Source organism: Pteropus medius, unplaced genomic scaffold (assembly GCF_902729225.1).
Source record: "Pteropus medius unplaced genomic scaffold, Ma_sr-lr_union100, whole genome shotgun sequence".
In the NCBI taxonomy this organism is placed as follows: Eukaryota; Metazoa; Chordata; class Mammalia; order Chiroptera; family Pteropodidae; genus Pteropus; species Pteropus medius.
In genome coordinates, this window is record NW_024349803.1 from 13565066 (window position 1) to 13706303 (window position 141238).

Here is a 141238-nt window from a genome sequence, read left to right on the forward strand (position 1 = left end):
TTCAGCCCTGTATTGCTCAGATTTGGTAACTGGGATCCAAAGAGGCCAGGGTCCTACATGAGTCTGTGGCCGTTCCAGGCCTCACCCCAAGGCTGCAAGCTCCGTCTGCTCGGAGAGGCATCTCTTTCTCTGCCAGCTCTGGAATCAGACGGTCAGGATTGCAATCCTGCTTTTGCTCCCCAGGTTCTGTCACATGAGGGTAGATCGCTTCATTTCTCCATTGGCAAAGTGAGGGTGATAATACCTGCCTCACTGGGCTACTGTGGGGATTAAATGAATCAACAGGTACAAGAGCTAAGGATAGGGGCTGGCGCGTGAGGTGTGCCCAGGAGCATTCCTGCCACCATGACCTCCTCCCCTCCCCTCTCTTCCTCTCTCCCCTGTCTCCCTTCCTGCCTCCATCCCCACACACAGCCCTTTCCCCTATTTTCTTTTTCCCTTCTAAAATAAACAGATATCCACCTGGTCAGGTGTGTTTTATGAAAACATAAAAGATCAAACTCACAGCTCCCTGGGGGATTTGCCAGCTAAGAGGAGCCTCTTATACTCACACCGCTGTCCACTGAACTCTCCCTCCTTGGAGTCTGTTGTTCCCTCTCACCAGAGAGTGTGAAGGGTTGGCAGTTACCACAGCTCCATGGTACAAGGGAGGATGCCAAAGTGCCAAGAGGCGCAGTTGCTTGCCCAAGGTCACAGAGCTTGGAGCTAGGAGTGCTAGGGCTGTCCTACTCCAGAACCTGTGTTCTAGGCCCGGGGGCTGTGTTGGAGGAGGGCTAGCCCTTGGGGGTATTCTACCCAAGGAAATGTCACTTATTCATTTGTTTATTCATTCATTATCTCTGTGTTTCCTCATGGAGCTCACATTTCTTTTTCTTTTAATTAAAAAAGACTAAATTACAATTGACATTTAATATTGTATTAGTTTCAAGTATACAACATAGTGGTTAGACATTTGTATAACTTATGAAGTGATACCCCTGATATGTCTAGTACCCACCTGGAGGCATATATAGTTATTACGATATTATCGACTATATTCCTTATGCTGTATTTTAAATCTCGTGACTGTTTTATGACTACCAATTTGTAGTTCTTCATCCCTTCATCTTTTCCACCCAGCCCCCAAGCCCACTTCCATCTAGCAACCATCAGTTTGTTTTCTGTACCTAGATCTCACATTTCTTAAAGATGTAAATGGTTCTTTTGACTTCTATGTCCTCTAGTCTCTAGACACAAAGGAGGTGCTCCCAGATGGAAGTTGAAGAAATACATGCATAAAAGAATATTTGTGAACATAATATGTCTACACTCCATGCCTTCACCTGTTCATCCAGCTTATTCCTCGAGCCACTGTGTTCAGTCTTCATCCCCTGCACTCCACGGAATCCCATCTTGCCAGGGTCACTGATAGTTGATCTCCAGGGCATACATTCAGTTGTCGCTTGTCAATCTCTTTCACTGAGCTTACTTTGACTCCATTAACCTCTACTCGTTCACGATTCCCATGCTCTTCTCTCGGCTTCCAAAACACCTTCTGGTTTCTTTCAACCTCCCACCACTCCTCTTCAGGCCTTTTTATGAGCTCCTCTTCTGAGGCTCACTCCTTCAGGGTTAGAGTTCTCTCTCAACATACTCTCTCTTTCTCTCTCTCTCTCTCTCTCTCTCTCTCTCTCTCTCTCTGTGTGTGTGTGTGTGTGTGTGTGTGTGTGTGTATTCTCATGAATTCCCTGGGATCTACAACACTAGTCAAGGAGGGCTTTCATAAAGGGTGCCTAACCTTAAACAACCAACAGGAGCCCCTCTGTAACAAAGACATGGAGAAGGGAACCAATCTCAGGTGAAATGACATTAGTGCTAAAAATCACCAAATTCACAAGAGGCTCACCTTCCTTCTTTTACCTTTGATCCTTAAAAAGCATTTTGACACAGGAACAGGAGACCACCAGCATTTAGTGGGCATCCTCTCTGTGCCAGGTACTGTCTAGAGTGTAGCCTCATTTATTCCTCACCAGCCCAGGCTTGAAACTGGCACAGCGTCACTCCTACCACATTCAATAAACCCAAGAAGTCACAGGGCTAGCCCTGACTCAAGGGCAGTAGGAACGGATCCCACCTCTTAATGGGCAGAGCTATACCGTATCATGACCATTTCCTAATCTGCTGCATGGATGATCTGCATTTTACAGAGGAGGATGGTAGGCCAAAGCAGCCAGGGGGACTCTAGATCCAGGACTCCTTCCACAGACTCGGACCTGTATGCCTTTGAGCTTGGAAAGGCAGACAGAACTGGAAAGGCTGCTCCAAGGGGTCCCAGGCAGGTTGGTGACAAGCAGTGGCTTGATTCAAGAGGAGGATTAAGGACAGTGAATCTGTCCCTTGGGCTTGAAGGATGGCCAAAGCAGCAGGTCTCTGCTCCAAGTGCAGGCCTCTGAGGAGACGGGCACAGATGCCTCCCCACCCAGCTGTCTGGCTCCAGCTCTGCCAGCCTGCCCTGCTGGGACTCTGAGCACCCAGCATGTGCCAGGCCTAGAGATCTAATGGCTGGCCATAGTCCTTGCCCAGACTAGCAAGGCACACAGGTGCCATTGACACAAGCCTTCAGTAATGTTTTCCCTGTTTGTCCTTAGGGCCGAGGCCAAGAAAAATAGGCTTCTAAGCCCGCCTGGGTAGAATTCTCATTTTTCCCATTTCCTAGGTGACAGACCTTGGGCAAGTTACTGCCTTCTGAGCCTCAGTTTCCTCCTCTGTAAAACGAGATTGGAGACTGTGTCTTCCTCACAGAGAAGCAGAGGATCAGGTAAGCCAAGCACGTTAAGAACTTCCCTCTGGGTCCCATACATGCGACACTGCCTAGAAATGGCAGCCATCACTGACTACAGTGTAGGGTCCACAGTCCTCTCTCCAGACCCTTGAGTCCAAACATGATTGGGATTAGGAAAGCAACATGGTACACATACCATACATTACATATCACCCCATAGGATCTGGACAGCCCCCTACTCAATCGGACTGATATTTCTACTGTGAAGCCTACTCACAGCATATGGGCTAAATGAAGTTTCTAGATAGCTTCACAAAATCTCTAGTTTTGTCACCAAATTAGTTCTAAAGTTTCCGTTTTTCAAGAAATTGTTGGCTATGGAAATTTTGAATTATTTGGATCGTTGTAATTATTAGTCAGCCAGTCTCAACCTTGGCCACATATTATAATGAGCAGGGAAACTGATTAAGTTGCAGATTCTTGGGCCTCACACCAGACCAAAAGAATCAGAAGCTTGGGAAGTGGCCCCGGGGAATGGGCATTTTTAAAAAGCTCCCGAGATGAGTCTGATACTGAGCCAGGGGTGAACAGTATTCTAGAGATTATAAAATGGTGTGGGGGTTTCGCTGGTTTAGGAAGGTCAGGGAAGACTTTCCTGAGAGCGAGACCACAGGAGCGGAGGAGGGGCCAGGGGACGCAGGGGTGAAAGAATGTGCCCAGCAGAGGGAATAGCATACACTAACTCCCCAAGGCAGGAAGATGCTCAGCAGTGATTTAAGGAAACTGAAATGTCTCAGGGTGGCTGGTGCCTGTGAGCTGAGGGCAGCAAGTCCAAGCTGCCTCCTCCAGGTTCCTCTTTAGTGGGATTCAGTGGGGACCTTTGAGACCAGTGACCTTCCTAAGGGCAAAGCCTGTACGCATAGACACTTTCTTCCCAGAGGAAAGTGAGCAGCAGCTGGTCCTTTCTTTGAAGTGTGTTGGGCTGGGAGGAGTCACACAGATCTGCTAACCCAATGGTTTTAAAGTCTTTTTATTTTGTGAGTTATTTTGGTGTCTTTTTGTCAAACAAAATATTTTTCCACTGTCTCTGTGACGGTTGGAGCAAAGCGGTAGTGATGTTGGGGGGCCTGGAGTCCTGCCCCTTTTCCCTTCCCCCAAGTCTCCCCAGGTCCCCTTGGGACTCTGTGGAACCCAGTTTTAAAATCCCAGGGAACCAAGGCTCAGAGATGGATGATGAAACTGCCCGAGGAGCCCTGGCTGTGAAGGCAGAGTTAGGGAAAGACCTCTGCCCCTTAACTCCCTTTCCCATGCTCTTTTGGCCTGGGCAGAGTTCCCCAAATCATGGTCAGGTTTATCTGTAAAAGCTTTTTTTTTTTTTTTGGCCACAGTTCACTTGTTATGGGTTAAACTGTGTCCCTCCAAAATCCTAACTCCTGGCACCTGTGAATGTGACCTTATTTGAAAAATAGGGTGTGTACAGATGTAATCAAGCTAAGATGCGGTCACTAGGGTGGGCCTAATCCAATACGACTGGTATCCTCATAAGAAGAAGGAAATTTGCACACAGAAGAGAATGCCATGTGAAGTCAGAGACACACAGGAGAGTGCCATGTGATGACAGAAACAGAGATTGGAGTGATACTGCTGCAAATCAAGGAATGTTGAGGATGGATCGAAAACATGAGAAGCTATGAAGGGGCAAGGAAGGGTTCTCTCCAGAGCCTAAGAGGGAGTGTGGTCCTGAGACACCTTGATCTCAGACTTCTGGCTTCCAGAATTGAGAGAATACATTTCTGTTGTTTAAACACTCCCCCTCCCCCAGTGTGTGGTCCTTTGTTATAGCCGTGCTAGGAAACTCATACACTTCCTGTATCGTTACTCATTTAATTGTTTTTCCTTCAAATGGACTCATTTTAAACAACATGCACATCTTTTGTTAAAAAGTAAATCTCCCATCACTGCTATAAATGGAAGACCATGATGCTTTCCATAAATAGAAGGAGCCTTAAAAATAAAGACAGTGAAAACCAGCCAATCTAACCAGATGCAGTTGCTGGACAGCTGTGATCTGGGGTCACTTTTGTTGAAAAAGGTGATGATCAAGTGACAAAGGGTGTTGAAGACACATAAGCACCTAACTCAGACTTTTTGATTCATCAGAGGGATGAAAAAATTGAAAAGACAAAACTCCCTTATTACCTAAAAATATCCCATTCTGAGAAGTCTCCAATGGTTAGGGCTTCGGGAGTGACCATTGCCTACCTCCAACCCATTCTCCCCTTATGTATGAAGAAATTGAGGCCTAGAAAAGTTCAGTGATTTGCCCAAGGTCACAGAGCATTGGTGTCCAAGTCTGGATTTGAGCTGAACTCCTATGTGCTCTCCAGGAAATCACGCATCAGAGACCTCTTAGTCTGTCTAGCGGCCTTGGGTTGTACCCAAGTGGCCTTGGGCTAAGTACATGGACACAGAGCAGGGGCAGTAAACTCTGAAGGCCGAGCAAACAGACAGTCTGTATGTTCTAATTCCAGGGCAATTATAGCCAAGGGAAGGCCAGATAGAATTTTTACTACACTTCGAGGCAACTGGACTTGGGCAAAATTCGGCTCATATTGAGGGTTATAATTCAAGTGATGATCACAAGATTTTTTTCATCTTACTGCACTGGACCATCTGGATTGAAAAACAGAGTCCATGCAGACAGCTGTCCCACATCCTGTTACATATGGTCACATGCTAAACTACGGAGTTCGTGGGGTTCATCCAAAGCAGGCATCTCCTTCACCCCTGTTCTGACCCTCTGCTTCTCTTTCTTTTCTTCATTTCCATGGCCTGCTCTGACTCATGAGAAGGAGCAGGGTCATAGCTTAAAGTCTAATCTTCTTGGATTCAAATCTCAGTTCCACTGTGTGGCCTCGAATAGGCAGCTTATAATCTCTGAGCCTCAGTCTTTTCATCTGTGAAATGTGTCCCTTCCTCCCAGGTTATTGGAAGGGTCAATGAGGTCATGCCTGTGAGCATTTGGCTCAGTGCCCTGCTCATGGTAGGAGCTCAATAAATATCGCTTCCTCCTGTTGCATGTCTGTTTCCCCTGTTGCATGTTGGTCTTGCCACAGGGCTTCTTAACATCACCATCAATAATGTGAACTGTGCCTTTCAATATTCTGGGCCCTGTGCAAAGCTCTTTCCTGAATTAACTCTTTTAATCTTCCCATCAACTGTGTGCAGGAGATACTGCCGCTATCCTAGATGGAGAGGCCTGTGCCTTAGAGGGCCCCCTGGGACCACCTTCCCACAAAATGAGGATTTTTCAGAGCCAAAGAGAAGTGCCCACCCAGAGACAGCACACACCCCAGAACCCAGAGTGCCTGACAGTGGGCCTCTTCCCCCATCCATCCACCTGAGGGTGGAAAGGTCCACTGGTATGCACTCCAGGCCCAAGGAGAGATGAGCAGGGTTATCTGAGGAGTTGCAGAGTGTGGCAGAGCTGGAATGGGATGCCAGGTTGTCACATATGCATGTGTGCAAAGTTGCTCAAGGATGAGGGCAGAGCCAGGGGCAGCAGGAGAGGAGCGAGGGGTAGATCACCAGCCGGGGCCACAGAGGTGGGGCTGGTTCTCTCCCACCACTACTTACAATATAGGACTTCAAGGAGACAGAATTTGTCATTCAAACCTGGCCTCCAGCCCACCGTGAAAATACACCTGCTAAGGTGGAAGAACAGGCTAGGTTTTATTTAGTTGTGTAGCAGCTTGGTGTACAACTTTTCAATATTGAGACAGATGCATATGGGCCTCCATTGTTGTCTTGGGCAGGCCCCGCCAAAGCGCGGGGCCTGACCCACAGAGGACAAGGCACTCGTCAAATAAAAGAATGGGCCGGACCCAAGCCTTTGAAAACACAAACGGAGATTAGCCTTAACATCTACAAATAGCACCCAAGCACAAACGCTGATAATACCCCTGGAGACCAGCTTCCAGTCCCACGTGGCAAACCACCTCCAGCCTCGGTACCTCCGTTTCCCCATTTGTACAGCGAAGACTTTGGCTTCTCTCCTCCGCCAGTGCTGGTCTAAGATGGCCCTTGGTAACCTGGACCTGTCTGTTCTCTTTCCATCCCCTATGTGGGACCCAGATGGATAATCTCCTATATACCTCTTTCCCACCATCCTCCATGCAGTCTTCTCTCTTGCTTGTTCCATTTTTCCAAGATGACAAAAAGAATCAGAATGACAGCAATAATTATGAGTACTTACCTTGTATAGGCCCTGACCTTCACAGTAATCCTGGAAGGAGTTCTAGTGCCATCTTTATTTTATAGATAGACAAACTGAGCCTCACTTTGGGACTGGTCCCTACCCTAAGATTGCAGCTGGTAAGGGTGGAGCAGGTCTCTCCAACCCCCAGAGGCCACACATCTGCCCTATGGCTGGCCAGAAACCAGCACTGCTGTGTGTCCTAGGACAAGTCACTTGCCCTTTCGGAGCCTCCATTTCCCTAAAGAAGTGGCCTCAGAGAGTGTCTGGGATCACCTAGAGCTGAGGGATTCTGGGATTCCAGGAGTGGAGCTGGGATGGCCTGCGTGCGAGCCAGGGCCCACCCCGCCTGGCTCAGATGACCAGTCCCGAGGGCCCAATCAGGCCAGCCTTGGATCAGGCCATAAGTGGGAACAAAACAGTCAGGGAGCTTGCCTCCCCGGCTTTGTTTATTGTCTGGGAGCTGGGAATATTTTGAATTGTTGTGTTTGGGGAGGGAGGAAAAAATAACCAAATATAAGAAGGCAGCCAGTGAGAGGCCCGGGCAGGAATGCAGAGGAATTAGGCCTGCCTGGGTATGTCTGGGAGCCTGTGATGCTCCCAGAGGCCACAGCACCCTCTAAGTCAAAGATGCTCAGTTCTGATGAGACATTCAAGTTGCCTGGAGAACTTTCTTTTTAAAAAAGCCTCACGCCCAATTAAATTAGGATTTCTAAGGATGGGACCCAGACAGCAAGATTTTTAAGTTTCCCGGGTGATTGCAATGGGCAGCCTAGTTTGAGAACTAGTGCTGTCTTACAGCGGCATATCAGAAGCCCCATCAGGGGGTTTGTGAAACATGATCACTGGGCCCCAGCCAGAATTCCTGATTCAGGAGGTCTAGGAGGGACCTGGGACTGTGTATTTCTCGCAAGTTCAGATGTGTTGCTGCTGCTGGCCTGGGGACCACACTTTGAGAACCCCTCAGGGTTACAGAGCCATTAAGAATCCCTCAGGACTTGGATCCCAGTATCTCTAAGGAAAAGGGGAAGGGAGAGGGCTCCCATTGGTGGGGTTGAATGCACAGTCTACAAGACCGGCCCCTCTACCTCCAGCTACATGGACAGTTAGTTTTGCAGTGTGTGTGTGTGTGTGTGTGTGTGTTTGTGTGTGTGTGTGTGTAGGAAGGGTGCTCCCATGTGTGGGTGTGTGTGGTAACTGTAGGCAGCTACAACGCCATTCATTCGGCAGACGTTTGTTGGGCACCTACCATGGGCCTGGCACTTCTCTGGGCCCTAGGGATGTGGCGCTGGACCCAGCAGACTCAGCCCTGACCATGTGAAGTGGACACCTAGACGTGGAAACAGATACAAACAGGTCAATATGTAAGTGAACGAGGTACATTCATAAGGTGCTCCAAGTTAGGATGAAAAAAAAACAGAGCAAGCCACAGTGTTGGGGGAGGGGCAGGTGGCTATCTGAGATACAGTGGTCAGGGAAGGTCTTCGGGGAGGAGGTGTTGGCTGAGGCCCAAAGGGTGGGAAGGAGCCAGCCCTGGGGAGGGCTGAAGGTAAAACGGGAAGGGCAGAGGAAGAGCCAAAGCAAAGGTTCCACTGGCAGAAGGAGTTTGGAGTTGAGGGGAAGCCAGGAGACCAATGTGGCTGGAGGGGCTGGGGGTCGTGAGTGACAGAGATGCAGCGTGGGGTGGGGGCGGGGGCGGCGCCAGAGGCTGTGAGGAGTGAGCTTAGTTAGTGTCAGCGTGGTGGGGACTGTCCCAGAGGTTCAAGCAGGGAAGAGAACTGAGTAGGTGTGAGGATCTTTTGATTTTCGTTGAGGTCTGCGTTGCATTGAGTGACATGAACAAATCTAAAATACACAGCTCCGTGGGTGTTTACCTATGTATACACCTGTGTGGCCTTCACCTTTCCAACCCTTTGAAGGGTCTCTCAGGGTCCTATAGACCAACTCCTCGTCCTCCACCCCCAGAGGCAATCACTGCTCTGATTTCCAGGACCCTAGATTTCCTTCGCGTAATAGGAAAGTCCCTATCGATGGAACCGCACAGCCACGTGATCTATGCTGTTCTCTCACCCGCCTGGTGTTTTGGAGATCCCCCTACCCCTGCCCCCCAACCCCGCCCCGCCTCTGGGGGTTTCATGGTTCTCAGGAGCCCTTCATCTGTTTGCCTTGTTTTTCCATCCTCCTGTGGATGTACACAACCAAGGCTATTTCTGTTTTTTGGCTATTATGAATACTGCTGCCATTCACATTATTGTACAAGTCTTACACGAAAACACATGCAACTGAGTACATTCGAAGATCTAATCGGCTTTATTAAGCAATCCATGAATCAGGCACCATCCAATCTAGTAAACAGAAGGCATCCCGAGGGATAGTACAAAATGGAAGACTTTTATAGAAAAGAAGAGTGGGGCGAAGAAGCTATTAGCAAGAGAAAAGAAAGGATTATTTGAGGGCTGGCACATCTTCCTTTTGGGGGAAAAACAAGGAGGGTTTTATCATGCAGATTGCCTCTTCTTTGGGGAAATGTAGGGGGGCCCTCGGGACAGATTACCTCATTGGTATGGAGCAGAAAATTCCAGACCGGTTGATTACTTTTCTGGAGAAAGCCAAAAGTGCACTTGGGTTAGGTATTACATCTAGGTTTGATATCATGGGCTTTAAGCATGAGCTGTGCCATTTTGGGGCTGTGGCTTTTCTTTTTAACATCAGGTATAGAATTGTGGGTGAAAAAGGAGTTCTACGGAAAGTAATCTCACGGAGTGATCTGACCATAAACTCCTAACTGGGTAGTCACCCCCAGGCTTCTCACTTCTTTGGCCAAAGGCTTATCTTTGCCTTAAGCAAGCCCGTCCATTGTTTCTATTCATCTAGGTTAACACACCTTTGTTAACCTCTTTTCAGATATCTCCTTCTAAGACAAGACCACCCCCAACAGAGCAATCCCGTAATCCGATCTCCGCCTCACTTTCTCCCACTGTCAAGTAATCTTCCTTCTGTTCTCTTTAATTCCAAACGCGTAAAACAAGCTGCAGACTGTCATTTTTTGGAAGCATTTTTCTCAGTCTGTTGAGATCTTGCTTCCGGGCGTATCCTCTGTTCGGCTCGAAAAGATTATCATAAAAATTCTCTACAGGTTGGGATGTTCTTAGGTAGACAGAATTACTGACTGATAGTGGATGTTTAAACCTTATAAAAAATTGCTGAAATGTTTCCGCAGTGGCTTTGCCACCCCATGCTCCCCATCAGGAATGGAGGAGAGTCCCAGGATCCCTCTATCTACCCTTCTGACTGCTGAGTGAAGAAGGGTTGGGGACGCAGGAGAGGAAGCCAGGGAGGAGCGCCCCCCCCCACCCCGCCCCACCCTGCTCCACGCTCCCAGTCACCAGAAGGGAGACAATGGCCTGGCCAGGGGTGGCTGAGGAGCTGGAGAGCATCTGCAGCAGTGGTGAATATATTTACGTGCACGTGTGTCTTCCCTCCCCTGCTGGTCTGTCTCCTGCACTGTGTTTTCTCCCTTCCTTAGGGCAGATTTGCTGTTCCCACTAAGGGGGAGGAGGAAGTGAACCCTGCAGGCTTGCCACCCACAGACCACATCTGGCAAGGGTTTTCTGGGATCCTCTGTGCTCCAATGCTAGGCACTGTTAGGGCTCCCTGGCTTCTGGGTGCTCCTACTCTGGGGCTCCACGTTTGGCTGAGATCCAGTCTGCAGGAGGGCAATGGGCAAAGCATTTTGAGGGAAAGAACAGTATAGGGGAGGGAACAGCCTGGAAGGAGGCAGAGGAGGAAAAGTCCAGGTCACGCACGCAGGAGGGTCAGCAAGTGTCCTGCCAGGCACCAAACTCAGTGCTTTTTTTTTTTTTGTGAATCATCTCCACTTAACCCTCATGACAACCCGGGGCATAGGGGTTAGGATTAAAAAGGCTTTACAAATTAGGACACTGAAGCACAGAGAAGTCACAGGATTCATTCTACGTCACACAGTCCACGAGAGATGAAGCTGAGCTTTGCAAGCAGGCAAGAGATGGGGCGGTAGGTGAGAAGCGTATTCCCAAAGTCTCAGATGCTCTGACAAAACTTCTGTGGTACAGCCATCTGTCTGTACTACAGAGACGTGTACACATGGGGTATGCCCAGGAGAAAGTGACTAGGACGGGGACCACTGAGCAGTTCCATCACTATCTTTTTATCTCCTCAGGGAATGATGTTCTGAGAGGTATAGGAGGTTGGCCAGATGATCCTGGCTCAGCTGGGCTGGTGGGGATGGGTTTCTTTGTGCTGACCAGATGGCCCAGAATGGCGGGACCTCCAGCTAGCACTGCAACAACTCTTGTCAGTCACCTGAAAGATAAGACAAACTATTCTGTGGCAAGGGACAAAGAATTTTGTTCAAAGTTCTGGATCAATTTTATTTTATTATTGCCAGATGCTGAAAAAAGCGTCATCAAATAGCTTTTTCACAATCTCATTCACTGCCTTTAAATTCAGGGCTGCAGACTGAAGCCTGACACTTGGCCATCTCACCTCACATGCCCTCTGAGCTATTCCCAACTATTGATTTTCATTCTTGAAATGGGAAAAGATAGTCCCAATAGAATTTCAGGCGAGCATGCGGCTTCTGAAGGAAACTGCTATTTGGGTTTCCTCCTTGTCGCCAATGGTTTTGGTTCCTCGATACTCATAGTTTCTTCCTAGAGCTTCCAGATGACATCCTCTGGCAAGGGAGCAGGGACAGTGCACAGAGTACACCATGGGTTTCAAACTCAGCCCCCTGCAGGGTCGGGGTAGGTGGCATAAATGAGGAAACTAGCCAGGTGGGGCCAGTGGCACCCTAGAGAGCCCATGCCCCCTATGTGAGGGTGTGGCTAATGCCACTCAGTTCCAAATGATGGTAGACAGGTAGATAACGGGCCTGAAGTAGCTCCATCTTGTCATTTTTTTTCCCCCAGAGAATGTAGATATTCAGGTTTCTAAAATGTGAACTCTCAAGTTTTTATTCATGTTGATAATATTCATTCAATATTAACTCAAATATTTTAAAGCCCAGTGAAGGCCAAAGAAGCACATCTGGAAGCTGGATTTAGTGCAGGCAACCCCCCAAACCCCAGTTTGAGATCTCTCATCACAACGGCTCAATAAGGCAGGATTTATTGTCCCACATCATGGATGAAGAAACTGAGAGGCACAGGGAGCGGGCATGCAGGTCCGGATCACACCGCTGGGAAGCAGCAGAGAGGAGAATGGAAACTGGGGGTCTCTGGCTCCACGCTGAGCTCTCTCTACCTGACATTACTCTTCCCTCGCATCCCCCCACCACCCAAGCCTTTCTCAACCTCTTATCCGCCTTTCCTTGGGGTTGAAGTGGCAGCACAGCTTGGCTCCTCAACTCTACTCCCTCTCCCTCTCCTGCCCTCTGGGGCTAGGTTTTTGTCTGACAACCACCCAGGGCCTAGGAATCTCTTCATTTAAGACTGCGGTGCCTGGAACCAGATGGTCCGGGTTTGAATTCCAGTTCTACTGCGTGCCCACTGAACAACCTTAGGCAAGTTACTGAATTTCTCTGTGGCTCAGTTTTCCTTTCTGGAAAATGGGCAAGTTTAATTGTGTCAACCCCACAGGGTTGTTACGAGGATTCAACAAGTTAATATATTTAAATGCATTGAACTGTGCCCAGCATGTAGCTAAGTGCTATATAAGGGTTTGTTAAATAAATGCGACAAATATTTGGGCATAAAGGACAAGGTCCCAACCCTAACGAAGTTGATGGTCTAGAGGAGGAAGGCAGATTGTTGGATGAGACTTGTCCGTTTATTTGTCTTGCACTGACACTATCTGTACTACACTGCCTGCCTGGAGTTCAGATGATCCAACGGGCATTTCCAAATTGCAGCCCTGGACTTGCTGCTCCCCTCACTCCTCCCATGGCCTCGCTGCCCTCACTCACTCTCTGCCTCCCTCAGCTGGGCCACGTCGCCTTTGCTTAGGTCCACCATTACTCTTGCTAGTGGGCCTTTGCTCACTCAGTACCTTCCTCTGCCTGAAATACAGTTCTGCCTCCCTTCTTCTCAACCCAGTGGCTTAGTCAAAGCCTCCTGATGGTTCTAACCTCAACTAGAGTCACTTCCCCACACTATGACCTGCCACTTTGCACTCTGTGCAGTGACGCAAGCCCAAGGAGTCTGGGAGTTTTTGCTTGCTGTCTGCTCTCTCAACTCATGAAGTGACTTCCCTCCCATCAAGAGAAGGGGAGAGATGTGGGGATCAGTTGCTTCTCCTCTTCCTTTGGTTTCCTCACTGATAAAAGGGGTGCAGGTACCCTGAACTCAAAGGAGAGAAGTGAAGTGCCCGAAAGTGGATGCCACCTGGGGCAGCTAGGACACTGGAGCCACTGCTGGTCCCTGTGTGCTTTCCGGAGGGAGGGGCAATTGGGGCCAGTAGAGAAGGGCAGGAAAGTCACTGTAGGAAGGTAAGGAAGGGTATATGCCAAGAGTGGCCAGTGTCTGGCTTGGCTGGAGCCAGGTGGGGGTAGCCAGCGAGAAGCTCACCATAGAGACAGACAGCAGGGGGCCCCAATGAGGAAGCCAGGGAGAGGCAGTGTCATCTCCAGAATGTTGCTGTTCAGCATCCTTGGTCCATCTCCGTGGCTGCTCAGGAAGAGGGAGTTATGAAGCTAAGCTCTTCCAGGCAGTGGGTCCTGGCTGGGCCAGGTCTGACGTGTATGTGGGCTGGGAGGGGTAGGTAGCTCTATGGGGCCAGGGGCTCATTTGGTATTTCTTTATTCTCAGTCTAAAAAGTGGAAGGATCCACAAGCTGTCCTCATAGCCTCCCAGGTGCAGAGAGGGAATGAGAGAAAGTTAGAGGAGAAAACTGAGAATAGAAGAGGGGAAAGGCTTTGCTAGAAGTCACACAGCACTTCCTCCTCATGCTCAGTCAGGGGCTGGTTATGGAAGGAAAATGGTCTCTGAGGACCCGCTCATGCAAATAAGGACAAGAATAATGGCACATTCCCCATTTTCATTTAAAAATAGTCTCAGTAGCTGACACTCACTTGGCACTTCCTAAGTGCCTGGTGCTGTTCTGAGTGCTTTACACTGTTAACCTTGGATCTTCGCAGCAGCCAGAGGAGATAAGTTCTACTATTTTTATTTCCATTTTACAGATCAGGGAGCCAAGGCACAGAGAGCCTAAGTAACTCCCCCAAGGTTACCCAGCTAGGGCAAAGCTAAGAATCTGGGGAGCTCTTTACTGCTTTCACATACAATCTCGGGGCACTCTCATGCCTGGGGTGGCAGAAAGGGAGAATTGCTGTGTCCATGTCTTCAAGGTGCATATCAAGGCTTAGAGAACCTGGGTGACCAGGAGGACTCAGTGGAGTGGTTTGGACTTCGCCACTGAAGGAATCGCAAGCTTCTCCTGTGAACCAGGTGGATGGGCAAGTGGTGGGGTTTGGAGGCTGGCGTTAGGGGAGGGAGCGATTCGGGGTTAGGGGCTTTCTTGCTCTCCCGTAGGCGGGAGGGTGGCTGAGGACGGGTCGTATCACTTGGCACCAGGGGTTGGAGAGTAAGGGTCTTCCGGAAAAGTGCATTGTAGCGGAGGCAGCATTGGGCCGAGTGTTCGCCCGCGGCCTGAGGGTGTGTGCGCGCGCGCTCGGCGAGCCTGGGCTCAGCTGTGCCTGCATGCGTGTAAGAGTGCGTGTGCGTGTGTGGTGGTGTGGTGTGTGGTGCGTGCGTGTGTGTCCGCGGGTAGTGGCGGACTGGCGCTGGCCCTGCCCCCCCCTCCCTGGCCCCGCCCCCAGCCCGGCCAAGCTGGTATTTTTCCACCCAGCAGGATGGGTGATGCTGAGAGCTGCCTGCTCAGACAACAGACACGCGAGGTCAGGAAGAAGCCGCTTATAAATTACCGCTTCCTCCTCGTCGCCGCCTGCGCCGAGCTCCGGGCCCTAGTCGCAGCCCCGCTCGCTTGCCGTCGCCGAGCTCCGAGGACCGCGAGCCCGGAGACCCAGCCACGCCGAGAAAGAGCGCGGAGCGCGGAGCGCGGACCCGGCCAGCCAGAGATCCAGCGCGCGGGCAGCCTCTGGCGAGTGGAAGCGAGCGCAGCCGAGCGCAGCGCGGCGACCGCTCCAGGTACCCGAGGGAGAGGGAGCCAGTGCGCGGAGCCCCTGCCGCGTCCCTGCGCTCGCGCCAGCCCCGACCTCCTCCCCGGCCCATCGCGGCGCCCCTTTCACCACCGAGGGCGTGACGGAGGGTCGCCTGCTCAGACCTGCTGGAGGGGCCGTTATTGTTTCCCTGGCGAAAGGGTTCGGACTTCTTGTGCAGGCGGCAGGTGTGTGTGTGTGTGTGTGTGTGTGTGTATGTGTGTGTCTCAGTCTCACATCATGTCTGTATGGATCTCCGCGTCCCTGTGTGTGTGTGTTCAGGTGTGTTTGAGGGCTGGCTGTTTTCCATGTCCCCATAGCAGCAGCATGTGCCAGTGACCCCCCCCCCCATGTATGCCTGCTATTATTCTCTGTCCTGGGCTGCAGGTTCTAGTGTGTGTCTGTCCCACCTGAGTGTGGACTATGTCGCTGTGTCTGGATGTGTACATTTGTGTGTCCATGTGTGTGTGTGTGTGTGTGTGTGTGTGTAAACCTATATATATGTGTGAACCTGTCGTGTGACTCTGTCTTCAAGTACCTGGCTATGCACATGTGTGCCCCTGAATGTGGCTGTGTCTCTCGGTCCCTGGTTGCGGGCACTTGTGTGTCCTCTGCTGTTCCGGAGGGAGTGTCCCCGGTGCCTAGAGGGCCGAACGGCCCGAGCTCGTTCTTCAGAGCAGGCACTGAGTGGAGAGAGGTGATAGGGCGGCGTTGCTCCAAGGGTACCGCCCGTGTGCGGCGTCCAGGTGGTAGTGTCAACATTTAGCCGTCTTGAGGGACAGATGGGAGCCAAGTGGGCCGTGGGCAGGGACAAGACACTCCTCTTGACTTTTCCCCTTCCTTCTGGGGGTTCCTCTTTCAGACGGGCAAAAGGTTCTCCTCCCGCCCCCATCAGGGAAGCCGGAGAGAGAATCTCGGGGATCTCCTCCAGAACCCCAAAGCTTCAGCCTGGACTGGAGGGAGGACACTTGGAGGTGTGTGCTCAGCAGAGCCACCAGCCTGGCTATTTTGGTCACTGCCAGGCCTCTGCCAGATCCCGGCCTTCCCCAGGACCTGTCCCAAAGGCTTGGGAGGCAGCCCAGGCCCCTATTTCCTGCCGGGTGAAATAAATCAGCTCAGTAACCGACTAGACGCTTGAATGGAGGGTCTTCCGACTGAGGTTTTGAGGTTTAGTGGCGCGTGGCTCCATTTGGACTTTGGTAAATTGGCCCACGCTTCCGCATTGCTGACGTTCAAATAAATGTCACGGAGGATATCTTTTTAAAATTTCTTTTTAATTTTTTCTTGGCTGGAAGGGAGAGGATCTCATCCAGAGTCTCCCAGCCAGAAGGAGTTTATTTTTATGAGAGAGAGCGGGTGAGCACTTAGCAACCGCCTGCCTCCTTGTCGACCAGGGAGTCATCCAGGGAGTGTGGGGTAGGCATAATGAAGAGGTGTGGGGGTGGAGAGGGAAAGGAATTTAATCAGGATGGTGTTGAGAGGGGAGGGTTAGAGGGGACCTAAGGGCTGATGAGTACCCACCATACGGTGGGATTGGCAAAAGGGCTAGAGGTGTTAGACCTGGCTCAGCCCCCAGTTGACCTTGGGCAATCTTTATTTTTTGGCCTCAGTGTCTTCATCTGTAAAATGGGTAGAGTGGACTGGTTATGGGGTAAGCAGAATCTAAGAGGCAGGAGCTTGTCCTCAGGGAGCTGAGTTCAAGTACTGTGCCTCTTTCTTAGTCGGCAGGCGACCTTGGGTGATTCCCTGGGCCTCTGGCAGTAAGGACGCCAATGCCAGCCTCACTGTGTCCTTGAGGGGATTGAGGGAGATGAGGCTGAATAAGCCTCTGGTAAGCTGTAAAGCTGAGCTCGGCTTCGGAGCTGCCGATTAGAGGGAGTCACGAGGTCCCAGGTCACCGTGGGTATGTGGCAAGGGCTGAGACGCACCCTTGAGCTTTTGTCCTTTGGGGATACTCTTGTACTAACCTGTGGCACAACCACAGTCAACCTCCCCTGCCCTGTCCCTTTCAGCTCATCCTGCTGTGATTGGGTCACATCTGCTTTGCAGAGTCGGGAATCCCTAGTGGGTAGCGGCTATTTTACAGAAGGACAAACTGAGAGCCACCCAGAGGACAGCAGCTTGACTAGACAGTGACAGATTTAGACTTCAAAGGCCTTCCCTTGGACAGCTGTGAGTTTCGGCCCTGTGGAGTTTTAGTAACTAATGTCTTGAGGAATTGAAATCAGACCAGGACTTGGGGAAAACAAGAGACAAAGGTGCCTGAATCATTAGGGTGAGTGTGTGGACTGGTACCTTAATTCTGTCCCTAGTTATCCATCTCTCTGCTCTTTGTCTTCTTTGGGAGCCTTGCCACCCTTCCTATACAAGTGTCAGTTCTCCAGGAGGCAGTTTGGGCCCCGGGGGTGGCATTGTCTAACTCTAATTTGTCTACCTGTCAACCTGTCAAAGGACTTAAGAGCTGTACTTATCTGAAAGTTCCTGAAATGATAAGACATTGGAGTCACTGAACATATTTCTTTATTTGGGAACCATTTGAAAAGTAGATTACAAGGAGCACCTGGAACGCAGCTTGGCTGCAGCTAGATAGCATCTGGGTGAGAAATAGGGCTGGCCTTGGACCCCCAGGGTCACCCTGCAGGCGTGGGCTGATCCCCCATTTCTGCAAAAGGTCTCACATTCTTTGGGGCTGCATCTCATTCTTCCATGTTGGCCAACTTATCTACCAAAATGTTTGTGTGAATTTGTGGATTCTGGGGAGGATCTGTGGATGTGGAAATGCTCAGTGGCCTTCAAATGTGAACAAGAGCTCTTTTTTAATGTGCCTCATTGAATTGGTTAATAAACTTTGCTAAGGTCAGTTCTGGCCAGGCACTGGATTCAGGGTAGAATATTGACTTTTGAGGAGCTCATAGCCCAGAGGAGAAAGAACAGTGTGGCAGCTTCTATGACTGTGCCGGCCGTGGGGTACAGTGAAGGAAGACTCAGTGTGCATTGATAGCAGGGTCATAGGCAGGACACACTTCGGCTTCTTAAAAAAGGTGACGTTGGAATTGGCATCTGAGTGGAAGAACAGGATGAGTTGATGTTCCAGGCAGGGGGCACAGCAGGTGCAAAGGCACAATTGCCTCACAGGGGCCTAGTCGGAAAGAAGAAAGTGGAAGGCCTTGGGTGGTAGGTAAAAGGGCTTGAGCTTTATTCTGAGGGCAGCTGGCAGATGGTTTGGGGACAGCAGTGAAGAAGCCAGTTAAACCTGGGAGCCCAGGGGACCCCTGATGGTGAGTGAGGAACTAAGTTGGTGTCTAGGAGACCCAGGGTGGCCCAGTCACTGCTGGTCAGAGCACAAAGCATTTTCTGTGCCAGTGAATTTTGCTCTGAGCTCTTTTTGTAAACACAGGGTGAAGGCCTGGACATGATGTTTAACAGGTACACAGGCTATTAACTTACTGGCTTGACCTCCCCGGGAGCATGCAGCCCTGGCCTCTTTTAGGTTGAGCTATATCTGTCCTAGACAGGGCTTCGGGGTTTCCTCCTCACCTCACCTTGTCCGAGGCTTCATTTAGAAACCTGAGCTGAGGGGCAGGGGTTAGGAGTGATGGAGAGAGGGCAGAGAGAATGAAAATCGCTGTTATGTTCCAAAAGCTTTGTGGTCAACCAACTCTCTTGTAAAAACTAACATACAAATCACTCAAAACAATAAAGCCGGTGGGTGGTATGGGGGTAGGGGATGCAGCAGTAACTCTAGTCAGGCATCAGAATTACCTGAATTACTTTTTACAACTCCGTATTCCCAAGCCGGGCCTGGACACACTGGAATAGAATCCCTGGGGGTGGAGCCTGGGAATCTGTATTTAAAATTTTTTTCATGATTAAAAAACATATTTTTAAATTGAGATATAATTTACATGCAGTGAAAAGCAAAGATTCCGTTTGATGAGTTGTGATGAATTTATACAAAACTGTGTAACCATCACCAAGAGCTAGATATAGAACATGTCCAGCTCCCCCAGAAAGTTATCTGTGTCCGTCTCCTCCCAGAAGGAATGAGTTTTTGATTTCTATCACCATAGATGAGTTTGGCTAAGCTTAGAACTTCATATGAATGGCTCTGAATGACATATACTCTTTCGTGCCTGGCTTCTCTCTGCCTGATGTTTTGAGATGCATCCATGCTGTTGTATCAATAGCTCATTCCTTTTGTTGCTGAGTAGTATTCCATTGTATGGATGCACCAGTTTGTTTATTCATTTTCCTGCTGGTGGACATTTGGGTTGTTTCCAGTTTGGGGTGATTATGAGTAAAGCTTTTATGAGCATTTGTGCACAAGTCTTTTTGTGGGCTTAGATTTTCATTTTTCTAGGAGTGGAACTGCTAGGTCATAGGGTAGAGATATGTTAATTTTATGGGAAACTGTCCAAGGATTCTCTTTTAATTACAAAAAATAATATATCTCAAGCAATACAAAATTATGAAAGTGATCCTTAAAGATCATTTTTAAAATGTTCAGTCTAATCTTTAGTCTATCTTTGTGGAGAGGACTTTAAGATTATGCATTTTCCTCTGCCTACAACTTTAACCGTATAACTCAGATGTCTAGTTGGATATATATTCCTTTTTATTACTTTCTAGATCAATTTTCATTTCGGTTTTGATTTTCCTTTCCAGCTAGGGGTTATTTAGGATCTGTGCTAGCTGTGGTCTTATTTTGTTAAGGAAAATGGCATCACACTGTTCTTGGTTCTGCCACTCACTCTATTCAAACAACAGACCATTGTAGAACTGACTCTTTTCAGAACATACAGATCTGCCAGGCCATTTTGAACAGCTAGTGTGAATTTGGGAATCACTGACCTAGGTTGGCCTGTCTTAATCATCCGGAGAGCCACCAGCTCAGTGAATGAAACACTCTCACAATGACTTTGAACTTTCCCTGATGATAGGCAGCGAAGCAACCCAAGGCCATTCAGCATTCTGTGACAGGAAGGAACTGAGCACCTACTCTGCTTTATCACCCTTCTTGTATTTTAAGCCCTGAGTCTGACTTAGGGTTCTTACCTGCATCTTCCAGACAAGTTCATCTGGTCTCAAAAAAGTGACTTGCCCCAGCTAAGCAGGGGAAATGGGGAGGAGCTTTGGAACCTGAGCCCATCTTATTCTAACGTTTATTGAGCACTTGCTGGGTGCCAGGCATAGTGCCATATCCAGGGGGCAGGGTTAAAATAAATCAAGACAGTCCCTGTGCTCAAGCAGCTCACAGCCTCAAGGGAGGGGAGATCTATATCAGGAAGAGGTTAATGAACAACCCCAGGCAGTTTATGTCAAGGAACACCTGGGAACATCTGAGAACATCTGAAGGAGAGTGGGCCATTGGCTGGTGAGTGTGGAGACTTTGGGATCATTGAGTTAACCCTCCCTGCCCACCCACTTTATGGACGAGGAGACTGAGGTCTGAGTTAGGCACAAATCAACATGGAAAGATAGGCCATCAAAAGGGCCATTGTTCACAGACTTGTGGTTCTTTCCCAGCTCCACCTGCCTTTCAGTGATTATGTAAAACAGATGAATTTAAGAACAGAGTGTTTACCTCTGTCTCAAACTTTCAATAGCCTGTGGTCAGGACTCTCAAATCCTGATTTTATCACTGTGAGTGGAAGAGGGGCTGAGAGGGCAGAGCCGTACTGATCCGAAAGATTCCCAGGGCTTGGCCGCTCAGGAGACACCTGCAGAATCTGGAATGGGGGTTCCTGGACAGCAGGACCACTTCCGCTGGAAGGAGCATGTGGCCTGACTCCTGGTGGGCAGCTCTGATCACTGTGTGGAGTAGAATTGAGGTAGCTGCAAGAGGGCTGGTGGGTGTCCGAGCAGGCCTGGGCCAAAGGCCAGGAGATCTGAGTTCTGGTTCTCTCACCTCGGGTCCTCACTGGCTACTCTGAGTTCAGCCTCCCCATTAAATGGAGGCCTGGACCACATCTCTGCAGGTTCCCTCCAATGAAGTTCTGAGAGTCCTGACCATCCCATAGCTCTTCTTTGCACAAAAGTGCTAAGTAACTCACTGCCATATTCCACTATCTCCTTCCAGTAGAAAGTCCTTAACCTGGGGGCCAGGTTGCCTGTTGACTGGTGGGGGGTGGAGGGGTGAAGTTGGCCTGTAGATTTCAGCAGAGTCATGCTTAGTGGGTGAAGGGCACCGGAAGGAGGCGGTCCTGAAGGCTCTGCCCTCTTGCTGCATAGCTAGTCAGCACCTGGAGATAATGGCTGCTCAGCCTTCATGGAAGACTCAGACCATGATTTCAAGGACATTCATTCTATTACCAGATGACACTAGGTATCTCCTCTCTGGGTAGTAGATGTCATCACAGCTCAAGACAATAGCCTCCTCACCTGCCTCCATGCCTCCTGGGCATCTCTCTTTACTACACCTCTCAGCATGTCACTCTCCCGCTCAGAAGCCTTCAATGGCTCCAGTGCTTTATCAAATCAAATCAAACACCTGATCCTGGAATTCGAGGCCCTTCATGATCTGTCTCCTGGTCCATGTTTACCCTCATCTGCCACCAGTTCTCTTCTGTCCTTGTGATCCGGCTGGTTTCTGCTCCTAAACCAAGCCGTGGGCTCTCTTGGCCCTGCCCAGGACTCAGCCTGCAGGCCCTTTCTCTCTTCCCTCCTTATTCTCACTCTTCAAGGGCCAGCTTAAAACTGCCTTCTTCATGAACTTTCTTTGAGCCCCTTAACCATGCCTGGCACATAGTAAGTACTCAGAAAAGATTAAGTGAGTCAAAGAGCCCCTGTAGAGTGAAGCTCAGGCCTCCGTGGTCTTGTCTTTAGTCCGCCCACCTGACTGTGGGCACATGGGGGAGGGGGATGCTCCAGAATAGGGCCTGGTGCACAGTAGGTGCTCAGCACACACACAAAAAAAAGCCCTCTGATTTTCTCTACTCCGAAATGAGAGCCTATAGTTTGAACATCTGAATCAATCCAGGCTTGGAAGTTAAATTCACCCATCGCCATCCAGCCATCCAACCAATATTTATTTGTTCTAGGCCTTTGGAGATGTGGCAAGTGACCAAGACAGACAAAATCATGTCCTGATGAAGCTGAGCACAAAATAATTTAATAAACTATCACAGGGGCACCTGGACAGCAGGGTTTGGGTGCCCTGGGCTGCTGGCTTTGCTGTGTGATCTAGACGAGTCCTACCTATCTTTTCTCTGGCCTTCGGTCCTAACCTGTAAGGAAACATAGTATTTGGGAAAAAGACCCTTCCTTTTCTCTGTTGAGAAGTGCATATCATCACTGAGTAGGGTGCTGTTCCAGTGGGCCCCCTTTAAGGATACAATTGTTGTACTGCTGGTTTTTAAGATCTTAGCCCTTCTCTGAAAGAAGCCTCCTGATTTGGGGCCTGTAGTTCCGAGATGCTCTGAGCGGAGCTGTGGCCATGGGCTTTTAGTATAAAGCATCGTTCCAAAGTGGATTTTTCCCTGTCATCTGTAGAATACATATTAAAACAAACCTTAAAAAAAAAAAAAAAAGAGGGAGGAAGGGAAGGAGAGAGAGAAAGAGAAAGAGAAAGAAATGTCCCCAGACCTGGCAGCCTCTCTCCACTGCTACTGAGCAGAATCCTTTTCTGTCTTCCACTTCTCACCAGTGGAAGGTGTAGGTTGTTCTAAAGGATCATGCCCCAGACATGAAAAAAACGGTACCAGTCCCCACAAAATGGTCTTCCAGGGGCTGTTTTGGACCACAGGTGTGTTTTGTGTTGTCCATACAGTTTTATAAATTCGAGCTAACATTTTTCAGCATGGGATCTTTTTGCATTTGCATCCGGTCATCTAGTTTCTCTGACCTTAGCGCTGTCCCACCTAGCAGCCCCTCCCCTCCAGTGTGCCCCACACCATTCCCCACTCTCCCGCCCCGTATGGCAGGAAGAACCTGGACAGTGGAAGCTTCTTGCTCTGTTCATTCAATAGGGCTGACAATGGGCAAAGGGGAGGTGATTCAGGAGCTTCAGTTCAGTAGCCTTTCTAGTCAGTCTTTGAGTGGGGACCCTTTGCACTTTCACGGGGTCATTGCTGGCTGGAGCTGGGGAAATCTAGGCGGTCTCCACACCGCTCCATGTGGGCTTGCAGGGCTCCCCGACACTAGTCTGGGGCACGAATCTTCCAAGGCAGCCTCTCTGCCAACCTCTGCTGTGAGTTCCGGGTGGTGAGCTCCACGCTCCACAAAGAGGGTAATTTAATTTTCCTCCTGGAACGCAAAAGGTTCAGCCTCCTGTGGAGAGGAACATAGGCAGTCAGACTCTGCCAAAACCCCAAATCTGAGGCCTGGAATGTTTTCAGTAGATTTTGTTACCTTGCCTGAGTCCTGTGATCAGTACCTATTCACTAAGTCTATTGTAGGACACACCTGGCCTGTGTCCCTTCCCCTCTCCTGAGCCAAGGGGCTCAGGAGAGGCTGAAAGACACCAGAGAGTTTTTCTTCTCTCTCAACATTTCATTACCACTGACCTCTGCCTGCTGTCCCCCAGGTCTGAGGGTTGGGGGTACATCTTGGCTTGGTCTTGGGGTGCTATAACCACAATAATAATAACACATACCATGGCCCTTCAGACTTGGAAGCTGTAGACCACACCTGGGATCTTGTTAAAATGCCCCTTTCTGTGCAGGAGGTCTAAGGTGGGGCCTGAGATTCTGCATTTCTGTCTGGCTGCCAGGTTATGCAGTGCTAGTGCTGCTGGTCTGGGGACCACTCTGAGTAAAGGAGATAAGTCACAGCTTCGGGCCTCTGCTGAACTTTGTGGGCCAAGCCCAGGGCCTAGTGAGCATAATCTCTCTTATCATCACAAAAGACACCATTATTTCTAGTTTGCACAGGAAAAGCTGAAGTCTCAGGTAATTTGCCCCAGGTCACACAGCTGAGAGGCTATTGAGCCAGGCCAGACCCTCTGGGCCAGTGCCGCCTTGGAAAGGATAGTGGTGGGGAAGCCCTTTTCTACTGAGCAGTGTCCCCGTTCCAAAAGCCACAGGAGGCTTTTTAAGGCAGCCAAGTCAGATGTAAATCAGGGAGAGCCCAGGGCCCGCCAGGCGGTGCTGACAGCAAGGCCAAGGCAGTGTGTCAGGCCTAGGCCCGCAGTGGGATTTGGTGCTGGCATGTTGCCTGGTGCAGAGAGCCATTGGGGGATGTTCACAGCTCCTGGAAGAGACCAGCGTGGGCCTGCTGGGGCCCCAGGAGGCTCTGTCATTCTGATAGCCTCCTCAATATTTAGATAAATCCCAGGGTGGAGGCTGGCTAGAAGGGTGGGCAATGGGATGGGTGTAAGCTGGGACCTGGTGCTTTAGTTGTTTAAAGGTTGGCTCATCCTTGAATCACTCAGGCACTTTCCTTAATTGGGGGTCTGCATTAAGGACCAAGTGGCCATGGTCTCCTGCCTGGCTAGAGCTTTATTTTGCATCGGGTACCTGCCTCAAGCAACTGGGAAGAGTAGAACAGATTTAGAGTCTGGGTCCTGGATGTGCAGTCTGGCATCATTTGGGAGCTTGTTAGATTGCTGACTCAGACCCTGGGGTGGGCCCAGCTCTGTGTGTTTTAATAAGTCTTCCAGGCTTAACTTTGAGAAGGGCTGATTTCTCTGTCTTGGCGAGGGTGCATCAGTCCTAACCTTTGCAATACGCTCCTGGTAGAGTACCAGGGCTGCAGGAGGACCTCAGATGTCATTTTATGTGCACCCCACTTTTCTGATGGCCTCAGTGCCAGAGTAGGAGGCATGCATAAAATTACACAGCATTTTTGAAGTAGCGCATAGGTTTGGATTTTGGAGGTTGCAAGCAGCAGAAATCAGTTCAAACTAACTTAAAAAAAAATAAAAAAGAATATTTACTGACTTTGACCAAAAAGCCCCAGGGTCATACTTCAGGCATAGCTGGATCCAGGTGCTGAGGGCTGTCATTGGGACGTTTTTTCTCTCCATTTCTGGGTGCCATGTCTCTCCTCTGTTGGCTCCATTTTCCTTGGCGTACCCCCAGCTGCACAAGGTATACACACCCTCTTAGAATAGCCATCTCAGCATAGAAAGCTTTTCCCCCAATACTTTTAGCATAACTCCTGTCATCATTCACACTGTCCAGGCTTGGTCATGTGCCTGTCTTTGAGCCAATTGTGACAGCCCCTCTGACTGACTAGGCCTGGCTCACGTGCCCACCCCTGGAAGTAGGAGATGGGGTCAGCCCACCCAGAACCCCATAGACAGAGAGAATATGTGTGGGTCTCCTGATGGAATAGATGCAGGCTGTCCCCAGAAGGGGCCTGGGTGCCAGCTCGCTAGACCCTCAGGGGCTTAGTGCCATTCTTATCCTCTTCCTTGAACTGGGCTGGCTAGCCTCATGCAAGGTCTCGCCCCAGATAGAATTATATTCTCCTTTCTCTGGTTCCCGTAACATTGTGCTTGTTATTGTGCATTGAACATGCTACCATCATCTTTCCCTTTGTCTGTCTTCCCTTGGTATGGTTTTAGATAGCAGGGTACACGTTACCACTTCCATTGCTCACCTCTGTCACAGACATTGCTAATCTACTCTAGCGTTTACAGAGCCATGTGTCCACCCAGAAAATAAAGGCTCCATGGCATCTGTCACATGTTGGTCTTTACCGTGGGGTTCCAGGCTCCGGGAGAGCAGGGACCTCTCAGCTGTCTTCACTGCTGCGTTCTCAGTGCCTAGGACAGTGCCTAGCACATAGTAGGTGCTCAATAAATTATTGACCGAATAATTGTTCCTATGCCATAATGCCTCAGCTATGGTGGGCAGCAAGCAATGTGAACCTGTTGAGTGTGGAAGCCTTAACATAACAATGAGGTTGTCTAATTTGAGGACAGGGAGCTCGCTAGACTGCTGGGGCATTTCTGAGTCTGAGGAGGAGGCCACAAAGGCAGGGCTGCAGACACTATGAGGAATGAGAAGCACCCAGCCTAGCTCCTTTCTCTGCCCTTCCACTTCTTTGCTAATCCATATAACTTATCAAAATGTAAGATCTTAGTTGTTAAGGAACCATTTCCTGATTTTCTGCATTTTTATATTCCAGGAAACCAGGAGAGCCTTCCAGCACAGCTCTGCTGGTGAAATGAGAGGCAGAAGTGGTCTGCTTCCACTTGCATTATTTCCCAAACTGAGTTCCAAAGAACAGAAGGTGTTCTATTAAAAAAGGCTTCTGGGGTCAATCACATTTTGGGACTGCTCAGCTTGGCAAAGTTTAACAGATTTCCTTGGCACACAATTCTCAGAGCCTCTAAACAGTTGATGAGTATTCTCAAAAAATCTGCGGTACCCAGGGGCTCCCACAGCCCATGTATCTAGCCTGGTGTGCCCCCTTGCTTGTAGGGAACAGTCAGTTACAGACCTAGGCTCATGACTGGTCTGGTGGAGAGCTCACAGGAGTGTGGACTTTTGGGGGGCAGCTTACCCATTCTTAGCCAGCAAGAAGAGCCTTCCCCATCCCGACCATGGGCTGGGCCACCAGTGCAGGCTTCCTGAGGACAATTTTAGGGACACTGCATCCAGGAGAGGGATGTGTGAGCCAGGGCATGAGTGTCTGTGTGTGCATGCATGTGTGTCTTTGTGTGAGTATGTGAGTGTGTGCATGAGTGTCTGAGCACCCAGTTTTCCTTTCTCCACTGGGTATTGATGGGGCCCCTCCCTACGTGTATGAGTTGGGTAGTCATACCTGGAAGAAGACTCCACGTCCTTTGTACAGTCAACCTGATCAGATCTTTCTTTCTTTGTTTCCTCTCGTTGTAATAGGTCCAGAACAACAGCCCTTTCTGAGGAGCCTCCAAACGTAAGTGGCATTGACCTCTCCATGGCCTTGGGTCTCAGTGATGCGGTAGTGACCTGATGGGGCATTCAGGAGCTTGGTGTCTCCTCCAGGCTCTAAGAGGAGGAGACAGAACTCAAGCCCCAGGACCTTTTCCACACGTCATCTCTGGGTGACGGGTACATGGCCCGGGTTTGCCACCTGTACCTGCCTATGCCAGGAAAGCAGTCCTGCAAATGGGCAAAGTACTAATTTTGAAGTCTTGGCCTGGCCCCCATTCTGGCTTTGCCACCAAGCAGTGATGGGGGCCTCGCTGAGTGGATTTTGAGGATTGGGGTCGGATTCAGCTGGGAGCTCCTTGGCTCCCAGCACAGACAGGAATGCTCCAGAAGCCAGGGCTTCTATTTCAATTGTTTCTTTATTAAACTTTTTATTTTTAAAAAATTGAAAACCTTCAGAAAAGTTGCAAGAATATTACAGTGAACTCCCGTATACCCTCCACTTAGATTTTTCCCATTGTTAAACATGTGCTATATTTACTTCATCTCTTTCTCTCTATGCTATAAAAATAGTCATATTACTATTCTCCTTTTTTTGCTGAATCATTGGGGATTTTGCAGGCCTGTTGCTCCTTTACCCCTAACCCTTCAGCATGTATTTCGTAAGAGTGAGGCCATTCTATTCCTTTATGTAAGCACACGCAATTATCAACCCCAGGACATGTAACATTGACATAATTCTGTTATCTAATTTACAGACCTTAATGACATTTTGCTTTTGCTGATTTTCTCCCGATATTTACAGAAGCTTTTCTTCCTCCCAGTTGAGGATCATGACAGCATTTTTAAAAGGGGTTTAATGGGGTAGGAACCTGATGCAGATGAGATGTCTTCTTCACCTTGATTTAAAACATCCTTCCTGGAGGGGCTTTCAAAATCTCTTAGCTCTGACAGTAAGAAATACATTGTATGACAGGATACTGCCTGTGCTCACATACATACACATGCATGAAATTAAAATCAGAATTTCAAAAATAATAGCTCATGTCCTCACTATCTGCCAGGCTCTGTTCTCTTCTGGTCTCTCTTGTATAAAAATGATAGCCCTGACCTTCTAAGTTGATTTCATGACCCATCAGTACATTCTGCTCTGGAATTGGAAAACCCTGGCTTCCTGGGCAGTAATTTCTCTCTGGGAGGTTAATAGTTCCCCTGACCAAAATTCCACTGGTCTAGGGTTGGAGTTTGGTTGATTTGGGGTCACCTAGGAAGCCAGGATTAGGAGAAAAGGCCCAAAGACTCTAGGGCTGCTGCTGTCAGGGATGGACCCGATTCTATCTTTGACATCAAGACCCGCCCTGGGTGCTCTATGACAGTCCATTGACCCCGTGGAGACTTGTTCTTCATGCTGTGACATCAAATGTGGAAAATCAGGCAGGCATATCCCTGGTGGCTCAGGATACCCCCCTGAGCAGCCGTCAAGTGGACATAGAGATGCTCCACTCCATGTCACCTCAGGAGTCGTCACCATAAATGTTATAAATGTCAGTAAGAATACTTGCTAACATTGAACTCTTCAACGACATGCTCAATATGGCACCAAGTGGTTTAACATATACTAGCACATTTTGTCTTACAATACTCTTATGACTTAGATGACAGATATATTTATCGAGTGCTTACTCTGAATATGGCACTGCTGGGCACTCTCATGAGGCACAGACTCATGCAGTCAGTCCTCAAAGTAGCTCTGTGAGTTGGGCACAGATATTATCTCCCTTATACAGATGGGGAAGTCCAGGCTCAGAGAGATTAACTGACTCCCCGCAAGGTCACACAGCTAAGAAGGATTTGAACCCTGATTGATCTGACACTGGTGCCCACATCATCCAGCACTGCCTGCCCTCTCCTCTTCTTCCCCCAGGCTGGGAGCAGACTCCAGGGCCCAGCCCCTTCTCAAGGCCCAGTCCTGGTTAATGAGTAGCCTAGGGCAGCTGGAAGCCAGGTGCCTACTGCTGAGAAGCTGGAATGTGAGTTCTGCTTCCAGATAAAGAGAATATTGTGTGAGGGCCCACCTGGGCCAGTGACTTTATAGAGAATAAACAGAAGCCAGCCACTGTACCTGTCTTACAAGGCTTGCTGATCTGTCCACACTGGGTGGGAGCCCATTTTGTAGGAGAGGCAGTCGATGCCGAGAGGCAGGTTTGCTCTCAGGCCTGTCTGACGCCTCCTCCAAGCAGCCCTCCTGGTTTTCTCTTTCTGATAGGTCTCCCTGGCCCCTTGACATGGCAGGTGATGGGAACTGGAGGGAGGTGTCTTTAGGGAACATAAGCGTCATCCCTGAAGTTTGAGCCCTACTAGGTTGCAGCTCTCCTTGTTGAGACTCCAGGTTCCCACCTGAGAGAGGGGATGATCATCACTCATGAGCCCCTCACAGGGTTGTGTGCAGCTGGGAGATGACTGACGTGTGGGTGTTTGTCAGTTGTTTTGACAGACTGAGTTATTGATAAACCAGCCAGAATAATTATTCCTGATGGGACAACCCAGGTAGTAGAAAGTTCATGGAGCTGGAGAGTCAGACACTTCTGGGTTCAAATCACCTTATGCCGGCTGTGGATCCTTGGGAGGAGAGTCACTGACCCGCTGAGCCTCAGTTTCCCCAGCTGTAACATGGAACAATAACAGCACCCACGAGGATTAGAAAGACAGCGAGCATAGGTTGAGTGGTAACGGTCACTTTGCCCTCACAGTGGAGTTTTGGAGCACTTGACAGACCTAACTAACAAGATCAGTTCCAAGTACCCCAAGACAGTTTCTATTTCCATCTCCCTGGCAGGATCCCCTAGAGCAACCCCCATCCCCTCACCCTAGCTGAAAATCAGATCCACCCTCCTTAGTATTCAGGGTAATTTTAGCAAGAGAGGAACTTTTCTGGACTTGTCATGAGAATTCCCATGGGGCCTGCCCCCTACCTCCCCACTGCGCCTCCCCTCCATGTTGTAGACTGGCAGGGGAGAGGTGTCAATACCACAGATCTGTGACCTGTTAGGAGCCTGAGAGTCAACATAAGCTCCCTCTAAGGGCCAAGACAGTGAGAATGGTAATTATCGTTCGTTTACCTTGATGAAAAATCGACATAACATTTGACACAGAACATTTTGTAAGTTTAAGGTATAATATTGATTTGATACATTTGATTGCCGTTGTAGAATTGGCTAAAACTTTCGTCTTATGACATAATTATCATTGTTTTCTAGTGTTGGGAAGTTATATTTATTTAATACAGAAAATTTAGAGAGCATAGAAAAGTCAAAAGAAGAAAGTAAAATTCATCCCAATTTTCACCATCCAGAGATAAGCATCGAATAGTGCATTTATAAACATGCGGGTAAACATACGTTATTTTAAATTTTCCTTTCAAAATTTAACTGTCAGCGTGGCTGTGTTTGGGAGCCATCTTCTCCTCCTCCTTGATACCTCTCACGTATTTCTCTGAGTATTTTTCTGGATCTTGGGTCTTAAAGGGTTGGATAGTGTGTATTTTGGGCTCATGGACCACGTGGTCTCTCTCCTCTGCTAATGTAACTAGAATGCAATGACAGTATGCAAATGATAGGTGTAGCTGTGTGTGGGTAAAACTTTATTTACAAAAACAAAAGTGCTAAATCAGGCCAAACTGTCATTTATTTAATTAATCCCCCAGTGATGACAGATTGGCCTTTTGCAGTTTCTTTCTTGTAAACCACTCTGCTATGAACATCTTTTTCCCTTTCTATTTTTAATTGTGGTAAAATACACATAACATAAAATTGGCCATTCTAGCCATTTTTAAGTCTGCAGTTTAGCAGCATTAAGTATATTCAGTGTTGTGCAACTAATCTCCGGAACTTTTTCATCTTGCAAAATCAAATTTAGTGAACATCTTACACATGGGTCTGGTTGACAAATTGGAATTGCCAGCCTAAAGGAGTTGTGCACTTTTAATATGCTGGACACAATGCTGCCAAATTTTTGACTCTCCAGAAATTGCCCCATTTGATAGCTCTCAGTCATCAAGAGTGCATGGTGGCACCTCCCTAGAGAGTCCCTGCCTTTAGGACTTTAGAGAGCAAAGAATTTAAAATAACCGTCCTAGAGAAGCAGCTCCCAGTCTGCCAGCCTTCCTCATTGGGAGAAGAAAATAAAAACTCGGTAAACAAGAAATGCTATGAATAGTGGGCCAGACTCAGAGGTTGATGAATATACACTTTATTTATTTAGGTGAGGCAACCCTTGGTTGACCTCACAGATTGAAAGGACCTTGTCAGCTTACGATCCCTTATTTTTTACGCCAACAGCACCTGGTCTTCCTAGGTGGTCTCCCATCCAAGTACTAATCAGGCCCGAACCTTCTTAGCTTCCGAGATCAGACGGGATCCGGCTTGTTCAGGGTGGCATGGCCATAGACAATGAACATACACTTCAGAGAGAGGAGAGGTGTGGTTAAGATCTCAGATCAGGTGTCCAATGAGTCTGGGTGTAAATATGGTTTGGCCTCTGCCTTACTGTGTGACCCTGGGCATGTCACTTAACCTCTCTGGGCCCCAGGGTCCTCTATCAAAGTAGACATGATATAGAATAATGTAGAATCTACTTTCTCTGATTGTTGTGGGGATTAGGGAAGAAAAACTGGAAGTTCTCAGTACAGTGACTGGCACTAGCAATTAATAAATGATAGTTAATACAATTGCTATTCGTATTGCTACCATTATTGTTATTTTTGACATCTGATCTCTGGGTAGTCTGAATATGTAGTTCTCAAACAGGTTTTCCATCTTTAATACTTATATTATCTCGTAATGTAGTTATTACTATCTCCATGTAACAGGTGAGGAATTTGAGGCCCAAGAGGGCAGTGGCCAATTCGATGTTGGCCACATGTCAGGCTAGGGAGCCTGGTTTTTGGTCCACATTTTTGGTGTGTAGTCTTTCACACAGCAGATGCTGGGAGATGGGACCTCCAGACAACCCGGGCAAGCTGGAGCCTCCCTTTTGGGGCTTACCTGTGGAGGGAGAGCTTGGCTCAGGCGGAGAGAAGATTCCTTGAGTGTATCTTCCTGTCTTGGCTCTTATCAAGGGGTCATTGATTTCTTCAATGAGAGGGGTTATAATTCTAATGTGTGGGAGTTTCCCCCACACCATGAAGCAATTCTACAGCATCAGCTGTGTGTCCCACCATTCAACTCAACTCTGATGCCATTTACTTGGCCATAGTGTCAGATTCCACCGATTAAGGGCTCAGTTCCATAAGACTGCCCCCACTTCAGACGCACATTGCAAATCCAGGTTGTCACCTGTGCTTCTGACCAACTGGCTATATAGTGGAGGATCCCACGACCTCCTCCTTGGGTTTGATAATTTGTTAGAGCGGCTCACAGAACTCAGAGAGAGAAACATTGTGCTCACCAGATCACTAGTTTATTATAAAAGGCTATAACCTAGGAATGGCCAAATGTAAGAAATGCACAGGGAAAGTATGGGGAAGGAGCACAGAGATTCTATGCTCTTCAAGTGCACCACTCTCCCCCCAGATCACCAACCCAGAAGCCATTTTGGGTTCCTATGGAGGCTTCATTGCATTGGCATGCCCGATTAAATCATCGGCCATTGGCAATTGATTAAGCCTCCAGCTCCTCTCTCTTTGCTGGAGGTCCATGAGTGGGATTGAAAGTTCCAACCCTCTAATCACATAGTTGGTTCTCCTGGCAACCAGCCCCCCTCTTAGGTCGTGCTGTAAAAGTCACCTCATTACCATAACAAAATAGGCCTTCTTTGAGTTCATCACAGGAAATTCCAAGGGTTTTAGGAGCTCTGTGCCAGAAATAGGGATGAAGACCAAATATATCTTTCTTACTGTAAATCACAGTATCACAGGGTTTTTTTTTTTTCAGAAACTGACAGGGCCTTTCAGAGACCAGAGCTGCTCACCGTGGCGAAAACTGAGAGAAGTTTCTGGAAGGTATTCCATCTGTTAGTCTCTTTTCAGCCAGCAGATAATAAGTCCAGATACCCAGACTCACAAAAGCAGGAGCCTCCTGAATCACAGGGGATGCACACAGCCTCTGGGCCTGCGGGGGAGGGGCTGGCTCCCTGGGATGCCCCTGATGGAGGGTGCCTTTGGTCATGTCTATGTAAGACTGTCCAAACCTGTAAAGAATTCTTATAAGATTTTATTTGAGCCAAACTGATGTCAGTGCCAGGAAGCAAATCTCAAATGCTCCCGAGAATGGCAGTTTTGCAGTTCCTTTTATATATTTGGATTAATAGGGAACATAGGGAAGATTGCACGAAGGTGGGAGAAAGCAAGATATAGGATAGTTAACAAGATCGTGCGCTCCCTTGAGGGTGGTTATACCTTGGAGGAGTCTGAAAAAGAAAATTCTGGCATTTCAAAGGTGTATTAACCTAGATGCACAAGAACAATGGACAGGGATGGCTTAAAACCTTGTACTAAAGAAGTTATAGGCCTGGGGCATAAATTTATGATTTATCACCCTATGAGGTTACCTCTGTAGAACCCCCTTTTCCTCTAGTCAGTGTTCTGACCCAGCCAGGGAAGGGCCCCCAGGGCCTCCCACAGCACCTGCTTTATCTACCCACTTCTCTCCAGCTCACTGGAGGACTTTGGACAAGTCCGAGGTAGCTGCTAGGGCGGCAGTGCCGAGCTTTAGATGTCAATCTCAGCTTTGCCACTTGTGAGTTGGGTGCCCTGGTGTGAGCGGTCTCCCTCTCAGTAAAACGGACAACAGTCCCTGGGGTCTGTCTGTGCTTAGGAAAAGGGCCGGCTCCCACCCAGCCTGGCAGCTCAGTGGTGGCGTGCCCTCCGCGGGGCTATGTACATGGATGCCTCAACTCCCACCATCACTTCTCACCCTCCTGCCTTTGTCCTTAGGAGTAGCTGTGAGTAGTTCTGGATTGTCTGCTCCTTTGCCCCTCATTCCTAATTCTGACTTGGCTCCTGCCTCACCTTACACATTTAGGTGTGCTCTTGCCCCTAGATTCCCCCATCCTCTCCTCTCTTCATCCCTGAGCTCTTGCTCTGTGAGATCCCACCAGGGCTGTCATGTTGCTGCGGTGATATGATTCATATTCATGTTTTCAGGGTCGAGTGGTGCTGTTAACTTCTGCTTGTCTCATTGTCCCTCTAGTCTTTTCTAGATGTCCTATTTGCCCCTGACCTTCTCCTTCACATGAGAGCTTTCTCTTATTCCTTAAGTTACTAGAGCCCAGAGAAAGAGACTAGGCTCTGATGAGGAATTTATGGCTAGGTCCTGATCAGTGGGAAGGGTGCCAGTATCCATTAGCAATGCCTGTCAAGGGAGCAGGATAGGAGAAGGTGGCATGAGGTTGTCTACATGACGTGACGTCCTTGGTAGTGGACACCTGCTTCGGAAAACTATATGGAAATGGAGGGGCCAAGAAGATGGTGAAAGTTCTGTGCAGCTGGCAGGCGACGCTTCCTCTGGGTGGGAAGAAAGGAGCATGCCTGCGGGAGAGTGCGTGACCCTTAAATCCCAACTTATTTAATTTGTACTCAGGTGGAGGTTTTCAGGCCAGGCAGCCAGAGTATTTGATTCCTCTTATTTCCTGGGTCTCATATTCTGCGCCGGCTATCAAGACATTCTGGATAAGGTTGCCAGATAAAATGCAGGGCACCCAGTTAAATTCAAATTTCAGATAAACAATGAGTCATGTTTTTAGTCTAAGTATGTCCTGTGCAGTATTTGCTAAATCTGACAAGCTTACCTCTGCAGCCTCATTTATCCAACAGCCAGGGAGGTCACTCCCACGGAAACTATGAAGAACTGCTTCTTGAGGTTTCAGATTGTTCCCATGATTCTATTCGCAGTGGCTGTCGCCCCAGCTGTCGCCCCGGCCCTGTTTCTCCTTGCTGTGAGACTCTTAGATGCTGCTGCCTTGGGCCTCTGTCTCCTCATCCAGGAGCCAGAGGGGTCAACTTCGTTGATTTATGAGGTCCGGTTCTGACTTACGAGATGCTTACTGAGCCTCTCCCATGTCCCAGAACTTTACTCATTGAGCTGAGACAGTCCCGTGAGAAAGTTATGATGCTTTCTGCTTTGTGGGTGAAGCAGCCAGGCTCAGAGAGGTGCCCTGTGATGTCACTCCAGCCGCACAGAGTAGGTGACAGGAGTGGTGGGCTTTCAGGCTCTCCACTCACCCTCTCCTTCCCCGGGGTGCTGCCCAGGAGACCTCTGCTGCTCTTCCTGTTTTATTCCCTTCAGACCTTCTCCTGTCCCATGATGATCTCACACCTGAATGAACTGAGCCATTTATTCAGCATTATTTATTCATTCACTCACTGAGTATTTATTGAACTCCAACTGTATACCAGGCACAGTGCTGGGTGGTAGGGATAGAATGGGGAACAAGGCAAGAAGGGAGAGACATAAATGATTACACAGACCATTATTTGGTTGCAGAGTGGGACAGGGGCAGCTGAAACTGTCAGTGTATATAACCTGGAGGCTGGGCCTTGACTCAGGGTAGAGGATGGAAGTGGTCGGGGAACGGGAGCCAGCCCTCCTTCTCATGACCCTGTCTGCCTCCACCTTCCCATCCATCCTTCCCTTCCTTATAACGAGGCTCAGAGAGGTACAGTGACCTGCCCAAGGTCACACAGCACTTTGAGATATCAGACTTCTGCTACTCTCAGAACCACCTCTCCTATCCTTGTGCTGTCTAGAGAAGAGTCCCTGCTTTGCTGCTTTCTGGCTGTGTGACTGTGACTTTCCTTAAGTCTCATCTCCTGCTGGGCCTCAGTTGCCCCATCTGTAAAATGAGGACCGTGATGCTCACTGAGTTAACTGGCACATGTAGGAGAAAGCGGTTTCGTATATTGGAGTTTGATGCAAATATTTTTTATTAATCTGTCTTATTTATAATGGCCATGATAAAGTGCTTTCAAGGATGAATTACACCTTAAACAGTCCAGACTTTCAGTGAAGTCTCTTACCCTAAAAGATAAAAACTAGAAAAGCTGCAGTTTTGGAAGGTCCCTGGGGGCTGGGAGGGTGGGGGAGTGGGCTGCTTCTAGGCACGATTTCTACACATCTGTGACCTTGTCTGGGCCAGCTGATCCCTGTGTGGCCAGGCCTGAAAGTGTCATGGCTGAGGACTGGGCCTGCCTGCCGGGTATTCTGAGGTAAAGGGTTATTCCCAACTTTTTTTTTATTTTTAATCAATTTTATTTCATAGTCATAAACATGTTGAGTGCTGGTGATAAAAATAAGACAGTGTCAGTTTTTTAGAATCTTACAATCTAATGGGTGAGACTAATATATAAACATATAAATTACATTAAAATTTGGTGTGAGTTTTTTCCCATTTTATTGAGAAATAATTGATATACATCACTGTAAGTTTAAGGGTATAGCATGATGGTTTGATTTATATATATTGTGAAGTGATTACTACATAGTTTTAGTTAACACCCATGATCTCGTATAACTACAGTGGCCCCCCGCTTTTTAAGGTCATGGGTTGTAGACATTTGTTTTCTGTTTGGCCTTTCCAGTCCATTTGAGAAATTCACGTTTCAAACTCCTTTCCAGCCCTACTTGGTCGGGGAAAGGCCCAGGTGAGAATTATTTGATGTCAGGGGAAGTTTGGGGAAAACCTCTAAGCATCTAAAAAGTGAGAATTGAAAGTGTTCATTCTGTCATCAGAGAATTGCAGACTTTTCCTATGGCTCAGGCCCTGGCAGGCTCCGGGGGCCTAGAAATGATGCTTGCTCTATCCAGCCTGGGAACTCCTAGGCCAGCAGGGAGACAAATCGGGCATGCATAGGGGTCTCTTAAAGACGTTCTAGGCACACAAAGTCCAAAAACCTTTCCCAGAGGCTTTGAAAAGGTGTATGCCAGGTGGGCACAAGACCAGAAGATTATTACTGGTAGAGGCAACTGCTCATGAGCAGGTAGGGCAGAGTGAAAGTGTGGAGTGGGTGCTCCCTGGGCCATAAGGGGTGTGGCCCGGCTGGGTGTTCTGGGGAATAAAGAAGAGATGGATGGGTGATCTAGCCTAATGACCCCAAAATCCCTGCTGAGTGGTGGGTCTTGATTCATTTTGGGGAACCAGCCTGGAACGAGAAGTCTTTTTAATACTTCCAGGTGCCCCTTAAATGAAGTTACTGTTTAGTTGTTTTGACAACTGGCTTCTTAGGAAGAAAAGCAGACAAGCCCAGCCCTCACCCAAACACACTCGTAGGAGAATCGCAGGCATCGCAAGAGGTCCCATGAGGAAACCCACTTTAATGAGATGTCTAACCTAGTTTTGTTGACTCACTTGGTTTTGGGAGCGTATGAAGGGGGGTGGCAGTGCCAGTGAACTGGCTACTTACTTGTTTGACACAAAACACCTGGTGCAGAAGCTGTTTATTTGGTGTTTTCCCTGCAGGACAGATCATCCCCGGGTGTAGTAAGTGTCTATTAACTGTATGAAATGAAAGATGGCTGATCTTTCGGGGTCATACTGTTTCTCCTGAGAGCAAATTCAGCTGAGTATTGAGGCACTTCCTCGTACTTTCCCTTGTGTAATGTGAGATGCCCCATTTTACAGATGATGCAACTGAGGCCCCAAGGGGAAGTGACATTCCTGAGGTCACTACTTCCTACAGCTGGCAAATGGTAGAGTTAGGTTCCAGTAAAAATCTTTTTTGGTGACAGCTTCGGCAAAAGTGGAACTAGGTCAAGCAATTTTGGGGAAATAGTCTCAGGGGGTTGGGGGCTGCCTGTTGGGGAATTCAGTGAACAAAGCTTGAGAGGCCAGTAGGGTCCCTCCTCTCCAATGACAGTATTGGGCAAGAATTATGTAGAACTCGGCCATCTAGGGGTCAGCAGGAACTGACTGACCAAATAAATAGATGAGTCAATTAAAAAGGACGGATTTCTCAACTATTTATAGTTGCGGCCTAAATCTCCTGCATCCTTGCCCTCAAAGAGTAAAAGGAGACTTTTTCAAGACCGCCCAGGTTATCTACAGGATGCGTAAGCTGATTAAGCCCCAGGCTGCAGTGCATGGGACACTTTGCAGGAGGGTCAGGGTGAAAGAAAGCTCAGAGGAGGTCGCTGTGTTGGTGGCAGAAGGGGGCAGTTACAGTTCCCAAAATGACATGGGCTTGAAGACTGAACTTCTGGATTCCACCCCTTCCCTTCATCGATTCATTGAGATTAGCCACACTCCTGGACCTGAGCTACTTAATTGCTCTGGGCAGGCTGAATTTCAATGTTCAAAGCTCTTCCTGGCCTGAGGGGCCAGTGTTTAGTCATCCCTGCAGGTATACATAATTAAATGGGAGATCTTTGTGAAGTACTTAGCAGAAATCCTCAGCTAGTTGAATGTTTTGGTAGTTGCAGTTCTGTGGCTGAGGCTGGCTGTGGCCTAGTCCAAGAAGATACCCATGATCTGGGCCCATCCAAGAGACCTAGATTCTAATCTAGCTGGTTATTTGCAAAACGACACCCCTACCTCTTTCCAGCTTCAGTTTCCTTCTGTGTCAGGTGAAGAGGGGGACTTTTTGGTGTCCAAGTTTACAACCAGGAGATGCCTCAGAGCCCGGTGGCTGAGGATACAAGACTCTGAGCCCTGCCTCTTCCGGCTGTGCAACCTTGGTCAAGTCGCTCAATATCTCTGAATCTCATACGGGGTAAGATCCCTCATCTCGTAGGGTGGTTGGTAAGGACTGGGTGAACCATGACACTCAAGTGCCAGATGCTGAGCTTGGCACACGTGCACTTAGCCCAGGGAGCTGGCATTCCTCCCTGGAGCTGGCCGTGCAGTTGGAGGATTTTCCATACATTTAAAGCATTTCGAGTGTGCTTTTTGTCCTTTCAGACTCAGAAAATGCTATGAAGTCTCTTTACCTTTGGGCTAATTATAGGAGAAAAGTGTGTGGCCATAATCAATAATTTACAGAAATAGGAAAACATATTTAGCAGAATTTAAAAAGTTACCATTAGCTAGAATTACATACCAAGTGCACAGCACAGTGCCAGGCACATAATGTTAGCTGCAGTTATTTCTAGGATATAAGAACTGTTGGAATTAGAACAAAGGGTTGCTATGACAATGGTAGACCAGGGTCCTCCTCATTGGCTGCCTCCTGGGTGGAAGCCCGCCCCCTGCCCTAGAGCGCCGTGTGATTGATCTGTGACCACAGAGAAAGATTTGAGGATTGTAGCCGAGGAATGAGCAACTCATTCAGGCAGGGGAATTGTCAGAGAGGGCTTCCTGAAGGAGGTGGCATTTGAAGGTGGAGAAGAGCAGGGATGTGCATTTCAGGGCCTGGAGCAGCCTGTAAAAATGCCCCAAGATGCAAAAGCCCAGGGCCTCCCAGGCAATGGTGTATAGAGATGATGAGTTCTATGGTAAGGAACCCTCTCTGGCTCTAGTTCTGCTAAGGGACATTTCTAATCAGCAGCATTTTCTGGAGAATGCAGTCTCAGGGCACCTGGGCCATGTTGGAAGGGCATACATAGTCTGAGGTCCAGAGCCAAGGTGCTGGGTGGTTATCTTCTGTACCTTTGCAGACTTCTGATGTGCCCCATTTACCAGTGCCCTGGGTAAGTCACGTTTGCTCGTTCACCTGTGTCTGGCTCCTCATGGAGCCTCTGTCCCCTTAGAGAACCATACTAGGCTACCTTCTATGATTCAAGTTTTTGAGGTCGCCAACTGCAATTACCTAGGAAAGTGTTCAGGGAGTCTGTCTGGGTGGGAGAGGAGCAGCGGACAAATGTGGGAGCCTTTAGGTGCTTCTGAATTCTGACCTCAGTGGTCCTGCTGGGTGCCTTTGGGAGAGGAAGGTGGTACTGCTGGTGCCCCCCAGGATGGGAACAGGTCTTCAGAAGCATCCAGCTTGGAGTAGTCCATGGCTACCCCCACGCTGGGAACTGCTCACCCAGGTTACCCACCCCAGACCACCAGTGGGACTCTCTGTCTTCCCAAATCCTTGCTTGATGGAGCCTCTCAGCCCCTGAGCTGACCGAAGGTAGTAGGACGCCAGGTAAACAGGCAAGGTGTTCCCTTGGGGTCAAGGACCTCTGTGGGATCTGGGGCTCCGGATTCCCTGGGCTTGGGTAAGAGCTCCCAAAATGAGTTGAGCTGGTCCTAAGCATCCAAACAGTAGGAGTGGGTGGAAAATGAAACCCAGAGTTGAAACGTTAAGACTGAAGCTATTGTACTTAGGCCTTAGTTTCTCCACCTGTAAAATGAGCACGTTAGACCAGATGATGGTGTTGAATTTCATGAACTAGTACATGTTCAAAAAACAAGTTGGGGTTGAGGAATGGGCTGGTAAACTTTCTATTGTATCACTTAACATCAACTTTTCAAAAGACACCATCTGCTCTTACTATGATGTTGTGAAAGAAATGACATTTTTTCATACCCCCAGAAAGTAAGAAGGCTGAATGTTAGCAGGTAGGGATAATCAGGTTTAAGAAAGGTGCCCTGGCAGCACGCCCCCCCGGACCCTGTGCCCTTCACTTTCTCGTTGCACTTGGGGCTGGTAAAGGCTCACCCAGGTTGACTCAGACCTGGCGCTGGACAGCTATGGAATGGAAGCTCTGCAAGACTCTGAGAGCCAACCACAATACTCGCTGCTGTCTTGCCTTCCTCCTAGTAGACACTTCTCCGAGATTTGCTCCAATGTGAATACATGTTCGCACTCCTGCATGTTCGCACTTCTTGTTGTCTACCTGTCTGTGTGCCTGACTCCCTGCTGAATGGTTTACTGCATCAGTTCATGTGATCACCTCTCTGACTGGGAGGTTGACGCTACTATTACCTTCGTTTTTCAGCTGAGGAAACTGAGGCACAGTGAGCCGCCCAGGGTCACACAGCAGAGCCAAGATTTGATCCCTAGCCGCCTGACTCTAGAGCTTGTTGGCAAGCCCCTTCTCCTTTTAGGCCTCGGTCTCCTTATCTGTGAACTCTGGGCATGAGGTCCTGGGCTGCTCTGTCATTCAGTGATGGCCTGGTGAGGGGTCTCGGGTACCCAGGGACATCTGGGGTTTTGAGGATGCCAAGAGTAGTGGAGGGTTCACAGTATCTGATTTCTGCAGCTGTGGTCATCCTGGGGAGCACCAGCAGTGCCACCTTCCTCTCCCAAAGATTTTCTTCACAGCTGCCCAGAGTCTCCATCTGTGACCAGCAGGAAGAAAGCAGCTGGTCTGCAGTTGTCCCCATGGGTTGTCAAGGCCACTGTGTAGTCCCCTTTCCCGGCAGTGTTCACAGCAAAGTGTTTGTCTGCTTTCAAACCTGGGCCCCATCCGTGCCACCTCTGTATCTTGGCATGTACCATAGCCCTGAGGGCCAGAATGGCACCAACATCTTGCATGGGGTCTGCAGGCCCTGGTCTGGCTGCCTGTCCTTCCTCACACCAGCTGCCTGAGATGCTCTTCCAGCTGTACCCCAAGGCTGGATAGGGGAGGGGCAGGAGGTACCAGCCCACAGTACCCCATCATCCCTCAGTCAGCAATATACTGGGGGGAACCCCGAATCCTACCTACTGTGGAAGAGGAGAGGAAGTTGGAATAGAAGGGAAGAGGCAGAGGTGCTAGGGTGATGGCTTTCATCCCAAATATGGCTGACTTGCATTCGAATCCTGGTCTTGGCTATGTGAGATGCCCAGTAGGTCTGGCATTGCCCAGCAGGGCCTTGGTTGTGAGTCCAGGCTGTCTCTGGTCTCAGGGAGCGTGTGAGTGATTTTGGCCATCATCTTGATATCTGACACTTTGTCCAGGTGCCATTCTAAGTGGTCTATGCATATTAGCTCATTTAGTCTCAACAACCCTCAGAAGTAGGTACTATTACTATCCTCATTCTATATTTGATGAAACTGGGGCACAGAGAGGTTTGTCTTCTGCTGGGGAGATTGCCTTAGCAGAAAGAGAGAGAGAGAGAGAGAGTCTGTGTTGGTGTGTGTCTGTGTGTGTGCCTCCAAATTGTTGGGGTCTCTCAGTCAGCTGATCTAAAGCACAGCCCAAAGAGAGTCAAGCCTTGCCTTGGTCAAGCAGTGGTCACTGGCAGAGCTGGGGACTCACCAGGGCCTCCTGGAACCTTTCTTGCTGTTCTTGTGTTTGGGGAGTTGGCATTTTAGGGACAGGTGTTTCTCTTTTGGGGTAGTCCCCACCTGCTACCCCTACTTTAGGGAACAAGTGACCCCCCTCCTGCTGGGGTGACAGCCAGGAAGGTCACAAGTTCCAGGCTATATGCTCTATGCCTTGTCCCTGTCTTTGGAGACTCTGCCTGAGGCCTGTTGCGCTGGACTCTGCCTCACCAGGCTTTGGAGCCAGGTCCAGGCTTGCTTTGTGCACCTGCCTGGGTAAGGATATCTCTGCTGCTTGTGCCCCCAGGATCCCACATTCTCCATTCAGCTGCCTGCCCCAGAGCCCCAGGTAGCCCACCTGCCCTCCCTCATCGGTTATTTCTCAAACTCCTTTTTACTTGATCAAGCAGATAAAAGGAGTGTTGCCTTTGTCCTGGGTTCAAATTCTGGCTCTGTCACTCTCCCACTGGGTAACTTTGAGCTAGGTCCTATCCCCTCTGAGCCTCAGTTTTCTCATCTGTAAACTGGAGACAACAGTGCCCACCCCCAGGGAGACTGTAAGGAGCATCGACAGGAGGGAGCAGGAGAACCAATGGCAAACTTTCGAGTCTGCACAAAGGATTATTGGGGCAGGCCCTGGACCTACTGGGGCTGGTGGAAGTGAGACCCATCTGCGCGCAGCCCCCCGCTGCTCTGAGCCTGGCGGGGAGACTGTCCACATGGGCACACACATGCACGCTCATGTGCATTGTTATCAGCTAACAGTAGTCTTTTTATTGATTCATTTTGTTTTATGTTTTACCAAGCGTCTCCAATTCATTGGCACCACTGTTGCCAACCTCGCCTGATTCTAGGATTCACTTGAGAGGCTGGTTTAACAGCCTCGAAGGCTCAGAGTCCATAGATCCGGGGCAGGGTAAGGCGCCTGCATTATCAACCAGAGTTCCAGATGATGCTGAGGATCTTGGTCATCCACCAGCTCTGCCCAAGAGCCCAGTAACTTCAGCAAGGGATGGTTTTCCAGATTATGGGGCCCGTTTTACAGATAAAGAAACTGAGGTTTTCCAAGGAGAACTTCACACTTTGTCCAGAGTCACACAGTTCTGAGCAAGAGCCTAGCATGTGGTGAATAGTGGAATGATGCAGGCCAGAGAAGGGTAGAGAATGGGGTGGGAAGAAAGGGCTTCCTGGAGGAGGCCAAACTTGGGCCAGGTCTTCAAGGTGGGTGGGATCCACCTAAACATAAAAGAACCCACAAACAAAGCATAGGGCTGAATGGGGTAATGCTGGAGAGAACAAGGAGGCTCTAGGACTCATGCAGGAAAACAGGAAAAATAAAGTGGCAGAGACTAAGGACAGGGCCAGAAAAGTGTAATGAGCTTTGGATTCCAGGGAAAATTTAGAGATTCTCCGAGCAGTTGGGAGCCACCGCTAGTTCTTGAGCTGAGGGTGACATGGTGGGGAGTGGGGATTGCTGGAAACAAGCTTGGCAGAGTTCAGGGCACACCTCTGCAGAGTTTCCAGTGGTTGGGGAGGCCTTCTATTGTGATGCTGCATGCGTGACAAACCGTAAGGACGCAGCGCCGTACCCCCAACACGGCACTCTTAGCAGCCATTATCGAAGCATAAGGAGAATTGCAATGAACGGTTAAGGGAGATGGAGGCTGGGGATTTCCCTGGGAGATGGTCTGCACATGTAGGACATATCTGTCCTCCCGCGAGCCCACTCCGACTCCTGTGCGTATTTTAATGCTGAGTTTTTCTTCTAGCCAAGCAGTATCTGCTGTTAGGCATCATCTTGTAGTCCCGGAAGTCGCCACTGCCGCTGCACCGGCATCTACCGACCTGATGGAATTAATTAGATATGAATTCGATCTACCCAGGTTTGGAATAAGAGCTTTACTTTCAGCCTGCGGAGCCCACTGTATTCCACTGGTTTGGGGGCATCAGGAGTGTCCCCACCTTGGACCACCTTCTTGCAGCCTCAGTTTCCCTTCAGCGAGATGAGCTCCCTGCAGCTCTGGTGGTCCATCTGTGAAAGAGGCTGTTGTGTCTTGTCATTGCTCTGCTGTGGGTCTCGGGCCTCAGTGTCCTCATCTAGAAAGTGGGCTTGCATTTGCATATACCAAAACCTCTAAGGACCCGGTTTTAGTTTTTGGGTTTTGTGCAGGATCCAGCAGCCTCTTCTAGCACCAGGCAAACCTCCAGGGGACTGGGGAGAATTTACTTCTGTCATTTTCGGAAGGTGCTCAGGGAACGTGTTGTTTCATGAGAATTGGTTTCCTAAAGCTCGGGGGCTCATCTCTCAAAAAAAGTCAGAGCTTTGTAGAGTTTTGACCACGTCGGGGGGGAACTGTGCTTAAATGCTGGGAACACATCCCCTCTCTCTAGAAGAGAGAATTTAGGGCACATTCTTCCTCTGTCGACAGCCCTGCCTGTGTCCTAAATGTCTGTCATTGCTCTAGCACCCTAATTGAGGCGCCCTCATAGCTTCCAAGGTAGAAGATATTTATTCTTACACTGAGTGTCGCCAGAGTCCTGAGCCCGAAATGTTCACAGTGTCAGGCCCTATTAGAAAGCAGGCCCTGGGTGACAGAGGAGCAAGAGGACAATTACAGCATGGGCTGATGAGCGTGGTGTGGCCCCTGGAGCCCAAGCATGGCACTAGGGAGTCCTTGGGGCCTTGGTCCTGGGATATTGCCTATTGGTTACTTGGGGAACAGTGTGCCAGATTAAGGGAACGGCATGAGCCGAGGTGTGGTTTAGTAGCTTCTGGGGATCTCGGGTGGGCTCTAGATGGTGGGAGACACCTGAAGCTTGCCTTCCAGGTAAGTGGAACAAGAGTCTAGACAATAAGCCCCTTGGCTCTGAAACACGGGCACAGGCGGCAGACATTGCTTATCTATCTTCTGTCTTGCTAAATCCTAGGCTATTTCATTCTGGAGGCACCAAACTCTCCTTGAGCTAAATTTCTAAGTGAGGGTGAGGTAAGGGTGGAGCTAGGAAGGAAGACGAAGGACCTTGCTAGTTGTCGAGAAACCTGTTTGAAAGGGGAACAATGAGAACAAGGAGCTTGTTTACAAACATGTACCAAGCTAGGAGTTTTCACACACTGTGGATGGGATTTTATGCCCACCTTACAGAGAGTCACACTGAGTCTGAGAGAGGCGACTTGCCCAAGGCCCCAGAGCAAAGAGTGCCCTGGCTGGTTTCCAGGGAGCTGTGACTTCTTGGAGTGCTCCGGTGACAGAGTTGGGAGTGGCTGGGCTCTGAGCAGGCACTGGGCCATAGGCATGCCATTAGCTGGCCTTGTCACCCAAGGCCTGTCTCTCTCCAGTTTCTATAGAGTGAGGGCGGGGCTGCTCTGTTTGCTTTTCACAGCCAGTGAGAAGGAGGGTGGCTTTAAGGTTCTTACTGCTTAAAAGGGGAAGTTTGAGGAAATGGAAACCAACCCTTTCTTTTTTCTCATGTCTCTTTTTTTGTGTGGCCTCCAGAAATAATCCTGGGCTCTGCAGAGCCTGCCTCAGGATTGTGGTTGACCCCACCCCTCCCACCCCCACTTCCGGCAAAACCAGGCTGAGGGCCGGGGTGGTGGGGAAGCTGACAGGGAGAAGAGTGACAGGCTTGTGGCTGGTGAGTCAGTGCCTAGAGGCCGTTGCCTGCTGACTCACTGCCCTGTGCCTGCAAACAGGCCCCTGAGTGCCCAGTAGACATCATGGCGGCCCTCCTCCTGCTCCCTAATCCTCCCCTTTAGCTAAGCTTTGGATATAGCGGTCTATGCTGGAAATCTACTAAGTGGCATTTGGGTTCTGAGCCCCTTCATACAGGATCTGAGAGGTGACTTCCTCCGGAGTCTAGGGCCAGCCAGGCTGCTGGGCCCAGCCTGAGGGCATCATGAGACCTGCTCCTTGAAGCAGCTCTCATTCCCCCTGGACCCAAAAGCATGCTCCTGTCCTCTTTCTGAACTTGTAGAATAATTTCTGTTAACTCTGACAAAACGAGCCACTCCTCGCTGCCTCTGTACATTGGCACCTTGAGGGCATGAAGGTGACCCCACGCACCCTACAGTGGGCCTGGGCCAGCAGTGCAGTGCGTGCTCAGTCGACATAGGACAGTTGGGGCTTTTGTCTCGACCAACTCCAGGTGAACAAGGGCCGCCCAGTATGGGGAAGTAACTTGTCTGAGACTGAATAGCATCAAAGGCTGACCCTGTTCTTTCTGAACCCACGGGCCTCACCCATGGAGGGGTGAGGGATCTAGACTTGGTGTACAAGAACATTTTCTTCTCTGTGTCACCGGTGTGGTGGCTCTTGGCCAAGAGAAAGGATTTTCGGCCACACATCTTTGGCTGGTCTTTGCAGCTGCCTTCAGCCCATCCTACAGAGACCCAGCTCATGAGGAGGAGGCTGGGTGGCTCCAGCATGTCAGGGATAAGGACTCAGGCAATATAGGCCCCCACTAGAAAGTCCTCACTAGCAAGTGCTTACATGGGAGAGCCCCCCATGGGCCTGCAAAGCCCCTCCCAGAGTGGGAGGGGATGCCTGGCTAGGTCATTGGTGATAAGCAGGGGCTTTAAGCCGACAGGCTGAGCCTTCAGTGGGGCAGCAAAAGCCAGATTCTATCCCTGGCCTCCATGCCCTGTTTCCTTTCCAGGTCACCCTGGTCATCCTCCCTTGCCCTCCGTCCCACACTGGCCTTCCTTCTTCCTTTACCATGCCCAGTGTGGCCCTCTTTGCACACGCTGTTCCCTACTCTGAGAAGGCCATTCCCCCAGATGTTTGCCATGCAGATCTCAGCTTCAAAGTGGTTAAAAGCACAGACTCTGGAGTGGACCCTGGAGCAATTGTCTAGGTTTGAATGAATCCCAGCTGTGTGACTTTTGGGCAAGTGGCTTCACCTCTCTGGGCTTCATTCCTTCATTCAGGCTGCTGAGAGGAATAGATGAGTTGGTGCCCGAAAGAGCTTAGTGTGGGGCCTGCCCAGAGCCAGTGAGTGTCTGCCATTATGAAACATCACCTTCTCAGAGGAGGTCTCTGACTCCCCATGCCCTCATCACCTGTACCTCATCCTGCTTGGTTCTCCGTGCTGGCCCCAGTCATAACTATTAATTCATTAATGTGTTTAGTGTCTGTCTCCTCTTCTAGAATGTCAGTTCCTCAGGGCTCACATCCATGCCCTCAGTTTCTGGAGCTATGCCTAGCACCTCGTAGTATAGGTTGTCAGTAAATGTTTATCCAGCAATCAGTGCTTGCCAAAGCTATCCTTGCTCTGTTTTATCCCTGGGCATCTGAGATGCGAAGGGGAAGTACTTGGCCTGCGTGACCCAGTGGAATCGAACTAGACCCAGCTTTTTGTCTCTTAGTCCTGTCTCCTGACTCCACGACCTGCTCAGCTCGTGCCTGGGGCCCCTCTGTTTTGGGCATGGCCTGTACCTAGCTTGCCTTCACCTGGAAGCGCCCAACCAACCTGACCCCGCCCCCCTCCACCCATCCCCAGGCCCAGCTCTACTACAGGGGAGCCTCCTCCAGCTTTTTTCCCTCTCCTGGCCCCCTGCAGTTTGCTCGTCCTCTTTTTTGATCCATCGCTGCTGGCCACGTGTGGTCTCTGGGCTTTGGGTCAGGGCCTGCCACTTCCAAAAGGATAAGAAAAATATTTGGACCCAGTCCGCAGATCTTTTACCTGCAAGTGTTTTTGTGAGGGGGAGAAAACAAGGTGGCTGTACGTTGGGCCCTCATCCTGCCTACCCCTCAACCGATGTTGTCCCAGACGCCAGTTCTTTGCAAAACCTGTCCACCTTCACCCACTTTTTCCTTTGCGAACCGCAGACAAAGAAGAAGTATGACCTGCTCTAGTAGGTCCCTGTTTAGAGGTCACCTTGCCCCTCAGGTAGTATGGAGTCAGGATCTAGGTGCAAATCCTGGTCCACCACCTTGTGGCTGTGTGGCCTGGGCCAGATCCTCCCCTTCTCTGAGCTTCATCTTCCTGATCTGTGAAATGGGAGGCTCTATGAGGCTTGGGGAGAAGTAAATACTTCTGTAGGTTGAAGGTTGAACCTGAGCCAGGCAGGTGCTCTGAGTGGAGGCGAATCTCTGAAGGCAGTCTTGAACTTTTGTTGGGTGGGGGGGTTGCAATTAGATCAGGAGAAGGGAGGACCTTGCCCACAAACACTGAGCCCCAGGTAGATAATAAGCCCTGTTCCCCCGGGATGTCATGCTGAAAACAATTCCCTTAACAAAATTCACTTTCACTAGGACCAGAATACTGTTGCTCATTGTTTCGGCTTTGTTCCGGGCCAAACAATGCCAGGCTTCCTGGATGACCTCACTGGGGTGAGCCGTTGGGCCTTTGAGGCTGGGCTGGTCAGCATGTCCAGGCGAGCCCATCCTGCCCTTTTCTGTGGCCACCTTGGGTGAACTGGGTCAATGATACGACAAAAGAGGGCAAACTGTGTTTGTGTTTGGCACACACAGTGTTTTAGAAATAGGAAAATGTGTATGCCCCATACATCTCAGATTTCAGCCTCTCTTGAGAAATTGGAGGACATGGCCCCAGCAGGCCCTAATCGCAGTAGCTAGAGCTAAGGAGAGCTGCTGGTGGCTGGAACCTGGGCTCCCTTTGGCCGCAGTCCCTACTTTTCCCTGTTGTCTCACTACTGTACTCCTGTCCTTTGCCTGCCAGACCCCTGGAGGCTTTTGCGCTTTGAGGCCTTTGAGCTTGTCACGTGTGACTTAGCCTGAGTTAGGAATAGATAAACAAGATAGGATACAGGCCACATGACTCAATCAAATGATTAAATCTTTTAAAGGTGTACCTTTTTAGGAAAAAAGGAAAAAGACCTTTTTTTGATTAATTTCTACTTTCTTTTCAATAACAGCTATCCTAGGTAGAGGGTGAAATAGTGTTCTTAACACAACTCACCTTTTTTTGGCGGGGGGGAGGGGAGGATGTTGCTTAATTGTTAACCGCTTCCTCGGCTGAATGGATGGTACGGAAGGACTGTGCCCATGGCAGACATTACTAATTGACCCCAGACCTCCTCCTCACTGAGCCTGTCCCTTGCCTGGAATATGTGGCAACAGTGCTCACAGGAGCCCCTTCAAATAGAGAAGTCTGGGAGACTCTTCCTGTTTGCTAGAGGAAGCCTTTGGATGGACCACAGCGCCATCTATCCTGCCCTAATCCATGTGCCTTCATCTGTCCGCCCAGCTCATCCCTGTGGCCCTGGGTGCTGACTGCTCCCCAGGTCCCCAGGCCCTGCCCCGTCTGTCATATGGCCCCTCACTTCCCTGTTTGCCTTCGCCTACTTCCCTAATTTGTCAGCCCAGACCAGTGGCTCGAAGTTGTCTTAAAGGCGCCAGACCTTATTTCACTTCGTGACATTGCTAAAGTAAGTGATCCCAAACAGCCAAGTGGTTGAGAACATGGAATTTAGAGGCCAAAACAGATCTGGGAGCCATTCAATGCTCCAGCGGCCTTTTACTTGCTGTGTGACCCTGGGCAAGTGACTTCACCTCTCTGTGCCTCATTGGCAAAATGGAGATGGTAACAACTCAATGGAAGGGCTAAGAAAATGCTTGCAAAACCTTAGCACGGTGCTGAATAAATGTGTGTGCAGTCAGTGCCCAATAAATGTAGCTTTCTTCTTTCTTTTTTCTTTTTTTTTTAAATACTCAGCATATAATGTCTGCCACATAATATAATAAAATCCCAATGTGGTCAGCTATTTTCTTCAATAATAGCTAATATTTATTAATCACTTAGTATGTACCAGGCTCAGTGCTGAACATTTTATAGGTATCATCCTATTTAATCCCTGTGAGGTGAATTTTATTGTTTACTCCCATTTTTTTTTTAACCAGGGAGGAAACTGAGGCACAGAGAGGGTTTTTACTTGCTTTGGGTCACACAGCATAGTCAAGTAGGCTCAGAACACTGGCTCTGGAGTGGATGGGGGACAGAAAAGGGCAGACGAGGGACGCTGTCCCAGTCCTGGGACGCTGGGAACCATGTGCCTAATTTCCAGTGGTTTGCTGAGAAACGATAACTATCAGGTCTGTCTTAGAGGCCTGCTGTGTGGTAGGCCCTTTTGGAGTCGGGGGAGTATTCTAAAGAGGAAACAGAAGGAGTATCTGACCTCTTATTAAAAACATGGTAGAAACTCTTGAGTGGTTAAGTCAGTTACGATGAGAGATTTAAGTCATTGTTCTCTATCAGAGAGCTGTGTGGGAAGCTTGAGAATGTTCAGGTTCTGCAGGGGAGGCTGAGGCAAAGAATCTCTCAGCAGCTGGGCAGCTTGCCATGGAAATAAAGGCAAGGGCCTGGTTTTCCTAAAGCCTTGGACTGAAGTGGCAGATGCTGGGGGAGGCAGCCGCAGTAGCATCTGCAGCTCAATTCAAGGCTTAGCTGGCTATCCCGTGGGCACCTGGGGCCAAAACAGGTGGGATGGCCCAGGAGGCAGGCAGGACGCCTGGTCTCCAGCCCTGCACTGCTCCTCCTACTGTACCTCTGAAGTCCTTTTCCCATATCCTCAGTGTCCCGATCTGCAAAAAAGTACAGAGGACTCCTCCTCTCTGAGCTTTGCTCCAGTGCCTTAGGCCTTGGGCAAACCGAGGCGGAAATTCTGACTGCAGTCTCCTTCCCTGCTTGAGCCTCAACTTCCTTGTCTGTAAAACTCAAAAGTCCCTCTACAAGAAAGGTCTTTGAAGAGCAAATAGAAAACTGTTTGCAGATACCTCAGCACAGAGCGAGTACTGGTAATTTTCAGTTGGGAGGAAGCAAAGGAACATCTCCTCAATCTGTGGCATCACTGGCACCAGGTCGAGTCTGTCCGTGTACGTGCCAGAGCTGACAAGGTGATCTGCATTGTACATCAACCTTTAGGCACAGCGGTTCTGGTCTCGGTCCCTGGAACAGAGACAAGGAGTGTTTCAGCTGGGCAAGGAGGGCGCCTTCCTCCTGGAGCCTCTGTATCGGAGCCGAGTCTAATCACCTGTAGCTGTAATAACCAAGAGGAAGCTCTTAAAATGGGGAATTATGTATCACTGTTGCTACAAAATAGCCCTGGGCCCGGAGCCAAGGAAAACAGCTCTCAGGAGAGGCCAGCAAGGGAGCAGGCTGCTGGGGCACCTGTGGAGGGAGCTTGTTCCTAAGCGCTGACTAAACCGCGAGGCAGGCTGTTGCGGGTGACGGGTGAGAATTAGTGGGCCTCATCAAGTGTTGTCTTGCGATCAGGCTGGGCTGGCAGAGGGACAGCAGAAGCAGAGCCAAGAATTTGGGGACGTTATAGTCGCCGTTACTACCAGCTTCATAGTCTTGGGAGTGTCACTTGGCCTCTTTGGGCCTTGCTGATTTCACCCTGAGTAGGACTAAGGCCTTGTATACCCCAAGGTCAGGTCGGACTTGATAATAATTATAGCAGTAATAACAACAGTAATATTAGCAGTTACTATTTAAGGAGTACTTGCCACATGCCAAATACTGTTCTAAGCACTTTCCATGCACCTCTTTCATTCAGCCCTCACAACATCCCTATGAGGTGGGCACAGTTATCCCCACTGTACGGATGAGGAAACTGAGGACCAGAGAGGTTGAGTAACTTGCTTGAGGTCACCCAGTCAAGAAGTGGCTGTCAGCTTCTAGGCCAGGGCTCATGCTTTGCTTCCTGCAGGGGCCAGGCTGCCACCAGAGGGCCTGGAGCAGCCATGCTAGGAGCCTGAGCCTGAGCCTGAGCCTGAGCCTGAGGAACGGACAAACTAAAGCAGTTCTATGGGGCCAGTGTCCCAAGGAGAAGGGGCCTGTGCTGGGGGCCCTAGTAGGCCATGGAGAGAAGCTGGCGTTTTCTTCTAGGAGTGATAGAGGACTGGGTAGGAGAGCATTATGATCTGAGTATATTTTATAAGTTGCCTCTAGCTGCTTTGTTGAAAATAGATGGGGGTATGTGTGGGCAGAGTAGCAGCAGGCAGGCCTGTGAGGAGGCTGCCTCTGATGCTAGTGCAAGGGCTGTTGGGGCCCGGAGCACGGTTGTTACCATGGCGATGGAGAGACGTAAGTGGATGCCAGGAATGTATGGGAGGCATAATCCACCGTCTTGCTGCTATAGGCTTCTACAGACGGGGCTGGTCAGATACTCCAGAGGGCCTTGGAATGAGCCCCTTGAGAAAGAGTCAGGGTGCCTGCATCTGGATGTGACCTCATGCAGGCATGAGTGAGCATTAGATTAGGCTATGGAGGACGGCTTGGCCTGAAGGAGCCAGAGGCAGCATTGTTGGCTATGTGTTCTTGAAGGGCAGGTGGGCTTCTGATTGCAGTAGCTGCAGGTGTGGGACAGATGATGGTGATGGAGGAATGCATCTCTGGATATACCCTGGGAATGAGGAGCTGGGAGACCTCCACCACACCAGGCACATGACAGGCCCCGGTTCTGCCCCATTCAGGCCCTGCCTCCATCCTGGCTTGGCCACAGGGGTCGGAAAGATGGAGTCTTGCATGCGGAGAGGGGGCTTCATCTTGTAGGAAACCAGAGCTTGGAACATAGGAGGTCTCAGGGAACACTTCCCCTGTGTTTCTAGAGGGTTCTCTGAGCACCAGTGTGGCAAGTGGGTCTGAGGGCCCAGAGGGCAGAGCCAGGACTCTCAGGGTAGTCATGGTGAAGCAGACCCCAGGTCCTAGTGGGGAGGAACTTTGGCCAGTCCCAGCTGCCTATGTGAGCAGAAGCTGGCCACCCCGCCTCCGTCTGGCTGACCTTGTGAAGTGCCTTCCAGCCCTGAGATCCAAGGAGAGCCCGAAAGGGCGGAACCAACCCTTCTGGGTGAGGAGGCTCAGGGGTCATTCCTTGAAAAACATCTTCACTAGGAGGGAATTGAGTCCCACATCCTCCAATTATGCTCCCATCCAGCCAGCCCACAATGGGCTGCTCAGATAACCATCGGGGGCTGCACAAATTAACGCTGGAACAATGCTGGCTGCTCGGGCTATTTTTACAGTAGCCATACGCCCGGCTGAACCCCCACGTCGCCCCGAGGGAGCAGGGCAAAGAAAGGCCATGCGGATGCCGCCACCAGTCTGTGCTCCAGGAGACAGAGGAAGGGCTCAGTGAGCCGCCCACCGGCTCCAGGAAGCCTTTTCTTGGTCTGCTCACCACCAGATAGGAAAACAATTGGGGTCCCCCACCCCAAGCCGGGGAGAGGAAAGAGGCGTGGGGGAAACAGGGGTTCTGTTGTGCTTTTGTGCCTCTGCTCTTCAGAGCACAGCCCCTGTGGGCCCAGCTGCTGGGGCCAGACCAACACGTCCCCTCTCCACACCCCAGGTCTTCAGGCAACCCCCACCTTGCTCTGCCTTATACCGCTTTCTGGGCCCGGTGGCATGGAAAGCAAGGCTCTGAGGTAGAGTGGCTCGTCGAGTCCCGTGATTGGGAAGTGGCCGAGCCGGAGTTTAGCGCGAGCTGCTTGCAGATCCCACTCTGGGAACTATCTACCCAACAGTTCTTGCCTGATGACCTACAGTGCACCAGGCTCTGGGCACACAGCGGTGAACGAGATAGGTCCATGTCCCCATGGAGGTGCTATTCTAGCGGAGGAGGAGAGCATCAACAAGGAGGCAAGGGCATGGGTAAGACATTTTCATGCAGTGCCAAGAACTTGGACAAAACAGACTCAGAAGCCCACTAGAGATGTCCAGTGGTGAGCTGGCCCATTGACAGGGCCGCTTCTGGTCCAGCCGATGGTCGCTGAAAGGAATGTGAGCCAAAAATAACCGACCTTCCAGTTTTTCAAGAGCACCTAGAAATCTTGACTTTCTCTGAAATCTGATATTTCAGTGTTGGCCACAAATTTGGATCATGAAGACAAACAAGTTGTGTCCCAGACTGCTTGCTTATGAGTTGGTCACCTTTGCTGTCATCTCTTTTATCCTGCAGATGGAGAAACAGAGGGGCGGGGAGGCCTGCTAGCTCTGGTCCCCCAGCTCATCTGTGTTCCGTTATGTGAGGGTAAACCCTTGAAAGGCATATTCTCCTTCTTGGCTGGGACTCATGATGCCCTTGCCCTCAAGGCCAAACTACTAGGGAGAATGAGGACTTAGGGACCCAAGGAGGTACAGAAAGAAGGGGCTACACCCTGGCTGGTGACAAATGTCCTCCAGAGTGGGGTCCAAGGAGGGGTGGGCTAAGAGTAACCATGAACAGCTCCTGGGCGCTTAGGAATTTCACCACCTTGGGGCCTCCCATTGCCAAACCCAACAGGAAGTCAGAGGACAAGAGATCCTGGATAATACAGGGGTCAGAGCAAGCCAGAGAATGGATAGAGATGGGTGGACAAACAGATTAACTGGCTTTCTTACATAATCCTTGCCAGTGCAAGTTATTTTTTGTGCTATAGAGATATGACTAGTTAATGAATTGCAAGTATAATTCACAAACATCCATTTTCTATACTTTGATGGAAACGCCATTATCAAATATTGTTTCCATTTCAGCTGAAACCCCATTCCTCATTTGTTTCATGTTTATCCATTCTTTACACAGGAACAGGCACTTCCTGTGCACCAGGCACTGAGCTGAAGCACAAGTGGAATGGGAGCTATCATTTTCTATGCAAATCTGAAATTTGGAAATAGTATCTGTTCGTTTCTAGAAAATTCAGGCAGGTGTTATTTGGAAGGTGCCTTAGAACTGCCTGGAGTGTGTCATATTTTGTGGAGACGATGCCAGGGCTGGCTTCATGTTTACCTGCCTGCCAGGTGTCAGATGAGACATGACATTTGAGGACGACAAACATGGGGCCCCAGTGCTTCTGTTCAGCAGTTGCCTGAGGAGTGGGACCTGTCAATTTCTGAATCATTAGGTCCCTCATCACCTAGATGGAGGTCTGAATCACTCAGGATGTTGTCAGATCAGTGGACAGATGAGAGGATGGCAAGTCCTCTGCCAAAGGCCTGGGTGAGTCAGAGCCAGACTGTAGGTGAGAAGGGAGAAGTTGGGTTGAAGTCTCAGAGGCTGTCCTTGACTAACCGTGCATTGGGTTCTGTTTTGTCCCCCGTAGAAAACGAGGAAGAGATGGCCACCAAGGAGAAGCTGCAGTGTCTAAAAGACTTCCACAAGGACATCCTGAAGCCATCTCCGGGAAAGAGCCCGGGCACGAGGCCTGAGGATGAGGCTGAGGGGAAGCCCCCGCAGAGGGAGAAGTGGTCCAGCAAGATCGACTTTTTGCTCTCCGTGGCTGGCGGTTTTGTTGGCTTGGGCAACGTCTGGCGTTTTCCGTACCTCTGCTACAAAAATGGTGGAGGTGAGTCTAGGCTGGGCAGAATGAGGCATTGGAGAAGGGTAGGGCCAGAGTGTGGGGTGGCCTCTCGTCTCCTGCTTTCCCTAGTCCTCACCTTGACCTCCCTCCGTCAGCCTGCTGCGTCGCCACCCTAGCCCCTCCCCGCCCCCTCCCACCTCAGAGGCAGGAGAGGAGCATAACCGGGAATCAGGTGGTGTTCTCTCTTACTGTGTTACCTTGAGCCAGATCCCTTACCTTCTCTTTATCCTTCAGTTTGCCATCTCTGAAGAGGGGCGACGAGGCCAGGCCCATGCCTCCCAAACCTCAGACACCCACAGGCTCCCTTCATGAATTCCCTCGTGTCTTCATGCCTCTTGACTCCACCTTACTTTGTCTTTCCTAACATTTGCTTCGGCTTGCCTAACTTAAAGCAAGTGTAGTTCAAAAACAAGCTTTGTTTTCCCCCACAAATGGGAAACCAGTATCATTTGCCACAATGAAAAGGTATTCAGGAAAAAAATACGGTGAAGAGATTTTTTATTTTTCTTTTTTATTTAAGAAGTTTTTTCAGTTTTATTCATATAATTGATGTATCACCTCGTATTAGTTTCAGGTGTACAGCATAATGATTTGACGTATGTATATCTTGCTAAAAGATCACCACGATTTAAGTTTAGTTAACATATATCACCTCGCAGGTAACACATTTTTTTTCTTGTCATGAAAACTTTAAAAAATTCCTTTCTTAGCAACTTTCAAACATAATAGTATCATGAACTGTAGTCACCATGCTGTATACTCCACTCCCAGAATTTATTTATCTAATAACTGGAAGTTTGTACTTTTGACCACTTTCACCCATTGAAGATATTTTTTAAATGTAAGGTTTCTATTTGTCTGGTTGGTTCATTTGTTGGTTGGTTCGGGTTTTGGGGTTTGGGTTTTTTTTAACGTGCTGAAGGCTCTGAGCTAGAATCCTCTGCTATGGGAGGCGTTCGGGTCGGGCAGCACGTGCTAGGGACTTCCTTGCTGTGCTGTAAGAGGGGCTGGAGGAGAACTGGGTAGGGAGAACTGCCCATAACTGAGGGCTTATCTGTCAGCAGAAAAGGGCATACTGCATATCACCAACGTTAGGAGAAACACCTTTCAGGAAATTCTGCCTTAGAGCCTGTTTTCTTAACCTTTTGAGGTCTCAGGCACCTTCAAGATGCCGATGACTGTCCTAGACATTCCGCAGAGCAAAGCACGTACACATAGACCCAAGCTGTCCACAGTTTCAAGGGGTTTATGGGCCCACTAAAGCCATTAGGAACCAGGTGGGAACCCTTGGCCAGATACTTTGTTTCTCACTCCTCCCCTGGCACCCACCCCCAGCTAGAGATGCCCCTCTTTTGCATCTCATCACTGCACCCTTCCTAGCTAGTTCTTCTCAGCTTCCTGCCCCAAGCAGGCCTGGGGACAGGTAGGTGAAGGCTTCAACGAGGTGAGTCTTAAGTGCTAAGCAGTCTTTGTTCAGGTGGACAGTGTGGGGCAGACAGGCAGGCTGTCGGCACAGCTTAACCAAAGGCTCAGAGGCCGAAAGCCTCTGGTAGATTTGAAGGTGAGCAGGCACACTGCAAAGGCGATGCCAGCTGGACACATGGTTAGGGCCTAGAAAATTTTCAACCAGGTCCAAGAATTTGGCCTTTACCCATCTTGTCCCTCACTCATTTTCTTTGATTCCATTGGCTGGGAGGGCTTGGGAATAAGCAGCACCTGCAGCCTCCACTCCTGTGACAGCCACAGCCTGACCCTCACCCCACTCTGCTCTCTTCACAGGTGCATTTCTCATACCATATTTTATTTTCCTATTTGGAGGTGGCCTGCCTGTGTTTTTCCTAGAGGTAATCATAGGCCAGTACACCTCTGAAGGGGGCATCACCTGCTGGGAAAAGATCTGCCCCTTGTTTTCTGGTAAGTATGGGACAAAGATCACCCGGGGCCTGGTGTTCATTGGTTCAGCAAATTTTTACTGAGCACCTGCCAGTTACATTGACACCTCATGCAAGTTACTTGGCACTCTCTCTGCCTGACAAAACATAGCAGCCAGCAAATGATACATGTGATGCTGCTGCTCATAGTAACTTGTTCAATACATACTAGCTGTTCCCACCTCTCTGGGTAGTTGAAGGATAGAGAAGCTAGCATCTGCTTCACAGTATAGTGCAGAAGATAAGCACTCAAATTTAAGAGACTTTCTTTCTGGACTTGAATCCCCATTCCTCTTCTTGCTAACTCTTGTGACTTTGGGAAAGTCATTTAATCTCTTTGCACCTGTATTTCCTCATCTATAAAATGGAAACAATATGCTTACTTCACAGAGTTACTATGAAGACAAAATGACGTAGTCATGTCAAAGTGCTTTGTATACATAGGAAGCCCAAAATTAATAGTAGCTTTCTTTATTATTATTATAACGTTTAGTTCTATGTCTAGTACCTAGTATGTGTTCATAAGATAATACTGTTATGATTATAATTGGCAAGGAAGGGAGGATGTGTGTCTATTTATTCAGTCATCCACATTTATCTATCCATCCATCCAATCTTTCTTTATTATTTAGGCTATCTATCCATTCATCTATCCGTCCATCCATCATCCATCTATCTACCCATCAACTCATTCATCCATCCATTAATCTTCCAACCAATCACCAGCCATTCATCCATCCAACAAATCAAATGTCCATTCATCAATCCAACATCAGTCCTACCCATTCAGCTATCTATCGGTCCATCTAACCATTCATCTCACCATTTATCCATCTACTCATCCATTCATTGATCTGTCCCTCTCCATGCATATTTTTATCCATCCAACCATCCCATCTATCTAACAATCCATTCTTTCACCTATCCATCCATCCATCCATCCATCCATCCATCCATCCATCCATCCATCCATCCAGTCATCCATTCATCCTACAAATATTTGTTGGTCACTGTTAAAGGGCCTCCTCTGGCCTCAGGCCATGGGATGCCATTTTTTTCCATTTGAGTGTGTGGACATGGTGGGTCTGGCCTCCCTCCTGATGCTTATCTCGCTTGCCCACACCCGCAGGCATTGGCTATGCCTCCATCGTGATCGTGTCCCTCCTGAATATATACTACATCATCATCTTGGCCTGGGCCACATACTACCTGTTCCAGTCTTTCCAGTCGGAGCTGCCCTGGGCGCACTGCAACCACACTTGGAACACACCCTATTGCTTGGAGGACACTATGCGCAAGAATAAGAGCCTGTGGTTAACCCTCAACACCAGCAACTTTACCTCCCCTGTCATCGAGTTCTGGGAGTAAGGCTGGCCTCACTAACGAAGTAGGGAGGGTGTGGGCGGGGGCAGAGAGGACAACCCACTTCCTCATCTCCAACAGGGATGTCGGAGTCACTGTCCTGGGGTAGGGTAAGGGTGGGGGGAAGGTAGGAGCAGATTTGGAGTTAAATCTATGCCATCTATGCCTTTGGTCTCAGACAGGCCTGGAATCGAATCCCAGTACTGCCATTTTATTGGCTATTTAACCTTCGGCAAGTCTCTGCCCCGTTCTGAGCCTCAGTTTCTTTAACTGTCAGAGGGGAATGAATCACTCCTATACCCATGGGATCTCTATGAGAATTATTTCCCAAAGGCAAGTATATGTACTTATATTGTCTGAAAATGATATAGTTTCTTAATGTATTGTAGAACAAATATAGTTAGCACGTCAAACCTGTTATTGCACAGAGAAAAATGCATATATGAAGCTGAAGTAGTTACTCAACTGAAAAGGTGAGTAGATAGAGTGAAAATGTGTCAGTTAGCTTTTGCTATGTAACAACCATCCCCAAACTCAGTGGCTTTAAGCAATAACCATTTCTTTAGCTCAAGGTTCTGCTAATTGGCAGTTTGGGCTGAGCTTGGCTGGGCAGTTCTTCTGGTCTTCGCTGAGCTCCCTCATAAAAAGGTCAGCTGTAGGGCATCAAGGCAGCTCTTCTAACGATTGGCTGGCTACTGGATGAGGTGCCAGGCTCCATATGGTCTCATCACCCAGCAAGCTAGCCTAGGCTTATTTACAGATAGCTTGACATTTCAAAACAACAAAGGGGAAAGTCCCACTGCAGGAGCACTTTCAAGCCTCTATTTGCATCATTTTTGTTAATATCCCATTGGCCAAAGAAAGCCACAAGACTAACCCAGACTGAGGAGGTGGGAAAAGAGGTTCTGTCTCTTTATGAGAGGAGTGGAGAATTATGGGCATTTTTACAGTTTGCCACAATATAGTCAATAACTACAGGAGTCTACACATAGAACAAACAAGAAATGTGGAGGGGCTTGAAGTTTGGGTACCTCTTAGCTGATATATGGGGACATCCTTCTAATATGATGCTTGGAGGTCAATCAAAAATATATTAATGCATTGTTTTCCTTGTTCTTCATGAGCTATTAAATGTGGGGCTCAGCACTTGGGTGTGGCCCCCTTGATCTGGAAATAACTGAGATAGGGCCTTGCATGGATCTTGAGAACCAGGGCCAGGGAATGCTGTTAAGGAAGCCGATAGCCGCTAATCATCATGAGATGATACTCCCTCTCTTTTGTGTGTGGCTTTGCTGTTTCCAAGATGTCTCCTCCCCGCCTCTTAGAACCTGGCCCAGGAACAAGCCCACAGAAGAGAGAATTGCCTGCTTGTTGGTCCCAGCCATGCTCTGGGGCTGGAGCTGGGAAATCATAGGCAAGGTTAGTCAGCCCTCACTCTGGTGGTGCATGTCCCTGTCATGACACGTGGATCTTTCAGTATATGCTCCCAGGTCCCTGGGGCTACTTAGACTGGGCCTGGGCCTCTTTATGTGTATATATTTTCCACTTGCAGACAAAGAAGGCATTACAAGCACATTCGCCACTCCCTCAGCTCCCCACCCTCTGAAGAGCTGAGTTTACAGACAAAGACATCCGGACACTTCATTCTTCTTGTTTGAATGGGTCCTGAGACCATAGCCCTGTTCGCTCTCTGCTGTTCCTGGCACAGCCTAGTCACCCAGAACCTGCCCAATCCAGGACACTGGCACTCAACCAGCCACTCAGACGTACCTGCTGGGGCCTTGTTGCCTTGGGTTTGGATTGACTGCCTGGGTTTGAACCCTTGCTCTGCCACTTCTAACCCAGGCAGGTGCCTTCACCTCTCTGGGCCTCAATGTCCTCACCTGTACCTGGAGAGATCATAGCATTGCCCTCCCAGGGTTGTAAAGCTACCCTAAGTTAAGGTAATTGTGCATGGCCAACCCTGAGAACCTGCGTGATAAATATGGACCATTGTTATTTATTTAGTGTCCTCATAGTGGATAAATCTGCTCCCCAGGGGCATTTGGAACTTTAAGTGATAAGGCCTTCAAAAGGACTAAGAATGGCCCCCTCTCATATGCCCATATGGTCCCCCCTATTGCGAAGGAGCTGGCCTCTTTGTTTGTCTCCCTGCCATCATAGGTCTGAGGGCTCTTGAGGGGGAAGCTCAGGTGAGGGATGAGGTCCTCAGGGTGTCTAGTCCTCACCCATGCTTCTCCCCTGCCTGTCCTCCAGACTGAGCCCTATATTAGGGGATTCTAGGTCTCCTGCCTGCCAGAATCTCCATTCTGAGCGCCCCAGCTCCCTTTCCTGGCCCAGACTGACATTCAGATAGTGTTTATCTTTGCAAATTTCCGGGCCCGGCAGGCACCTTCCCAAGCCTTACATGATCCAGATGGACTTGCTCCATCTGAAGAGTGCTGGCCCTCTGCCTGACGCTCGCTTCCCATTCCAGCCTTCGCACTGCCTCCTCCTGGGTTTTAGCAGAGCTTTGTGAGACCACCTGAACATCCACAAATAACTTGCCTTCTTTCTAGAACCCTGTGGAGGACTGGGGTCCACAGAGGAGGAGCCTGGAAAGTGGGCTTAGGCAAGAGGACCAGGCCTGCCACCTATGTGAGCAGAGAGACTGAGGCCAATGAGCTGGGCCAGGGGCTTCAGGTCAGTGCAGCCCCGGGCCAGGCTGTGGGTGAGAAGGGCCCAACCGCCTGCCTTCAAGAGCCTTCCCTTCTCTTGGGCATGAAAGAGGGAAAAGGAAGAGAAATAATAAGGATGACTGACTCACACGAGCATTGTGCCAGGGTCTTGCCTCCAGTCTTTCATTTCATCTTTGCAGAGCCCCTTTAAATAGGGAAAATATCTAGGAATCATATGTAGGGAATCACAGGTCCAATTTACAGGTCCTCTTGGCTGTCCCTTTAAAGTATATCCAGAGCCTGATTGATTACTCCCCACCACTGCAACCCCCCCCCCCTCTCCCCTGCTCCTTGGGACCTCCATCATAACTCTCCCAGACCCCAGCACTGGCCTCTCACTGCTCTCCCTGTCTTACCCTTGCATCTCTGCAACCAATTGTGAATCCAAACATGTCATTTCTCAGCTTAGAATCCTCTCCTGGCTTTTCCCATGCTGTGATCTTACGCAGCCAGAGAGGATTTTAAGTGTTTTAGTACAGTAAGTGCTCACTGAGAGCTGATTCTTATTAATTTCATGTCTGCATCCACTTGACTGTGTAGCATGGAGCAGCAAGTCACTGGCTCTCTCTGGCCTTGTTTCCCCGTCTACAGATGGAGGAGCCATATGAGCTGGGCTTTGAGGGATGAGTAAGAGCTCACTAGGCTGAAAGGAAGAGAGAAAAGACATTCTGGGCAGAAGGAACATCCCATGCATCCTGAAAGCATGAGTATTTGGGAACAACAAGTCATTGGTTTGGCCAGAGCATAGGACATACGGGGCCAGGGAGAAGGATCAAGGCCTCAAATATTAGGCTAAGTTTGAGCTTTGTTCTCCTGAAGGGGAACCATAGAAGTACACAAGAAGGGGAGTGACATGATTAGATCTGTTTTCTGGATGCTGCTCATGGAACAACACACTGGTGAGAGAGAGGCTGGGACATGTATTAAGCACTAACTGTACACAGGGCCTCAGAGGGCTCAGCCGTCAGTGGGTCTGGGTTCCCTCGCAGTGAAACTTAGCTTATATGATTTTACATGGAAATAGCCACCAGCTTCGCAGCCATTAGCTCCAGAGTTTCCACTGAGAAAGGCTCCCTGTGGCATTATTGAGGTATCACAGCTACAGAGCGGTAAGGATCTCTCAAAGGCTGGAGTCCAGGCCCCTTGAAGGAAATCCCAAACCCAGCCATGGTTTCCCTTCACTTCTCTTACTTGCACCAGATACGTGGGTCCCTGAGCTGTCTTTTCCTTCGGCAAATGATGCTGATGGGTGCTCAAGAGCTCCCTGGAATCAAGATAACGAGGCACCGTGGGAGCTGAGACTTTCACTTGGCCCTGGACGGGAAAAGACCTCGTTGATCACCCCTGTCCCGCTCATTTCACGAGAGGAGATTACAGTAGAGAGCAGCGAGTGATGCTCCTATCCCTCAGAGTGGGGAGACTGACCCTGGCTCCTCCATGTCCCAGCTGCATGACCTCGAGACAGCCACCTCATCTTTCCAAACCTCAGAGATAGCATGATCCCAACACATTAGAGCCTGGCTCGAGTGTTAAAAAGCTAAGACAGGGCCACTGTGCATGGCTTATTAGGTAGGACACTGAGGAACAGAGAGGTTAAGTGACTTGCCCGAGATTACATAAGCAGCTAGACATAGCAAAGTTCCCAGCCCTGACCTCAGACACTGGACGCCACCTCCAGAGTCTGTGTCCCCACCAACTGTAAGTCCAGGGCAAGTCCATGGTCACAGGTAACATCGTACCATGTGTATGTGACCCTACTCTCAGGTTATGCATGGGGTCTTCTCTTGGCCTGGATCCCCCATGCCCATCCCGTCTACAATGCTAAAGTGCCATTCTCAATGGGGACCGGTGAGATGCCCTTTACCAGGTCCCCATGAAAGCCACCTGGGCCCCGGAGACAATCATTACATCCTAGCTTTATAATTTAAGTTGCTCTCTGATGAGGAAGCAGAACTGCTGCCCCTGGTCAACTTTGTCCTGCTCTGGGGTCACCTCTGTCCCGAGGGTCCTACTTCACCCCCAGCCCTGGAAGACAGGCAAGGCCAGATCTGGCCAAATGCCCTCCATCAGGCTGGAGCCATGCTTTCCTCCTCAGTTCCTCTAGAGCCCCCTGGGAGCTCAGCACGTATCATTAGACTTTATTAGAATCAAAGAAATGAGTCATATTTGCAAACAAGCCCCACTCAGCCAATCTTCCCCTGCAGCTGTCGGAAGGGGGAGGCGGGGGAGAAAGGCTTGTGCGGCCCATGCTCAGGGCGGACGGGCTCTTTTATAATTGTTGCTTCTACCAGTCTCCAGGGAAGAGCCATCGCCAATAAATGGCTGGCCGACAGTCAAAAGGAAACGATTTGGCCCACTCGGAGGACGTATTTACATCTCTGAGTGCTGGCTGGACGGCAGCGGGGTGGCCGACTGAAAACAGACGTCCAGGCAATTCTTTTTTGGATCCCACCCTGGAATGAATCATTACTGTTCTTGGACAAGAATGCAGCTCACCTCTGCATCTCCTCTGTCTGTAAGAGAGATGCAGGGAAGTTTGGGATGCTGGAGGCCCTTGGGCAGTGTAGGGCAGTGTAGGACCCGGCACATGGGTGGCTGGTCCCCAAGGTGGTATCGGAAAAAAGAAACCAGGCCCAGGCCCAGAGTTGATTTTTATCTAGGTAATTTTAGGTGAATTCCCGAACCTCTCTGAGCCTCAGTTTCCCCATCAACCAAATGGGTATAATTGATTTACTCAACTAATGTCTATTGAGCACCTACTATGTGCCAGGCACTGCTCTGGATCCAGCAATGATCAAGAGAGCCACGGGTCCTGCCTCCTTGGAGATGTCATTTTAGTAGAACAAATGGACTTTAAATAGATAACACGAATAAAATTATAATAGAAAAACGATGATAAGTGATGGAAAATAAAGCCAGGGCAGAGGAAGGTGAGTGACCAGGGATGCTTTTTATATAGGCTGCCCTGGTGAAGTGGCTTTTGAACAGAGACCTAAAGGAGAGGTGGCATGTCATGTAATGAGTAGCTGAGGGAACAGTCAGTTCCAAGATCCTGAAGCAGGAGCCTGTTCCACCTATTCTGGGAACATTCCAGAAGCCACCATGGCTAAAGGAGGAAGTGAAAGGGCCATATGGGAGATGAGGTTCGAGATGGGACGACCCACTGTACATACAGCTTGTCCTGGACATATCTTATTTACACCTGTGGTCCTGGCATCATTATTAATAGGCACCACCCTCATTCTTTAAGGTCTCTGAATCTGAGTGATAGAGTATTTTGTCACATATTCGGGGAGGCAAAAAGGAGTAGGGCCAATCAAAAGGGCCTTGTTGGCCAGGTATGCGGGAGCCATGGGAGGATGTAGAGCAGAGAAGGGGGTGATCTGACATGGGTATTCACAGATTAATGAGAACAGAGTGGGGACAGAAAGACCAGTGAGGAGGCTGCTGAAATAACCCTGGGAAGCAGCGGGGGCCCAGGTAGTGGTGGTGGCAGTCCTGGGGAGATGTGGCCAGATTTGGGGTAACTTGTGCAGTTTCCTGGCACCGATGAGTGGTAGTACATCGTGGCAGTGCCTTTGGGGCACAGCACTCCCATGTGGCGCAGGGGGAAAGCCCAGTAGATTCTAGACTGCTGAGGCCATGGGGGCCAAGGGACTTGTGGAAGGTCCTTCAAAATGGGTCCCCTCAAAAAGGGATTCAGATGGACCCACACACTCTGGCCTCCACAGCTACCCTTGTGATGTCCTTGGAAAGAATGTCGGTCATTTTGGCCCCAAGCCCACATCAGGCTTTGTTATGACAACCCTGATTGATGAGACATATTCATTCCATTCCTAGAATGTCAGCATGGCCCCTTACGAACATTTTCTAGAATTTAAAATAATGTGTATAAAGGTGATATGTACACATTAAAAACATTTGATAATGAAAAAATGAGTCCCCCTCCCCTGCATCCCCACCACCGAGTCCCCCTCCCCTTCCTTCGGCAGCGAAAACCAACGTCTTGTATGCCCTGCCAAAAATAGTCTGTGCATGTTCAAGCACAGTGTGCATCCATCCCTTTTTACACAATAGGGAGCATGCCATTTGCGCTGTTCCTTGCCTTGCTTTGTTCATCTATTTATCTCCAGGATGGATTTCCTTTATCAGTATGCAGGGAGCTTTCCCGCTTCGCATTTCACTGTGTCTTCTCCGTGCCTACTTAGCCCCTATTGATGGCCATTTGGGTGGTTTCCAGTCTTTTGCTCCTACAGAGAGCGTTGTGGGGTAGTCCCTGCCTTTGACCATGCATGCGAGTGTAATTGTAGGGGGGAATGGAATTGTTAGGTCAAAGAAAACGTGCCTTAAAATGTCACTGGAGATGTTGCAAGGAGATGGCCACCAGTAACAGAGAAGCAAATTATGACTCAGTTTCCTTGTTGTGGCTTCCATCACTGGTCAGTTGCCCAGGCCAAGCCAATGTGACAGCCTCTCATCTGTAGTGGGCACCACTGGTTTGCCCAGCACGATGGTGGTAGAAGGCAGAAAAATGTCAGTGAACTGACTGCAGGCTTGGTGCTGTCAGAAACCCCGCCCCGGGGTTTTAAGCTTCTTGGCCAACTTGTCCTTAAGAAGGAAAGAAAGATTGTCTGATGACTGGGTACCTCCTCAGCATTAGCTGAGAACCTACTGTGTGCCTGCCTGTGAGATTCTTGTCCTTGGGATGTCTAGAGTCTGATAGACAAGCCAGATGTGTCACCCAATGGTGATACCCAGTGTGAGAGGACAGCCAGGGACTCTACAGTTAGTCATCTGTGGAGCATCAGGGAAAGCTTCTCTGGAAGCACAAGGACGTGTACTTGGCATTGGAGAGGGTGCGAAGGTGTGGAGGTGGAAAAGTGCCGTCCGTGACACTGCCCATTCACAAGGAAGCTTTGGGCCGCTGCCCAGCATGCTCTAGTCCGTCACTGAAGGCGCCGAGCTCTAGAAGCTGCACAGGGAAGGGCTTTTTGTTCTAGAGCTGGTGCAGCCGCCAGATCCACATGCTTGGCAGGGCCTCAGCCAGGATGCAGTTGGCTGCCAGCCCTGCCTTATGGGGATGTCCGTGTCCCCCTGCCCCAAGGCTCTAGGTGACCCTGGCCTGGGCCCGTAGCAGGGACTGGAGACAGTCTTTTTAAGGTTTAGGCTGTATTTTCTCTGTGAATCAGAGAAGCAGTTAGGTGGAGTCCAGAAGGCACTGGCTTTTGGACTAAGATGGGCCTGGATGTAGAGTGGCAGCTCTGTCTTCTGCTGTCTGTGCATCTGTGGGTAGTTTGGTCCTTCAAGCTTCATTTTCCCCATCTGTAAAATGGGACAAACAACTACTAGTCCTTGGATCGGATGAGATAAGTTGAAAAACATCGTTGGTGTCATCATGAGCACACATCGTCCTAGGTGCCAGTGGGGAGCCCATTGATGTTGGGGTGACCAGCAAGAAAAGACTGAGGTTTGTTAGTGGAAATATTTCATGGATCTAGAGTGACATGCAAACTTGCTGTTCACTCCAGTTGAGTCCTTTCATTCATTCATTCGGCAGGTATATCTTGAGGTCCTACTATGTGCCATGTGATGTTCTAGGTACTAGGAGCACAGTAATGAACAAAAGAAAGGCCTTGCTTGAATGCCAGTGAGATAGGAATCTTGGATTGAGTCAAGGTCCTCATGTCGAAGCTTCTCTGGAAAAAAAAAAAAAAAAAAAAAGGAGAAGCAATGGAAAAGTTTCCTGACCCAGTGGGCATTCTGAGTCCCAGAGCCCTGACCATGGGTAACGCCCCACAACTGGCTGAGAGCTCGGGATGGTCTGGGAGCCTTTCCCAGCAGCATCCTGGGCTGTTCATGTTTTACAGACGAGAAAACTGAAGCATGAGTCACACTCTTCTCTCTGTCTATTCTGCTCTGCTCAAGAGTGTGGCCTTCAGATAGGGAGCGGACTTTCGTTAGAAGGAAATCCAGCTTCTCCCAGGGGAGCATGAGCACCTTGTTTCCCATGGTCTGCAGCCTGGTGATTCGGTGGGCAGGTGACCCTGATGGACTAGTGGGCAGGGTCAATGTCCCTTTGCTCAGTGTGGCTGCCGCTTGGTCATGGCCACGTCAAGCAGAGCCCTGGGACAATGGGACCTGTTTCTGGGCATTAAGTTGCATGGTCTTCTCGGCCGTCAGCACCCCATGCTGCCTTACCCTGACATCTGCCCCTCAGGAGTGTGTCTGTGAGTAGGTGCTTGTATGCGTCGGCAAGGTTTTCGGACTGCTATGCCCTGTGATGTTGGGCAGGGTTGGTGGCTGCCTCGTGCTGATTGTTCTTCAGTCTACCTGCCCTCCTTCTGAGACCTTCACAGCCCTAGAAGGGAAGAGGGGAACCAGCACTGCTTAGGTGCCAGGAGCTGCTCTGGGCCTCTCTTGTGATGATGTTAGCATCACAAGGCTAACATCTCAGGGCTTCTTGAGGGCTGGCTACAACCCCAGACCCTGTACTTAGTGTGGGTTTTCTCCTAACAACAAATCAGTGTAAGGAGGTGGTGGGTGTTCTACCACCACAGACAGAACACTGCCCCCTTGAGGCTTACATTTTAGTGAGAGATCCAGATAAGAAATGGTTGGCTAAAATAAAAGCGGCATGGGACATTTTAGGGGGACGGTAGCTATTCTCATTTCATAGATGAGGGGACTAAGGTCGGGGGGCGGGGGTTGGGTAACTAGCCCAAAGTCAGTGATTACACGGCGGAGCCAGGTTTGAACCCAGTGAAGAAGGGTCTGCTGAGAATCGGTCACATGGGAATCAGTACCCATTTTACAGATGAGGAAACTGAGGCTTAGGGGTTTATTTAACTTGTCTGAGGCCAAGCTGGGTTGAACTCAGGTTTGCCTGATTTAGGAGTCCGAATTCATCCCCTGGTTGACCTCCCTACAACTCTGTGACAGGGGTTAGCTATTTCCTGAGACCAATGGAAATTCTAGGGCCTGGAGAGGACAGGTGATGTGTGCAAATGCAGCACCTGAGCCAGGATTTGAACCATAGCCTGTCGGAGTCCAGGTCTCCATTCCCCCTGCCCAGGGGTTGGGTCCCGCTGACATGTGGCTCTGCTTGATTCAAGGCGCAATGTGCTGAGCTTGTCTTCTGGAATCGACAACCCCGGCTCGCTGAAGTGGGACCTCGCTCTCTGCCTTCTTTTCGTCTGGCTTGTCTGTTTCTTCTGCATCTGGAAGGGCGTCAAGTCCACAGGCAAAGTGAGTTGTTCGTCTGTCCTTCTCCTGCCTTATGGCAATTGGCCCCCTCAGCCAAGAGTACTTCTTGCCCCGTGAGCCTCTCTGCCAAAACCGGCCCTGACCTAGGAGTGGGTGTGGGCTGCTCGACCCCATCTTCCGAAAGCAAGTAAAGCCTTGGTTTGTAGCATTTCCCAATTTTATGGTGTAAAGACTCCCACCATGTCTGATTTCAAGTTCTTGATGGTTTAACAACCAGCTCGCAAAATTCCTGAAAATTGAACAGTCACCTCCCTCGAGCCTGTGCAAGTTGCCGCACACCCCTGGTCCCCATGTCGAGGTGTCGGTAGTAGTGCAGATGCTAGCAGATAACTAATGTTGGGGTTATAACAGATAAGTTAAGCTGGTCATGAGTGTTTTGGCAACTCTGTTGTTAATTACCAGCTCTTAACAGACAACATGGACCCTTGCTTTGCAAAGTATGCCCTGACCAGCAGCATCAGGACCTCTAGGGGCTTGTCAGACATGCAGACCCGTGGGCCTGCTCTGGCCCTACAGAATCAGAACCTGCATTTGAACGGGAGCCCAAGATAATCCAAATGCACTTTGAAGTTTGAGAAGCACTGACGTGAATTTTTGCTGCTAAGTCAGATTCACTGAATTATCTTACCACTAACATTTTAGCTGGTAACTAGGATGTTCCTTATTAAGGAAAGCTTTCACTGATGATTAAGTCATTTGCTCATAACCAAGATGTTAGTTGTTAACCAAAGTGTTAGCTGTGACTGAAATATTTGCTCCCGATTAATATGTTATAGGATGACTAGGATGTTAGCTATTAACACACGCAGTAGCTGATAATTAAAATGTTAGCTTATAATTAAGGATTTAGGCATACACTGGTATATATTGGCAGGAAGAAAAATTTTAGCCTATAACTAAAATGGTCTGTGTTAACAATTAGAGCTGAATAATTACCTGGAAACCAAGACACTGACTCTGATAGCATGGCCCCTCTGATGACAAGCTCAGTGCAGAGGAGTCTGTCATAGTCAGCAGTGTGGGCCTGAACCCAAGGCCTAAGCCATAGTGAAGGCATTGGCTTGACCTGCCTTCACAAGTCCTTCTCTCATTTCCCCTGTCATTCGCATCTTGATAGAGGAAAAAATCTAAGATTAAAAAGCCACCAAAGGTCAGAAGCATACATTAAAATGGCATTTGAGGTATAGCAGTGGGTGGTGGCAAAGTCATTTGGAGAAGACGCCTTGAGTGCACCAGACTTTAGAATTAAGGACCATGTTCTCCCGGGTGAAGAGCCCCTTAGGCAAGATCGCGGATCTGAACAGATCCCAGCAGTTACTCTGGGCATCTGCTGGGCAGTATCTGGATGCCTCGGTTGCAGAGGCAGAATGGGTGCCTGTGAGAGCACCACACTCTCTTCCTGTTTCTCAGGGCATAACCACCCCGTGACCCTAAAACCCAATCCGGAAAGGAAGCAGGCCAGGCTTCAGAAATCTTCACATACATATTCCTCGCTTACCTCATTCCCCCAGAACTGGCAGGAAGAGGGTAGCTCGAGTTATTCCCACAGCTCCCTGGAGCTCATCCATCTGTGGTATCCCATTTCATTACCACCTCTCTTTAAATGAGGGAACTGAGCTGGGAGAGGTGAAGTGACCTGTCCGAGGTCAGTTCCTCACCTCTGAGCCTCAGTTTCCTCATCTCGAAAATGGGCAGTAGTCGGGTTGAATGAGTGTGTTAGGCACCCGGCACAACCTGTGGCACAGACTGTGCAGTAAACACCAATCCCTTCCTCACCTTGCCTCCGTTCCCCCACATAGAGGTCAGTCTCTCAGGAAGTTTCTGTGGAGCACTGGTGCCGAGCAATGCTAAAGACATGATCGTTTACTTACGTAGTCGTATGTTTTGAGCCTCTTTATCTGCCAGGTACTGTTGTAGGAATGAGGCTGGGGGGCATGCAGGAGCCAACAAAACAGACAAAAATCCCTGTGGTCCAAGAGCTTGACAGATCATCAGTTGTAACAAGGGGAATGTGTAAAATATGTAGAAGTAAGATAGTGACACGAGCTAGGGGAAAGGATAATGCAGCAAAGGAGAACAGGGAATATTGGGTGCAATGTGAAATAAGGTGGCCAGGCAAGGTTCACCAAGGTGACTCCGGGCAAAGATCTCAAGGAAGTGGTGGGGCAAGCCATGTGGGTATTTGGAGGAGAAAGAATTCCAGGGAGAGAGAACAGCTCATGCAAAGGCCCTGAGTTGTGTCTGACCCAGACCCCTGAGGAGCCTCCAGTCTGATGGAGGAGGCTGACGTCTACCAAGAACAATGAGCAAAATCTGGGACACAATGGAGCGGGCAGGAGAATAGAATCAGCACAAAAAGCAGAGAGTTCCAGGCTACGACTGTAGCCAACTGAAGACGTGACTTGCCAAAGGTCCCTCTAGTCTGCTCCTAGAGACATCATCTCTTCCAGCGGCATTGGGCCCCTGAGGGGCAAGCGTGATTCCCAGAACAATAGCAGGGCCTGGGCCAGCCCCAAGAAGCCAAGACAAACACGGTTAGGCTCACGCTCCACTGGCCTGCCCGCCTGCCCGCCTGCCCGCCTGCCCGCCTGCCCAGCCACCACCAGCCATGGCTTCCAGCCCTAGCCACAGATCAGATTTGTAACCACCATGGTCCAGGAAGATGACAAAAGTCCAGACCCCCACCCAGGATGTACCATCCTGTGGACCCATAGAGGACGTAGCACAGACATGTCCCGAGGCTGTGCCTCTCCATCGCCAGCCTCCAGGACAGCTCTTCTATCCAGAGCTTAGAAGTAAAGCAGGGGTGGCAATCAGAGCGAGATCTGGTTTTGGGTCTCTGATCTGTCCCACCACAAGCTACATGACTTTGGGTAAGTCTCTTTCCCTCTCCGAGCTTTATTTTCCCCTTGTGTGAAATGAGCTAGTTATGCCATTCCTCGCCGCCCCCCCCCCCCCCCCCCCCCTCAGCCGTCCACACACAGTGGGATGTGGGTTGGATCCTCAGGGCCTGCTTAGGTACTGGGCACTGACCCATAGCCCCACCTGCCCAGGCCTTCGCCCCTGAAGGAAGCTCAGGGCAGCCGGAAACTAGCCCATTTCCCTCCCGCCTGTGGGCTACCTTCTCCCCACTGTCCCCAGAGGATGAGGAAGAGTTGTCCTTGGAAGTTTCCAGGGCAATTGGGCCACAGGGCATTTGGGTCGAGGGCTCAGAGGAGCCACAGAGGTTTGCCAGGAAGAGTGGAAAACTACCACGTCCCGTGGCAAGGCCTGCTGGGCCACCGCCAGAGGCCTACTGGCGGCGGCTGGCACCAGCGTCTCCTGCAAGGATCCCGGGGGAGTCACGGAAAGGTTGAGAGAATGGCTCTCAGGGGCTTGTCCTCGGAGCAGCAAATTCTGCACAACAAGGGTGGCTTTGCAAAGAGGCAGCGGAAGGGAGGCCGTGACCATGTGGAGGTGTCCTATTCTGATGTGGGGAAGAAAACCATAACACACACGACACACCGGATCCCGAAACTAGCCAGCCTAGATCAGATCCCACCTCTGCCACCGACTAGATCTGTAACCCCAGACAGCTGATGTCACCTCTCGGAGCCTCAGTTTCCTCATCTAGAAAATGCAGGTAACAATAGCACCTACCTCTTCCAGTTGGGGAGTATTAAATGAATTAACACATGTAAAGCTCTTCGGTAGTGCCTGGCACACAGTAAGTGCTACATAAGTGCTTGATAAACAAATTAAATACAGGAAAACAAGGGAAGCCACCCCCCCATCCCCTGGTGGTGTCCTGTGTCCCTGACACAAAGCCCTCTGGCCACAGCCTGATCGTCCAGCCCAGTGGGGCCCAGCCAGCTTTGAAGTAGCTGCTCTCTAGGGATGGCCTGCTGTCAGCGGCTATTGTTCAGCAGCCCTGGGTGTGGCCCACAGCAGGGTCCAGAGGTGGGAACTGGTCAGGGAGCCTGTGCGCAGGAAGGGAGGAGTAGCCTGTGGGGCACTTGGTTTTCTTCTTTCCCCCGTTTTGGGGCTTCCTGCCCTGCCCCCAACCTCCACGTCTGCCTCTTGTCCTTGGGAAATGGTGAGGGTTCTTGCCTCAGGAGAAGAAAATTAGGGTGGCCGGGGACACTTGAGTCTCAGAGGAGGATGCGGCAGAGGCAGGAGTAGGACCCAGCACCTGAGGATCGTCAGGAGAGTGCTCCTGCTAGGCTTTGTTGAGGGCTCACTGTGTTCCCAGCATTGAGCATTTCCTCCCAAGCTGCCTAGCTGGGAGGTGGCAGAGGTGGGGAAGGGAACCCCAAGCTGGGCGACCCCCAGTTGATCCTCTTGGCCACTCCGCCCCCTGATTCCCCTTCCCGAGGGAACCTCCGAGCTCATCTGGTCCGAGCCTCCTACTTCAGAAATGGGGAAGTAAAGTGCAGAGAAGGACAATACTTTGCCCAAGGTATTGCAATAAGCCAGCCCTGCGCCCACGCAGACTTCAGCCTTCCTCTGGTCTTTGGGGAGATGCAATAAACTGCTGGATGTGGAAGGGCTTTTTACTGCTCTGTGGGTGTTATCTGAAGGCAGGCTCTGGGGCGTGTCCCCGCTCTGCCCCTTAAGTGCTATGTGACCTGTGTGGGTAAGCAGTGGGCTCTCTCTGGACCTCAGCTTCCCTGCCTTCAAGATGCGGATAGTAATAACACCTGCCTCAAAGTGTTAGGGCAGGACCAACTGCATACAGAAGTTACCGCACTTGGAATAGCACCAGACACACAGTAAGCGCTCAGTAAATGCTGGTTGGTGGTTTTGACTGAGGGCAGCTGAGCCAGGCAGGCCCTGAGAGCTTCCTCTTTGCCTTTTCCCAAAACCTCTTTCTAGTTGTTTTTACACAAAGGGATGGTGACTACCCGAGAATTCTGCTCCATCGAGGGTTCCTGTGCCAGCCAAGCGATGTCCGTGGTTCTCTCACCCTCTCTTAGTGTCTGCTACCTCCCTGCACCCCAGCAGTGCCCTGTGACACCCTGGTGCTGCCTCCTCCCCCCAACACCATGGGCACATTCATCCTGCTCTCAGTCTCAGTTTCCTCACCTAAAAAATGGGCGCATTGGTTGTGCGGTGGTTTTTCCCTACTCCCTTGGTCTCCCAGGCCGTCAGAGAGAGCTAAGGGCTCTGTGAGCCCGTCTTAGGGCTCTGGGTGCTGATTCTGCATTTTGCAGATGATCTGGCTAAGTTTCTAAGCCCCGCCGAGCCTCAGTTCCCCTCTGTCGACAAGCAGCCAATGTACCAATTTTGGGGGCATGGTGAACACAGCATGGGTTTGTGCCTGGGAAATCCTTGCTCAGCCAGTGCGCCCTGCTAGAAATATCAGGGTTTCACCATCCATTCAGCTATGCACCGTCGAGCTCCTTGTAGGCATAACCCCCACCTGGAATCTCTTCATGGTGAAGAAAAAGATGGGAAAATCCATCCACAGGAATTGAAGCCATGGGAAGTTTGGAGACCAGTGCTTTCAGGAGAGGAGAAGCAGAGAAAGTAGGGCAGGCCCTTGAGGATGGGAAGGCCCAGCCCGGGTCATCTCTGGTGCTCACCTTGTGTTGACCTTGGTCTGCGAGGGATGTGTCATGTGACCCAGAGAAGGCCTTGGGCCTCCCATAGCTCCAAGGAAGTGGAGACCTTCCCCATCCCGGCTGTGAGGGGCTTTAGAGGCTTCGTTTCCTTCCCAGAAGTTCCTGTGTGCTTCCTACAAAACCACAATGTCAACGATAGGCCCCGTTTTTGAGAAGCAAGTGCCAGGCAGGTACTGTTTCGATGGGGTTAGAGGTATCATCCTGTTGAAGCCCCTCCTCATCTCTTGATGAAGGCCTTCTTTATCTTATCTCCATTTCCCACATGAGGCAACAGGCCCAGAGAGGTTAAGCTTAATGCCCAAAGTCACACTGCAAGCGAGGGGATAGAGCTGGGATTGGAACCCACACTGATCTAATTTTTAACCATGAGTCGTAGTAATAGTTGATATGTTGGCTAATAGGAACTAAGTGCCATGTGCCAACCACTGGACCAGGCCTTTTCATACACACTTGATAGTTTACTCTCTCATTTTGTACTTTCCATCTCTACCCACTAGAATGTCAGTTCCATAAGCGCAGGGATTTGTTTTCTGTCTTGTCCGCCACTTTATTTCTAGGGCCCAGATATTTAGTAAATATTTATAGGATTTTTTTTCACTGATTCTCAGTAAATCTATGAGGTGGAGGTACTTATATCCAGGTTACAGATGAGGCAACTATGGCCCAGAGCAGTTAAGCCACATGCCCAAGGTCACACAGCAAGCGAAACAGCAGGCTCGGCCACAGAACCCCCACTAGCCTTGGAAAAGATGCTCGAATTTAACAGCAGCAAGTGATCCACAGTCTCCCCCGAATCCCTCTCATCCTTCACAGGTCGTCTACTTCACGGCCACTTTCCCGTTTGCTATGCTCCTGGTGCTGCTGGTTCGTGGACTGACGCTGCCTGGTGCAGGCGCAGGCATCAAGTTTTATCTGTACCCTGACATCAGCCGCCTCGAGGACCCACAGGTACTTCAGGGCACAGCCTGTCCTCCCTCCTGCTCAGGGCTGTGGTTTTTGGGTGCACAAATCTAGCTGAGCATCAGCCCCGAGTACTTTTCCACTGGGCTGTGGCAGATCATTCACGGTGCTCATGGGCTGTTCCAGCTGTGTGTGTATCTTTTCATGTCGAAGACTCCTGAGGCAGGCCAATTATAGTCTAATTTCGGCACCGCGCCAGGGAAGAGAGAGAAGTCTTTCTGAACTAGTCTCTTCTCAGAGCTGGCCTCTGCCCGCAGCAGCTGAGAGGGCTGCATCGTGGGGGTGAGAGAGCTGCTGGCTTCCTTAGCCGAGGATGGAATTCAGAGTTAGTGACCTCTTGGCAGGTCAAGGGACCGATACCGAACATCCACCTCTTGGCGCTCAGCCACATGACTGCAGAGGGTCGAAGAAAACCCTGGGAGATGTTATTGGCCCGTTGAAGGATTTTTTTTTTTGTCCCCAGGATCCTCAGCCTTCGGGTTGCTCCTTTGGGTCTCTTCTTCACTGTCTTCTCCCCCTCAGTAGGAGGTAGGTGGGAGGGGGCTTGGACAGATCAGAGGACCACTGAGATGGCAGCTTTGTGGCCATCGGGACCTGCCTGATAAAGGTGTGCCGGAGAGCAGTTTTGCCTGCATAAGCCATTACGGAATTCTTTCTACTCCAGCTCAGGGTCCCCAGACAGTAACAATTACAGTAATGACAGCAGCCTTGACTTACAGGCTTACCTTTGGAACCGAGCTAAATCTTTATTCTCTGAACCTGCAACATTGCTCTGTGGGGCAGAGCCATGGATCCCATTTTACAGATGTGGAAACTTAGGCTCTAGGAGTCGTATTTACTTGCGCACTGTGATTCCGTGGTTGGAATCGAGATCCATCTGCTTCAAAAGTCCAGCCTCTCAACCTCGTGGCTGAGTAGTCAGTCACCTTCTGGGGTTCCTTACAGCTCGGTGTTGTCTTGAAAGGCACCTTGGTTTTCAGCACAGGCACTCCAATTGCAGTCGAGAATCTGCACATTTCGAGGTGCAGTCCTTGATGGCCAGGTGGCCAGGAACTCGCACTACCTCCTCTAGGAAACCAGCTCTAACGCCCCCTTCTCTCTCTTTCCTTGCCGCCTGCCCCCACCCCCAATAGGTATGGATTGATGCTGGGACCCAGATATTCTTCTCCTATGCCATCTGCCTGGGGGCCATGACCTCACTGGGGAGCTACAACAAGTACAAGTACAACTCGTACAGGCAAGTGTCGCACCAGCGGGCCTGGTGGACCTTAGAAATGATGATGATGTTTAAAGAAAAAAGAGAAGAAGTAGGGAGCGTGGCTTCCTTGTGTTGTGAATTAACTTGCTCCCTGACATATGTGTAACTTAGGGACTGTATGCTGCTGGGATGCCTGAACAGTGGTACCAGTTTTGTGTCTGGCTTCGCAATTTTTTCCATCCTGGGCTTCATGGCACAAGAGCAAGGGGTGGACATTGCTGATGTGGCTGAGTCAGGTATGGTGGTATTGGTGGCAGTGGTGGTGGGCACTGCCACCTAGTGTGTAAGCCGAGTACTGCAGGCATGAAGCCAGACCCCCCCCAGGGGCTTTGGATGGGGGGGGACGAGCCTGGTTTCCAAAATGGACCCCCCCCACCAAGATGTCCCCCAAGTATTAAAGAGTACAAAAGCTAAATTTGGAACACTTTCATTGCAATTCGGCCCAAGGGGCGGCAGAAACATGGGTTTGGTTATGTTGGGGGAATATTTAGCTACTTTGGTATGGTCTTCCCTCCTTCCCCTCCTTCCTCAGCAAACTCATGGTTTCCAAAACAGAAAACCACTTTTCTAACTCAGGCTCAAGTCAGCCACCAATCGGCATTCCATCACCACCTTCTCAGCTTTGGTTTCTGTATTTTGCACTTTGCTCCCAGCGCGCTCCCTCTAAGCAAACCCATTCATTCACTCCACTGATGTTTATTGATTCATTGAGTCTCTACCCTGTGTCAGGCACCACCGTAGGCTCGGGGGCGGGGAGAGACAGTGGGCATGAAAGGCCGCCCTCTAGGACGGTGACAGGTCTGATCTGGGGGTAGGTTGTGGGGACACCGTCACCCTCTCGGCGTGGGCCCTGTTGGCAGGGTACTCCTCCCCAGGACACCCGGGAGTGGAGAAAAGAGTCTTTAGAATCACGGGCTCTGCAAAGCCTGGGATCTTAGGCTGACATCCTGGAGCTCCAGCAAGATGGTTTCAGAATCTGGGAATTATGAGGTCTTCAGTTGCTAGAATCCTAGAGCCTCAGAACCACGATATCTCAGGCGCCTAAATTCTGGGACTTGCCATGATGCGCTAAGTCTTGGACTGTCACCTTTAAAACTACAGTGGCTTAGGCATGAGAATGAGAACCTTAGGATCCCAGGATCCTCAAAGTCCACGTTCCTGGCTTCTCTGCCCTTCCCCGGTCCTGCCCAATTCACTTGGAGGGTGGCCATCAGTCGCCTGGAAGATTCTGTAATTTTGCGCACCCTGCCCTGCTCCTCCTGACCTCCTAACTTCTCACTTCTCTGTGAGGCCACTTGGAGGCACTGGGGGTCTTGGGCTCAGGAGCCTCCAGCCCCGAGGAAAGCATAATGTCCTGATTCCAGAGACCACCACAGACCAGGGTCAGGCACAGCGGGAGTCCCTGCCAGGGTGTTACCCTTGCCCGTAGGGCCCTAGAGTTCGGGGGGTCAGGGGTACCTCAACATTGTGCGTTCAGGTGTCCACTCCACAGACAAGACTGATGGCCTGAGAGCAAGGGTCTTGCTCGGGCTGGTCAGGATCAGAGCTGGGGTCTCCAAGACAGGGCCCCTCTGACATGAGGGTGTCCTCCTTCCTGCCTCCCCATCCCACCCTCAACACATGTGACGACCTCTGGCCCACCCTGTGTGAGGACACATCTGAGCTCCCGTGACCTTTCTGAGCTCCTGGGTCCTACTTTCCTCCTCACTTGGCAAAGATGCTGCCAGGCCCCCTCTTCACACCCACAATGCAGGACGACGTGGCAAATCCACGCCTTGGCCCCACCATGCATTTCTTCATCGACCCCGGTCTCAAAGCAGACCTACATACATAGTTTTCCCTCCCTGAGAGCCCCCCAAAGGCAGGCCCGAGACTGAGGACACAGAAAGTAATTCCAGAAATATCCACACCCACTCGGAGGTTGGCAGTTAGATTGGTGAAGTGAGACAGTTCGCAACTTCTTCGCAGGTGGCTTTTTTCAGTCCAGGGCTTGCAAACCGATTCTGATTGATTGGGAATCGGCAAGAGCGTGGAGTGAACTTGGCGGTGGGAGATATATATGGATATATAAGTAGCTCTTTCTCTGTGGACAACTAGGTATTATGTGTATGTATATATCGTCAACCTAAGTTGTTTTCTTCCTCCCGTCCACTTCAAAGACCTTGGCGCTTATTCCCCACGGTGATGTCTGAACAGCCGACACATCAAGGGTGATTATTTCTCTAATAAGCTTTTAACAAGCACCATATTGAGCCAAGTGCATGTGAACAAGATCATTATTTAGCTGAACGTAGAGAGGCGCGTTCTCTGCCGAGAGTCATGCAGAGGTGCTCGGAGCGGCCGCGTTATTTCACATGGACTTCTCTCTAGAGTTCACCATGCGCTTTTAGAGAAAGGCGCTCAGACCAGACCCTCTCCCAGAGGCTGGCTTGAGAAAGGCAAAACTGAAATACAGAAACGAGCACGTTGAGAACCTTCACAGGCCCCGGGGGGTGGGCGGTGGGGGGTGGGGGCCCCATTTTACATCTGTCTCACAGTCGGCTGGACTTGACTCCTCACGCAGAGCTGACGTGTGGGGGGACCAGGGGCCCCAGTCTAGGTGGAAGTGTGGCTTCCCAGTCCAACTTGGACTTTGGGGTTGGTACAAGCACCCCTTCCACCACTTCTCGTGAAGTTTTCTAGCCACCTGAGGATGCTCGGTCATGGTCAGGTTTTCCTTAGGTTGAGTGGACTCTGCACTATAAAAGGACTCACCCTTGACCACCACATTTGTGATTAACGCCGTGCGATGTGGTTTCTGGCTCCAATTTGTTTCGAAGGTTTTTTTTTTTTCTTTTCATTTTTAAACCATTCATTTGGTTCTGGTATCTGCTTTAAATATCCTGCCTTCAGCCCTTTTTGTTTCACATTTCTTGACTTTTTTTTTTTTTTAAGTTATAGATTTTACTTTATTTTTTAGCTCAGGCCTTTTAGGCCTCCTTTCTTTTGCTGCTGCTGACCATCTCTTGGACCCTACTCCATTCTTCCCCCTAAGCAGAACGGAGGCCAGCTGGAGATGGGGAGACATTTGTTTCTCCGTGTTTATTTCGGAATGTTTCTAGTCAGACAGGCAGGCATCCCCTGAGCTGGCAGGACTCCTGTCTCCAGATTCTGTCAGAGTCCCTTCTTGAGAAACCAGAAACCTTTTTCTAGGGAAATGGTGTCAGCATCTGGGAATCAACGCGAGAAGCTTTCTTGGGAGTCATGTACCGTAACCTGCCCCTCGCTTCTCAGATGGGTAAACTGAGGCCCTGTGAGGGCAGGTGGTGATATAAAGAGGAACTGGAGATGATGGTGTGATGAGGACTAGAACGTAGGCCATGGGCCTCCCAGGCCTGGGGTCTTACCCCGCGCATGCCTCCCTTCGGCTTTGGGCCTTAGCTCTGATTGACGTTGTTCAGGTGGGTGCGCAGAGGCACCCCGAAGAGACATCTGCCCTGCAGGGCGTGGTTGTCTATTTTTTTTCCTTCCCACTGTGTTTTAGTAGAAACCTTTCCTTGGCAAACACGGGATTTAGTAGTCAGATAACCAGAACCTTTCCCCTGCTTCCTTCCAGCAAATGTTGGCGTGGTTTGCTCTGGTTTGGGGGGCGGGGGGCTCCTTTTCTAAGCTGGCAGACTGAGTCCAGGCTCAGTCCCATTTTCCATCCCAAACCACCAACGTCTGCCCGGATTCTGATGTGTGAGGAGGCCACTTGTGCTGCTGCTAAGGAGACAGATGCTAAAACGGGGCCCCGCCTGAGCCCCGGTGCATCCCACCCAAAAGTAAGACAGACCCGGTCTCTACCACCGGGCGAGAATTCAGGCCTGGCTCCTCCCTGCATTTTGGGTTTGGGAGCCCTGCCTCAGACCCGGGTGTCTTTGTATGAGCTCCTGTGCTCTGGGTGCTCAGCTGCTGATGTGTCTCCCCCTCTGTCCCTCCCCATTTCTCTTCCCTTTAGGTCCTGGCCTGGCCTTCATTGCCTACCCAAAAGCTGTGACAATGATGCCACTGCCCACGTTTTGGTCCATTCTTTTTTTTATTATGCTTCTCTTGCTTGGACTGGATAGCCAGGTATGTACGGATTGAGGGGCCGGCCCGAGGGTGGGACTGTCCATGGGGAACTGGTTCTGGAAAAGCCTCCTCCTTTGTGCCATGTGTGAGGTCGTTATACCTTACCCACCTTCACATCAGACTTGCAATAGCTTCAGCTAATGAGGGCTCCTCCGGGCCCCCAGGAATGGAAAAGGCCTCAAAGCTCAAGTCGTTGACCTCAGCAAGGGGAAGTGGACAGTCGAGGGGTGTGGTTAAAACAAAGCCGTAGATGGGGAAAAAAAAGGGTGAGACTGAAACAGAAATGATGCGCTGCCGTGGGGTTGCTCGGCAGGGGCCCAGGAATGACACGGCTCCTGGGCAGTTTGGGCAAAAGACCAACAGCTCTGCGCACAAGGAAGTCAGTGCCCAGGCCGACACTGAGGGTCCAAAGTGGGGCCAGAGAAGCCTAGACCATGCACTGTTCTGTGCTTCCTGGAGCACATGAGTAGATGGGCGAGCTTGTCCTCACAGTAAAACTGAGATCCTCCGGCACTTTCTAAATAGCTAAGCACTGGGGGACCTGGCTCAACCCTGCCCCGTCCTCTGGCTGTCCTGGCTTCTGCCCTCCTGAGGCAGGACTCCATTGAGGCTATTTCCTGTACTGGGCTCAGGACTCCACTGGGTGCTCGATGAGACCCAACCAGGGGCTGCATCTGCCCTTGGAGTAACACAGTTCCAAGCTTCCCATACCCCAAGCTGCTGTGTGACGTTGGGCACGTTTCCTTCCCGCCTGAGCCTCAGTTTTATCATCTGGTAAATGGGTACAATCACACCTCCATGGCCTTGCATGAAGCACCAGGCACCGTGCCTGGTTCAGAGAAGTCAGTAGTGCTTAGAGGATGGTTAGCATGAGCTCTCGGTTTCCTGTCCCCAGGGATATGTGTATTTTCATTGGGGCCTTCTCAAGATGACAGTTTCGAGTACAGGTGTGACTCTAGAAGGGAGGAGTAATGGTGTGCAGAATGGGCTGGTCATGTGCCCAGGCCACTTAGAGCCCTGCCTATAGTGCTACCCAGGGGCCAGCATCTGAAGTCAGTCACTGAAAGCAGGCATGTTGCAGCCTCATGTGTGGTCTAGGGCTCTGGCTGCCTCATGGAAAGTCTTTGGTCACCTGAGACCCAGTGAGAGTTGGGAGCCTGTGGCCAGTCAGGAGAGGGCTTTACCACCTGTCCCGAGGGCAGCAGCCTCAAAGCCAGTGCCCAGGGAGGAACCAGGGAGGAAAAAGTTTTAGAAGGCCAGAGGAGAGGAGGTGGTCCACCGGTAAGGTCAAGAACAGAACAAAGGATTTGGCAGAAAGGGAACCAGGATTAGAGGAGACAGAATAAAAACATTTGGGAGATTGAAAACAAAATACTTACGCAGTTGTCGATGGGCTCGAGCTGTGTCAACAGCAGGAGGACTCCATTAATCATTCCTAGTTAATGAGCTTGGCCTTCCGAGGCCCCGAGCAAATGGCTCTTATAACTTCTTCCAGACCTCTAAGTGAAAGCAAAAAACAAGAACAGAAAGAAGTTAATAAATGATGAAGCCTGATATCTCCATGGGCCCCAAATAGGCCTCTTGGGCTGTAGAAACTGCTTCATGAGCCAGCGGAGGTGGTTTTATTCATTAGAATTTCGCCCTGGGAGGCGGGTGGGGCTGGGCTGAGGTTGTGCACCTCTGAGCTAGGCCCCAGGGTGGCCAAGGCACTTAGGGACTCTCAATGAGTTTTCAAAGCTAGCCTAAGACGACGGAGTGGTTCTCTTCCCACTTCAGAGCGAGAAACTCGGAGCCCTTAAACGACCTGCCTATTGATGATAAACCACAAGGGGCACAGTAGGATTACACCTGGTGAGCTAAAGCATGGAGTCTCGGGTTCGATGGTATAGGTTGGGATCCCTCCTTTGCATGTGCTATGTAAATTTGGGGGTGGGGGGAAAGGTTTCGTTGATGCTAGTGACCACTACACACACCGTGAGCACCTCGATAGCATCAGAGCACTGCCATCGGAGATGTTCACATGGGCCAAACTTCGTGCCAGGCATTTCATGTGCATATGTGTAGTAAAAAACACAGAACATAAAACTGGCCAACTACACCATTTTTAAATGTGCAGTTCAGTGGCATTAAGTACATTCACATTCTCGTGTACCCATCACCACCTTCCCTCTCCTGAATTTTTCATATCCCCAAACTGAAACTCTGTTCCCATGACACACTAATGCCCCATTTTCCCCTCCCCAACCTGACTTTTTCTACATTAGCTCCTTAATCCGCACAGGCCCTGCTGCCTGGAAACCTGAGACTTAGAGAGATAAGGACTCCAAAGGCTGAGGTCAGGTCACGCACAGCTGGTTAAGGGGTGGAGCCACCACTTGACCCTGGGGCTTCCTGTTCCCAGACCTGCTAGTCTGAACCCCCTCCCTTTACCTTTGAGTTACCTCAACATAGCTTCTCCTTGTGGAAATACAGAGACCCACCGCCAACATTAGGCAGTGCTTCTTGCTGATGGAGAAATGTGACCCTTGCTCATTACAGGAAACATTTCTAGCATTTGAGGGAGCACTCTCTGGCTTAGGGGCCATCATACTGCTGAGTGTTTATTTGTGAAGTGGAGTCAGGATGTCACCCTTGTCAAGGCACATGCCTATAGATATCTGGCCTGCCCGAGAGGGATACAGTTTGTGAACAAACAGCATGAGCAGAGAGCACTGCCATCTGAGGCACCGCCCCCTAGGAGCTCACCCATTCCAGCCCCCTGACGTGAGTTAAGATTAATCACCTAATTACCAATTCACTTTAATGATTTCAAATCTTGTCTCAGCATCTCTGCTGAGTAGGCAAGATCTTCCCATTTTACAGGGGTAGCAATTGAGGCATGGAGAAGTCTGGATCACATAGGTATTAAGTGTGAGAGGTCTGTAGAGGCTGGTGGAACAGGGGTGGAGGTGGGGGTGGTGTTCTTTGGAAACGAGAAGCTTGTGCTGGTCTTGGCCCTGACTCACAGTGACATTGGATCTTCCTGTCTGTGATTTCCCTATCTCAAAAAAAGAAAGGACCTTTATTTTTAAATCTTTGAAGCTTAACATTAGAGCTACAGGTTTGCTATAATTCAGTGGCAATTTTGGCTCAGAATTCCTTTAGCTGACATGTCATTCAGAGGTTAAAACATCAGCCCCTTGTATTCGGAACCCTATCAAGAACCTCTTAGTCATCTTTTCCCTAAATTTCTGGCAACCAACAGTCATTTCTCCTGCCCTTTTCAGCACATGAAAGGGATCTGCTCCTTGTTTGTATTCCTTGATCCTCCTGTGATGCATCCCAGAGAATAAGTGGTTGGACTTGTCTTATAGGAATGTTGGGGAAACATGCTTCCCAAAAGCCATTCCCAGATGAAAGAACAGAGCGTGGAGGTTTTGTCTTTACAACTTTTAAAGGAATCAGATCCACCACAGAGGGCGTTGGTTGGTAGGGCAATTTGTCTATAGCCATCCAAATGTAAAATGGGTCTACAAGCCCTTTACTGCTGAAGTTTCACTCGTAAATTATGCTATGGATCCATGTGCGCATGCACCGAAAGACAGGTGTAAGGGAAGAGGCCTCGCTCAGGTCAGTAGCTGCAGAAGCTGGAAGCCATCTTTTGGGCACTGGTTAGGTCCATGATGATAAGTGTCCACAAGATGGAGTTTTGTGCTGCCATTTAAAAAACAAGGCAACTCTCCGTGTAATGATATGGAATAGCTTCCAAGATCAATTGTTGGGTGCAAAGATGGGAAGACTTAGAAAGATCGAGAGGCTTTCTAGAACGCCTCCTTACGTTTGGGAGCCCAAGGATGGAGTCCTGAAGTCATGACTGCATTGGGCTCGCACACTTGGGCATGTAGGTATGCACACACACATACAAAATCCCCAAAGGGTGAAAAATCACCACGTGAATCTGGTGGGGAAATTGAGGCCCAGACTTGCCCGGGGTTACCCACTCATTCTTCATGTGTCTGTTGAGCAACCACATGTGCCTAGCCCTGCTGGGCACTCAAGGCCTAGAAATGCGGGGGCACTCCTTCTGGCTTCAGAGAGGGCCAAGACCAAAGTCGGGGGAGGTTGTCGTATCGACACACATGTGCCTGTACACGTGCCAGGGCAGAGGGTCAGCATTGGCTTCGGAGAAGAGGTCATTTTTAGCTGAGTCTTAAAAGGCATTTCGGTGGTGGGAAGAGCCTCAGCAGAGATGCAAGGTGTGGAATATGAGAAGACCTGTATATGGGCCATGGCGGCCAGCCCGCAAGCAGACAGGTTCACACATTTGAACTTGACCCCACAGGCCAACTCCATGTGCCCAGCTCTTCTCTCTAGGCCGAGGGGGAGGTGCTGGGCATCTACCACTCAACTGTTCTCTTTTTCCCCTACCCAGTTTGTTGAAGTCGAAGGACAGATCACGTCCTTGGTTGATCTTTACCCATCCTTCCTAAGGAAGGGTTTCCGTCGGGAAATCTTCATCGCCTTGATGTGTAGCATCAGTTACCTGCTGGGGCTGACGATGGTGACGGAGGTAGGTGGCTCTCTCTTCTGGCACAAGGGGCTTCCCCTTACAGGGCCTATGGTGCCTCAAAAGCACGTCTCAGAGCCATTCAAGCCCACATCCTCTCTGTGGTTCCCCCAACAGCTGGATGAGAGGACTAGGGTGGGTAGCCTCCGAGTCCTGCACAGTGGGGAAGGACCCAGCAGTTGACGCAAATTCTCCCTCTCCTTTTCCTGTTACCATGGCAACACTGCTGTTCTCTGTCTCCCTCATCCTGGGAGGCCTAGGGGAGGGGTACTTCAGTTACATTCCATTTTAACAACAGCTCTGTTCACCCATGACTGTGTTCAGTGGCCCGTCACGGGCCTGGAGGGGAGGTGGTTCTCGAGGGTAAATACTGCAGGCAGTGCCTCGCAGTGTCCGGCTGACACAGGGAGTGTGTGCTATTCAGAGGGTGTAGCAGCCAGAGGTGGTCCAGAAAAGAAAAGGAATTTTTGGTTTTTTAAAATTTAGATTGGATTTTTTTTCCGGCTTTCTTGCAATACAATAGACAATCAGTTGCTCATATTTACATTGTACAATTCAATGAGTTTTTTCAATTATAGTTGGCATACGATAATATATGAGTTTCAGTTGTATAGCATAGTGATTAGAGATCTATATAACTCACAAAGCGATCACCCCACTAAATCTAGTACCCTTCTTCCCCCTTAAATATTTATTACAACATCGTTCACTCTTTTCCTTATGCTGCACTTTATCTCTCCATGTCTATTTTGTAACTATCTATTTGTATTTAATCCCTTTGCCCTTTTCTCCATCCCATCTAGTAGCCCTCACAATAGTCTCTGTATCTATGAGTTTGTTTCCATTCTGTTGTCGTTGTTGTCATTCTGTTCTTTAGATTCCACGTGTGTGTGAAATCACGTGACATCTGTCTATCTCTATCCGACCCATTTCATTCAGAGCAGTGCCCTCCAGGTCCATCAAGGCAATATCTCTTTCCATCTCCTTCCTTTTAGTCTGTGTGTGTCTTTTAATCCAAAGGGAGTCTCTTATAGACGGCATACACATGCTGCCTGAAGGGAAGGAGTCTTGTACTAAGTAACGTAAGCATGTGAGCCTAGCGTAGGCCCAGGGCACACTCCTGTGCATCTCCCCATCCACCTCGCCTGTTCTCCAGCAAGGGGTTGCATGAGCTTCCAAACTCAGTTTGGTGTTTCCCATCACCACTTTCCTTACTGGAAGTAAAAATAATTTTTTTTTCCCCCCCTGGAAGTGTCTGTAAGAAAGAAATCTCCCCACCAAAAGGCAGATCACAGGTCCACATATTGAGCAGCTAGATATTGCTGAAGTCTTCCATGACAGGAGTCCCCAACCCCTGGGCCACAGACCAGTACAGGTCTGTGGCCTGTTAGGAGCTGGGCTGCACAGCAGGAGGTGAGCGGTAGGTGAGCCAGTGAAGCTTGATCTGCATTTGCTGCTGCTCCCCAGCGCTAGCATCACCGCCTCAGCTCCACCTTAGATCATCAGGCATTAGATTCTCACAGGAGCCCTGGTCCTTGGTGCCAAAAAGGTTGGGGAGTGCTGTGTCTATATTTTCCATAGTTGGTTTTAAGTACTTCCTTTGGAAGCGGGCTTCAATGAGGAACTCATCCTTTTTTGCAAAGAAAGACATGTTGGTTTGTTTTCCTGTGTGTGTGTGTGTGTGTGTGTGTGTGTGTGTGATTGTCGAACTTGATGTGGAGCACCTTCTTACACAGGTATCTGGTTATCATAGCCTTTTCCCATTTTTCTCTTGAGTTTTATATTTTCTTATTGATATGCCAGAGCTGCTTCTATATTAAGGGAATTAGATACCAAGGAACAAATCCGTCTTCTGTTTTTTTCTTCGCAGGGTGGCATGTATGTGTTTCAACTCTTTGACTACTATGCAGCTAGCGGTGTATGCCTTTTGTGGGTTGCATTCTTTGAATGTTTTGTTATTGCCTGGATATATGGTGAGTACTGGTTTTGCATATCCTTTCTCAAGTCTCTCCTTGGGTCTCTCCATTTAAAAGCTTCAGAAACAGAATTCTAGAGGGAATTTATTCTGAGTCTAACACAAAGGCCTCCCTACTTGGACTTTGTGTCCGAAGGCTGCCCCTTCCCTATGCAAATGATATTGTTGTAGCAACACTACAAATTCTCCCTGTGCTGAAGGTACAAGGTGTGACCGTTTTGACAAACAAATAACTTGGCCGTGCAGGGCCTATCTATGATTAACTACTCTAGGGTCCAGGAATAGTCCATGTGGACCTTCTTGAGACCTTGGATTGGTAACACTAGGATATGGGTTGGGTATGCCTCAGGCGGCCAAAAAAATACAGGATGCCCAGTTACTTTTGAATTTTAGATAATTTCAGATAAACATCTGCCACATTTGGGTCTACGTGGTGTAAGATTTCAAGGACATGCATCAGGTCCCAGAGACCTCTCATGGCCCTTGAGCCCTTATTCTGCCATTCCCTGGGTGGATACTGGCATTGGACACTGTGTCACCATCTGTCTACCTCTGTCTCTTGCAGGCAGCGATAACTTTTATGATGGTATTGAGGACATGATCGGTTATCGGCCTGGGCCCTGGATGAAGTACAGCTGGGCTGTGGTCACTCCAGTTCTCTGTGTTGTGAGTTTTCTCCTGCCTGGCTGTGGGTAGTCGCCTTTTCTCATTCTGCCAAGTGCTGGCAAATGCATGTGACAAGTCTAGCGACAACTGCTGGAAAGGAGGTAGAGCAGGCCGCCCAGAAGGTTACCTTGAGATGAGTTTTGAAGGATGAGTAGGAGCTTGTCAAGAAGAAAAAACAGGAAGGGCGTTTCTGGCAGAGGAACCAGCCTGCACAAAGGCAAAGCATTCTCCAAGAGGGAAATGTATTGGGGCATGTTGAGAAATTCAGGGGATCCACAATAGAGCATATAACCTTTCCCCAAATCCTTCCAGAGTTCCTGAGCCCAGTTTTAGTCACTGATTAAGGTGAGGGGCCATTGGAACATCCAAAGGAGAGATCACAGACATTGAAAATTTCCATGAAAGGGTGGGGGTTGTGGCTAGCGAGGGGACGTCCCAGTGGAGAGATGCTCTGGGCTCTCCCAAGAACAAGGAAGCTGCATACTCGCCCAGGACCCAAGGGTGGTGAGGTGCCATATTCCTCTTCCCACCAGGGTTCTCTCACCCACCATCTTGGAATGTGGCCAGGCACCCTCTCTGCTTTAAGGTTCTGTTAAGAGGCTCCAGCCAAAGGAAAATTCACTATAGCAAAAGTTGCTTTCCTTAGTGGAAGTAAAAATAATGTTTTTACTTCAGTGTTTGAACTTTGGAGCTAATTGCAGGGCAACACATCTGCTCTGCCGTTCTTGGCTCACACCTTAGGGAGCGCAAATGGCAGAAATGTTCCTTGCATTTAGAGACCATGGGCTGAGGAATAAATGGGCCCTCCCCTCAGTGACCTCTGCTCCTAGACCAGAATAAGTCAGCATTGCCATTAACTCGCTGTGTGACCTTAGATGAGTCCTTTCCCTCTGGGGCCCCTGTAAAATGAGGAGACTGATGTGAGATGTGAGTGGCAGCCGACAGCCTGACATTGTTCCTTTTATCGTTTAATATGGTTGTGGCCTTTCCATCTGAGGTGCATATTTTCCCCATAAAAATAAGTAAACTATAGTAGCCAGGAACTACAACACTTGGTGAGTTTATTTTTGGAGATGAGTTTTGTTGGGTTTAAAGCCCATGTTCTCTTTCTCACTTGTGTGTTTGTGGGCAACCCCTCTCACCACTCTGGTTGTCAGTTTCTCCCCCCGCCCCGCCCCCACCAAGGAGTTGCATAGATTAGAAATAGGTTGCATTCCAAGGTGGTAAGTTGAAGTCACCCTATTAGGAAGAGGAATGTGACAGGCAGGTGCAGGTCTCAGGCAGGTATGAAGCTTTCTCGTGCTGGGAGAGCTCAGAGCAGCCACCTCCTGGCACAAATATGGACAGAAACAGCAGCAGGCAGGGGCAGGCATACAGCAGGTGCCCAGTGCAAGGCATCCGCGGCCTAACGCTCTCTCCTTTTCCTTGCTAGATCTGTTGTCCCATCAAACCCCAGTTTTTAGATCACGACGATTTAAGTCATTTTAACGTCGTGGATCATCTAAGACTGCCTGGGTTATATTCTGAGATGCTATCATTCTGACCTGAGCAGGAACCCTGGGCCCTCTCGGCCAGCCTTATGTGGAACTGGGGACTTTGCAAAGGCTCTGGGGTGCCTCCTCACCCCACTGCACTGTTCATGGACACTAGTGGCCACTGGCCATTTGCGTGGGTTCAAGGCTGGGCTGTGGGCAGCCAACAGGATGAGGGCCGGGTCCATACCTTCTTTGGGGGACTAAGCCTGGGGCTCAGAGATGATGAAGACAGGTAGGGAGGGGAGGAATGGCTTTCATCCATGCAGGTAGCATTTATTGTGCACCTAGAACTCCACCAAGCGTTAGGGAAGGCAGGGGGACAGACACCTCTCACCCTCACTGACTCAGGTTGGATGGGGGTGCTGCCTGCTGAAGAAGCAGTATAACCAACCGTGCGCTTTCTGGGAAGGAAACGTATGGGGGGCTTAACTGAGTCTGGACAGGGCCTGGGCAAGCAAGGCAGGACTCTAGAGTTCAATTAGGAGGAGGAGAAGGTGAGGGACAAAGAGGTCCAGTCGGAGAGAACAGCCTGGACTAAGGCCTGGGAGCCAGTGGCCGAGGAGCTGGGAGGCATTCAGGGTAGCTGGAGTGTAGATATAGAGGAAGAGGTGGGGGTAGGTGAGAGGAGAAGGGTCACGATTCTTGGTGACACTCTAGCCAGTCTGAGGAGCTTGCACTGCATTCTGTAGGCGCTGGGGAGCCACAGAGGGTTTTGAGCAGAAAAGTGCCTTGGTCAGATTTGCACCGTGGAAGGTTCTTATGCTGCAGAGGGAAGGATATGAGGCCCTTTGGGTGGGGCCCGCCCTGGTCCCAGAAGCACCCCACACCCCAATGCCCAAGACCGTCCTGACTGCCCCATCTCTCCACAGGGATGTTTCATCTTCTCCCTCGTCAAGTACGTACCCCTGACCTACAACAAAGTGTACGTGTACCCCACCTGGGCTATCGGGCTCGGCTGGAGCCTGGCCCTGTCCTCCATGGTGTGTGTCCCCTTGGTCATGGTCATCCGCCTCTGCCAGACGGAAGGGCCGTTCCTTGTGGTGAGTACTCAGGGCCGCAGGCTGGATTGAGGGGCGTGGGGCAAGAGGCCGAAGGCCAGCCCGCTGTCAGTTTTCTGTGTGACCTCACACCCACGTCACTTGAGTCCTAGGCCCCTACCTGCCCCCACCGCGTGGTTGAGATTGTGGGCAGGAGGGCGTATCATGGGAAAACTGGAACAGAGTACTGTTCACACGGGAGAAGGCTCTGGTGACATTCAGAGCAGGGCTGTGGCAGGAAGGGGGAATCTGCCAAGCAGAGAATTCAAGTTGGAAGAGTGGAGGGCATGGTACGAGGAGGTATATGACCGCACTGGGGCGGCAGTGACACATTCTAGGGGTTGGGAGATGAGGCCGGAGAGGTGACAGCAGCTTTGGATGCCAAGCTAAGAGCTAGAGCTTTATCTTGGGAGCACAAGGGGCCGCGTTTCTGAAGTCGTGAGACAGGAGGCGAGGAGCCAGGGAGGAAGCCTCGGCTCCACCCAGGGGCCTTCCCTTATCCTGGAGCCAAGCTGCAGATAAGCCCAGTGCCCACGCTTTTGTCCCCGGTTCCAGATGTGGCCCCATGGGCTGCCCAGCCCTCAGAAGCCACCTCTGCCCAAGGTAGAACCTCCAGCTTTCAGGCCTTTGTGCCGGCCAATCTCTTCCCCTGAGCTCCCCTCCCCGCTGCCCACCTCCTCTCAGAAATTCCTGACAATACTGTAGATTCCAGGCCTGGCAAAAGCCGGAGCTCTTTCCAAGAAATCCTTTTCTTAGAATCTCCCTTTAACCTTTGGGCTTGGGCCCACTCCAAGACTGCACTGTTTTGTTCTGGGCTGTTTTTATTGTTATTCTCTTAAAAATCTGGAGCCAGGATGTCCTGGGGCTCTGGCTCCCCCTTGGGCTGGGCCGGTTTCCTTGTGGAGAATGGCCTGGAGGTATTGCTGGTGGGGGGAGTGGAAAGGCCGGGAAAGAAGGGACCAGCCTTCCCTCAACAGAGGAAGGAGGCAGGGGTGTGCCAGGGAAGAAAACATGAAGCAGAGCGTGCCTGAGCCAGCATGGCCTTGGAGTGTCCCTGAAGCATGGGGCCCATCGTCTTCTCAGAGGACACAGAGGGAAGGATCCCCGTGCTCAGCCAGAACACCGAATGGCCCTGTCACTTGTTAAAATAGTGAAATACTGGGCCTGGGTACAGATGGGCAAGAGCTACTACCCTGAGCCCTCCAGGCACCCGCTTATGTACCCCATGCCAACTCAGCCCCTCCCTGGGAACTTCTAGAATGTCCCTACCATCCAGAAACTGAAGGGTTAGTTAGAGGCATAGCAGAGGGGCTTGGATGTCTGTTCTGACTGGTCAGTGCCTACGACAATTACATAGTTCACCCATGGTGGGATGGGGTTTGGGGGGAAACACAATTCAACCGTGGGGGAGGGATGACCGGAGGACACCCAACAGGTCACTAACTTGTGTCCCTTTAAAGACTAATTTTTAAATATAGTTCTAGTCCCAGTTTAGAGTTTTAGTCAGAGTGGAGTTGGTGTGGAGGAAGAAGGAGGGGGCTGAGTGAGGAATCTGCTCCACCCCGAACTTTCACCCCTTCTTCACCAAAAACCCTTCCCCCTTCCCCCCCACTCCCCGCTCCCACCCCGAAGACAGTTGAGCCACCAGCCATCTATCTGTGCTGCGTGCTCCCTGGGGCTCCCACCTGCACAGGTTGCCACAGTGTCCTCCCAGCCATGAACATCTCTCCCAGCCAGGTTTTGCAAACCAGGTCTCTGTCCTGGGAAGAGTCCAGTTGCATCTCGTCTCCCACAGAAACGGAGCCCGGATGGCTGCCCCCGTGGCATTTGCCTCTTGTCCCACCTTCCGTGTGCAGACCCCATTTTATAGATGTACAGAGGGGCCACTTTCCTGATGGCATCCCACCCCTCACCTTTTACCTTGGGGCCTCCAGTCTGTTCTTCCGGTGACCAGGCAGAGGAGGGAAGCCACTTGGGCAGGGCCAGGAGTGAGCTGGAGGAGGCGAAGGCAGTCTCCAGCAGGCAGCAATGCACTCAGCTCTGGCCAGCTGTTACCCAGAGGGAACATAGGCCTGGAGTTGCCAGATCTTGAAATTTTTAAAGAGGAGATGGAAATCTAGATTTTCAAATAAATATTGTAGCTTTTAATAAGCGGCTTAAAAGAATTGTTTACCTAAATATGCCTAGACTGAATGCAAATGCCCGGAGAGAGAACTTCTTACTCACAACTGCTTTCTATTTAAGTTTCTGAGTGGGGAGGGCTCTTTCCCTCACTGAGTCCTTGAAGGGGCAGGTATGAGAGGACAGAACTCACCCTCCCCAGAAGTGATGTGAGAAATCTCATGCAATCTGGCCTCTTGCCCCTCTGTTGGAAGGTGCAGCTCAGACACAGCAGTGTCTCCAAGTCCTCCAGGCGAACCCTCTGGGGAGAACTAGATGATGCCTTGCAGAAGTGGGAAGGCAGGGAATGCAGCTTGTGGGAGGCTGAGGAGTTTGGAGTTTCTCTTCAAAGGAGGTGGGAGCCATGGGGGGCTCAAGACAGCTATCTGACTTTGGGCATACAGATTGCAGAAACTCAGTTGCTTTGCAAGTCAGAGAAATCAGGTACGGGAATCATAAGGAGGCATATGTCAGCTGCGTGGGAGAAAGAGACAGAGCTTGGAAATTCGAGTCCTATCCCTAAGGTATGTCAGCAGGGTTGGCAAGAAAGCTACTGACAGGGACTCTGCCCTGAGTTGGGTCCTGAAGAGACCGTAGGAGCACCTTAGTTTATTCAACTCACTTTATTGGCCAGGGGATGAAATGGGAGGTCCAGAGAGGGGGCGTAGTTTGCCCAGGGCCAAACAGCACACTGGCAGGACTCAGAGGGGTAGGTGCCTTTGGCGAAAAGGGAACCAGGCTGCCTGACTTTTCGCCCACTCCTGTCCCCTTCCTCCTCTAGAGACTCAAGTACCTGCTGACTCCGAGGGAACCCAACCGCTGGGCTGTGGAGCGAGAGGGGGCCACACCCTACGCCGCCCACCTGGCCATGAATGGCACTCTCACGAAACCGACCCACATCATCGTGGAGACCATGATGTGAGCTCTCTCGGCTCGACGGGGCTGCTTTCCTGCTGTTTACTAACGTTAGATTCTCATAGGACCAGGTTTACAGAGCTTTATATTTGCACTAGGATTTTTTTTTTTTTTAATTGTCACAGAAAATATTACTGTGTGTGCGTGTGTGTGTGGGTGTGCATGTGTGTGTGGTGTCGTGCGTATGTGTATTTTGTTTTGATTTGGGGGATATTTTATACAAAAAGAAAACCCATGGGCAGAAGTCCGGGTTGAGGCAGAGCTTTCATACTGAATTAGATGTATTTTATGGGAACTTGGTAAATTTTTCTTTGTATTTTTTTTTTACATATAACTATATTTACATTTAGAGATTGTCATACACTTTTACCACTTGAATTGATCTTCTTGCCAGCAATAGATCTCATTTTCAAAAGCAATTCTTCGGTGCTTGTGTAGCTGGCAGAAAGTTCTGCCCCAAAAAACACAGGGTGGAATTTTCCTGGGACAGCAGACCCATTTTACAGGTGTAGTACTTCCCACCTGGTTCAAGTAGAAGCAAACTGCAGGGAGAGGGCCCTACCCGCTGACCAGACTCAAGGGGGCTGGAGAAAGGAGGGCTGTGAGGAGATGCCTCATTATACTTGTAGCCAAGAAGAGAGATGCCAAAATAATGAACCAACCCTTCAAATAAAGGCACTGACTAAAAGCTGACAGGTGAGATCCCTCCAGCAAAAGTCTGATTTCTAAGAGCAATAGAAACCATTACACCAGGAACAAAATCCCACTTTTTATTTTGAGATCGAAGGCAGATAGTCAGATGGACTGTCAGAACCATTTATCCAAGAGGGCTGGTGAGGATGGAGCTTGGATGTTCAGGAGCCCTCATGAGACTGACTGGGATGTCCCAGGTAGAGACCTGAGGCTGGCCCAGCAGGAGCTGGTGGTCTCAGGGGCTCTGAACCTCACACAGATGGGTTTGTTGCATTTCAGTGGGGTCCTATAAGGTTTTGGTCATTCTCCAGCTGACACGTCTTGAAGCTGCCTATAGGAGGGAAGTGTCATGTATTTGGTGAGGGACGAGGGGTGAGCGAGTGGACCAAAGGATGTGGGCCCCAAGGTTCAAGGGGCCCGGTGTCAGGGAGGGGTGCTTTTTTTTTTTTTTTTTATTTGTACTCATCTCTCCACCCTCATCTCCCAGAGGCTGGGAAACTCCTGACAAGCTCTTATTGAAGATCCCAGCCCAGGGCCACCCTGGCTTCTCGCAGGGAGTGCCAAGAGCATCTTCGAATCGGGCGAAGTGCTCCCCAAACTCTCCTCCCAGTTCAGTCACAAGGTGCAACCCTTGGTAGTCCCTGGGAGATAATAAAACTCTTCATTTCAGTAGCTGGTGCCAGATAGATATGCACTGTGTGGGGACTGAGGAGAGGCAGTGAAGGGATGTTTTCTAGAAAGTTGGGGTTGTTCAGGGGGCTGGAACCCCAGAATTGGCTCAATCAAGAGCCTTCTGTAGAGCAGCTGCATTCTCTCTGAACCAGGAGAGAAGGTACTCCACCTTTAAAATCCCAAGTATGGACACACCTCCACCCCAGCCGCCATTTGGACCTAAACTGTGCCATTGAAACAGTCACTTCCAAGTAAAGAGTCTAAACTAAACTTAAACATTTTGTCACAAACAGCAGTGACTTCCTCGGGTGATGTGGAGAGTGAAGTCCAGCTCCGGTTTTCAGAGCAGGAGCTCTCTGAAACCTGGAAACCGCCCCCTCCCCAAATTTGGGAGGGGGAGAAGCCTTTGGTGTCCCCCTCCCAAGGGGCAGAGGCAGTTCTGAACCCTTTGTCTTTGGCAAGCAGTCACATTTCACTGTTTCCAAAGCATATACTCTGCCAAACAATACCTATTCCAAACTGTTCACAGTTCTAATGTGTTCCTGTTTTTCTATGTATTTATGGTTGCCGCTGTGTCTGAATTGATTTTATTATGTTTTTTTCCCTGTAATTTTACTAAGTAGCAATGTGACCTGTTTTCCTCTGTCTTATGGAACTTTAGTAAACTAACCACTGTCAGTGACTGCGGACAGGTGACGTGTGGGAGTGAGGGTGGCTTGGTAAGCTGTGGCTATCTGGGCATCTGTGGCCATTTCAGGCTGCCTCTTCCCTCCGGGGCTTGGACCCCAAGTGAAAGGCCACAGGGTGGCAAAGAAATGGCAATATTCTGGAAGTGGCCCGAGGAAGGCCTGTTATAAGATTCCCAGACCAAATTCTAGACCAAAGACACATGCAGACCAAGTCCCCAGGTCCTGCCTGGAAGGTCAGCCACTTTCCCCAAGCCCATTCCTCAACAGTCTCCCCAGCCACCTGTCTCCAGTTTTGGCCCTAGCTCTCGTGTATCCGCAGAACTTGGCTCTATGAGTACAATGTGTATGGTGCGTGACTTTTATATGTCTTCACATAAAGGAAACTTGTCATTGGAGCTCATGACTCTGGTCCACCTGTCTCTCTGCCTGGGATAGGTCAGAAATTCTGATGCCCTCACATCGTTCAGTCAGCCAGACCTAGAAGGGATGCAACGGAGCTGTTCAAAGAACTTTTTTAGGACGTAGAAATGGGCGAAGGCCCCAGGATATATCCACCCAGGGAAACACTGCACTGAGCTGGGCTGGGCCACGTTCGTCCCTGCAGTAGACCTGCACTGTCGGTGGCCCTCGTAAAATGGGGAAACAGCCCTGAAGCATGGGAGGGACTTAGGCACAGAGACCTGGGAATGGAACCAGACTGTGTGCAGTCAGTTCCTGCCGCAGGTCTTCCAAGGTATGTGCAGTGAGTGGCAAGTGCAACTCCCCAGTGTTCTCCCTGAAGACCAAAGACGAGCCTTTAGGAAAAAGAAAATGCTCCGTCCCAGCATTCATGGATGAGGTGCACAGCACCTGCCACCCCCTGGCCATCCTCAGGGGCCAACTGGATCCCAAGCTGTAGCTCAGGCCTCTGGTAGGAGAGGCAGCACCTGTTTATTCTGTTCGGCTCTGCACCTGGCAGCCCTCCATGAGCTAGGCATTGAGATCCCTATTACACAGGAGGAAACTGAGGCCCAAAGAAACGTGTTGGTAAACAAGAATCTTCAGAACCCCTTAGGGCAGGATTCAGCCTGAAGCCACGTGGGACATTCCCAGGCAACAGGAAGTGGCTTTGCATTCTGATTTCCAGGCAGTAGCAGCTCCCTCTCTGAACCTCTGGTCCTTCTGGTCCCTTGTTCTCACCCCAGATCCCCAGCACATCCCCAGAGAAAGTGGTGAAGCACAAAGGGAGAGCTAGCCCTCCTCACCCTAGCACAGGCGGCTAGTGGCCCAGCCAGTGCTTAAGGCAAAGCACCTCCCTTCCCTCCAAACCTCAGACACAGGCCAGGAAAGGACCCAAGAGAAGTCCCTCAAGATGGCTTAGCAGGCCCATGTAACCCTCAGACCCAAGGTCAGGCGACTCTAGGCCCAGCTATCTATGTGATGCTGTAAATACCACTGCAAAAATGCAACAAGCACAAAGCCACAAAGCAAACAAAAACCCAGATATCAAAATTGGAGAGGAATACGAGTCCCTCCCTCTCTCAATGCCCGGCCCTCAGAATACATCTGGTTTTAATAGGAAGCTGTTTCATTGTTCTTTTGTGGGTGTCACTACAGACATGTTCTGATAAGTCAGGTCCCTGAGGAATGGGGCATCTTGTGATATATTTGGCTTCAAACTGAGATATTGGCTCCGGTTTTTTTCCCAATTAATTTTTAAATCTCTAGCAACTGTGACTCTGTATTTAGCACAAGAGAAAGCTGAGAACGTGGGTCTCGCCTCCTTTCAGAAATACGTCTGGCTCATCAGGACTTTTTTTTTAAACTTCAAAATATTTTTAAGATATTTTAAACTTTTGTAAAAAAAAAAAAAAAAATCAACCAACAAGAGATTCTTCTGAGGAGGAACATTTGTATTTGAATAAGATCCTTGGTGTGTAATTCATTCTTGCAATATACAAGCTTTTGTGTATAAATGTTTTATGATATGAATCCCTGTATTTTGCAGGGATTTCACTATCCTCTTTTGCTTTTTAGATAAATATGTATATCAATATTTTAAATTCATCTTTGCTTTTTTTTAGAGGAGTTTGTAATCACCTTATAACATGAAAATAAACATTTCCTTTTTAAATCCAACATGTGTGAGTTCGGTTTTGATGAGGCCGTTTTTCCTTATATTTGTCGAATGCTTTATAGTTTATAAAGGGCTTTCGGACCCACCCCAGGATGCTCCTCCAAGGTGGGTATTATTATCCAAGGCTGGAGATGCTGAGGCAGAGGTTTCCACTTGGGATGTGGTTTGCTCAAGGGCACACAGCAAGTCCGTGAAAGACTTGATTCGCACCCAGGTCCACAGACTCCTGGGTCTCTCTGGCTGATTCTACCTGTTCTACTGAGTGAAGCCCACCTACTCACAACCAACCCCATGCAGCTGTGCGATCTCACACAGTCACCCAAGCCTCAGTTTCCCCACCTGGAATAAACCACCGCCCCCTTCAAAGGCACAGGGATGATGTGAGGTGATGCATATAATGCATCAGGTCCTCATCTGCTCTGGCTTCCTTTCCTTCCTTCCCAGTCCAAGGTTATCCTGCTGTAAGCCCAGGATGGGGGGTGTGAAGAGAGGGGCATTAACCTGAGGTTGGTGCTTCCTCGCCCCCTCAGCGCCCCTACCAAGGGCAGTCACTAATGCCTGATCCCATCCTTTGGGATCTTCTCATTGCAAAGCCCAAGAGAGGAGCTGGGAGGCTGCCGGGAGAGGAGTAAGTGGCGCGTCCTGGAGGATTACAAATAGGGACCTCACACTGGAAGCTCAGAGGGGAGGACATTCAACCCCAAAAGGTCAGCGGTTGGCACAAATATCCTCAGCCCCTTTGGGGATCATGAGCCCATGTTAGATGAGGAAACTGAGGCCAGAAGAAGGTCGATATTTTGGGAAACCTTCCAGCCCCTTGGCCCAATCGCTTTTGTGAGTGGACAAGGTCAGGGGAACTTACTGGGTCCCAACTTCTCAGACCAAAGGATTTTTTCTCCGTAATTCATTATTTATAGACAAGGTTAGAATAAAATCGCCCTCCCTTGCTTTTTCTGGTTGCCTGCCTTTCTGATGGCCCTGTCCACCTTCCTTCTCTCTCTCAGTGTTTTGGCCATATGGCTTGTGTTCAAATCCTGGTTCCATCCCTTATTACCCATGGGACCTTGGGCAAGTTACTTAACCTCTCTGTGCCTCGTTTCTTCATTTGTAATGTTGGAATGGTAATAGAGCCACCTCCGAAGGCTGTTGGGAAGATCCACAAAATTCTTGCAAAGCTCTCAGAACAGTGCTTGGTGCCCAGCCAGGATGAAGGACTGTTGCCTCTATAGGAAGACTAGCAGTGCCTTGTGCAACACTACAGCCCCCAACTTTCCTAGTCCAGCCACATAAATTCACCTGATGTGGTCCAGCCCCTACTTACATCCCTCCTGAGATGGGGAGCTCACTCCATCTGGCATTGCTGATGGGAAGCTCTTCCTCTGTCCACACAGAGCTGTGACTCTCTGAGTTGGACACAGCCCTGCCCTCAGGACTCATACCTGGGACACCCTGTAGAGACTCAGGGTACTGCCCAGGCTGCCTTCCTTCTCCACCCAAGCAGCAGGTCTGCCACTCACCTGCCTCAGTGGCTTCCCCCTGAACATGTAATAAAAGCCACAGTCCCTACCCAAGCTTTCACAATTGGGCTCTGCAACCTTGAATCTGGTCTTTAACCCCAATCCTTTCCATGCCTTTCTCTTCCTTAGTTGAACCAAACTCATTCCCACCTCAGGGCCTTTGCACTTGCTGTGCCCTCTGCCTGGGACATTCTTCTCCATGTCTCCCCAGGCTGGCTCATGTCCTTCAAGTCTTGGCACAAAAGTCACCTCTTCACCGAAGGGTCACACATCAACTGACTCTCTGAGCTAAAGATCCCCCTGCCCTTGTCACTATCCCCATTTGTTTCATTTTCTTCATTGCCCTTTATTCCTCCTGGAAGAATTCTTCGATGCGCTTACTTGTTAACTGTCTTTCGCTAGAATACAAGCTCTATGCAGACAGGACTCCAACTGTTTTGTTCCCGTTGTTTTCCCAGGGGCCAGAATGATGCATAGAACACAGCAGACTTTTTGAATGGATGAATTAATGAATTATTCTCAAGTAGGGAAGATGTCACCAGAATCAAACAGAAGCTGACTCTTGACAGCCTGTGATTAAAAAAAAAAAGTAGAAACCCTACTCCAGGTGCATTTAAATAATTTTATTAAAAAAAAAAAAAACAACAAATCATCCCAACAGCACCCCACCCCCAACTCCCAAGTCATTGCAGCCCCTTGTGGGACAGACATATTTACACAGGGCCCAAACAGACCCCAAATGGCCTTTGTAGTGCAGCCCCTTGGCATGTAGTGCTTCCTGAGAGCCCTAAGAAACCCCATGTAGAAAAATACTTTACAAGGAATATGCTCTCATCTCAGCCAGAGAAAAATACAGCTTTTAGGGGGTGGAAGGGCCATGTCACAGGGGCTGTACCCAAAATGCATAGGCAGGCAGGACGCTCACTGAGGACGGGTGTCAGGAAACATCAATTCTGGAAAGAAAAATCCCCATGAGAAGCCAGAAGAAATATTGCATATGAGAAGGCCAGCCACAGCGAGGAGGTCCACCTGCCGGGCCTGGTTGCATACGTTGGGGGGAACGGCAGAGGCCTCAGCCCGAGGAGGGAAGGGAGCATTGGTCAGGGTGAGGATGCATCTTCCCTCTCCTGTAGTCCAACACAGTTTTCCCAAGCCAAGAAGCCCTGGGAGTATGTTCTGTCTAGCTCTGTTAAGTGACAGAGGCCGGAGAAGCTGAGCCACTTTCCTAAGGTCACAGAGTTGAGGCTGTGTCTCTTCCGTGGCCCCACCACCACCAAGTTGAGAGTTCTTGGCTTTTGTTTGGTGCCCCTGTGATGGGTGGGCAGTACCCTTTCACTTGGGGTCAGAGGTTTAAACAGGAATCCAAGATAGCAGAGGCACTAGGCAGTCCAGCCAGGGCATGACGGGCTCTCCAAGGAGGGTGCGGAAGAGCAAGGTGCAGGGAAGTGGGGCGGGGAGGGGAGGCAGACCCTCAGGGAGAGTGTGGGTTGGGTGCCCAGGGAGCCTCAATGGACAAGGAGGCTCATAGCTACTCAGAGAGTATCCGCCCTTGATTGTTCAGAGGGAGTGTTGGACTCAGAGGGGGTCACACATCAACTGAGCAGTGACCCAGTGGGGAAAGAACAGGTCTCTTGACTCCGCATCTTGCCCCTTGAGTGGAAAAGCGGTGTATTGGGGGCCTCCAGGGAATGCAGTGATTGAAGAGAATGCAGGTCCTGTTTTTCTGAAACCCCCTTAAGAGCTGAGCAGGGTCAAAGCAAAGCCCCCAGGCCTGGCTGCATCCTGCTTGCCCACCTCTATCCCAGAGTCCACACCCCAGATCACCAGGTGGAGACTCTGTGCCCGTCTCAAAATCAAAAGGGTCTCTGGTACATGGAAAATGGAGAGAAAGATTTTAAGAGATGCTAGTGCTTCTAGATTTCAAGTGGGAAGAAACTTCGTAGAATGACCACTCTGCATACTGTCACCATTGGGTATGAGAGAGAATGGCCCCTCTCTTCAGCTGATCTCTCTCTCGTTTGCTTCTCTCTCCGTCTGGGCTGCTTCTTTCTCCTCCACTGAGTTAGCCACTGGGGAGGAGCTGCATCATTTTAAATATCATATTTCCATGGCTTCCCTTCTTCACTGAATGGCAGGTGAATGGAGCCCCCTGGGTCTTTTGTCCCAAAATGACTCCCTCCTGATGGAGGGGCCTGTGCTGAGAGGGGTATATTGCAGATGGTGAGCGGCCACACATTCTACAAAAGGAGCAGGAGGGGCTGACAGCCAAAAGCCTGACACTGAGCTGCCCATTGGTTCCAGAAACATAGTTTTGAATCATAGTTGCTATGGACCAGAGACTCCACAATGAAACAATCACTGACTTTCATATCAAAGGGCTGGTGCTTCCTGGATTCCAGATGCCCCAGGTCAAAATATCCTAAATAGGGATGCTGGAAATCAGAGACTCTCAAAACCAACAAGCCCCAAATACCAGAATTCTGGAGAAGGGAAGGAGGTAGGTTCCGACCTCAGGCAGAATCCTTCTTGGTAGTTGGCTCTCTAGCTGAAGCGGCCCCCCAGCCTCACCCTAAATGCTCCCCATCAGGAAATGAACCCTCTGAGTCCGTGTGGATGCATCAGTCAGATGCCTCACACCTCAGTCAACAACTACACTGGGGTAACCAGCTCCCGCTTGCTCACCTCTTGTGACAGGGAGCTCACTCCTCCCTGGCAGCTTATTCTAGCTCCCTAGCTCTGCTGGGAGAAAGTGTTCCCTACACTGAGCTGAGCTTTCCCCACACCAGACACTCTTCTGAGGAGGCCCCGTTGGCACCTGGGGCCACCCCCAGACCCATCTCCTTCTGGCTGAGTAGCCTATCTATTGGGCTGGGCACCCCTGGGCATCTTGGAAACCCAATGTGAAGGAAGGCCTAGATGCCACTCCAATTGGGGACCTCACTGCCTGGCACCCCAGTCACCACAGAACCAGAGAACAGAAACAAAGTCCTGTCCACAGCTCAGAGCCTTCCAGATGGACAAGTGGACAAGTGGGTGGCCAATTCTCCAGCCCACTACAGGTCTGCGAGCCAGGATCTGCTTGGGTGTCCCCTTGGGTATCTGGACCACGCACCGACTTCAGAGCATCCGGGGGCTGCTGGGGCCGGGCACTCGTGGGGCCCTCCTACTCTGTGCCAGCGGGTTGCGACTGATGACCAACTCCAGGACATTGCCCGCCTCTGCCAGGAGCGGCACCGCCAGGCAGCAGTCGAAGTCCCGCGTGCGAACGTGGTTGACCTGCACGGTGCACAGCCAAGGGGACAGACTGGCATCAGCTCAGCCTGGGCTGAAGAGGTGGGAATTGTGGGAGTTTTTAAATGTGGGCCCCGCCCTAGCCCAGACGCAGGGTAAATCTAGAACACTCACACAGAGGAAGTCATTCTTCATTTAACTCTCTTTCAATCCTTTTGGTTGGGTTTTGTCAGAGAGAAAGTCCTAGGGAGATGCCAGTACATCCTTTGCACCCCTCTAATACTTCCTTCTCTCCCTTTTTAACATGAAGGAGCAGATACACACTTAGGCTCCTGCCTAGAATTTTGTGACATTGCCTTGTTTCTATTTTATTTGTATTTTACATTGGCCTTCTAGTTCAAGCAAGGGGTGCTGGGTTTTCATTCCTAATGGGCTAGAAAAATTTCCTTTTAAAATAAATTTAAGTTGAAAAAACTTCTTCAATTTAGAGAAAAATGTATATTCAGTAAATGTAGCACAAATATGGCAGAAATCACACTAAAGGAACATGGGAAAGGCAGCCTGAGGTGGCTGGGTCAGGATGCCCACAGCTTTCCATGTTCTCAGCCACATTTCCCAGCCTCCCTTGCAGTTGATAAGGTCACATGACTAGTTCTGACCAATAGGCCATGAAGGGGAGTGGCTGGTGAAGGCAGAAAAAAACTCATGTGTGATTTTCGTTTTGTTTCCTCTGCCATGGAGTCTGAGGTAATGACAAGAGGGTGAAGCCTCCATCAGCAAAGGCAGAGCAAAGCTCATGCTGGCCCACAGTGGACACATAGTGTAGGCTATAAATAATAATTCACATGTGTTAAGCCACTGAGAATCAGGAGTTGTTAGCTACTGCAACATAACTGAGCCTAACCCAACTAATACAACTAGTGATGTCATTACCTTTTCATAGATGCAAAAGCTGGGGCTCAGAGAGGGGAGGGGACCTGCTCAAGGCTACTCAGTCAGGGTAGAAATGGGGGCTCTTTCCCTACCCTAGTGCTAGAAAAGGCCACTCCTGCTGCAGCATTACCTGAAGGACCCTGTCGAAGGGCTGGAGGCCACCACGTTGGGCTGGCCCATCAGGGCGCACGGTGTGGACATAGACACCCTTCTCCAGAAGGCCGTCTGAGACACTGAAACCAAAGTCATTCCTCTTGGGGTCCTTGTGCAGGGTCACCTGGGAAGAGAAGGCGGTCCCTAGAATGCTGAGCTTTGTCCTCAGCCTCCCACAGTAGCCAGAATCCCTTGGTGTGGCATTCAGTGCCGCTGGGACCCAGCCCCAGCCCCCTTTGCCCAGTTGTACTCCCTGTGCTTTATTCCTGTGCCCATGTAGCACCCCTTCCTCTTTTGCACCTCAGCAGATCCCCCAGTTCATAGCATTGAACACAACAGAGGCCCTTAGGAAAAACGTTCTTTTCAATCCTCTTGCCTCTATCCATCAGAAGGTCTCAGTGAGGTACCCACATGTTTTCACCACCCCCTAACCCGTGCTCATCTCCCAGTTTACCAAAGAGCTAGCTTCAGGCTCAGAGGTTTCTGAGGACTGTTGAATGAGAGTTTCTTTTTCTCCTTTGTGTTTTTTATCTATATAGTATCTATAGATAGCAAAAATGTTGGCTTCTTATTTGAGGTAGTGAGATATATATATATACACACACACACACACACACACATACACACACACACACATATACATACGCACATAAGATATAAAAGCTTTCGTATTTTATACCACCCCAGACACAATAATTCAACTAGGGGAAAAAGTGAGTCAACTTAAATAAAAATATTAATTAATAATAGCTCTGTGTATCACAGGTGCGTGTGTGTGTGTGTATGTGAGATGGAAGTTTTGGGGACCAGTCCCAAATCCCTGCTTCATGATGGAGAATGAAGCCCGCAATGGGGCTGGCTCATCTGGAGCCCACGGCAAGTGGGATACTGGCACCAGGACACATGTCCAGGCCTTCTGTGCCCACCCCCAGCACTCACCTTGTGCATCTCCAAGGGTGTTGGTAGCAGCAGCTCCTGCATCTCTTCAGGGGAAGCTCGTACCTCCCGGCCCCTCCGCCAGGGCCGGGGGCCAGGCCTTCCCTCAAGGGCCACACTCTGCACAGTGCCCGTCATGATGGATGCCTGCGGGGACACGGCCTTTCACTCAGACACTTGCTCTGCGTAGTCAACATCTTTGGACACCTACTATGTGCCCACCTTCAAGGTCACAATGGTGAGCAGAACAGATGCAGTGCTGCCCTCCTGGAACGCTCAGGATTGATCAAGTCACACTAGCAATCAGAATAATCATCAGTGGCACTGAATTAGCACCTACTCTGTGCTGGGCTTCGTTCTAACCACTTCATACATAGAACATGTTTTATTCTCTACGCTATTACGAGGCAGGCAAATACCATTATTTTTTTCCATTTTACAGATGCAGAAACTTAGGCTTCAAGAGATTAAGATTCGAACTCAGAGTCTGGCTCCAAAGCCGAGGGTCTTAACCACTCTGCTTACTCGCAAAAACAAGATAAAATTACACACGGCAGTAAACGTCACAGAGGCCAGGTACGGGGAAGGTGAGGGGCTAGGACAGATCTGGTCCAGTGTGGGAGGTCAGGGAAGATTCCTGAGCTGAGATCTAGAAGATGAGCAAGAAGTGGGGTGGGAAGAGAGTCCCTGGCAGGCAGAGGGAATGGCGTGCACAAAGCCCCTGTGATGAGGAATCTGGAAGAAGGCTGGAGGGGATGCATGGAATGAGGCTCGGAGGCGAGGGCTCAATCCTGCACACCGTGGACTACAGTGAGAAACGTTAACTTTATCCCGAGAGCAATGGGGATACTCCGAACAATTTATGGGAGGGATAGGGGACAGGATCAGATTTGTGGATTTAGAAGCATCTTACAGCTGCTGGGTGGAGACTGGACTACAGAGGTGGGCATGGAAGCTGGGAGGGAGACCTGCCGGGGACCATGTAGTTGTCTACGCAAAAGATTGCTATGGTCTGGACAGGGATGATGACAGTGGGGAAGAACAGAAGGAGCAGAGTCAGAACGTGTGTCAGAGGTAAACCGGGGGCGTGCCAAGGAAAGGGCAGGCGGAGTCATAATAAAGGCTGTGCTCTAAGATGACAGCAGTGAGTTTGCGGCCCTGAGGGAAAATTTATTCATGCTCAGACTGGGAAATCCATAGATGAGGGTAGGGGGCTGCTGGGGTTGGTAGGATGAAAGGATGTACCTCTTAACATGTGACATTATACAATTTCCTAGGCACAGAGCTATCTCCTCAGCCTAGTAACTTCCCTCCTCCTGCCTATCACAGTATCTGAGTTTCCACTACTAATGCAAGGTTCTACCTGAGGTTGAGGCTGGGTGTTTTGGTCTTTTCGAGATCTCCTAAGGGAAGGCAGATTATGATAACAATTGTTTTAGGGCCAAACTGTTGGGTTGGGGTGGAGAGAAGGAGAGAAAAACAGGAGAGGACATTGAACGAGGAGGCAAGAGGCACCTTTCTCAACTCTCACAACTGGTCCTCACCTGCCTGGGGAGCCAGGGTCCTTAGTCACGCCTGCTCAGAGTCTTGGAATAAGAGATTTGCTAAAAAATGAAATCGGGGTATCACAGGCTCTTTGACCCTAGAATTGTAGGACTCTCGGACTTCCTGTTGAGATGCAGACTGAGCTGATATAGAAAGCTCTCATCTCCCTCCAAATTTGATGGTAGATTAGTTTTTTAAAAAATAAACACGAAGCAAGAAAGGAAAATTTGGAGGAGCAGGAAGAGAACCATTTGTCCTATGAAACCAGATACGCACATTAGGAGCTGGGATACCTGTTCAAGAAAAAGCAGAGAGCTGGAAGGATGCCATCCGCTACTGAGTGAGGACTAGAGACATCTGCCTGCCTGCACCGGGGTTCAGAAGGGAGCCACCAGGACTGGAGTGGGCTGGAGAAACCATTCGTGACAAACCGGAAACCTTCGCATGACCTTTGTATGAACGTGGGCCAGAATCTGTCTTCCAAACAGTGTCATAGAAACACCAAGCTGAGGAATTCATGTGCAAACCTGCTCTGAAACTGATGAAGTTCAAAAGCCCCAACAAAGACCTGTGAGGCACGACCTCCGAGATGCTTCAACAACACAAAGCACGTGTGGGATGCCTCCAGGAGCAACCGCTGCTGAAAGGAAGCACGACGATGAAATACAAAGTCCCCCGGCCACAGACGCAACAGACATACGAATTTGCACCCAAGGGACTAGAAAAAAAAGACATCCAAAGAAACTTTCAAATAAATCTGCTTAAAATGTGCAGAAAAATAAGAAAACGAAAAGCAGACTGTGAAGAGTTGAAAAATGATGAGAAATTATAGAAATAAAAGATGTAGAAGTTGAAATATACTCTTTAGGAAATTGGTTAAATGGTACACTAAAGTCAGCCAAGGAAAGAACTGGTGATTTGGAAGACAGATTAAAGAAAGCAACCAGAACATGGTACAGAGAAAATGTGAAAGACAAGCAGAAATTTAGATGATTGCCCTCGGACTGTGCAGGAGCTGCAGAAACGACTCAGCTGCATCCTGCCTAGGGCATCCCAGCGGCCTTTTGCATCGTGGGCCATGTTGACCTCACACAAAGCTGCAGTCACCTCTTGGCTACTCTGGCTCCTCATCTCCTGTGTTGTAACTGATGTCGACATCCACGCGGCTCCACAGGGCATGCCCACAACCGTATCCACACATGGCACATACACACACGGACACGAAAACTGCCCCTAGGCATTCGAATGTGCACATCGGACACACATGTTCTGAAAAGACGTTCAGCATTTGCACATGCATGAGCGTGCTTACATGCATACATACATTCATGTTCCCATGCACACACAATGATGTCAGCCATGTTTACATGTGCACACACTTCGATGTGCCGGCCATGGTGCTCTTAGTCACACCTGCATACGTGTCCATGCACAGTTTGCACATATGTGAAGACACCTTTACACATAGGATGCTAGGTGATTGCACATACACATGTGACACGGGAGCACAATCCCATCAACATGCTTGCCTCCTAAGGGCACACAAATCAGTGTGGCCTGATGTGGGTACCCTCATGCAGGCCCTCAGGGCAGGCGGCCATACCTCCAGTTCCCTCAGCAGCTCTGACTGACCACATGACTCCAGGTCTTCGAGGGCTTCCCCGAACACACTCCAGAAGCCCTCCTCTCGGGTAGGGCCGGGGGCCAGGCTGTAACGTAGGAACCACAGAGCGTCAACTCCTGGCAGGTGGGTGGGCAGGCAGGCAGGCTGGGACCTGAGGAGTCTTCTAAATGGCCATCAGCGTTGGACTTGAGGGGCCAGAGGGTGGGCAGGCGGGCAGGCGGGCATCCTCGGTGGCAGTGCTGGGGCCCCGGGGCAGTGGTAGGTGACACAGAATGGGGGAAAGACGCAGCTAGGGGCGACCGAGACTGCCGGTGGCCAGTTAGAACAGGGGCAGATGAGACGGGGTGGAGAGCGGTGACACAGGACGCCTGGGAAGAGAGACAGACGGACAGACAGACAGACAGAGAGGAGATCCATGGTGTAGTCCAAGAGGAGGCCCCCTGGCCCTACCCAGACACATGGCCTTGTACGACAGTGACAGGGACAGAGCTAGAGCCAGCCACGACACAGATGGATGGAGAAGATAAGTGTTTGCGCTGGGGGAGGTGTTGAGACCACTCCATGACTTCCACATGGGTCGTGTGAGCCCCTTATCAGCTCTAAAATAGAGTCTCATTAGAAAGGTAACAAGTCACATTTTTATGCTCCGGAGTTCACAAACTCATCTGCCAGCTTCAAAGTCCTGGCCATTTATAAAGTACGCTATGGTTTGCAAAGTACTTTCTCTCTTACAAAGGTATGCAGCCTTTCCTCTATTAGGGACCCTCTGTATGAGTGTGGGGCCGGAATCTGCCTTTCAAATAGTGTGATAGAATCACTGAGCTGAGGATTCATTTTAAAGATGAGAAGACTGAGGCTGAAGGACATTCCCTCCATTCAAACCAATTCTACAAACATCATGAACCAGAAGAGTCTTGTCTGGGCACAGGGTTATGCAGGTGAATAAGGCATGGCCTCTCTTCTCCAGGATCTGAGGATTAATTTACGAAGTGTGTATAAGCACCTAATGGATGCCAGGCACCAAGCTAGGGGTGCCATGCAGAAGAGACAACAGCCAGGTAACTAACTGCTTAGGTATAAGGTGGTCAGTGTCACTACGAGCCTCATCCAAGCAACTAGGGGTACCAGAAGAGGGAGGGGGGCATTCCAGAGGCCGGGAAATTTGAGCTGGGTTTTGAAGGATAAATAGGTGTTGGCCAGGAGAGAAGAGGGGAAGGTGTTCTGGGCAGAGGGAACTGCCTGACCAAAAACAGACATGGGAAGGGGGTGGCTTAAGGCCAAATGGGGAATGGCATTCCCCCATGGGGCCAGCTCTCTGCAGGAGCTTCCTCCTCCAGGGGGTAAGGCTGAGTCCTTCAAAGACAAAACTACAAAACCACCACATCCAAGGCCCCACGCTGCTTCCCCACCTCCACACCTCTGCCCCTGCAGTGCCCCCCACTCAGCATGCCCTTTCTCCCTTCTCAGCCCAACTGAGATAATCTGCTTGATGCTTCCTCTCTTCTCCTAGGGAGTGCCCCTCCTTGAAGGCCAGACGAGACTCTTCCATCGCCCCCACCACTGTGGCACAGGAATCGGCCACCCTCATCCATCCCAGCCAAGAAACTACCACTGTCTCTTTCCTCATGGTGCTCCCACCACAGACCTAGTTGTTGGCTCCCAATCCTCCTCCTCCTCCTCTTCGGGGAAGCTCTCATCGGCAGGCGCTGGGGTATAGCTCGTCCTCCGGGGCTCAGTGGGTGGGGGGCTGCTTCTCAGTCTGCTGGGCCGCCACTCCTGGGGGGTCATGCCCCGGGCTGTAGCCTGTGGAGTGTAGGAACCTGGCGGGTGGAGAGAGGGGGTGTCTGCATCTTCTCTGAGCCCTTAGCTTACCTTCCTTCCTGCTCCATTCCCTAGCAGTACTGGGTGACCCTGGATAGGTCTTTGCCCTCACTGGGCCTGCATGACTACCCAGAGTGCCCTGAGGGCCCCTGCCACCCAGGTTCCTACCCCAGAAATGCCCAGATCTGATCGTCTGGCAGAAGAGTTAATGCCCAGGGCTCCAGGACCCTGTCTTAGCTCCACTGGGCTCAGCTTAGTTGACTCCTGCCCAAGAGGGAAGTCCAATATTTCGACCATCTCTCGCTTCCTGTCTTTGAGAGTTCTGAAGGTCCTGCCACAGGAGATGAGCTGAGAGGTGTTGATCAAGTGCTCGAGTTGGGGAAGCTGAGACCCACAGTGAGGACCAGGGCTGGGAACCACCCAAGGCCACCTACAGGCCTCACTCACTAGTTCCCTGAGCTGAGCCTTGGGGAGTCTCTGTGGCTCTGGATCACAGAGGCCAGAAGGCCACAGGCACGTATTTAAATGAGTCCCCTAAGCCCTGAGGCCACCCACGGATCTCAGCATGCATGAGCAGGGGAACCTTTGTCCTAGGAGGGCACCTTGGAGGAGTCCACCCCAAGCTGGGTCTTGTAGGATGGAGTGGGAGGGGGCTTTCTGCCTTCTCATCTTTAATTGGATGCAGCGAACACTGATTGAGCACCTGCTGTGTGCTGGACATCAGGCTGGGAACGAGAAAGACGGAAGAAGACCAGCGTGGTCTCTAACCTCAAGGTGGGGTGCTGTGGTGCTGTGAACTCTAATCAAAAGATGTATGAAGGCCTGCGGTCCATGCTTTGAGGAGTGAGGGGCCCTGTGGGGCCCAACTGGGTCTGCCTTTAAGAAAAGTGTCCCTAAAGGATGGAACTAGAAGAGGAGGATTAAGGAAAATTAGGCAGACAAAACATTCCCTGCAAAGACAAGGCAGTTGGGGAGACCCAGAGAGAGCATGTTGCTTATCCAAGGGCTCTGGGGTGTTACCTGGGCCCCCAAAGCCACCCTCTGTGGCCGAGCTGTCCCAGGACTCCACAGCGCTGTCCACACTGGGCACAGCAGGTGAGAACCGGGCTGCCATCAGGCCTCCTTTGAGCGCCTCTGGTGGGTCCTCATCCGCATCACTGGCCTCGCTGAAGCTGCCTGACTTGCGGGGTGGTGGGGGGCCTAGGAGGAAAAGTAGGTGTCACTACCACTGGCCTATGACCTCGAAGACACAGAAGACACAGAGATGCTCAGCCAGCTTCAGTTTTCCACTTGAGTCTGGTTTGGGAATTCAGAAGCTCTATGACTCCCATGCCTGCTGCTGGGCAGTTTAATACGTAGGAGGTGCCATGCCAACAGGCAAACCTGTTTCACAGATGGGAGCACTGAGGCTCGGGGAGGCTGAACAGCATGCCCAGGGTCACATGGTGAACAACAGTGGAGCCCACACTAGGAGAAAGATCCTAAAGCTCAGGTTCCTTCCACTGCACATGGTGGCCTTCCTACCAATGCATGGGGACAAAGACGGGGGAAACCAAGGAACATACAAGGTACAGCAGCTTTAAGAAGCAAGAAGTGATGAAGAGCAGGATTTAGACCCAGACTGCCCCATACCAGCTGTGTGACCTTGGGCCAATCACTCCCCTCTCCGAGTGATGTCTCTTTAGCTTTCCCAGGTATCCTCCCATAGGGGATAGCGAGGGTTCCGTGAGGTTGGGCACACAAAGCCTGGCATAGAGGCACAGAGGGGCCTCTTGTCCTAAATGGGCTGGATGACCCCAGGGTGGAAGGTGAGGCTCACGGTCTAGCTGCTTCTTGATCTTCAGTGTGACGGTCTCACCAGCCACCTGCAGGAGATGGATGGCCTCACTCAGGGGCCGGCCCTTGAGGCTAACGCTGTTGATGGCCAGGATACGGTCCCCAATATGGATAGCGCCAGTCCTGGGGAGGAGGCACAGGGCAGATGATGAAAGTTAGATACTTAGGGCTTCAGAGTGGGGTTCTGCCCTCGGGGAACCAAGAACCCCAAGGCACAAGCCTGGCTGACCTCAGTTAGACCCAGCTGCCAAAAAATGCAAGTGTGATATTGACTTGCATTAATGAAGATGTCAAGTCTAGAATCTGGGAGTGGATTAGTCTACCTGTAAAGTTAGGTTTTGGAACCAGTGTCAAGAATGAGTTTGGAGTATTGTTTGAATTCTACAAACTAGCTGCCAAATACTAGCTATGTGATCTTGGGCCAGGTTTTTAACTTCTCTGAGTCTCAGTTTCTTTATCTGTAAAGTAGGGGTAATAATATTTATTTTATCAAATTATTACTGAATATTGGGTGGGTAGAATGAATTCCCATTTCCATCTAGCAGAAATACATGGGTAGACTGTCTCTCTCCCTAGGCCTCAGTTTCCCCACCTAGAGAAGGAGCATAATCCCTGGACCCCAGTGGTTTTCTACCTAGATACCACTGGAATGACCCGAGGAGCTTTTTTCGAAACGCAGATGCCTGGCCTCCATCTCTGAGCAATTAAATAGCATGGGAGTAGGGTTAGGGAAGGTGATTCTGAGGGGCGGCCAGGGCTGGGGATGCGGAGAGAAGTCGCAGCAGCTGCTGAGAATGCACCTGACTCAGGTGGGGGAGAAAGAGGGAGAGGGGGTCTTGAACCCCAAATGCAGATGTTGCCCCAAGTGGGAACTCGCAGAAGGTCAAGCCCCATCTGCCCTCAGGTCTAGCATTACCCAGCAAGCTCCCCCAGGGCCCAAAGGAGTGAGTGAATCAGAGAATGGCAGGTGCAGGGAGGGGGTCAGAGCTGGGCTGTCCAGGATGATGGCCACTGGGCTCCTGAAATGTGCTGGCCCGCAATGAGATGTGCTGAAAGTGTAAAATACACACCAGATTCTGAAGACATAGTATACAAAATAGAATATAAAATGTTTTGTCAATAATTTTTATATTAATTACACGTTGGAATATATATATATTTGAGATTCATGTTACTTGTTTCTTTTTATTTTTTCTAATGAGGCTACTAGAAAGTTTATGAATCACACAGACTAGCTGCCAAATACTAGCTACGTGACCTTGAGCCATAAATTTGTGGCTCACGTTATATTGCAGTTGGACAGCCGAGCTAGATCAGCCCGGCAAAGGCGGGGGCGAATTGTTTGTTGAGTCCTTGGTGCCCAGAACAGGCTGGCACACAGTAGGTACTCAGTAAATTCAGAAGTTGAAGACATTTGAGGTCAGAACTCTCCACCCTGGCCTCTGCAGTCTGCCGGGTGTCCAGCAGGGGGCGCTCCAGGAGTGGTGACACCGGCAGGGAGCTGTCCTGCTCCGTTTCAGCCACAGAATCCCTCCCATCCTCCTGCTGCACCTCACCACCTGTGGCTCCTCCTCGGGGGACCCATCCTGCCCCTTCAGCTTGGTCTGGCTCCTCGTTCACAGCCAGCTTCTCAGTGCAGGAATTTTACTGCACAGCTGACAGGAGAATGCTCCGTCTCACCCACACTGGAGTGGCCTCCCTATAAATCCTGTGGGGTTCCTTCTACCTCTGGACCTCAGATTCACCTGCTCCCCCAACCAACCAAAGATCCTGGGACACCCCACTTCTCAAAGCTCCCCCAGCTGCCACAGTTTGGGGAATACTTTCCAGGGGAGAGGGCAGGCCCCCAGGGCACCAGGAAAAGCCCCAGGCTATGCTGGGACCCTGGTACCGGGACTGGCCCTCGTACTCTGGAGGCACCGCGGGGGCTTCAGAAAGGGTCTCAGTGCTGATTTTCCAGAAAGGTAGATTCTCCAGGTGGGGAGGGAGCAGAGGGTTTAGCACACATTTATCCAGCACTGATTTGGACTCAGGATGTCGGCTGAGGCTGGCCAACCTCTACAGAACTAAGGCTCAGGGAGGGAAGGCACAGGCCCAGAGCATTGATGTCGGAACAAAGGTCAGAATCCAGTTTGGCTGATCCCAAAGGGCAGCTCCTGCCCCAGGAGGGTTCCCAGCCCTCCCTGTGTGTCCCCACAGAGCCCCAGCTCACCTCTCTGCCAGACCACGCTTGGTGAGCCCAGAGATGATGATGGGGTCAAAAGGCTCTTCTGTGCCCGAGATGGTGATGCCCAGGGGGCCCCCGTAGCGTTTCAACTCCACCGTATAGCTGATGGCACCTGTGGTTTCCTGCTCATCTGCAAGAGTGATGCCCATTTGCGGCAGGGTCCAGTGGGGCATGGCCCAGGAACTGGGCACCCCCAGCCCCCTAAAACCTTGGTACACTTTTTCACTCACTGATACTCATCCGTTCACTCACACATCCACTAGTGCCATGGCTTCAGATGGTGCGACCGGGGTACCCCGAGGCCATCTTTTGCCTCTAGAAATGTTTTCTTCCACCCAAAGATCATTTAGGAAAAAAACAAACAAGCCATGAAACCAACGTTTTAAAATATAGATTACACACACCACACAAAACGACAGCAATAATGATGGTAACAATGATAATCATGATAAGAAGAAACCAGATTTCCAGCTTTTCTTAAATAAAAGAAAAAGAAATCTGCCCACAAGTGACTCTCTTTCCTCGGGCGGCAGGCAGTCGCTCTTCTGAATAAGAGATTTGCCCTCCAGTGGCCACAGTCCTCACTCCTCCCTTTTGTCTCTCACTCTGTATCATGTTTCCTACCTTTTGTCTAGTTCACTCACTTATGTCACCTGTCTGGTCTCAGATGTGTCCCAGTTGGCAGCATTTGCTTACTCGCTCACACACCCACCCATGCAGTGGTGCATCCCGTCCTTCATTCGCACCCCATCCACTCATCTGCTCACAGATGCTCCCTGTGTCTCCCCTGCTAGGCGGTGCCTCAAACCCCCTACCAACCTCATGAGGGTCCTGGAGGGCCCTAGACCCCAGGGACAGTGAGAAGTCTGTGATGCTGCCCCTCCCCAGTCTGTCCATTTAAGGAGTCTCCATGAGCTAGCCCTCAGGTGGCACCCACCACCATCCCTCCTTGACCAGACGGAGCCCAGAATTTCAAGCTGGGAATTCACTAGTCTAGAGGGTGGACCTCAAGAGGTGGTGGGGGCCATACCGGAGTTGTCTTCGTCCTTCCGGATCTTCAGCTTTACCAGGTCCTCACACTGCCGCAGGATCTGCATGGCGTCTTCCATAGCACAGTTGTCCAGGCGGATATTGTCGATGGCCAGCAGCTTGTCGCCTGGTTCGAGGGTGCCGGTCCTGCATGAGCAGGGGTGGTGGGCAGGAAGGAGCCTGGCACATACTGGTGCCGTACCCACCCCCATCACCTACTTCGCCAGCCCCGGGCCCAGGGGCACCCCTACCTGTGTGCCACACTTCCTTTCTTGATGTCAGAGATGGTCAGGGGCTCCCCTCGCTTCCTGTTGGCCGCTGGAAGAAGAGAGGCCATGACTCTGACCTTTGATGATCTCAGCCTTGGTGGGGGGAAGGATTGGGACATGGACACGAAGCCACACGCCCTGCTCCCACTGGTGTGTGGTTGGGTGGCTGTGAACAAATTAGCTTGCCTCTTTGTGCCTCGGTTTCCCCTCTGCAAAATGAGTATAACGCCACAGACCTCATAGAGCTGTCCTGAGATATAACTAGGTAAAGTAGGCACAAAATCTATCATGACTCCTGGCACATAGTAGGTGCTCGATCCACTTCAGTCCTTTTTTCCTCTTGCTCAGCCCATCCGCCAGCAAACTGAGCTCCTTGAGGGGCAATGTCTGGCTGGTGTCTGTGTCCCCAGCACCTGGCACAGGGTCAGGACCCAGACATGGGTGACTCTTCCACAACAGAGTTCTTCCTTCCCTGGCTTCAGGGAGTGCTGGCTGCTGACAGCTCACAACTGGATCCCGCTTTGGAAACTGCCTTTGGCCGAGTGAGCAGCCTTATCCAAGGTAGCATCCCTCCTGGGTGCAGCCTACATCTAATGACTGATCCATGCAAGGTGGTGCAAAGGCCCGGCTCCCAGCCTCAGCTCAGGACAACTTCCGGCGCTTCCCAGCTGACAGCACTCCATGGGATTGGCTGAGCCTCTATTGCAACTGCATGGCGGCCCAACTTCTCCCTGTGCCCAGTCCTGCATCCCTCATTGCTCACAGGTGTTGATCCCAAGCACCCTCCTGTCTGAGAAACTTTTCCTGGGGAATATGACCTAAGACAATTTATGTTACACGAGTGGCTAAATTTTCTTGCATAAAGAATCCATTTGGGCTAATGGGTTTTCCCATTAGTGACCAGGCTGTAAGAGCTCCTTCTAGCCTGTATGGCATCTTTGCAGACGAGACAAAGGTGCCCCTTCCAATCAGTCTTTTGAGAAGTCGTAAGGAAATTGTGAGCCCGCCTTGAATGGGCATCCTCGTGACATGTAGATGCCGCGTAACTGAACCTGGTGGTCCTGCCCAGAGGCTACTGGACTGGAAGCAGCCTCTCCTCTCCTAGCTTGCTTAAAGTCCCACCTCCATCGACTGCAGAGTCTGGGGCAGGAAGAAGCTGCAGCAGCAGCTGCCCGTCTGAACAGCTGCCCCTCCATCGAGCCCCACATGGGGGCCGAGGATCACTCCACGCAGGATGGCAATACTAGTCGTCTATTCTGAGAGGCAGGTCTTGGGGAATGGTGTCCCAGTATCCCTTGCCTGACCTGGGGTCAGCCCACCAATCTGTGTGCTGCCATGGCCAGAGAGGACACCTGCCAGGAGGCCACCTCAGCAGGGCAGTGGGTGCATTGATGCTGTGACCAGATGAGTGGGGTCTTCACCCCCACTATCCCAACTTCTTTTTCCTCAGGCCCCCAAGGACAGAGCTGTGTTGAGCCAGACCCTAGTTCCTCAGCCTCATTCTCTCTCATCAATTCATCCTACACTCATTCATTCATTCATTCATTCGTGCATCAAACATTCCTGAGTCCCTACTATGTGCCAGGAAGGGAAATAGCAGTGAACAAGACAGTCAAAGACCCCTGCCCTCTAAGAGCTACCAGTCTAGTGCGGGGGAGGTCACAGATAATCAACAAATTTTTTTTCCCCCTCTTTAATCCCCCCGCCCCCACTTCCAGCCCTGATCTATGGATGTTGCCGTTTTCCGCTCAAAAACTGGATCTCTGAAGGTGGGGTGTCTCCTCCCACACTTGGGGCATGTACCTGGGGCCAGGTGAGCTCAGGGGCCTGACAACCCTGGTGCACTCGGGGGAAGAGGTGGGGGGGCCTGGCGCACCCGGGGCATGGTCCCTGGCTCCACCTGGGGCGTGAACCCAGGGCCTTTTGTGTGTAAAGCAGACGTGCTAATCGCTACACAATGGAGCCACCCCCTAATCAACAAAATTTAAAAGTCGTTTGTTAGATAATAAAGTGTGCTATGGAGAAAAATAAAGAAAGGTAATAACCACGTGGAGGGCAGTGCGATTTTAATCAGGTGTGGGGAAGGCTTTGCCAAGGTAGCATTTGAGCAAAGACTCGAAGGGGGTGGGGAAGAGGGCAGAGGAAATAGCCAGGGCAAGAGCCCTTGGCCAGAAGGAACAGAGGTGTTCAAGGAACAGCCAGGTGGTCAGCAGTGGCTAGAGAAGTGTGACTGAGGAAGATGGCGGGAGGCGAAGTCAGCGGTCACAGAACCCAGACCACAAAGGGCGTCGTCGGCCCTGAGGACTTCGGCTGCTCACTCAAGGTTAGATGGGAGCCGTGGGGTCCACCTTTCTTTTTTCATTCTCCAGTCCCTCACTTACATTCCTTTGACAAACAAGAATGGGGACACAGACACTAGCCAGTGTATCTCATAAGTGAGATACACTTATGAAGCACTTGCTGCGTCTCAGGCCTCTTCTGGGCTCTGGGCACACAGAGGTAGACAGAAAACCAAACCAGGCCCACCTGTTTGGTGCCTTTAAGCCACTTCACCCTAGCAGGAGACCCCAAAGGCTCCCCATTGTGCAGAAGAGGAAACCAAGGCTTTGAGAAGCTCTAGTCTTGCCTAAGGACACCACTGGTAGTTGTACGGTGGACAGAACCCAAGTTGGCCGGTCGTCCCACTGGGAGCCTTTCCCCTGGCCAGGCAGTGTGCTCTTTCGCCCAGCAGGTGAGCCCACTCCGATGGTATGGCAGGAACAGTATGGCAGAGAGGGGACTCACAGCTGATGGTGATGCCCAGCTCCACACCACGCCTCTTAGGCAGCTTCACATGGAAGGTGCCGCTGCTCGGGATGACAGACTCTGGGTACAAACAGATGTGGATCCATGTGAGACCCGGCCTCATACGGCCCCATTCTGGTCTGGCTGGGAGGGACTCCGAAAAGTCACTGTCCCAACCCTCTCCTGCTTCTTCCTCTTGACAGATGAGGAAACCAAGGCATGGTGAGCTGACAGATTGTACCAAAACCACCAACCCACCCGGTCAGAGCAGAGTTGGGACTGGAACCCGGACCTCACGACTGCCAGCCAGGGGTTCCCTATGGCCAAACCCAACCCAATTCAAATCTAGTGACGATTTCCTGAGCACCTATTGTATGTCGGGCCTTAGCTGGGTGTTTTCATGTGATTTACCGCACCTAACCCAAGCAACATCCCCTGTAGTGGAAGGATTTTTATTTCCTATTATAAAGCTGGAGAAACGGAGGGAAGAAGGAAGTGTCCTGTCCAAGGTCACAGAGTCTCTCAATCCCAGGACCAGAATTCTAAACCTAGTTGTTGTTTGGAGGTCTTGGCCTAAACACTGCAGAGGAGCATGGAGTATTTTCAGCCCCAGTCTGCCCTCCCTAGGTCCTTGTTCCAGTGTAAAATCCCTCATGCCTCACGTTGGCCCGTGGACTCCACCCCGCACCCTGCCAGTGCCTTCCCTCCCACTGTCAGTGCTAAGTCCATGTGCCTTTGCACCAGGCAAGACCAGGATAAAGAGAGGAGGGAGCACAGGGTCCCAAGGCGTGAGGAAATGAAGGGCATTCACTCACCTGCCACATCAAACTCGACCTCCAGCACGACCTTGTGGGCCAGTGCTGCGTCCCGCAGCAGCTGGTTGGCTTCCTCCATTGTCCCATCCTCAGTGGCAATGCCGTTGATGGACAGGACACGATCCCCCACCTGCAGCAGCCCGCACCTGAACCCCGGGCAGCCCAGCAGAGAGAAGCAGTTCCATCACCATCATGGCTCCATTGGGAGACAGGAACACTGTGCCAGGGCAGGCCTGGGGTGTGACTTTCAGCTCTGCCCTGCACCAGCCAGAGATCCTCAGGCAAATTACCACGTGACTCTGGCTAAGGGAATGACCTCGACGGGCCTCATTTTGTCCGTTCAATGCGGATGATGCCGTGCCTTACGTGACGTATGTATAGAGGACTATGACTTTAGACAGATAGGGGTTCAAGTCCTAGGTCACTCCTGAGCTGTGTGACCCTGGGCAAGTGAATCAACTTTTTGCATCTCGGTTTCCTCATCTATAAATGGGGTTGGTGATGGAGTTGATGTGATGGTTAAGTGAGATACACTTGTGAAGCCAGGCTTGGTGTGTGACTCAGTTTCCCTGGCTGTCCATGCACCCCTGAATCGAGGAGTGGCAGGCCCAGTGGGGAGGGGGCAGTAGGCTCACCTCTCTGCCGGGCTGTCGGGCTCGATGAAGCGCACAAGAGGTGGGGAGGACAAGGTCTCGGTGGCGAAGATGCCGCCCTGGAGCTGGAGGCCAAAGCCGCTGAGGGGGTCACCGCAGAGCACGACCTCTGTGGTCTCTGTGTGCACGATCTGCCCGCCTGGCCCCACCGTGCTGGAGGCCAGTGACACTGCGGGGCGGGTGGGCAAGGCACTCAGGGGGCGCAACACAGCCAGGCCTTCCTGCTGGAGCCAACCCACCCCTGGGCCCGAGGACCTGGAGTCAGAGGGTCAAGTGAGTGAGAGTTCTGACTTATCCTGGAGCCAGCTGAGTCACGGCCCATTCGGAGCCTCAGTTTCCTCATCTGTACAAGAGTCATGATTCTTACTTAGCAGGGCTATGGCAAGGATTAAGGAAGACAGCTCTTGGGATTGTCATGTTGGAAAACAGAAGTTCTGAGGGTCGGTGAAATTATGTCATATGCTATGTTAGGTTAGCTATGTTATAATGCTGTCATATACTATAGTATATATTATGTTATTTTTGGTAACAGTTTTATTGAGATACAGTTCACCTCCGTAATATTCACCGATTTAAAGCATACAGTTCAATAGTTTTAGCATATTCACCAAGTTGTACAGTCATCACCATAATCAAGTTTAGAACATTTTCATCACCTCCCAAAGAAACCCTGTTCCCTTTAGATGTAGTCCCAAATCTTCCCATCTCTCCTCACCCCAAGCAACCACTAATCTATTTCTTTCTCTATAGATTTGACTATTCTGGACATTTCATATAAATAGAATCATATAATAGGTGCTCTTTTGTGTCTGGCTACTTTTGCTTAGCATAATGTTTTCAAGGTTCAGCTATATTGTAGCAAACATCAACATTTCATTCCTTTTTAAGGCTGAATAATATCCCATTGTATGAATATACCACGCTTGTTTATCCATTCATCTGTTAATGGACATCTCGACTGTTTCCAACTTTTGGCTAAAATAAATATACTGCTATGAATATTCATGTAAAAGTTTTTAGGTGGACATGACACGCTTTCATATCTCTTGGGCAAAGACCTAGATGTAGAATTGTTTGGTTATATAACTTTTTGTATAACTATTTGATATATTATGTTACTTAATATATAATATTTTATATTCTGTATATAAAATGCATTTGTATTATTAATGTACATATTGGAAAAGGATTAAGAACTACAAGTTGGAAGTTACAAAATTGTCATGGGGATGTAAATTATAGCCTAGGGAATGTGGTTAATAATATTGTAATAACTACATATGGTGTCAGAGGGGTGCAAGACTTATCTGGGGGGTCACTTCACTTTGTAAGTTATATAAATGTCTAACCACTATGCTTTACATCTCAAACTGACATAATATTGAATGCTAACTGTAATTGAAAAATAAAAAAAATTTAATATGGATATTTATTAATAAGATTTACTTTTATATTTTATTCTATAACTAATGCTATACTATTATGTCTTTGTACCCTATTTTGTTATATTTCATATTACACATTACAATATGTGTACTATATTATGTTGTTGGGTATATTGTGTTATTATATTTATATATTTTTTTCACTATTATAAACCTAATGATAACAATGATGCATGGTATATAAGTGTTCAAAATATCATTATCTAATTAACTATTATAATCAATAAGAACAATGATACTTTATTAGTCACTCATTTTAGGAAGGGGACAGGTAAGGGGTCCCAAAGGCCTCTAGCTTCTGCATGCCCCTGCCAATGAACAGCATTTCCAAATCTCTTCACCTACACAACCCCAGCTTTGATGGTTGATAAAGGTGATTGGTAAAGGCGTATTTTATTTCTCAGCTGACTCTGATATCTGTTTCCCTTTTCACCTTTGTTGCCTGGAAGCTCACAACCATATTTAGCTCCTTTCAGGTACCAGGTAACTTGTATTCCTCTTTTCCCTCACTTGGTTCAATTCCAAATGGTCCAGTTTGACCCACTATCCTTCCTGGAGGCCTTTCCAATTCCAATTCACATGGCAGGAGGCTGGGCACACTTTTTACATCAACAAAGAAAAGACTCTTCCCAGGAAAGATTTCAAAATTCTGGGCATTCTTGTGACTTTTGCTACTTCCACATGACTCCTGCATTATCATCCCTACTATTTGTCTTTACATTTATCCACTCTTTAGAGTATTTAAATACCTTCGATTCAAAAGGGAAATATATATATAGTGGTCATAAATAAAGAAAAAAGTCTATAATTAAAAGGTAAGTAGAAATATATATATAGTAAAAGTGAAAATTATTACATTCTAGATAGCTAGTCTCAGGCATGTGTGTCTTCGTCTTAGAGGAAATTTAAAAAATGTCAGAGAAGTGATATACAGTTAAACCACACATTTAAATGGATCAGGACTGAATGAAAAAAAAAAAAATGAAATGGAGTTACTGTGAGACCTTCCTGCAAATCTGAAAAGGTATCCCGTCCTCAAGACACTCTGCCACCACCTGCTGGGAACTTTTCATGACAAAAATACAAGACTAAAATGAACAAAGTAACTGGCACTCCTCTGGTGTGTCCTCATGCAGTGTACCATGTGCCCAATGATCCACGATAGCCTGGTGTGCCACTCATGTTTTTAACGACCCCATACACACATCTAGAGCTTTGTCCCCAACTATCCCTCTTCAGCAAATCTCTCTCTCAGGCACACAGGCAACCCAGAAGGGAGGGAAGAGACCATGGCTTACGTGAGCTTTTGTGCTCCCTTCTTCGCTGCCTCCTCCGCCCCATTGTGGTCCGGGGGCTCATGGGCTGGGATCCACGGGGAAGGGTGCTGGGGTTGGTGCAGGAAAAGGTGTGGTTCATAATCGGCGAGGAAAATGGAGTCGAGGATAAGGCTGGGGAGATGAGAGCACAGCCCCGTGAACCCTAGCAGGGCCCTCCACAGTGGGTGCCGGGAAGCCACCCAACCACAGGGAGACGTGGGGACGCCTTCTCCCATTCCCCTCAACCACCTGCTCTGTGACCTCAGGCAAGCCAAACCCTCTGGGCTTCAGGACTGCAGGGTTTTCACAGACCTGGTGAAACCCGGCTGCGGAGGACAGAGGCCCATCTCATCACTAATGTGCCAGGTGATGCTGGGGAGGTCCCCTAATTTCTCTGAGTCTTGGTTTTCTCCCCATGATACATGCACAAGCCACAGTGGGGTGGGCACATTACATCGGCTCTGGTCCTGGCCAGCAGGTGTGGCCCAGGTGGGTGTCCTGCAGTGGCCCGGCCGGGGGCTATGGCAGGAGGGCATGCAAGGGTCCCAGCGATGAGGTTGCTCGCTCCTCTGCACCTTCACTGTGGCCAGCAGAAGAAGAGAGAGGTGCAGGCATCAGGGAGTGAGGGAGCGAACTCACCACACCCCCTGGAGGCTGAGCTCCCATCTGCAGATGAAGTGAGGACAGCAGGACCAGAAGATCCTGAGTTTCCCTTGAGCCAAGTGAGGCAGTCAGGATTCTACTCATGTGTCCTGGGCATGCACGACGTGTAGGGCACTGTTCTCTGGGCTCAGCCACGCAGCAGAGACAGGGGAGGAAACGCAGACCCGGCCAAGGCCCATGGTGGGAGGTGGTAGAGCAGAGTTTGAACCAGGCTAGTGGGTTCTAGAGCCTGAGAACTGACCCATCAGCTTTGAGGAGTGCAGTTGGCAGACAGCATCAGGCTGTAGCACCTTTGGGATCTGCTTCAGGGGCTGCGCCCTGGGCAGCCTCGGCCAGGGGCTGAGCCCTCAGGGTGTGTGGTCATTTCTACTCCATGCTGGGCTCTCAGGGTCAACTTGTGTGTCAGCAAGGCTCTTGCTGGGTTGGCCAAGGCTTGCTCAGACCTGCATCCTCCTCCTTCGACCTTCTGCATATCTCCCCAGTAAATTCTTTGCACTTCTACTCCATCTAAGCACATGCTTCCCAGGGAGCCCCAGAGATCCTGGCCTCCCTCACCTGACCATCCAAACTGGCTGCCATGTAACACTTCCTTCCAGACTGACCCAGGCCCTGTACTGACTCCTCCTTCTGCTGTGGGACTTTGAGGGATCCGGCATGGTACAATGCATTCTTGGATGGAGGAGTGAGGACCCAACTGTCTCAGTCTACTGATTCTGCTTTCCTGTGCGGCACCTCCACCCTCGCCTAGGGGCTTGGCCAACTCTAGAGCCAGCTGCCAGGGCACTGGGACAAGTCATTTAGCCCCTCTGTGCCTCACTGTCATTACCTGTATAATGGGATGGTAGCCACTTTCTAGGATAATGGAGAGAATCAGAATGAGTTAATATATAAGATGTCTCCTGAGACCTTTTAAGGGGACCCACCTGCCTCTGAGGACTTCAGGAGATGCCGACTTTGAGACGCAGGCAGGATCTCCAGTCGCACTTTTTCTGATACGCTGGCCAGGAGCTTGGTGGCCTCAAGCAATGAGCAGTGTTCCGTGCTGGTGCCATCAATGGACAGGATGTGGTCTCCAGTATGCAGAGCTCCACTCCTGACCAAGTAGGAGAGTGAACAGGGGGAGGCTGGTCTGGTCGGACAGAGTTCTGGCAGCCTCTCTCCCTGCCCATCTGCCCTTCGCTGTGGCAGAGCTCATCATGTCTCTCACCTGTCCACCACGCTGGCCGGTTTGATGCGCTCGATGGTAATGACTGGCTTGTTCCGGTGGGAGCCGGTGGTGAGTGAGATCCCCAGAGCAGACCCTGGTGTCTTGGCTATTTCCACTATCAAGGGCCCTGAAGCACTGGCCACGGTATCTGGCACGTGGAAGGAAAGAAGAGTTTGAAATGCAAATATTGAGAGCACTTTATTCCTAGCCTCATTCTGCTATCTTGATGTAATTCTCACTGCCAGGGAGGGATCACTGAACCCATTATACAGACTAGAAAACTGAGGTGTGCGGAGGTAAAGGCTTTGTCCAAGTCCACACAGCCACTGTGCAGCAGAGGAAAGGCAGGGATTCATGTCTGAGGGGCTCTGACTATCGGACTTTGCTGCACAATAGTAGTGTGTTCACATTTACTAAGAGCCTGCTATATGCTGGCACTGAATTGCTATGGCCACTACAACCCTTCCCCATCTCAGAAAATGGAACCCCCACTGACCAAGCCAAGTGGCTCAAAAACAAAACCTAGCTCCTTCCGCTCTATGCCCCACCACCATGCTCAAACAACAGCAAATCAAGCCAACTTGACTTCCATCACAGTTCCCGAATCAGATCCCTTCTATGCTCCTCCTCTGATACCAGCTGGCCCAGCCAATAGCCTTTCTTTCACTCAATGGCTGCAAATTAAAGGGCGCCCACCCTAGCCTTTCCTATCTCTGTCCTTGATTTTTTTTTTTTTCACAGCACTTACTGCCATCTGACACCCTCCATATTTGATTTATTCCGTTTACTGCTGCTAATTGACTTTTTTCTGTTTACTGTTGTCTCTCCCCACCAGCTCCATGAGAACAGGGATCTCATCTGTACTATCCTCAGCCGGATCCCCAGTGCATCAAACAATGGCTGGTGCATAGTGTTTATTGCCCAGACAGGCTCAGAGAGGCTAAGTTACTGGTCCAAAGTCACACAGCCTTTCTAGTGGATGTGTGCCCACTATTCCCTCCCTCTACCCCTGGGCCTCTTTCTACCCAATCCTAGCCCTCAGGCTCCCAGCTCACCTGGAATGGCCACATCATACTCCACTTGGAAGAGTGCCTCGTGGCTGCACTGCCGCAGAGTGGCCAGGGCAATGGCGTGGCTGGCACCATGCAACGGGATCCCATCAACGCTGAGCAGCCTATCACCCACCTTCAAGGAGCCCTCCCTGCAGGGAAGGGCCTGGTCAGCCAGCCTGGCCCGGCGCGAGCACTGGGCACAGATAGCGCTGGGAAAGGCAGGGGCACAGAAGACAGAGGAGGAGCGGGGAGTGGATGAAGGAGAAAGGGACAGAACAGATGAGTGAAGGAAAGCATGAATAAGTGAAGCAATGAATGACTATGAGTGTACAGCTGGGCACATGAAGCAGGCATGTAAAGGTGGGAGTCGGGTCGGCCCCGATGTCTCCTGCCTCACTTGGTGCTTATGAAATTCACAGTCCCAGCTCAACTCTAGAATATTTGAGCTGGAGATGGCTCTCGAGGTCACCACTTCCCTCCAGCCCCAGGGACAGAAGAAAACACCGTCGCTCGGAGAGGACAGCAGCCCTGCCTGGGCCACACAGCATCCGCGGTGGGGCAGTCTGGATGCTTCACGCTGCCCGTCACAGAAAGTCCTTCTCCCTGTCCCCACCCTAGTTTCTTAGCAGTGATTCTGGCCTGGTGACAAATGTGCCTGGGAACCAATTCATCAGGGACCTCAGGGTAGGGCCCGAGCTTGGGTTCACCTCAGTTTGGGTCAAATCCTCACCCTGGAATGCCTGACCTAACAGGTGGCCAAAGCTATTCTGGGAGGTTCTATGAATAGCTTGTCCCAGGGCCCTATCCCAGGACGGATTTAGATTTCTGACAAGGCTGTTTCAGACTTCTCTTAAAATGGTCAGGAATCTCCCATGAGGGGTGGGGAGGGGGGGTGGTCAGAGCTGGGAACTGGACATGTTGCTCCCCCTCATTCTCTCCTCCTGGCACATCTGGGCTGGCCCAGGCAGGACCGGAGTGGGCAGTGCAGTTGGGACAGGGAAGGCTAAATTACAGAAGGCCATAGCTACACCAGCTCTTAGAGGCTGCAGTACTGGACCCATTCCACAGAAGGGGAGGGCAAAGGCTAGGCTTGCTCTCCCCCCGCCCCTCTATAGGATGTTGGAATGAAAGAACTTGGGGTCTTTCTCTTTGGGCTTTAGTTCTGGCTCCACCAATAACTCCCTGAGTGACTGTGGGCGAATGGTGTTCCCTCACTGGACCTCTCAATTTGCTCATCTGGAGAATGGACGTGATGGCCCCACTCTGCCTTCTTCACAAGGAGTTGGGGCGCTTCGGCGCTGTGCGAGCCTGTCATGTTTCGTCTGGCTCAGGCTCACCTGTCGGCAGGGCCCCCAGGCCGCACGTAGGTCAGGACAAGTGGGCGGCACTTATGGCCATCTTCATGGGCACCTCCTGGACAGAGTTCAACAAGAGGCAGAAAATCATCTACCCACTCTTTCCCTGATGCCCAGAGGCCCTGACCCAACACCTAAGCAGGCTCCCTTAATCAAATCTATTTGAGGACTTGGTCCTTGCTAGTCACAGGCCCTCGTACGAGATACCAACTATAAATTCACCCCTCCCTACCCAGCGCTGGGGCAAAAAGTTGGGAAAATGACCAAAGTCCACTCCCTGTTAAGTGGTTCGCTCCTTTTCCTCGATCTCATCCTATATCTCTTTTTGCCCTGGTTGTTAGCTCCAAACTGTGTTCTCAACTTCGGTAGCAGCTTTCACCATCATTTCCTGGTACTTTTACCTCTCACCCGCCTCAACCATGCACACTTCATGGCTTGGCAATTTTCCATTTAACACGTAATAGTCCTGGGTTCTTTAAAGTCAGAAGAACCCACACGCACACATATATATATATAGCATATATACATATATATGTATATAGCATATATACATATGCTATATAAGATTTATATATAGATTTATATACATGTATAAAACATATTTATTAAAGCAAAACAGAACACATACACGATTAGAATTAGCCACCTTCCTAGCCCCTGAACCAAGGGCAACTCTTATACTGACCTCTGAGGACAAAGCCAAAGCTATTGCCCTCCTTGTAGAGGGAGACATCCACTGTCTTTGAAATGGTCCCTGGGTTGTTCTCAGGGCCTAGAGAGAAATGAAGGACTCCTTTGAGTCTCTCAGTCACATCGCCCAGCTGGCAGACATCCCCAAAGCTCATTCCAGGAGAGTTGGGTAACAAATCACAGAGATTATAGGGACAGTAAACTCCTTCCCATTTCACAGGTAGGACAAGTGAGGCTTAGAGGGACCCTTTCCCCTAATATCCACTTAGTCCACCACTTAGAGAGAGGAAAGAGACTGCCCAAGGTCACACAGAGACGATGACGGAACTCAGGCTTGAATCCATAGCTGGTGAGCTAGGCCAGGGTTGAATTCCAGACAATTATCCAATTTCAAGACTTTAGACCAACTTTAACAATTCACAGCTAGGCTAAACCCTAGGCCACTGTACTCAGTGCAGGATGGTAGGGTAGGGGCAGTGGTAGAGCAGGGAGCAATTTATTCAGCCAGTGTTCCCAAAATTTTCCCCCTTAAAGGAAAAACTTCTGGAAACTAACTATGCAAAATGATCATGGGTTATAAACAGGGCGCTGCCACCTCCTGGTGAACAGCATACTGTAGTCATAGGCAAAGCCCCTAGGTGAGACATGGATGTTTGTTGCCAGTCTCCAGATCCCACCTACCCCATCTGGCATGATCCCCATCACCTAAGCCCTGGTGGGGAGGGAGCTGTGTACACCCACAACCAAGGCAGTGGAGAAAGTTCCCTGTCCAAGGGCACCCACCGGGCGGGGGCAGCTCATACTCCACCTCCAGCACCACACGTTCGCCCACATTCTTGAGCAGGGTGATGATCTCATCATGGCGAAGTCTGGTCAAATGGATACCATTCACTGACCGAATATAGTCACCCACATTCAGCAGGTCACTCCTGGGAACGAGGAGGCCAGAGCACACACATGGTGACAGGTGCCAGCATTCACATCCACTGCCCCCCCAACCCCCGTCCCTCGCCTTGAATCTTTATGATCTCTGGATCCCCATTTTACAGGTGGGGAATTTAGGCTCAGAGGTCATACAATGTCCAGGGTCATGCGGTGAGTAAGTAGGAGAGTGTAGATTTTAACCTAGACCTGTCTAACACCCAGGCCTGGCATTCCCCATTGATGCTGGTCTGCCTGCTTTTCCTCCAGCTGAGGTGTCACCCTCATAGCTCTAACCAGCTCCAGAGGAGCTTGCAGAGTGGCCAGGTCTTTGCCTCCCTGGATTTTCACTGCTAATCTTTTGTTCTGTTTCACTGCTAAGTGCCGGACCCATGCAGACCCAGAGAGGCTAACTCCCATGTTTCATGGAACTTGTGGTCCAAGGGAGCCACAGAGGTAAGACGATAGGTGAATCCAGAGCAACGTGTGCAGAAACGGCATGCAGGTCTGTGTGAGCAGAGCAGCTGCCCCAGCCTGGGGTTGGCAGGCTTCCCAGAGGCAGTATGGAAGGATGGATAGGAGTCTGCCAGGAAGATGTCATGGGGAATGGGACTTCCAGGCAGAGGAAACTGCACAGGCAAAGGCCTGGAGGGCCTGGCAAGATGGCGGCACTGTGGCCAAGTTAGGCCCAGGTTTAAAGGGACAGAGAAGAAGCCGGGGCCTAGAATGATAGCCCCCACTGTAGGCCTTCCTTCCATAGGTGCTCCTGGAAACAACTGCCTGGTTGCTTTGCCTAAAGCCCGAATACATTTTCTACTGGCTCCGGCCCATTCCTGCTGCCCCCACCAAGCCCACTTCTCACCTGGCCGCGAGCCCCCCAGGCCTCAGATTGGAGACTCTGGGCTTCCCATCTTTGTCCGTGCCACCTGAGATGGTAAGGCCCAGAGTGCTGCCTTCTTTCTTGATCAGCTCCACCACGGTGACCCCTCGGAACTCCTCTGCCAACAGATTGGGGGTGAGGGGGCACATTGGGGCAATTCTGGGCCCCCAGCTCCAAGACAAGTGAGGCTAACACTTGGTAATCAGGGCACTTAGTTGCCTTATGCTGGGTGAGATCATCTCCTTTTTACAGAGGAGAATCAGAGAGGTTAAGTGGTTGGCCTAAAGTCACAGAGCAAGTTAGCAGCAGAGCCAATGCTGTCTGAACCCCACCCAAAGCTCTCTGTGCCTCCAGGACAGAGAAAGAGGAAGGAGAGGGGGTTCGTTACCCGGAATGCTCTGTCTGCGGCACGCCAGGGCTACGTCGGCTCCTCCTGCGTCCTTGCCTCCTTTGGAGTAAGGTCCATCGTCTGCAGGCAAGAGAGAGAGAGAGAAAAGTCTCTGAGTGTCATTTTCATCTCCATTCAAGCGAACCCCTTCTGCTTTGGGAACCTTCCGCTTCGTGGAGGTGGCGTATAAGAGGGATTCCTCCCCGCTATCGTCTTCACCTGAGTCTGCTGGAGGATCTTTGTGGCTTCTCCCAAGGGAGGCTCCGTCTTTGCCCTTGGGGCTGAATAACACCCTTCTGAACACTCACTACTTACTGGGAACCTCATAGCTGTTCTGTGTTGGACCATCTCCACAGCCCCACGGATGATATTATTATCATGAATGACATTATTCCACTGTACAAATAAGGAAGTTGAGGCCCAGAGAGGGACAACTCATGTCCACAGGCGCACAGCTGGGAAGTCAGACAATTTGGATTAGAACCTGCATTGACTGACCCCACCACCAGGAGCTGTGCTTGCACACCTGCTTAGACAGGGAACTCTGTCACATGCAGAAATCACAGCACATGTGAGACAGTACTGACCATGAGCAAGTTCAATCTTGAGTGGACCTGATTAATGCTTCTTGGTGAGAACTGTACCTTATAGTGTACTAGCCATATCCTAGGGAGCCCAAGGTAAGCCTGTCACCTTTAACTTTGATTCTAGAAAAGGCTCTCCCATTATTTTTTCAAGTATTGTTTCCTTCATCTCTCTTTTAAAATGATTAATAGATGTACTTTGGGATTTTCCACTTTATCCCCCATGACCAATTGCCCACCAGTCACATTTCCTATTCTTTATTTCTCTAGGATGTGTCTAATCTCCAATGAAATCTATCATTTTGGTTTTTTAACGTATTATGAAAATTTTCATACATTTCAAATATCAAGAAAGTAATAGAATCATATTAGGCAGAGGTTCTCAAAAAGTGCGGTTTCCAAATTAACAATACTTGCATCACTTGGGAACTTGTCAGAAATGTAAATTCTTGGGCTCCACCCAGGACCTACCAAGTCAAAAACTTGGGAAGTGAAGTTTAGCAATCTGTATGTGTGCATGTTAGTATATTAAACCTAAAATTTTTCTCCACTTTAAAAAATTTATATACACGAAAATTAATTCTTTCTGGTGTGTATTTCTTTGGGTTTGGGGAAATGTGTCTTAACAGCCACTGCGATCACGTTTTAGAATATTTCCATTGCTCCCCCAAATTCTCCCTTGCTCCCCTATCTAATCCCTTCCCCACTCTCAGCCCCTGACAAGCCCTGATCTGTTTTCTCTCCATATAATTTTGCCTTCCCTAGGATGTCATATAAATGCATTCATGTGGTATGTCGTCTTTGGAGGCTAGCTTCTTTCATTTAGCATTATCTTTTGAGACTCATGCATTTTGTTGAGCGCATCAATAGTCTGTTCCTTTTCATCATCAAATGATGTCTCATTGTGTGGATATACCAGTTGGTTTAGCCGTTCACCTGTTGAAAGACATTTCCATCATTTCCAGTTTGGGATGACTTTAAATGAAGCCATAATAAATGTTTGCATACAGGCTTTTGTTTGGACATAAGTTTCCATTCCACTTGGGTTAATACCCAGGAATGAGACTTTGGGTCACACGGTAAGGATGAGGTTAATTTTGTAAGAAACTGCCAAACTCTGTTTCAAAGTGGCTGCACTATTTTGTATGCCCACCAGTGATGTGAGAGGGTTCCAGCTGCTTCACATTCTCACTAGCACTTGGCATTGTCAGTTAGGATTTTATTTGTTTAATTTTAGTCATTCTGATAGACGGGTAGAGGTATCTTATTGTGGTTTTAATTCACATTTGCCGAATGACAAATGATGTTGAGCACTTTTCTTTATTTGCCATTCATATATATCTTCTTTGGCGAAGTATCTGTCCAAATCTTTTGCCCATTTTTAAAACCACGTTGATTTCTTGTTTTTAAATTTTTATATATTCTGGATACAAATCCTTTGTCAGATGTAATAATTTGTGTTTTGAAAAGCCCACTAGGTGATTCTGTGTCACATTGAGGTTTGAGTAATAATGAATTGTATTTACCCAACATCTAGTCTGAACAATTATTAACACTCTGTAGTGTTTACTACATTTACTTTTATCTATGCTGAAATATTTTAAAACAAAGCCTAGACATAATGAAATTACACCTCTAAATATTCCAGTATGCATTGAAAAATAAGAATATATTTCTTACATAGCAATATTATTATCACACCTTACGAAATTAAAAGAATTTCTTAATTATTAATTTAATACGCACTCCATATTCAAATCTTCCCAATTCCAATGAGTTTTTAATTTTAAGAAGTACATTTTGTGGTTTTTGAAAGCTCCATTTTGTTCTTTTGCTTATCTGCTTGTTCTTTCCTTTTCTATTATTCCTTATGTGTCTCTAATAATTTTAAATCTTTCAACATTCATCTATTAGTCTATTATTATCTCACATTCTTGAGAGGTATTTCTGCTGTCTGGGCTGTGTGATGATGCTCCCTCATGGTGGATTGTTTCTTGTGTATTTGGTAATTGTTGGATTGTGAGCTCATCTTAGTGGAATTTTATCTGTGGGAATCTTATTCAGCCTGGTTGAGGGTAGGTCCCTCCAATGTCTAAGAGAGAATTTGTAATTTCTTCCCCTGAGTGCCTGCCAAGGCATCATTATCCTGACACCAATGTTTACATTAAGTTCTGGGCACCAAGACTCTAGAACCATGGGGATAGTGTAAATTATAACCTTCAACAGAAATAAGGGGCACACTTCGGAACACAATTCTCAAAGCTGAGACAGAGAAGTTTTTGTTTTATCTTCCTGGTAGATAGGTAGATATTTTCCAAGTCCCTCATTTCACTGAGGGTACATCTTTTTAAAAGTCTTGGCTTTATGCTGGGGTGTCAATTCTAACTAGGGCAGGTAGAAGGCAGCCTCTCCTATATCTCTAAGCTACTGAAACCCAGGACCTTGGTTACTAGACCAGCAAACACTCCCACTCCTGCTGCCACCCCAATAGGGAAGCCTTAGCATCAGTGCACCCTCATCCTGCTGGTTTTCATTTTCTTTTCATTTTTTGACTGCAAATGCATTGGATTTGTAGATCAGTTTGTGGAAAACGAACATCTTTACCATCTTGAGTCTTCCAATCAATAAACATAGTGCATTCCTCCATTTATTTTTGTCTTATTTAATTTTTCCCAAGAACACTGTGTACTTTCCTGGGTAAAGGTCTTGCACCTTTCTCATTAAATGTATTCCCAGATATCGGCAGTGTTTTAATGCTATCACAAATGCAATTGTTTTTCAAATTTCATTTTCTAATTATTTATTGCTAATATGTAATAATACAATTGATTTTATATTCTGACCTTTAAAATGCGCAAATTAATTCTAATAGTTTATCTGCAGATACTTTTGAATTTTCTGTCACCTGTAAATAATGACAGCTTTATTTTTTACTTTCTAAACTTTATAATCTTTATTTCTTTAACTCGTCTTATAGCACTGGCCAGACCTCCAGTACAAAGCTGAGAGAAGTGGTTATACCGACCATCAGTATCTCCTTCCTACCTCATCCTCTACACTTTCTGTAAGTTTATCTGTGCATCTCAAAGCAGATTGAAGCTAGAGGTTTCAGGCTACTTGCTCTGGTGATAACACCAGAGCCCAGTATCCCCTTGTCTTACACATTTGTGTGTGTTCTGGATTCTCTATGTTCTGACAGGCGAGGGGAAGGACTCACATGTTGTGCACCGGCCATGCCCTGTGTACACTACCTACACTATCTCCTTCTATCTCGTTCACTTGTCACAGTGACCCTGGGAGGAAGTAGATGCTACCGTCACACCCACTTTGACAGATGAGAAAACGGAGGCTCAGAGCACAAAGTCCTTGGCCAAGGCAGCCTCTGCAAAGAGCCAGAACTAGACTGCAGGCCCCTTTGCCCATACCACCTTGCATTCCAGGCTCCCTCGACCAGCTTAATTTTTCATATTCCTTCCCCAATTCCTTTCTCAGCACTGGACTGAGATGGGCAAGGACAACTGAAAAGCCGTCAAGCTGGAGGGCTCTTCTATGCCGCCTCAGAGGGGTACTCCTCCCAGGAACCAGGTATATACCATGGGCTTCTGCTGCTTCCTCAGGCCTCACCTGAGCCTGCACATCCCCTGTCCTCTGCTTGCCCTTGAAGAATAGCCTTCCTGCTGCCCCCACCCCTGTGGCTCCAGCTTGGCCTAGTATTAAGATCATGGGCTCAGGGCTCAGCCAGGCCTGAGAGCAGATCCTACCTAGCTCAGCCATTCACCAGCTATGGGAAGGCCACTCCTCTCCCGCCCTCCGCCTTCCAGCCTCTAGGTCACAGCAAGACCTAACTCACGGGACCCATCTGCCCTCCTCACTTCTCAGAGGAGGTGTGAGAAAGAAGGGCTGGAAAGGAATCCGCCCTGGCAGAGGGCAGAAGCCACTTATTCCATCCCAGTCAGGTCCTTTCATGAGAGGGAGGATCAGATGAGGGTTCAGCAAGGGGTAGGATCAGTCTGAGTCAAGATCAGGACCCAACGTGGGCCAGGGTAGGGGCTCAGTCAGAACCAGGAACAGAGTTCAGTCTATGGCATGTTTCTCAGGCTTAGCACTATTGACATTTTTGCTGGATAATTCCATGTGGTGGGGGGGCTTTCTTCTGCACTGTAGGCTACTTAGCAGTATTCCTGCCTTCTAAGCACCAGATGCCAGTAGCACCCTCATCCCAGTCGTGACAACCCGAAATAACTCAAAATATTGCCAAATGTCTCCTAGGGGAGCAATATTGCCCCCCCATTGAGAATCACTGCTCTAAAGTCAAGGTTGGGGCTCAGGCTGAGTCAGGGGCAGGGCTCCGCCTGGGTCTAAGGAAGCCTAAGTACCTCATCACCTGCAGCTCTAACCACTGAGAAACCATCCCCACTCCCCCATCACTCCACTCTGTTAGACCAGGGCTAGGCTCCCTTTGCTTGCGAGAAGGTGATAAATAAATCAAAAAGCAGTTAAACCCAGAATCATTTCTAGGGCCCCTGGAGTTGGGCCCCTAGCAGCTCTGCTCACCCCTTTTCCCCAGGCTCCTATTCACATCAGCCACCAACAATTTAGGCAACACCTCATTAAGTATAACACTTCCCATTATGGTTCTCTAATTCACACTTCATTTAGAATCAACAAGATGTTCCTAGACTAATAAAATTAATAAGACTGGGTTCTATCAACTGTGTGACAGCGAACTTGTCAGGTATTTAATGTGGGCAATTCTGGAATTAAAATCTGTCATATACTGTGAAAATTAGATTCCGCCACTGAACAGTCCTTCTCTCTCGGGTTGCCCTAGGAAGACCAGAGATAAGTTTGCTGGCTCCAGGTTTATGAGTCTGAGGATGGGAGAGGGGGTGATTATGTCTTAAGGAGAGGAGGAGGCTGAGGATCAGTTGGCCCAATTCAGAGCTGTTAGGATCCCAGAGTGGAGTGTAACAACTGTGGGTTCAAAGTAGAGTTTTGAGCCCTGATATTAAAAAGAAAATATTGGAAAATAGGATCTCCAAATGCAGGATTCTAAAGCAAAGGATGCAGGATGCTGGCTGCCGAAGGCGAGGACCAATTTCCTGGGCTGTCTCTGTGGAATCCTCCAAGTTTGTCCTCCCCACCCCCTCCTCATCCCAATATTCAGCTCTTGCTCTGGAGAACTACTCAGTGCTGAATTGGGCTTCAGTGACACCTTTGGGATAGCTGAGATGCATGGGTGTGCTTTCCTTAGCACTGAGTGGTCTCAACCCTCTCCTATAATTTTTTTGCAGGCTTTGGGCCATCTCTTTTCCTAGCTGTCAGGTGGGCCTGACTGTCTTCTGCAAACCAGGATTCGTACAACTGTGTGCAAACAAAGAGTCAGTGGGCAATAAGTGAGGACTTGAGAGACTCTTTTCTAGGGAAGGCTTGCGCATTTTAGGGTGTGACCTTGAAGACTTTTCTTGGAGGTCATTTAGGCCACTCTGAATAAGTGACTTGCAGGATACAAAACTCCTGGACTTCTAAGACCCACTGCTATATTCAGAAAGTCATCCATAAGGAATGCTTCAATGTTTGCCGATGCCTGTTCAGAGGGGACATAGCATCCCACTGTCAAGAGCATCCTTGGGTGTGTGTGTGTTTGTGGGAAATTGAGGCAGCATTTAAATCAAGAACCAAAGCAGGGCCAGAATTACCATTGGCTATGTGACTTAAGTCTATTTCTCTACCTGTAAAATGGGAGTTTATCCCCCCGTTGCTGACTTCAGCCAGCCCAGGTTTGAGAATTTGAGGGACTTATTTTATTTATAGAAATCCCCATGGCGGTTCAGGCCTCAATCTCCCTCCCTCAGAGAAAATGCTCACTCTCTCCCAAGCTCTCCCTCTTTTTTGTTCTGGGACCTGGTAATTATATGCTTAGAGATGAAGGCTTTTCAAAAACATCTTTCCCACCAATTTTCAGCTGGAAACATGCATAAAAAACAGGGATATTTTTATCCGCATGTTTCTTTTTTCCTGTCTCCTCCTCCCAGCAATGGGCAATTATGAGCTTTTGCCTTCAGTCAATCCATCCTGTAAGGACTCGCTTCAGAGGGAAATTCATTTCCGCAGTGATGCCAGCGATGCCAGCCATCCCGGCAAATGAGGGCTGGGTGAGTGGGGGAGCAGGAGGGAGAGATGCTGTACCCAGCACATGTACACCTGGTCCCCAGCCCCACGCTGAGCCCAGGGTGGGTGGGTGGGTTTTTTATTTCATTTCTCTTGAAAGTGTTGCTAATTTGCCTTCATTATCGCCATCTCTCTGGGGCCCCAGGGAGCTATTGAGCTTTGACAAAGGGAAAAGGAAGTCAGCCCCTGCCCAGGCTGCCTTTGCCAGGATCCCGCCCAAGCAGGAAATGGGTACAGGAGTGGGGAGGTGGTAGGGGTGCTGGGCAGGGCTATAGACTCAGCCTTGACTGAAGCCTGGTTCTGTGGGTTTCAGGAGGGAGCATTCAGCATGTGGGAGGCGGGGGTTGAGAAAATGAATGCCCAGAGACTCAATATGGGAAGAACAGGAAGTGGCTGCATGACAGAGGGCCACCAACAGAGCCAATCACCTCCCACCCCCCACTCCCGTGTGCCAACTGGGAGAAAGGGGCCCCCACTCGCCCCTGGGTCCAACCATCACAATAGTATACGGTAGCCCATTGGCAACTCTCCAGAGAAACCAGCCTCGGCAGTCCACCAAGTGACTGGCCAGTCCTGGCTTGGTTGGCCTCACCTCAGAAGGCATTACTGGTTCAGTCGAAAAGGAAGGATGAACTTTGAACTTAGGCCAACTTCAGCTTCTGATTTGAACTCTGCTGGTTACTGGCTAAGGGATCTGGGACAAATCATTTCTCCTCTCTGACCTTCAGGCTTCTCCTCTGCACAGCGGGGGTGCCAGTGACCACCGCATGGGTGGATGGGAGGAATTGGTGAGAGTCTGTGGTACGTAGAAGCCATGATACATAGTAGTTCTCTCCCTGCCTCATTTGCTCACATCGTTAGAAAGGTTTTCCTAGATGAATAATGGTAACAACTCCTATGAAGTGCTGGGTGTAGTTCTATGTGCTTCATAAGCATGATCTCATTTACTCCTCACCACTTTCTGAGGTGGTATGATTGTTATTCTCATTTTCCAGATAGGGAGACTGTGGCACAGAGCGGTTAAGTGACTTCCCACAGTAAGGAGCAAGGCCAAGATTTGAACCTAGGCCGCGTTCTACGAACTTTAAAATTATCACCACTTCATGGTCATGATAATATTTCATGGCAGGAATCATTATCATCCCCATGTTGATGGGGAAACTGAGGCACAAGAAGGTGAAGGGAACTGCCGAGGGTCACGAGCGGCAGTGCCAGTGGACCCCTCCTGTCTCCTCCTACCCCATGACAGGCCTGGGTTCTCGAGGATAAGGCCTGTGGCCCAGCCTCAGCTCTTTTGGGTACGCCTCACTGAATAATGCCCCTCTGGCCATCATGGGCTGGACCAGGGCAGACAGCTGGATAGAGATGCATCGAAGCCAGTTCCGGGCTGACCTTGGAATGACAGCTCCGATTCTCACCGCCGACAAACCTCCCCAGAAGCCTGCCTCCCATGGGGAGGGAAGCATGGAAAAGTCAACTTGGCATGCTGTTCAGGGCATGTTTTTAAGGGAAACAAGAAGAAATATATCAATAGATTTAAAAAGTAGACGCCTGATTCACTCGGTGCCAAGAATTGCAAAAGCAAAAGAACATGCAAAGGGAGCGCTGGGTGTGGGGCCCTTCCCTGTGCCAGGCGTGCTGTAAGCACTATACATGCACTAAGGAGTTTAACTCTCTCAGGAGCAATGGGAGGAAAGTCTACTGATGCTCCTCGTTTTACAGATGAGGAGACCAAGGCCCAGAGAGGTCACTCAGCTGGTGAGCTGCAGAGGAATGACTGGAATCTGGGCTTTTCGGGCCCCCCAACCGACCCCATCCTTAACCCTTGGCTTTGCTCTCTCCTTCTCACAAGAGGGCAATGGACCCCAAAGGAGGGGAACCCAGGAAGGCAGTGTCAGCCTTCAGGAGGCTCTGCATCAGGGCTCGCACATCCACAGGCTGGGCACATCAGGCCTATCAGGAGCCCCAGATAGATTGCCAGCCTTGCGATCCCCCTTCTACAAGGTGTGTGGGGTCCCTGGCATTGGGCCTGGAGCCACGCTTGGGCTGACATGGCCCTCCATAGGGCCATAGGGGTCCCAACATCATGTAGGATGGGCTCAAGTCAGGCCCTGGCCTTGTGTCTTCTGGGTCTGTGCTCCGAAACTGGTCCTATCAGGGAGTGCGACCTCGAAACTGGGTCACCATGGAACCATTTTATTTCCTAATAGTGGCTACGTGGAGCAGTGAAAAGACTCAATTCACCTGGTTGAGAGTAAAAGCAAATCTCTAGCCACAGTTAAGTCCCTCAGCCTCCCCGACCTCACCTCCTAATACTCTCCCCTTCACCAGCTCCATTCTAGTGCACAGTTCCTTCTGCCCAGAAGGTTCTTCCCCAGACATCCACCAAACTCCTTCCCTCATCTCCCTCAGAAACTTGTGGAAGCGTCACCTTCTCAGGGAGGTCTTCCTCTGTCAGCCTGTTTAAACTTACACCTGCACCCACCCTACCTCCAACACCTCCATCGCCTTCCTTCCCTGCTTCATTTTCCTTCATAGCATGAAACACCATCTAATAGACCTCATTTTTTTTTTTTTAACTTTGTGATTTTATTTACTATCTGCCTCTGCTCCCCTAGGATATCAACTCCCAGGGGGCTGGGTTGTCTGCCTGTTCACTGCTGTGTCCAGAACAGAGAGCCTGGCACACAGTAAGGGCTCAGTAAATAATTCTGAATTCGATTCTCACAGATTAGGAGAATGGAAATGAAAGAGGTGAAGTGAGTTGCTCATGGCTGTAGATTTGGGAAGAGGCAGAGCCAGGATGCAAATCCAGGCCTCCCTGGCTCCAGGCCATAACCTCCACGGTATGGGGTCTAGAGTTCCCCCATGGCTACAGCCCGACCCGTGGAACAGGTGGTCAGGTCTGCCCAAGGATCCAGGTGGTTTGGTGAGAGTTCCCTTAGAGGAGTGAGAAGCCCAGGCCACAGCAAAGGGACCCCACCCTGCTACACACACACGTGCACGCGCGTGCGCGCGCACACACACACACACACACACTGCCCAAGCCTTCCCAGCCCTGGCTAGACGGCAAGTGCTCACTCAGGCCTAGCAGGCCCTGGGAACAAAGACCACTTTGTGGCTGGGAGTGAGAAAGGAGTGAATACACTGTGGGGGGATGAGAGTGGGGGGACACACACAACACACACAACACACACACAACACTTCCTGCCAAAATCTGCGTTCAAGCCCACTGTGTGCCCCAGCCCGGTCACGCCTTTTCCTGCAAGCGTGCAGGGTTAGTGGCAGGGCGGTTAACAAGGCTCCCAGGAGCAAGACGGGACACGGCCAGGGTACGGGCCTGAGAAAGAACTCGTGCAGGCAGGAGTCCTTCAGGGACAGAAAAGGGGCCCTAGGCAGTGCGTCCCACAGACTCCAGCCCCAAGCCCGGCATTCACTGAGGATCACTGCCCGTGGCCTGACTTCTCAGGGCCTCAGCCTTCTCTGCAAAATGTGGAGGGCGCATGGAGTTGCCACCTGTTAGCTGTCTTTGTCCCCCTGCTCCAGGGGAGGCCGTGTGACTAGATCTGGCCAAAGACCCAGTGATTGGTCAGGAGTGGTCATGTGATCCAAGCTGGGCAGACAAGAGTAGGCCCTGGGACATTTGCTGAAACTGTTGGAAACAGTCCTTCCTTAGAGAGATCTGAGCTGGTTGACCTTAGGCTCGAAAGTATTAGAGCCCCTCTGGGTACCTCAAGAAGAGAGAGTATGCCTGGAAATTATACTCATCTAAAGAGAAGCAGAGACTGAGTCCTAAAGATGTTAACTGAGCACCTGGATGCTGCTGTGCCTAAAGCTCTATCTTTGGATTTTCCTGAAAAAGAGCCTCAGCTCTGATACCAACTGAGGTGGGTACGATCATTAGCTTCTGTGATCTGGGGAGGAATCTAGGTGGGGGCTGCTGTGGTGAGGGTGAAGGTCAAGTAAGTCATCAGAGAGAGAAAAAGCCAGGGAGGTCATGAATGCCAAGATGAGGAGCTGTGATCAGATTTGAGTTTTAGAAAGCTCCCTCCCAAGGCAGCACAGGGAAAGGAAGTGGAAGCCAGGAGGCCAGGGAGAAGCCTGGGCAGAGACCCAGGCAGGCAATAGTGAAGCCGGAGCCCAAGTGGAGGCAGAAGGCCCATGAAGAGGGGAATGATACCTCTCTGGCAGTATCCCAGGTGAGATCTCTGGGGTAGCACTGCCTTTGTGGTTCTGACCACTGCAGGATGAGGTGACCCCACTCACCTGGGCCTTAGGTCGAAAAGACACATATGCCCAGGCCAGGAAAGCAGTGCCTCCATTTATAGTGCAGTCACCACGGGTGGGCAGGGGCAGACTACATGGGGACAAATCCCAGCTCTGCCACTTCCGGATGTATAGCCTTGGACAAGTCACTTAACACCTCTATGCCTCAGTTTCCCTAACTGTAAAGTGGGGAGAATAAACAGTCCTGAGCTCACAGTTTTGCTGTGAGGATTAAATGAGAAAATGCACAGAGCCTGGCACAGAGTAAGATCTCAATAGCTGTCAGCCACTTTGTTCATGTTATTATTATCTGGGGGCCTGGGGGTAACCCCGCCTCTGCTCCTTGCCATGGGTGGCAGCCTAAGTTCACTGGGCCCTCGGAAGCAGGGTTGCGGGAGCTCTGCTGTAAAATCATGTGGCTGCGGATCCCGGCTCAGCCGCTTCATTGTAGCTGTGGGGCCTTGGGTGGACCACCGCCCCTTACTGGGCCCGTTTCCTTACCTGTCCACTGGGACCACAGTCCCTACCTTTGGAGTTGTGACGAGGTAAAGTCAAGAGTGTGTCACATGTGGGAAGGGATTGACAGGGGCGGCCCTGGAGCACTGAGTGGAAGATGACCTGGTCCTGCCTCCTGACAAGCTTCCTGTTGGGGGTAGCGGGGAAGAAAGGCACCGCCCAGCAGACTGAGGGTTGGAGAGACAGACGGACAGATGAATGGATGCAGCCCCTCCCCAAGGTTCAGCCCCAGGCACACCCAGGATCGTGGCAGCTATGTGACCCGGTCCCAGTGAATTTCTAAAGCCCTAGGACTCACCCACCAGACCCCAAGGACTCACCAATCGGACTCTCAGGCAGGGCCTCTGCCTCTTGTCTCAAGGTCCAGGAGCTCCCTCCAAATCACCTGACCTTGCCTTTGCTCTCATCCTTCTAGGTAGGGAGCTCACTCCGAGCAGCTCATGTGGAGGTGAATGCCCTACCTGAGGTACCTCTGTGGGGCTGAGCGCTGACTTCTGGAACTCCAGAGCCTGCTGCCCCTGATGTTCAGGGCAGCCCAAAGGATTCAGCCCCCGGCTGCAAGACAGCAGCCAGGGTCAAACAGACAGCTCTGTCACCTGCCCACCCTGGCCAGGTGTCCCACCCCCTGCATTCTCTCCAAGCCCTGGGTCTCGGGGGAGTGGCAGTCCCAGTCTTAACCATCCCAGTCCCTCCTCAGGGCAGCAGTTCCAGAGAGATCAGAGAGTTCAGCCCCATCACTCTGCCCACAGGTCTCCCATGACTTACCGGCCTCTCCAGGGGTCTCCCGGCTGAGCCCACACAGCATGTCTGCTATTGTCTCCCTGCTGACCACCAGCTCCCTCAGGAACCACGCTGCTTGGTCCCTCCCTCAC

The 141238-nt window shown here is 50.1% G+C and overlaps 2 protein-coding genes and 1 pseudogene across 7 annotated transcripts; 1 reads left to right on the forward strand and 2 right to left on the reverse strand.

Moving 5' to 3' along the window:
* The first annotated feature begins 14824 nt into the window (after window positions 1-14824).
* SLC6A6 (solute carrier family 6 member 6) lies at window positions 14825-97303 on the forward strand. 3 transcript variants are annotated; one of them, XM_039837359.1, is made up of 16 exons: window positions 14825-15139; window positions 26940-26976; window positions 32882-32949; window positions 55092-55334; window positions 57129-57263; window positions 58410-58644; window positions 68472-68604; window positions 75039-75173; window positions 76319-76422; window positions 76555-76679; window positions 80423-80535; window positions 84947-85084; window positions 86952-87054; window positions 87622-87722; window positions 90127-90297; window positions 93236-97303. In XM_039837359.1, the coding sequence occupies exons 4-16, from the start codon at window positions 55106-55108 to the stop codon at window positions 93374-93376; spliced, it is 1863 nt and encodes a 620-aa protein (XP_039693293.1). In that variant the 5' UTR covers window positions 14825-15139; window positions 26940-26976; window positions 32882-32949; window positions 55092-55105; the 3' UTR covers window positions 93377-97303. The 3 variants fall into 3 exon arrangements, with proteins under 3 accessions (XP_039693293.1, XP_039693292.1, XP_039693294.1); XM_039837358.1 differs by lacking the exon at window positions 32882-32949 and having other exon boundaries at window positions 14826-15139; XM_039837360.1 differs by lacking the exons at window positions 14825-15139; window positions 32882-32949 and adding an exon at window positions 15184-15338.
* On the reverse strand, window positions 31280-31398 carry LOC120582503 (uncharacterized; annotated as a pseudogene).
* A 2412-nt stretch (window positions 97304-99715) lies between the features above and the next one.
* Window positions 99716-141237, reverse strand: GRIP2 (glutamate receptor interacting protein 2). Of its 4 annotated transcripts, none has more exons than XM_039837361.1 (24): window positions 141132-141237; window positions 128830-128910; window positions 128424-128559; window positions 127424-127569; window positions 126636-126722; window positions 125933-126008; window positions 124599-124804; window positions 123544-123691; window positions 123260-123429; window positions 122128-122253; window positions 121656-121805; window positions 118895-119081; window positions 118260-118405; window positions 117445-117525; window positions 114643-114709; window positions 114393-114538; window positions 113348-113492; window positions 111119-111258; window positions 110320-110499; window positions 109124-109298; window positions 107458-107563; window positions 104313-104456; window positions 103351-103497; window positions 99716-102332 (listed from the first exon to the last, which is right to left on the reverse strand). In XM_039837361.1, exons 1-24 carry the CDS (start codon window positions 141169-141171, stop codon window positions 102174-102176), a joined length of 3189 nt encoding a protein of 1062 aa, XP_039693295.1. In that variant the 5' UTR covers window positions 141172-141237; the 3' UTR covers window positions 99716-102173. The 4 variants fall into 4 exon arrangements, with proteins under 4 accessions (XP_039693295.1, XP_039693298.1, XP_039693297.1 ...); XM_039837362.1 differs by having other exon boundaries at window positions 101850-102332; window positions 124599-124744; XM_039837364.1 differs by lacking the exon at window positions 122128-122253 and having other exon boundaries at window positions 124599-124744.
* Between the last annotated feature and the right edge of the window lies 1 nt (window position 141238).

What these genes read in the sequence shown, in the direction of transcription:
- SLC6A6 (XM_039837359.1), top strand. Translation starts at nt 55,106, where the DNA reads ATGGCCACCAAGGAGAAGCTGCAGTGTCTAAAAGACTTCCACAAGGAC. An exon ending in TGTTATTGCCTGGATATATG is followed by an intron (nt 87,055 to 87,621) that starts GTGAGTACTGGT and finishes TGTCTCTTGCAG; the next exon opens with GCAGCGATAACTTTTATGAT. An exon ending in TCACTCCAGTTCTCTGTGTT is followed by an intron (nt 87,723 to 90,126) that starts GTGAGTTTTCTC and finishes ATCTCTCCACAG; the next exon opens with GGATGTTTCATCTTCTCCCT.
- GRIP2 (XM_039837361.1), bottom strand. Translation starts at nt 141,171, where the DNA reads ATGCTGTGTGGGCTCAGCCGGGAGACCCCTGGAGAGGCCG. An exon ending in TGGCCAGGACCAGAGCCGAT is followed by an intron (nt 121,806 to 122,127) that starts GTAATGTGCCCA and finishes TCATCTCCCCAG; the next exon opens with CCTTATCCTCGACTCCATTT. An exon ending in GATCAAGAAGCAGCTAGACC is followed by an intron (nt 110,500 to 111,118) that starts GTGAGCCTCACC and finishes TTTTCCTCCTAG; the next exon opens with GCCCCCCACCACCCCGCAAG.